This window comes from Leucoraja erinacea, chromosome 12, assembly GCF_028641065.1.
Source record: "Leucoraja erinacea ecotype New England chromosome 12, Leri_hhj_1, whole genome shotgun sequence".
NCBI lineage: Eukaryota > Metazoa > Chordata > Chondrichthyes > Rajiformes > Rajidae > Leucoraja > Leucoraja erinaceus.
In genome coordinates, this window is record NC_073388.1 from 17,921,458 (window position 1) to 18,065,636 (window position 144,179).

General features: G+C 40.8%; 1 protein-coding gene across 1 annotated transcript; it reads right to left on the reverse strand.

Moving 5' to 3' along the window:
- Nucleotides 1-8,241: 8,241 nt before the first annotated feature.
- Nucleotides 8,242-116,001, reverse strand: frmpd3 (FERM and PDZ domain containing 3). The gene is given in 14 exon segments (XM_055643694.1): nucleotides 8,242-16,406; nucleotides 21,630-22,589; nucleotides 29,315-29,459; nucleotides 42,547-42,726; nucleotides 45,669-45,758; nucleotides 49,603-49,729; nucleotides 53,491-53,627; nucleotides 62,605-62,724; nucleotides 65,754-65,885; nucleotides 72,328-72,435; nucleotides 75,260-75,364; nucleotides 84,500-84,545; nucleotides 104,608-104,710; nucleotides 110,423-116,001. Coding segments are annotated over 14 exon segments (5,355 nt in total). The 5' UTR covers nucleotides 110,547-116,001; the 3' UTR covers nucleotides 8,242-13,428.
- Between the last annotated feature and the right edge of the window lie 28,178 nt (nucleotides 116,002-144,179).

Below are 144,179 nucleotides of genomic sequence, written 5' to 3' on the forward strand. Positions count from 1 at the left end.
GCCTTTGTTGAGATATTACTATTTAACCAAAATCATGTACCTGTATAAGCTTTCAGGTTTCAGGTGCATGATGTAATTTGAATACAGACTGGTCTGAAATATGTAGTTTGTGTAGCTGAGGAGCAGATTGACTTACCTGGTGTGGTTTTTCGTCCATTTAGCATTCATTTGAAGTAAGTAGCACCAAGTCATGGCTTATCCTTTATTTTTTCGAGAATCAGTTTGCCTTAGCTGCCTGACTGTTATCTCTGAGGACCAGTATGTGCGCTCTAGCTTTACATCACATAATCTTGCCTAACATTTTAATGCAGTGCTTCACTAAGGAACTATTGCTTTGTTAAATGTGATCTTTAGATAAGATATCAAACTTAAAATTCAAATCGCTGCTGGTTCAAATGGATATTTCAACCTAAATGCAAAGATTGGTGTTCAGAAAAGTGGAAATGAAATGAACCAAAACTATCTAGTTCACCAGATACATGGACTAAATTGCATATATTCTGTATGACACTTGCAGTACATTATTTTTTCATATCTTCAGGTTGCAGTAGAGCCTACAAATAAATGAGATTGTGTGCAGAGGATAGAGGATGCCTTGAGTGATTGCCAGTAATGACATTTAATAAGAATTTGGATAACATTAGAACATGGTGGAGTTTAATGTTCCTAAATTATGCTAGAAATTTAAAACTTTGCCATTTGATCCTCTGCTGTTAACAGACTTCTAACAAAACCAAGGAATACTGAGTTAAAACAACTTTTCCTTATCTTTTGAAATATGTATTTTTTTGATACAGAGCCTCCTGATGTCAGCTTGTAATATTAATGCTACTTGTCCTTGGTTGGAAACCTTTTGATAATTTGGAAAATATTTTCTGCCATATTATTTTCCAAGACATGAATTATCCACAATATTAGATAGTTTAATCTATTTGTTCCATTTTTAATAAGAACAAAGCAGGAACGTCTGTTGCAGTTGTTGGTTAATAATCTTTCTGTTGGACTGAGCGGGATCACTTTTTCCCCTCAGCAGAATTAGGTCGCTATCCTGAAACTTGAGAATAAAGATTTAAATCAGTCTGAAGTAGGGTCCCAAAATGAAACATCACATATCCATTTTCTCCAGAGATGCTGCCTAACCCGCTGTGTTACTCCAGCAATTTATGGGTTTTTTTTGTAAACCAGCATCTGCAGTTCCTTGTTTCTACTGAATAAAGATTTAGGCTGGTGGTACAATGCAAAATTGTTAGAGATGTTGGCTTTCAGATAAAATGTTAAAATAAGAACCCCTCTGCTCATCCAGATGCAGTAAAAAAATCGTTCCTTACTTATTTTGAAATGGGCAGAGACTTACCCCTAGAATTCTGACTAATATTTAGTCTTCAGTTATTGGCACCAAGGGAAGTTTATCTGATCATTATCACATTGTTTCATGTTGGAACAAATTACCTGATGAACTTCCCATGTTACAATGGTTTTTATACATTAAAAGTATCTAATTGGCTAAAAAAAACACATTTGAACTTCTTGAGGTTGTTAGACACAATGTGAAAAAATGTTTTGCTTTTTGAAGCATCGTTCATATAAAAAAAGAAGGCAGTTATATAAATTTAATGAAGCATTGTCACTGACTCCAAGCTGTTTATGCAAATGTATCTTTTGCCATCAAGGGAAATAAGCCATATTCCATTTTGTCAGGTTACAATGTACATGTGTGATGTGAAGATTGATATTGTCATGAATTATACCAATACATAAAAACAGACATAGAAAACTACAGATGCTGAAATATTGAGCTAAAAACAAAAAAATGTTGGAGTAACTCAGTGGGTCGGGACAGTATCTCTGGAGTAGTGAAAAGTAGGCACAAGAAACTACAGTAGGAAAGTTCCTGGAGAACACTGCACCAATGCAATAGGGAAGCTCCTGATGAGAACTGCGCAATCGTGCTGGAGTGGACCCTGCCAGGGCCCAACGCGAATAAGAACGAGCAAGGCGGCTGAGAACGAGGTCAGGCCAAACATGCACAGACAAGGACAGGCAAAGACCACTGAGAACAAAGAACAAAGATTGGTCCGTTGGCAGCCGAGAATGAAGACCCAACGGTCATGTGCAGCAGAAGCTTAGAAGCCACGAAGACTGGAGAGTCTAAGAGGGAGCCGCTGGTGGCGATGAACGCGAAGTGTAAGAGAGGGACCAGAGTATTATCTCTAGCACCTTCAAGGTCAGCTGCAGAAATGACCTTGCAGAAATGAGCTGCAGTTTCCTTTGTTTCTAGGCTTTGAAGCTTCTGAAATAGGCCATAATACAATGGGTCAATATGCCCATTACCAAACATCTGTAGAAGTTAAATTGACTTGAACACCATATCAAATCTCCTCAACCTTCTCAGGAAATAGGCATTGATGAGCTTTCTTTGAGATCGCCCCAGAAGGTACATCAATGTGTAGATAGCCTAAAAAGCTGGCATGGATGCGGTGGGCTGAAAAGCCAGTTTCTCTGCTGTACCACACTATGACCAAGGAGGAGAGCGCTGAGCTCTTTTAAATATCCTGCCCTCTGAATGATTTATTTGAAATGTGGAATATCGGAGAATTGTACAGCACATTCACCTGAGGTTGCGCCAAAACAAAATTAACACTAAACTTTTCATTCTATTTCAGTCTTGTGTTTTGTAATCTCACATTAATTGTACAAGGAGGTGCTAATTTCAATTAAGAACAAGTCAGTGTTTTAGCTGAAAGAGCACCTAAAACATTTCCTCTATTGAGGGCATGGTTACCACAACTGGTGTTCTAATCAAGGCAGAACACTCTGTTCCATTTGCAGTAATTGATAATATGTTGGAGCATGGCTGCCACACAATGTTTATTGATATAATCTTATAATATACCTAATTCAACTTGATTTTGCTTCTTGAATCCAGGGACAAACATGGAAAACAAAAAAATAATTTTGAATGCCCTGTATAGATTTTCTTTTTGCAAAGATTCAACATTCACCTGTTGCAGCTGTGTTTAAGTCTTTTTATGTCATTTTATGGACATTTGGGACCAGGATACCAAGAATAAAAACCATTGAGAATTTTCCTCAAGGCAGATGATGGGCCTATTTTCAGAAGAAGGTTTTGTGGAAATATGTAAAGTACATATATGTAATGATATATTACCTGCAGTGAGAAGGAAACGAGGCTGCAACTTTGTAATCGAAATAAAGTAATATTTAATACAGATCTTTTGTAATTTATTTACAGAGAACTCTGCTACATTAATACATGAATACATTTCTATGTCAGTCTCTCATTATATATAATACATTACAGCTGATATCACACAGGGGAGGAGGATTTCATATTGCCACGAGGACCATAATAAACAGGGCTCAAGCCTTTCCTAAATATGCTGTGAATGGGAAAGTTCCTTTTTGGGGATGAACCATCTCACATTGACACAACACATATGAGGCATGGCAGAAGTGGAGTGGTATGATGCAATCATGCATTGGTTATAATGCAGTAGTGGTAATGTTAAATTAAAAGAAGTAGTGAACACCCTAGATCGACTGATATGTGCTGTAGATTGGCCCGAGTTACCTCTTTTACTAAAAATCTGGAGTATCTCTGTAGATAAAAATCGGCTATGACAGAAAAGCATCACCTTGAAATGTTCTCTTATTATGATTGTGATTTTGTTAACAGTCTTTCAGTCTTATATCTGTCGTTTTTAACTAAGGTGAAGGGATATGGATCGAATGTGACTCTGGAAAGTTTTATGAATGCCCTTACACATCATTGGTTAAACTGCTTACTTCCTAGTACAGGTGGACTGAGCTCATATGTTTCTTGTCAGCTATTGGTCCTGAATATTGCACATGAAATCCTGGGACCAACAGGGGACTTCATTCTTGCCATTCTTTTACATGTTTCTGGGAGATAGGCTGCTTGCTCCTGTACACGTATTTTATAAAGCAGGTGTTATTTGGGATGTCAAGGGATATCTACTCCCCACCAAACAATTGGCTATTGGATTTGAAATTGTCCTAAAATTTCCAAATGGCGTTGGGAATTCTCAAAAGGATTTTCAGTTATTTTCTGTACCGTTTTCTTTACTAACGCCATATCATATTTAACTAACATACTTTGCGAAAAGACTACCTCTGATCTCTGAATACTATTAAAAAAACTAACAATAAATAATGACTTTGGTAAAAAAACTATATGATAGCACCCATTCACCTTGACCCTATGGGAATGCTAGAAGCTCTGAAACTGCTAATAGGTTCAATTTAATTTGGAATATGCATTAGGACAAATCGGATATAATCCTTGTGAATTCCTATCCTGAGCAAGATCATGTAAAGGGCCTGTCCCACGAGCATGCGACCTGCATGCGGCGAGCGTGACCAAACCGGAAACGGGGGCCGCACGGAGTTCGAGTGAGTGACGTGAAGTTCGAGCGAAGTCCGCGGGAAGTTCGCGCGTGACGTACGGCGTCACGACGCTGCGTACTGTGTCGAGACGCTGTGCACGCCCGTCGAGGCAGTGCGTATGGCGTCGAGGCGGCTGTGGGCCGGTAGGCCGTTGCCGCGTGGAATTTTTGAACACGGTCAGTTTTTCGGAACCCCGCGCAATGTCGGGACCAGCTCCGCACAACTCCATACGGCTCCGGCGATCGAAGTGGGACTGGCCCCGCGAGGCCGTATGGCGCAAGCGACCACGTTAGGTCGCGCTTGCCGCATGGAGTTGCATACCCGTGGGACAGGCCCATAAGACTATAGTTTACATCACCATCAATTCAGGCATTGAAAGTTGACCAATCCAAAGAAGTGGGAACAAACTTGAATGGCAATTTTTGCCCAATAATATAAGTAAGCCACTTTAACTGAAAACCATACTGTTGTCTGAAGAAGGTTCCTGAGCTGAAATATTGCATGCCCATTCCCTCCAAAGATGCTGCCTGACCTGCTGGGATCCTCTAGTATTTTGTGCTGTATTCAAGATTCCAGCAAATGCAGTTCCTTGTGTCACCAGACTAATGGGTTTAACTAGATTTAAAACCCATCATAAACCCATCACTGCAAGGTAGAAGCAGATACAAGAGGATCGTGCAAATTCATTACTGTTCGTTGTTTAAAGAGTCAAAAGAAGGATGGTTTCTCTTCCTGGCCCTCCAAGAATATTGTTTGCCTTTGTATCTCTGGTAATATCTTTCCCCAGAATATGGTCTCAACCAGTAATCTTCACTTCCCTCACATTAATATTCCTGTATGTTCCTGGTGGCATGTTGAACATCCCCTGCTGATTTTTAACTCCAAACATAAATAATACTTATGATGTCATTCCAATCAACACAGGTAAGATAGGTATTTGAGTATATTAAAGAGGTGGTCCAGGAACTAAAATCTCCTTGGTTTCAAGCTCTGGGAGAATTGTGAGGATCTGGATAGATGGCAGGATCAGGATCTGGACAGATGACACCCGTTTCAGCTGTAAATTTGTAGCCCAGGTTAAAACCAGATCTTAGTGCAATAAATATTCAATCTTTTATGTAGAATGCCTGTTCTTTGTTTTGAATCAAATCTTGCATTGTGTATTTTTTGGTTAAGGATCTGTATATTCTATGTCATATCAGAGAAGTTAAAATCTAAGAATTTATAGTAGAATCGGTAAAACTATAGAGCTTCATGGTTTCAAATATCTGTGGATGAGACATTGTGGCCATTGTAGGAAACTTTGTAAGATGATATAGTTGCTCCCTGTAAAAGAAGCAAGGTGAATTATAACTTAAAAAAACTTTTGGTCAGATACATAGATAGGATATGAGCCAAATGCAGGCAAATAGGATGAGCCCAATATGCCAACTTGGACCACATGGACAAGTGGGCTGAAGGGCCTGTTTCCGTGGTCTACAGTTCTACAGTATGTCTCTAAGATTCTGAAAATATACATCAACCACAAATATATAATATTCAATCTCTTATTAACCCCATTTAGCAATGGAAAGGGTTTACAATGAAACTAGATTGGCAGCTTGGGTCCTTCTGCAGAAATCAAACAGTAGTTTTGTACATTTCAGTATTCATGTACCATTGAAAAAAAGCAGTGAATTTGGGCATTCAGGGTACAATTATGAAATTTTCGCACCTTCTTATAAATACTTTCAAAAATATATAAAGACAATGCAAATCGATAAACATATGTAATGTTAAAATCCTTTCAAAATATTTTTATTGATTAGTTTTTATTAAAAGTATTATTTATGTTTGGATTTTTAAGTAAAATAAGGGGAATTTGTATTTATACAACGCCAAATAAATTTACTTGGGTATTATTTTGAACAGTTTATATTCTGACAAGTTTAAATGTTACTTCATCACAGGAAGGTAGCAATTTAATTGTGGCTTATGTGATTGTGGGTTTGGGCTGAAGTAAATTCTTTGTGAATGATAACTTTGGCTGATAACAAACTTTTAATAGATATGTGGTCTATCATAAGCTAACAACTTTGCTAAAACTCTGTATAAGAAGATTATCTGATGGAAAGATTGTGTAAAAGGCAATACCTACAATGTAAGATTTCAAAACCCATGCAGATAAAATAATTGAATGAAAGCTTAAATTACAGAAAAAAATATTTCTAGTTGTCTCATGTAGGGTACATGGCGTATTTTTCCTACTTTACTGATGCTGCATATCGTAATACCTAAATTTCCTTCTCTCTCTCTTCCGAATTCCAAATGTGAATTTTTACATATTTGCACTTTCCTGTTTCATCGTTTAAATCTCAATAGATTTTAAGATCTCAGTATTATAGTTTTTTACCTTCTTATGTTTGTGCTTCTTTCTGTAAACTGTCATCTGAAACATAACTAACGGATTTCTAACCATTGCTTCGACTTTCTTTCATTCTACATTCTGGGTGGTTTCCTGTGTTCTGCAAACTTGAACTTTTCACCTATATTTATCAGGCATTCAAAATAACTTTGCAAACTGTTATAAGATTAGGCGAGCTGATACTTGGTAAACTTGCCACAACCAGTGAGTATTGCAAACCAGCTGCAATCTATCATAAAATCATAAAATAAATATTGGGGTATATTGCAATTGTACACTTTTAAATTACAGATATTCAAACTAGCATATCAAATATTTGTATTTGTTGAGATATCAATATATTTTCTATGGTTACCACATACAAATGAAAAACTGTTTCTTTTGAACAGTTGACAATGACCACATGGAAAAGTTGAAACTCTCTAGTATGACATCCTGTGGCCTGGTCTAGCAATGTATCCAAACTATATTTCAAAACTATGCTAATTAACTAATTTTATTAGTTTTAATAGGTCATAATAGGTCTAATTTTAATAGGTCCCCTGCACCTAGACCGCCAGGGAACCTATGCGAGGATCCTGTTTGTTGATTTTAGCTCTGCATTCCGCACCATTGTGCCAGAGCTACTACACTCCAAACTTTCCGAGTTGACTGTGCCTGAACCCCTTTGTCAGTGGATCACCAACTTCCTGACAGCATGTGAGGCTGGGAAAGCACATATCGGACCCGCAAACACTCAGCCTAGGAGCACCGCAAGGCTGCGTACTCTCTCCTCTACTCTCTCTACACCAACGACTGCACCTCCACAGCCACCTGTGTCAAGCTTCTCAAGTTTGCAGATGACACAACCCTGATTGGACTGACCCAGGATGGGAGGAATCTGCCTACAGACAGGAAGCGTCATAGCTGATGTCCTGGTGCCGTAGCAACAACCTAGAGTTCAATGCTCTTAAGACAGTGGAATTGATTGTAGACTTGAGGAGAGCTCCCCCGCCCCTCACCCCACTCATCATCAACAACACCATAGTTACATCTGGGAAGTCTTTTAAGTTCCTGGGAACCATCATCTCCAAGGACCTTAAGTGGGGGGCTACCATCGACTCCACAGTCAAAAAGGCACAACAGAGGATGTACTTTCTGCGGCAGCTGAGGAAGCACAATCTGCCACAGGCAATGATGGCCCAATTCTACACGGCCATCGTAGAGTCTGTTCTCACCTTCTCCATCATGGTCTGGTTTGGCTCAGCCACCAAGCACGACACTTGGAGGCTGCGGCGAATCGTTCGATCAGCAGATAAGATTATTGGCTGCAACCTTCCCTCCATTGATGAACTGTATACTGCAAGGGCCAGAAAGCAAGCGGGCAAGATCATCTCTGACCCCTCTCACCCTGGCCACAAACTCTTTGAATCACTTCCCTCTGGAAGGCGACTCCGGACTGTTGCTCTACTCAAAAGCCAAAAATCTGTAGCCTCCCTTTGATCTGGTATTTTGTTGGTTCACATGCTTGATCAATGGTGATTTATCATTAATGTTTTATTATTATTAATGTTTAGTGTTTTCTGAGTCATTCGTAAATGTCACTGTATGTCATGTTGTTACTTGTGGGCGGAGCACCAAGGCAAATTCCTTGTATGTGAATACTTGGCCAATAAACTTACTTATTAAGTTCAAAGTAAAATCTAAAATTATCTAAGATCTGTACTAACCTATTAGAGTAACTTCTGCAATTTCAGCTGACAGCAATTCTGGCTTAGGGAAATTTTAACTTACGGGCGGCTCTCAGAATCCTTCTGTGACTTGGGAGTGTCTCTGATACAAAAGAACAATTCTGCTGCTCAGTGGAAATTGATCAGGAGTAATTTCCATGGCCCAGATACTCTGTGGTTCATCACTAGCACCAAGGGTACAAGAGGAGAAAATTTGATTGTATTTCCAGTGAGGCCCACAAAGAGAAATAAGAAAACACTGATAAATAGCAGCCACCCTTTATGTTAGTTCATAGTACATTTAGAAATTATAAAAAACTGTATAATTTAAATAGTTAGAAGCAAACCCTAAAATCTAAACCATCCTTTACTTGATTTAATTATTTTTCTTGGTTACTTGATTTTTATTATATTATGATCTTTCACCAATAGTCACAATAATTTCACGTGATATTTCAATTATTTCTTTTTGACTACTTTGCAAAATTTCTAAACACCTGTTTTGCTTTTTTATTATGGGGTATTGTGTTTAGATTGATGGTGATAAAAAAAATAATTTCGTCCATTTTAGAATAAGGCTGTAACATAACAAAATGTGGAAAAAGTGAAGGGGTTTGAATACTTTCTGAATGTACTGTAAGGCCAATATGGGGAATGAAATAGAGGTATATACTCATATGGTTAGTAGAAAAAAGGTGGGAGAAGCAACTTGTATGTTAAAAATAATTTCTGAATTGGAACTTTAGCTCTGAATCATTTAACACTTCATTGTAATTTGTGGCTATGTTGTTTCTAGATAATTTGGAGTTTGTTGGTTAGCTGCTAAAGCCTTAGATTCATTCTTACCAATGCCCAACTTGTAATTATCCCTCTTATAGGGACAGTGTTCCAGCACTAGTAATTAGAAGCCTGGAGCTAGAACTATAGTATGTTATTGACGGTTAATTAATACACTTGTTTATGGAAAATGTTTGGTGCATTATCTTTAATTTTTAGGTTGTTAATTACTTTTTGCTTTGGAGTGTACACAGTTTGAGTTAATACATTTTGCTTCTAGTTAAGAAAAATATTTAAAAAATCATTTCCTGAATTGCCATTTGTGCCATTAATTAGCAAATTCAATAATTCAGGAAAGTTTTAGACCAAATTATGTACTTGTAGAATCTTTGAAGACAAATTGTTTAAAATTTTCACTCAATTTCTTGCATCTTTTCTCCTTTAATCCTTTTCAGATTATGCAATGCAAACATATCTCTTAATAGTGTACGGTTTAAGTTGCTTTACCAATATAGATTAGAAATTAACAAAAGATTAAATCTGCACTTAAGAGATGAGGACAAAATATTTGTAAGCAAACTGAACATCTAAATCTGCTGAATACGTTTGACTATCAAACCATTTTATATTATCCCTCTTACTGAGGACGAACACTCACAGTGATCTGTTCTTGACAGTAACTTGCGCAGTTGGCCAATGGGTGCCCAACCTGTGCTTCGAGTAGCATAGGTACTTGACAATCCCTTTGAAATTTGTGGGCCACTCCAACCTTCAAGACTTGGTGTGCAGGAACCTTATTGGATTCCTAAGAATTAAATACTTTCCATGTTTTTTATATGATACTTGCAGATAAACTGTTTTTACATTGACAATCCCATTGACAGTAGTGCCTTCAGCTGCTATTTGCAGCTGCCTATCTTATGCAATGGAGAGTTGCAGTGTTAGATCCTAGTTTCTGAATATTATTTAATAAAGTTCTCTGTGCTATTTGTCATTTACAGAGAGGATGTGGATAGGACATGATATAAATATACAGCCCTTAAAGATGCATTCTGAGTAAATGTAAATGGATCTTATTTCTTAAAAGGAAATTATTGCAATGGGGCTAAACAAAATATTGCAACATTTTCTGGGGCTCAATGTTTTTGATACATTAGCAAAGGCAAGAAGAACCGATAACTAAGAATTTAGGGACTGAAAATGCATTGAGCTGAGATAGAACAAAATGATGGGAAGGCAGCACCATGGCATTGCTCTTATACACACAATTGATGCTGTTGAAATGGAGAAATGAATGTAAGATATGCTTCCTAGTTTTGAACTTTGATGATCTTTCACCAGGGAAATGACAGAATATCATGAATAGCAGAAAATGGCAGCTAAACATAACATCTACGCCATCTGCTAGACATAGAAACACACTGAAGACAAGACAACTTGAAAGGTTAAGTCTACTTAACAATAATATATGCATTAAATAGATTACTTATATTCTACGCTTTGCATATCCGACTGCCAATGTAAATCTTACACAACTCATGAAACTATGCTTCATAGATACCCTATCTCATCAAGGAATACATCCTAGGTTGTCCATAAGTACACTATCGAGAAACATATCAGATCATTGATATACAAGGATGCATGGTTCTTTACTGCTGGCATTGGAAATGCTTGATCCCATTCAGCCTAGAACAAATTGGAAAAAACACTTTTGTAGGCTAGTCCAGTGATACATGGTGCAAAGACCCCACCCTTGTAATGGGGAATTGGAATTTCCTTTGTTCTATCCAATGGGGTCGATCCTCCATTGTGACATTAGCATGTAAGAATGTGTTAAAAATTGGAAGTTGAGTTTTTATTTTTGGTTTAGAAGAGTTTTCTGTCGTTATTTGCTTGGGATAATTGGGTGCTTTTTAGTTATTGAGAATGTTTTGGCAGCTGCATCTGTTTCTGTAATTAATTATAACTAAGTTGGTTGTCATGCTAAATTATTCTGCACACCTAATGTCATCCATTGTTACCCACATCTTTACTAATCTATTTTGGTTTTCCCACTCATTCATATCACTGATGAAAATATTTTATCATGCGTCCACAATGACCCGTCATTGGTCAATAGCTCCTGTACAACATTGTCACAGTCTAACATTTTGCCAATATAATGCTCTATCTGTATAAAAATATAAAACATGAAATTTTGAAGTAAGCCTTCTGTTGTTATTGATAAAAACAAAACAATTGAAGTCTCGTTCATGAGGAATGTCATATCTTTTCCTGAGAAACTGGCAAAACGAGGTCTGAAAATTGGCTGGTAATCTGGCAAGAAAAAAAGTCAGATACTATAAAGGAAGAATAACAACAAAAACTTTAAAGTGTTTCCAGATTTAGAAATCATTGTTCAACGATCTCTAGATTCTTCAGTGCCAGGAAATCCTCAACTACTTCGTTTCTGACCTCGTATAACTCAGCAGAATTCACTGCAAGTGCAAAAAAAGCTGATTTTGATTTGTTACATCATTATCTCACATTGTAAGGTAAAAAGAAAATGCAATGGCAACAAAAAGATTTATTGTGGGAAGGCCCAAAAAGTACGAGAACTTTAAAGGAACCATTTTAAAAGTAGAAATGTAGAAGAAATTACTTCCATCTGAATATCTTAAAAAAAAACAAAAAAACCCTACAACGATCCTGTACAATGGGTGTAAAACAAACAATGAAGGATTTCTTCCCTATGAAGAGCTTGCCAAGAAATGTCATAATTGCATTAAAATTATACATTAAAATTGTTGTGTTAGAAATCTTTGTACCAAAATATATTTATTCAGCAGTTCAGTCCAAACCAAGCCAGGAACTTTTAGGACTGACACTACACCTTGGGCAGCAGCACAAAATATCAGCTATTACAAGCATGACTTGAAACTTAATTCCATTGATTATAATGGGACTGAATATGGGTACCTGTTTTGTACCTTAATGGTAGGCAATCAACGCAATAATACTCATTTTGCATTACCACCCGAGGCAAATGTTATTCCATTGACTTTCCGAATGATCTCGATAATTAGTATTTTTGATGAATCAGTTAACCTTTTCCTGTGGGAAAGGGACATCTTCAACTCAATTTTACACGAGGAATGAATAAAAAGGATTTAATATATTAGTTTTCACTGCAGGCGCGTAAATTAAAAGTGTCCACTGGATCTCAGTATATGGAAAATGAAAAGGACGAAGTATGAGTTATTGAAATGAATTGTGGTAGGAACTGAATTATGTCTGGATTAGTGATGCGCTTATCCAAATGAGCTAGATAATGAATAAATACTAGCGTGTAGCACAAAAGAAGATTCACAGTAGCTACCAACCTGCTACAATACCAACAACTCACTTGAATAAAGGTTCAATGATGGGGTATAGGGTCACAGTGGCTTCTTTCCATATCTTACTTTTGAAATACAGTAATACCTTTGAAGGGTCCTCTCCTGAGACCAACACATACGTGTCTTATGGTTACTTGGCCTATCAAAATTCATGCTTTCAGTTGCATTATCATTAAAGCTTCAGATCTCTATCAATAATAATCTTTCATTGCAAGAATAGTTTTAGTTCAGTAACAAACTTACAGCCAGTACATATGTTTTGGGTATTTTTCTATAGTATAGCTGTTGGAAAAATGGCGTCTCTTAGTCTCTTAGCTTTTTATAGTTTTAGGCAGTCTAAACAACTCTTCTTACATCCAACCCTGCCAAATGTTCTCTTCCTAATAATTCTTCTGAATCTGGATTTGGATGGTTCTGCTACTGTAGAAATATCTGAGAATAATAAACAATTTTGATACAAGAATTGAGGAAAGGGTTGGACTCAGAAATGAAAGGCAGCTTTGCCCTATACAGTGGTAAGGTGGAGTTACAGATCTAGTTTGATTTAGTAGAAAGACTTACCACATACATTTAGCATTTCAAGAACAGATAATGTGGGAACAAAGCAGGAGAGAAACAGATAAAATACTGTTCACATAAATGACTACCAAGCACAGGACACTGGAGTCTGTTTAAAGTTTTTGGTAAGTAGTACACAAAAGATGGTGCTTGAGTGCATGGCTTCATGAAGTTATTTGTTCATCAATGTTTTAATTGAACGAGTAAATGTGTTGACTACTGTAGTTACAGAAGTTGACTGCTTTGACAAATGATGAGCAGATGTCTTACTTGATGATTCTTCTGCTGCTCGGAGTAAAAACGTGTAATTGATCACCACTTCTTCCACTTTAGAGAGGAGTTCTCTGCATTGCCTTTCTGACCGCACAATATAAACCAAGTGCACAAAAGCCTCAATGAGGCCACATAATACTTGAAAGCTAGTTGAGATAGCTGAAAGCATGCGTGATGGGCTTTTGTCTACTGCTGCCACTCTTTTACATGCAGTTCGCAGCTCTTTAAACTTAAGTGTGAGTGACTGTTTGTACTCATCCAGATGTGAAATGTAAAGTTTTGGATCATGATTTCCACGATTTGCTGTGCATTGCCTTAAGATGCATAACAGTTCACTAGTGTCTTTCTGAGCAGCAATAAAGCCTTCAGGTAATGTGTACACACTATTCTGCAGAGCATTTATTCTTGTTAAGCTGTTATCAAGTCCCATATCATTCGACATTGCTTCCTGCTGTACATTGTCATCATCACCATTGGAAACATTTCTGTCTAATGTTTGAACAGTTTTAGCTAACGTTTCACTGAGTGTCACTGAACTGTCAGACCTCAAGTCAGGAAGAAGCTGCATTGGTACTGAATATGAAAGTTCGTCCTTTTCACTACTGTCATCGGCAACATCACAGTTTCTATAATAAAAGCAATACTTAAAGGAACAGCATCGGTTGTTGCTGGCCATGTCCTCTTTCAGAAGTGGCACTGACTTTGATGGTTTGAATTCTCTCTGAATAGAGAAAATAGCCGGGGATCTTTGTTGTTTGTCTGTGTTGGAAATTTGTACACAAGATGGATCGTCAAGCTGGGCTGGCTCCTGGCACTGGTTTTTAAGGCCTCTTCTCGTAAATTCTATCCCTTTTTCTTTCTTAGTTTCTTCTGTCTTGGATGTAGCCATACTGTAGGTACTGTTCTCTGAACCTTGTGAAGTTATTTCACTTATTTCTGCCTCAGGGACGATGTTGGTGGCACTATGGTGCCGCTCCAATTTTTTGCCATGTGGCACTTTCAGACAATCACCATGTGCCATCATGCAAAGCACACCAGGCTGCTGTTCAGATCTATTATCGCTGGACTCGAGACTCGAGGTCCGCCTACGAGCTGCTTTTTGTTTGGTACTGATATTTAGTGCAGGTGGGGCAACGTTGGTTTTAGGCTGCTTGTGAACAAAAGCGCCTTTGCCTCGATCTGCTCTTTGTGAATCTAGAGTACTGGGGATTGATTGAAAACACATCGAGTCACAAGCCAAACTTCGACGTTTACAGTCACAGCTACGACGTCGTTCCCTGGATAAACCGGGAATATTCCCAACTGGACTACTTTTGATTTGACAAGGGCAATGTCCAGATCCTTTGCGATAAACATAATCTTCTGCTAATATGTCAACTTTGGTTTTGGGCTTGAGTAATTCTTCAAGAAATTCAAGTTCATATTGTTTCACCTTCTGAAGTTGCTCCTGCCTTTCATCACTCTCTCTCTTAAATCTTGCTGGAAACGTAGCTGAGAAGAGATTCTTAAAATTCAGCAGGGAGCCTTTTTGTGACTTAACTTTATCAGGAATAAGCGATGTGTGCTGTTTGGCATCAAAGACATTTTCTGATGCTGGAGATGATGTGACATGTGGTGGCAATGTTACATCACACAGACTGGAAGGCTTGGAGCACATTGAAATGCCAGTGGTTTTCTCTAAACTAATAGCTTTACAAGAACATGGGCATCCCTGACATTTCATCTTTTCAGCATTATCTTGCTGTGCTGTGCTGTTATCTGGCCCTAAAGTAACAACTGGGTATCTGTAAGGACTGTGATAACACCCTTGACTTGGGGAACTATTTCTCATGGGTTGACCTTCCTTTACTGTGTTGGTGTAATCATTCCTTTGAATTGCTGGAACATCTGTCAAATCTATCAGATCATCATTGAACAATGCTGAGATTTCCTTACTGCTGGTTGATATTTCCAATGCTGGTTGATATTTCCTGTTGCTCACCTTGACATAAGTCACTTCATTGTTCTTTGGTGTGCAAGTATGGAAGACAGTTGTTCTGTGGGCCTGAGAGTCTACTTGCCTTGCCTCAGTCTTCAGCAAATGACATTCACACGGTCTGAGGTTTCCCTGCATACTTCCTTCATATTTCAAATACTCATTTTTTGAAGCATCACACTTAGCACAGCTGTCTGTGTACCTACAAACTGGAGAAGTATTGTTTGTTGAGACATAGCTTGATGAATTTTCTTGGTGGATTTCCGGGCTTATGATTCTGGGGCTATTTTCAGAGTTTCTTCTATTTATTAACTGCTTACTACATGTTCTTTCATCTTCTATATGAAAAAATGATGATTTTTCTTCATTCTGATTTGCTATCTCATCTGGACATGTCAGGCTTTTGGAAAACTCTTTGGGTTGAATTGTTTGTTGCTTGGGCATCTGGTCTCCAGCTGATTTTGGACAGGTTGGACAATTCTGTTGAAGAACAGGCATTAAAGTAACATTTTCTGGCCTGCTTGTAATTTCATTAGAATGAGCAAATACCTGAGGTCTCATGTGAACCGTGCAAAATCCAGTCGTGTGACCAGGTTTTAGCCTAATGGAACTAGATAAGTTATTCTGCGTAGATGAAGCAACTGCAGATAACGTGTTTCCTTCTTCATAATATCTCTTTGGACAAGGAACTCCTCTGAAAGCAGCTTGTGCACAACATCTTACAGCACCCAAGGGAAAATCTTTTTTCATAATTAGACCAGTTTTGTTTCCCTGATAAGCAAGTAAATGACGTTGCTTTATCGCTGAGACCATTTCAGAGATGTCTGTCATTTCTGAAGAATTTGTTTCATGGCCAGAATCCAGTGATGACTCTGGTGTCATAGCTGCCAATACAATCAAACCTGTAGATTAGAACAGAAACAATGGATCTTATAGTTTGAAACAATAAGTGTGAAAGAAGTATGCTGAATGAATGCTAATTACTGTTATATTTGCTGCTGAAATTAAATATCAACTGAAATAGAAATATACTTCACAAACTTACCAATAAGACTACTAGAATTAGGAACATTAGGGTGAACAGGTTCATGCATACGTATTCTGATAAGAACAGAACTAGGTTAAAAATTTGCAAAGTTTACTTTACACAGAAGGTCAATGATCTCTGCAATAAATTACTGATTTATGCAATATGTATAGGGTCACTGAAAATGGTCAAAATAGACCTGGATGAATATAGAACTTAACATGGAAAAATAGGAAGCCATGTATGCTGATAAGGCTCCCATCTTATGGCACAGAAATATGTAATTTGGACAATCAAGTCCAGATTGTCTCCCTTGGGAACAATCCCACTAATTCCATTCCCTCTCTCACAACTCCGTACCCCTAGAAGTTATTCGGTCTCACACATTCTATTAACCCTTCTTTGATTATTTTTACTAACCTACACTGCAAATGAATCCACCAGCACACTGTGGGTGCATGGGAGGAAACTGAAGCACCAAGAGTAAACCCATGCAGTAGTGGAAAGAATATGCAAACCCTGAACCGTCAGCATCTGAGTATTGAAACTGAGCTCTTGGAGCCATGAGGCAGCAGCACTAACTGCTGCTCCACTCTGCTATTACTGTGAGCCCTTGGATTTTTTAAGAAGTCTTTAAGAGTCTGAAATGCATTTCCCCAAATTCTTCTTTGACCTGAATTATTATTTTATTTATGTTGTTTGCAGACTTGATGCGTATTGCAACAAGACTCTTTGGGTCAAGCTCAATGGATCATTGATTATTCCATGTCATCATTAACACAATGTTCTGTTGCTGCCTTATCCAACATGACTAATTATTTGGCTTGTTGTCATTGCCACCTAAGTATTCTCACTTCTGGGCCATAAGGTTTATTTCAGGTCTCACACCAGAGGCTTGAACATCATATTGAGATGGTCATAAAAGAGGAAGTATAGTTGTTAGTGTTATATTTTCATGCCTCATTTAACCAGGGCACCATTTCTTTTTCCAGAGAGTTGTAAAAGATCCTGTCAGATTATTTCAAAGAAGTGGAAATTAATTATTTAAGTTAATTATCTCCACTGCACCTGCTCTCAAGATGAGACCTTTGATTCAGAATATCTGAAATGTCCTTTTTCAGGATATGTGGCTTCCCTTCACTGTCTTTGATTAAGCCCTCTCTCATATTTCTTATGTTTCTCAGACTTCTGCTCACACCCCATCTCCATCCAGACAGAACAGAACAGAGGCCTCACCTTTCACCCCACCAGTCTCCGCATCCAGCACCAGCACTGTCATTCCACCAGCTGCAACAAGATCATATCACCAGCCACATCTTCTTCTCCCCACCCTTTTCTGCCTTCAGCAGGACCCATTCCGAACCGTGAATCCCTGGGGTCCACTCACCTCTTCATATCCACTGCTCCCTGACCCCTGGCACTTTGCCTATATGGGAGGTGGTGAAACACTTGTTTTTACATCGGCATCCTCACCACCATCCAGAGAGCTAAACAGCCCTTCCAGCTGAGGTAATGATCCACTTGCACCTCCTCCAACATTGTCTACTGCATTTGGTACTCCCAAATGTAGCCTCCAAAACACTGGGGAGCCCAAGTAGAGACGAGGCAACAGATTTTCAGAGCAACTGTGCTCTGTCTGCAATGGCCATCCAGAGCTCCCTGTTGTATGCCATTTCATTTCCCTTTCTATTCCCACACCGACCTGTCCATCTTTGGCCTTCTCCAGAGCGAGGGTGTGGTCCAATGCAAATTAGAGGATCGACCTCCCATATTTTGCTTGGATAATCTACAGCCCAATGGTATGAATTTTGAACTTTGAATTTTCCAATAGAGAAAACAGCATTGTGTCACGACGACAACATCTGCTCCAAAGGTAGACATAAAATGCTGGAGAAACTCAGCGGGTGAGGCAGCATCTATGGAGAGAAGGAATAGGCAACATCACCTATTGCTTCTCTCCATAGATGCTGCCTCACCCGCTGAGTTTATCTAGCATTTTTGTCTACCTTTGATTTTTCCAGCATCTGCAATTCTTTCTTAAACCTCTCCTTCAATGACAGCAAAATTAAGCAGTTGGTCATCAACTTCAGGAAGCCGGGTGGAGTACATGCACCAGTCTGCATCAATGGTGCCGAAGTAGAGATGATTGAGAGCTTCAAGTTTCTCAACATAAATATCATCAACAATTTGTCTTAGTCCAACCATATTGATAGCATGGTCAAGAAAGCACACCAGTGTCTCTACTTTCTCAGAAGGCTAAGTAAAATCAGCATGTCTCCAATGATTCTATTTCACTGACCTGTGTCATTCTCTGCATGAAATATATTCTTTGATATGTGTAAAATTCAAAATACAATATTATGGATAACTTTTTAATGTCCATCTCACGTGGGTATTAGTCACATTAGCTGACGATGAACCTACATATTGCAGATTCTTTGAATCCCCCTTGTGAAGTAAATTACAAGTCAAAGTTTAACTGCAGTGCTTGTGGAATGGGGTGGGTGGTACTGTGATTTTGCTGTTAACTGCAACTCCTATGACTTCTTTAGAGGCAGTTGTAGACCATGAACAGGAAATAAATTGCGAGGCTGAATCTTTATCGGTGTAATAAGCTGAACCTATCAACCCATTTTCCTGAGCAAAGCCTACTCATGAGCGAAGTCCACCCTATTTATTCATCAGATTTGTGAAAATGGCCTTTATCTTGTGGATCACAATTTCTTTATAGTGTCTTAAGCGATATTTCAACTATACTTGGCAACTATGCAGCAGAAAGGTCCATGGTTAATTGTAGGTGGGCTGCTTAATTGTAGGTGGGAAAGCAAAAATCTCTGTTTAATTATGTTTTAATAATTTATTTTGTGCTCTCCAATGAGGCGAGAGAATTGTGTATCAAAGATAATACTGGAGTATCCTTAGATGCATAGCTAGCTGCACCATTTCTCAATCACAAACGACCTGGCATTCCTTGGCAATGATATGTCTTTAGACATGTTGCTTCTTCAGTCTTCATGCCTTCATATCTGTGTAAACTCACTCACTTAGTTTCTGCTCTAAACCGGTGTTATGTGATTCTTGCTTGTGCATGCTATGTGTGAGAACGAAACAGAAAGTACTGCATATCTGAGAATGCCTGTCTTGCTCTTCTTGAGGTTTACACTATAAATAGTATCTGAAAAAGGAATAGAGGGCACATTTAATCAGCATTTTGTCAAGTTGTGGTTGCAGACAATATATGCCATGTTTCATAGCAATTAACGCTTACTGATTAATTTTAATTACACAGAACACGTAATTTCTGTTGCACAAACTGGGATTGAGTTCCCTCTTTCCTCTTGCGTGTCACCAATGCTCTAAGTTGATTTCCATTGGGTAACTTGCATTACACTCTTTGTGAGCAAATTGGACTGCTGAGTCCCTCCATCTGGGTACTCAGGGCTTTTAGTCGTTCTGCATGAACAGAGAGGTTTTACATTGAATGAAGGGACTATTTTTTCATCGTACTTTCCAGGGTGTGGCTTTTCTATTGCCTCTCACTGCTTATATATAGCCAGGGCTCCCACGCTTTTCTGATCCTCTGATTATTAATGACCTTGCTGTCTGTAATGCCATTATTTCAGATATTTTTGAACACCAGATCTTCATCAGTGTATCTCAGTTGCTAATGCCTGCTCCATTGCTCACTTCTTCTTATCGAGTCCACACACAAGATTAGAAGTTGTTCAGCCAGAGCTGAACACACTTCTCAGCATATGCATACAATGGGGTCTATCTTGTCGCTTCTTGTGCGTGGTGGTGGAAAGATTGGTGAAAACCGGGCCGTGACGTGAATGCTCTTTCCTTGACCCCCATTGCTCACTGAAAGTGTGGATTCCACAGAATAATCCACAGCCTATTATTTGTGCAAGTCACCAGACAGTTTGCAAAGATTAATTAACTCAACCAGATATTACTAAATTATTTACATATTCCCCAAAATATCATTATAACTAAATGCACTTGAGTGTTGATTAAAATTGAGCCTTCCTGACAAGGTGCTAAATATTTAACTTTTGATTAACATGTCATTTCTCAACTACCAGAGCAATTTTTTTTTTTGATTTTGTATTGCACTGGACACCATTCTTTGGGAGACCGAAGATGGGAAGGGTCAGATTTGTCAGAGACGGATAGAAAGGTTTAGAGGGATATGGGCCAAATACTAGTGTAGATGGGACATCTTGGTCACATGTGCAAGTTGGTCTGTAGGGCCTGTTTCCGTCTGTAGGGCTCTGACTAAAAAAACTTCAAGATGTTCTCAAATTCCTCTAGTACTGAACAGCGTTGTAATTGACAACAGCTAAAGGTGGTTATGTTTGAGCCAGTTGATTAACAAATACAGCAGAAAGTTTTTTTACTTCAAAAGTGATGTTACACAAACATAAATTTGCTGAAGAAAATAATACCATTTTAATGCCATTAAAACTGGTTGTTACATAGTGCTTAGAGCCTTATTACCTGATATAAAGCAATTCTATAGTGCCTAAGACTGGCTATGTTGGAATATTGGTTTTAGTATTAAAATGTTCACATAGATATACATCTCCAGAATGGTAAAACTGGTAAATAAAGCCCATTATTTTCTTATTGTAAAAAGGAGGGAACTTTACAAAAGAAGAAAGTTGAGTCCTTCACTTTTCTTTCCCTTGTAAAAGTCACTTGCATAACGATATCCTGAAGCACATTAAAAGTTTTACACATTGCTCCTTTCTGTTGTTTGACAACATAACAGTACTTTAATACTTATCTAAATCAGAAAATGCTGGGTATCATTAGCACGTCTGACATCATCAGTAGAAAGAGAAGCAGTATTGATGTCCAAGGTCGATAGGCAGTGTTTCTCTCTCCACAGATGGTGCCTATATTGATGAGTATTTCCAGCATTTTCTGTTCTTTCAGATTTGCACCATCTGCATGGTCTTCCTGTTGTCTAACTTTCTTACTGTTGTCTTACTTTCTAACTTTTCTCTTCATATTGCTAGAAAAGTTGGGTTTAAAATATGAATTGGGATATGACTTGGAAGCTTTTAATTCAACCAAAACATAACATTAGTACCTGAACCTTCTTGTGGTTGACTACGTGGACATTCTTCAGCTGCAGCTAAAGCTTCCAGGGCCTGGAGTGTGGAAACCAGGGCATCATCAAGTTCCCGGGCATGGTGTTTGACAGTCCTTGTTTGAACACCATCAATTAGTGACACTGATATATCATTGAAGTGTATATCACAAGGTTGTCGACTAGAAGCTAAGCTTTGACTGGTTCTTCTCTTCGAGTCATCCTCATCTGAACTGTTATCCCTGAAACCAGGTGGAGGAGCTGCCAACGTGGGAAGTAGAGAATGATACTCTTCTCCTTCATGGTCTTCATCGTTTCCCGGCAGGGGGAGAGTTGTTAGATCAACCACATCATCCCGATAATTGCAAGAGTTTAAACACTTTTCTGTACTGCTTCCTCTAGGAATAATATTGCCTCTCATTTTGACCTTACAGGCATCACAAAGCAATTCGTCATTTTCTTTGATTATTATAGGGAGGATCTTTGCACTATTAACTCTTGTTAGCTGCATTGGTATTTTCGGACAGATACAATTGTGATGGTCTGTGGTATAAGCAATTGCCATTTTCATCTGGCTGTCCATTGTGTTTGCTCTCCCCCTACTCAGAAATCCTTGCTGCCCTGAAAGACTCATGATGTCAGAGTTGCTTTGTCTCATTTTTGATGTATTTGGTGTGGGATCAGACTTTGTCCTTGGTCTTGACTCCTCAAAAAAGATGAAGTTTTTATTAATATTGATTTGATTTTCAAATTCCTTTCTTCTTTCTTGCATTTGTAAAAAGTGATATCTTACCAGATTGGACTCTGAGGTGTTTGGCATCAGATTACATGCAGTCTGAGACTCACTGTGGTGTGGCAGATTGTGAGGACAACTTGTACCTCTTCCCTCGGGGCTTAGAATGGGACCTGACGACGAAATAGTCCATTCTGGTTGCAGAATGTTCGGTATATTTCTGTAGTCTGTTAATGAAAAGGAACGATATCATCATCTTCAAAAATAAATTCAGTTATCCATGATTTTTTTTCCTCTTCAGTTCGAGGAAGAAGGGGATAGAAGTTAAACCTACCAACTGATAGAAACTGGGCAGGTGAGCAGTTAACATCCACAGATAACTTTCCTTGCCAATTTCACTGCACTCGTTATGTAAGAGTCTGGTATAATCATTTGAGAAAATTTGGGTCCTGGAAATGGTGGGTTCTGACAACTGGATAGCCCAGTCAGCTCTGCAGTCAGCTGAAGACATTTTTTTTTTTCTGAATAAGCCATGCTTGTATTAAGGGACAGACAACTGTGGGAATGCCTACATTGGACTTCCACTATTTCAAAATGGATCTGGTATCAGATTGATCAAATCAACAAGATGTGTTGCACTGGATTCCATTAGATTTTAAACTGGCAATGAAGGGAATTCTCATAGTTGATCAGGACAGTTTGTGCCAGTTCCTTTTCATTGTGAATCAAAGAGAAGTGAAATTGGATCTGAGGGAAAGCCCTGGTATCTGTCCAAAATGGAAGTTGGGGGCTGTATGTGGCAGCTGTTTGGCTACAGTACCAGTCTGGCTGTATGGCTGGCTACCTGGTTGCCCCTCACAAGATAATGACTCTTCCTTTAATGTAAAGCATTGCGAGGTTTTGCCCTGAAGGCTAACATTCTGAGTTATCTTTCAGGATTACATTTCATGGGCGCCTTTAGTAAACTCGTTAAGCTGCACTGACGATGAATGACTCATCTTGCCATGCAGTCTTGTATTATTGAATTGAGGCACATCGATTCAGGAGGAATACTGAATGTTACATATTTCATTAAAATAGTGGCTAAGTAGACATATCTATACACACACTTCCAATTAGTTTTCAAACATTTTTCATCAGTACCATAGATTATATGTGAATAATTTCTCAATTATTTGTTATTAAATGTTAGTTAAACTTTGGAGAACACAAAAATGTTCAAATCTACATAAAATGGGTTTATAAACAGATTTAAAGATAACGAAAATACATTGGACAAAAGTTAGAAAGATAAATATCTACTTAAAAGGTGACACCAAAAAAATCTGGTAAAATTGCAGTAAATTCTCTTGTCATTATAGCTACATGACATTAATTAATTCTGTATTTTTAAAGAATTGTTATTTTCATTGTCAATTTAAGAAAACAATACTTTGTTGGTTGGTGTACAGTGTATGATTGCTAAATGCCGTAACAAATTTCCTTCTTTCTATACAACATTGGAAATTTCAAATACCCCCCCCCCCCCCCCCCCCCCCTTTGATTATATCAATGCATGGATTGATTTTTATAGAATGCAGTAGCAGCAATCTACAATATTTACTATGTTCTGGCATCCAAAAGAATCAAGAAATAATTTCTAGAAGAAAGATGACTAATCTCAGGAATTGCAAGCTTTGCCGCCAGTGGAGTACTTCTAAAGTGAAATTAGGGTTGTTATATAGGAACCGTGACAGTTAATTTGCATGTAATAAACATTCGCAAACATTAATGTGTTGATGACTAGGTAATCAGTTTCAGTGATTTTGCTTGAAGGATAAATATTGGCCAGAACATCAATAATAATTCCTCTTCCCCTCTGTAATAGTCCCATATCTTTTAAGTCCCAATTCATCAGAAAAACAGCACTTCTGACTGTGGAATACTCTCAGTACTATTTTGATATGTACACATTTATTCTTATGCTAAATATTTTGAAGTGGGACTTGAATCCAGAGCCTTCTGACTTGGGTGGGAGCGGTAACAGGTGAGCTGTACATTCTGTAACATCACATTACAAAATATTAATCATCACTCTTTGGAAGACTCATTCAATTGATTATTCATGATCAGGTCAATAAGAGATCAGAATTTCAGAAAAGGTTCAGTGCTACCTCTCACTGGAGGTATCAATATTTAAAACTTTTTGTTTCATTAATCTTGAACTTGAAATACTTAGCCACACCTCCATGAGTAATCTAATTATCAGGTAATTTTTCTCAGTGGAAAAAACTATTTAAAACATCTCTTTAAAATTCCATTACTATATTACTCTTGCAGAACCCACTCTGAAATAAGCAGTTTTTTGGAAGCTCTTTCCCACTGTAACAAAACAGTTATTAATTCCTAAAAGGACACAAAATGTTGGAGTAACTCAGCAGGTCTGGCAGCATATCTAGAGATCATGGATGTGATGTTTCGGGTCGAGACGTTTCTCAACATGGAAGGTCACCTATCCATGTTCTCCAGAGGTGCTGCCTGACCTTCTGAATTGCTCCAGCACTTTGTGTATTAACCGGCATCTACTGTTCTATGTTTCTATTCACCAGTTTTTGATTCCTTTCTATTTATTTTAACATTTGCTATTATCTGAATATTTTACAAAATTATATATGTTCTGTTAACAATGTTGGCATGATTGCCAGAAATGTAATAATATTGATGTTAAGAAATTAACTGTCGCATTAAATTGCCATTTAAACTTTTTGATTCACCTCACAAGCTCACACACATATATATTTTAACTATATTTTTACTTTGTACTTTGTCTCAATTGACAGATAAAAGTTGCCCATTTGAATAAATGAACACATTTAAAAAATGTCTGCCATTTTACCATCCATGAATGAAAATAATTTGAAAGCTGCCCGAGTAAACCACAGACAGGCCAATATTATTTCAGCTTGACGAGTTTGCTACAGATAGCTTTTAAAATTTGTATACAAATAATTATATTGACAAAAAATATGCACAGATGTATTACTTTAAATTATGTGTAACAATTGAATATATATATATGAATACCTATGTTTTCAATATCTGTACAATACAAACTCAAATAATTAGGCAAGACATAGTAAGGGAAATGGATTTAAGCTGACCCAATTTCAATTATCCAAGCAAACCAGAGTTTCATAATGTAAATGTAATGATTATGTGATGATTTTTATAAGCAAGACAGATTCTGAATGCAACAGTGGTGTGATACTGGGGCAGACTGGAGGGTGGCAAATGTTGAGCCTCTGTTCAAGAAGGACTGCAGGGAAAATGCTGGGAACTATGGGCCGGTGAGCTTAACATCTGTAGTTGGAAAGTTACTCGAGTATTCTGAGGGATAGGTTATACAGGCATTTGGATGGGCAAGGGCTGATTAGGGATAGTCAGGTCATAGTTTTGTATGTGGGATGTCATGTCTCACAAATCTGATTGAGTTTTTTGAAAACATGACGAAAAAAGTCGATGAGGGAAGAGCTATAGATGTCGTACACATGGATTTCAGTAAGGTGTTCGACAAGATTCCGCATGGTATACTGCTCTGGAAGGTTAGATCGCATGGGATCCAAGGAGAGATAGCTAAAAGGATAGCAAATTAGCTTCATGGAAAGAAGCAGAGGGTGAGGTGGAAGGTTGCTTCTCGGACTGGAGGCCTGTGACTTGTGGTGTGCCTCAGGGTTTGGTGCTGGGCCCGTTACTATTTGTCATCTATATCAATGATTTGGCTGAGAACATACAGGGCAAGATTAGCAAGTTTGCTGATGATACAAAAGTGGGTGATTTGCTGATGATACAAAAGTGGCAGATAGTGAAGATGGTTGTGAAAGATTGCAGAAGGATCTGGATTGACTGACTAAATAGGCTGAGGAATGGTTGATGGATTTTTTTAATATAGAGAAGTGTGAGGTGTTGCATTTTTGGACATCTAACAACGGCAGGACCTACACAGTAAATGGTAGGCCTCTGGGGGGAGTGTTGTAGAGCAGAGGGATCTGGGAGTGCAGGTGCATGGTTCCTTGAAGGTTGAGTCGCAGGTAGATAAGATGGTCAAAAAGGCTTTTGGCACATTGGCATTCATCAGTCAGAGTATTGAGTATAGAAGTTGAGAGGTCATGTTGTAGTTGGATAAGACGTTGGTGAGACCATATTTAGAATATTGTGTTCAGTTCTGGTCACCATGTTATAGGAAAGATATTGTCAAGCTTGAAAGGGTTCAACAAAGATTTATGACGATGTTGCCAGGACTAGAGGGTGTGAGGTATAGGGAGAGGTTGAGTAGGCTGGGTCTCTATTCCCTGGAGTGCAGGAGGATGAGGGGTGATCTTGTGAAGGTGTATAAAATCATGAGAGGAATAGATCGGGTAGATGCACAGTCTCTTGCCCAGGGTAGGGGAATCGAGGACCAGAGGAAATAGGTTCAAGGTGAAGGGGAAAAGATTTAATAGGGATCTGAAGGATAACCTTTTCACACAAAGGGCGGTGGGTGTATGGAACAAGCTGCCAGAGGAGGTAGTTGAGGCTGGGACTATCCTAACATTTAAGAAACAGTTAGGCAGGTACATGGATAGGACAGGTTGGGAGGGATATGGACCAAGCGCACGCAGGTGGGACTAGTGTAGCTGGGACATGTTGACTGGTGTGGGCAAGTTGGGCTGAAGAGCCTGTTTTCACACTATGACTATTTCACATTGTGATGGACTTGTGGCAGCAAATTTTCCTTGCACCCACAATCCCCGTGTACTGTAAGTCAGGCATTGGTTCTTTATTCAAGTACTGACTTAATTTTGCTCCCAACCACTTTTTAAGGCTTGGTTGAGCCATGGGGGCGGGGGAATGAAATCTAGTGTTTGTTTTAAATCAGGACGTTAAAGTTTTGCCACAAATCTTCAACATCTGAGGCAATTAACTGAGAGCTGAATGGGTGTTGGATGACTGCTGACAGAAACAGCTGCAGCTCAGGAGGCTAAGATAGCAGCAGAGACTATATTTTCCAGGTGCCTGCCCACCACATGGCTTCCAGCTGAAATGGAATTAAAGGAACAGAATTCAATCTCTACTACAGAAATAATGTGGTGAGTTTCTCTTGGATTTACCGAATATAATGTAGATGTGACTAATACCTAACGTGCACAGAAGCTGTCATTCATGGTGTCTTTATGATGGTTTCAATGCTCTGTTTCCAGGGGTGCATATTGAGACAAACATCAATTCAGTGAAGGACACCCTCTGGTCTGCCCAAAACCTGGTCACCTAGCACAAGGAGCTGCATACAACTAACTGTTGTAGACTTGCTCATGATAAGGTCAAAAGTTATGTGCTATGGGATGCTTGGAGCAGCTTCCGCAAGGGGTGTAGGGGGAAAGGCCATTGGTTAAGAATCACCCACCATTGCACACAAAAGGGCTGGAATCCACAGAGAAAACTCTCAGATTATTAGGTCATGTAAATTATGCAAAAGTAAAACCGATCATGATATAATGTGAACCTTGTTATAAATGCAATATGTGAACAATAACATATGAATATACTGTATTATATATTGCAAATATTATGAACAGTATATATTTGAAAAAAGAAAATTCCTCCATAAGTATACAGCAACTTGGAAAGCGATGAGAGGATATAATGTTACTTTGCAATTTGCAATAAGGTGTGTATAATGACTTGGTGCAGAAATTGTCTGTTTCATAATAGGTTCCAGCAGCTCATAATGATTTTATTTTCAACAGAAATTAAGGAAATAAGTTTGCTTGAGTCAAAATGCAACAACATAATTCTGCAGACTGGAACAATTGCTACTCTCTGTTGTCAACGGTAATCTCAGCAGGACCAATGATAACACTGTTTGAGGATAGAAATGGGAACTCTCAGCCTGAGGTTTGCAGTTTGTGATTCTTCCCTTTCCCTCCCCCGTAAAAGCCAATGAAGCAGTATTGTTATATAGTTGTTACAAGCTATTGAACAGTTGTGGAAATGGCATTCCCTCTTCATTGCGAAAAATAACTTGATTATCATGTACAATCTGACAAGGTGTAAATTTGGGTGAGGGATTGTTAACATATTCTTGCATATAGGCGACATCTAATTTGTGAAAATAATGCATGCACACTGTTTTAATATTTCTTCACATTGCATCTAATTGTGTAATGCCACCATCACACCAGGCGAAAAGTATCATTACAATATCACTATTTCAAACAACATATACTTTCATTCATATTTAAGGTAAAAGCCAGTAATTAAAATGCCCAACAAAAGGGTAACCTCAAACAGTGTGATTACTTTTGTATTGCAAATAAGCAGACTTGTTTTCATTCATTTTAGGAGATGACTGCGATATAATGATTATCATAATTCATCACAGCTTGATATGGTAACTGCTCTTCCCAAGACTGCAAGAAATTACAAAGAGTTGTGAATGCAGCCCAATCCATCAGACAGACCAGACTGCCCATCCCAATTCAATCTATACTCCACACTGCCATGGGACATCAGTCGTCATAATCAAGGACCACTCACACCATACTCTCTTTCCCCCTCTCCCATCAGGCATAAGATCGAAAACCACACACCACCAGATTTAGGAACAGCTTCTTTCCAATGTTATTAGAGACTTGAACAGACCTCGCATGTTCCTGATCTTCAAATCTACCTCGTTACAGTCATCGGACTTTTTTATCTGCATTTTCTCTGTAGATGTAGCACTATGTTCTGCACTCTGTTTACTTTCACCTGGCAATACCTGGTGTACTCATGTGTGATAGGTGTTACGTGGGCAGCATGCAAAACCGGGTTTTCCACTGTATCTTGGTACACATGACAACAATAAAGCAACACCAGATTGTGTTCAATGTAACCCTTATCAGCAGAGGTGACTGTTACCTGTATAGGAACTTCAAAATTGAAACTATTAACGTACCAAGCATACCTGCCTTGTTCGCTTGAGGCTGCACATTGGCGCTACAAAATATGATCTTCTTTGCGTCAATGAATAATCTGTAATAACCTGCTATCAGGCAAGCAAAATTTACAGCTTCTGTTGACTCCATCAGCAACACAATAGGCTGGAAAAAAAAGTGTAAAAGTTAAAGTTGCAAGTTGTCAGACATTTACTGATAGACTTCGTATTCTAACAGTGGTCCACGTAAACTCCCACTGTGGTAATATTTGGGAAAGAATGAGCTATTCAGTACTAGAAGCTGTAAAATATCTCCATATGTGTGTGCCTTTGTCTGAACAATATATGTGTATTACTGTTTGGTGTGATGTGCAGTGTCATTTGTCTCTTTATTGAATACTCTGCCAACAGACACTTCCTGTGCCCACATATGAAGAATAGCTGCTGGGATGAAGTACTGTATGGCATGAGGGGGAAAGAAAGAACCTAAAGTATTTTATTAAATTGTTGTCCCATTGGGCTACTTGATGGCAAATGTACTGCATTTAAAAATTTAGATGAAAATTGTAAGTTTCAATGCGAATGTACCTCATGGGATGACTTTTGATACATTATTCTACCTGCCAATTCTGTTAGTTGAGCATTGACTATCTTCAAAAGGGAATCATTTATTGGTAGCTCTGACCTTTGTGATTGCCTTAGGGAATAGCTACACTACATTGCCGAAGCTTTGGGGATGCTGCTACTTGAGGGAGTTGCAGGGCCGTAACTAGAGTCATAGAGACATACAGCACGAAAACAGGCACTTCAACCAAATATCATAAAACTAATCCCTGGTTTTCGATTTTGTGGGAAATTGTGTCTTACAAATTTGAGTCAAGAGTCAAGTCAAGAGTCAAAAGTGGTTTATTGTCATATGTCCTGAACAATTAAATTCTTACTTGCAGCAGCACAACAGTAATGTGAACACTGTATAACAATAGAGTTTTTTGAATACATGACGAAGAAGATTGATGAGGGCAAGGCATTCAGTGTTGTTGTCATGGACTTTAGCAAGATTTTTGTCAAGGATCTGCATGGTAGGCTCTGCAGGGTGAGAGAGCCAAGTGAATCCAAAATTGACATGGTGGAAGGAGATAGAGGGTGGTAATAGAGGGTTATCCAGATTTAAGTTTGTGACCAGAGGTGTGCAGCACAGATAAGGAAATAGTGATCGACTTCCAGAAGCGAAGCGGGACACATACCCCAGTTTGGATTGATGGTGCCGAAGTAGAGATGTTTGAAAACTTCAAATTCCTAGGAGTCAATATCACCAACAACTGCTTCTAGACCACCCATATTGAAGCAAAGACCAAGAAAACATACCAATGCCTCTACTCCCTTGGAAGGGTTAAAATGTTTGGTGTGTCGCCTACAATCCTTATCAACTTCTACAGATGCAACATAGAAAACATTTTATCAGGATGCATCACAACTTGGTTTGGGAAAAGCTCCATCCACAAGAAATTGCAGCAAATTGTGGACGCAGCCCAGGCCATCACTCAAACCAACCTCCCTTCTATTGACTCTATTTATACCTCACGCTACCTCAACAAGGCCAGCAGCATAATCAAGGACGTCACACTCTGGCCACTCCCTCTACTCCCCTCTTCCATCAGGCAAAATGTATGGAAGTGTGAAAAAGCACATCTCCAGATTCAAGTACAGTCTTCCCAGCTGTTATCAGGCAACTGAACCATCTTGCCACAACCAGAGAGCAGTCCTGAACTACTGTCTACCTCACCAAGGACCCTCGGACTGTCCATAATCGCACTTTGCTGGCTTTACCTTACACTAAACATTATTCCCTTGTACTGTACTGTAAATGTACCATAATACATAGTAAATACACTGTACACTATATGGCTCGATTGTAATCATGTATTGTCCTTCTGCTGGCTGGACAGCACGTAACAAAAGCTTTTCACTGCACCTTGGTAAACGTGGCAATAAGCTAAACTGAAATGAAAATGAACTGAACTGAGGTGCTGGGTCCATTATATGAATGATTTGGATGACAATGTTGTTAACATGGTTATTAAGTTTGCAGATGACACTAAAACTGGTGGAGTATTGGACAGCGAAGAAGGTTATCTAAGATTACAACAGCATTTAGATGAACTGGGAAAGTGGTTGAAAGAATGGCACATGGAATTTAATTTGTCAGGAGTACGGTGTTAAACATGGCAGGACTTACATATAAAATGACAGGTCCCTGGTGATAGTTGTTCTCAAAGCAACCTAGGAGTACAGATATATAATTAACAGAAGGTGGCATAAATGTAGTGAAGGTGGTGTTTGGCACATTTACCTTCAATGGTCAAGGCATAGAGTATAAGCATTGGGATGTCATGTGCAAATATATACATTTTCGGGAGACTACACTTGGAATATTGTACATTGTTCTGGTTGCCCAGCTCTAAGAACTAGCTGAAAAGGGTGCAGAAAAGATTCATGAATATGTTACCAGGACTAGAATATTTGAGTTATAAGGAGAGACAGAATAGACTGGGATTTTTTCCCCTGGAGCATAGGAGGCTGAGGGTAACCTCTCAGAGGTATAAAAAAAAGAAACCACGAGGGACCTAGATAAGGTGGATGGTCTCGGTCTTTTTCCTAGGGTAGGGTAAAAATAACATACATTTATAAGTGGAAGTGGTAATGGTTTAAAAAGGACCCGATGGGCAGCTTTTTCACCCAAAATGTGGTGGGTATATGGAACAAGCTGCCAGGGGAAGCTGTAGAGATGGGTATAAATATTTAAACATTTGGATAGGTATGTGAATAGAAAAGGTTTAGTGCAAAATGCAGGCAAATGTGATTAGTTTGGATAGATATCTCATTTTACATGGACGAGTGAAGCTGCAGGCCCTGCCGTCTAACTATGACAACTGCATGTAGGCATTTCACTCTGATCACAGATCATAAACCACTGGTGGTGATTTTTGGTCACTGTCAGCCATTCGGATGATTGCAGCTGATGGGTTGCTGAGTTGTTTAGCCTGGATTACTCCATTGAATACTGCACATTGAAGCAGAATGCTTTTGTGGTTGCATTGTCATAACTGCCTTTTGAGGAGGCCATATTTAATTTGGAAGGGGGCATTAATCAATTGCAGTTTATTCCTGATGGTGATTTTCTGATAACAGCAGAAGAAATTGCCTTGGCTATTCATACAGAAGTTGCCATGAAGCAATGTATGAATATATCGTGTAGGACTGGACTGAATGAGAGATCAGATGGAATCAGATGCCTGAAGTGGGGCAACAGGGTAGTGGTCCTAAAGGTACCACAAGCAGGCATGCTGTAGACATCTATGCTCAACACATGCAAATTATTCACGTAAAAGCAGGAATCAGAATGTTTTCATTATGAGACTGAAAATTGGTAAAGTTGTGTTTGGTATGTCAGAACAGGAATCTATTGCTGCACATTTCTCTAATGCAAATGTGTTTCTTTTATTGGTGCATTTTTGAGTTACTTCATTGGGGAATTAACCATTTCCTTGTGCTGGCTAATAGTAATTTGAAATGTTGGAAGTGTCATCTCAACAGAATGGATTATAGTAGCTTCGAGGTCCATTTTTGGCAAACATTGCATCCCTAAGAAACTAGTTTCTGATAATTATTCAGAGTTCAGGGATTAGCACAGATGGCCACATTCTACCACACTAAATTTGACATATTTTAATTATACCCATAATATCCAGTGTCTAATGAGCAATCAGAACAATCCATCCATGTGGTGAAGGACACAATGAAGTAATGGTTGTCAGGCTATGAGCGTACGAATCATAAATTGGGCTTGTTTCTCATGTAAATGATCTCCCCACACGCCACCATGGGATATGCTCAGAGTTGCTGAGAGATACAGTGCATTCAGAAAGTATTCAGACCTCTTCAATTTTTCAACATTTTGTTACATTACAGCCTTATTTTAAAATGGATTAAATTATTTTTTTTTATCATCGATCTACACACAATACCCCATAATATAAAAGTGAAAACCGGTGTTTAGAAATTTTTTGCAAAGTAATTAAAAAGAAATAACTGAAATATCACATTTACATAAGTATTCAGACCCTTTACTCAGTACTTTGTTGAGGCACCTTTGGCAGGTATTACAGCTAAGTCTTCTTGGGTATGACGCTACAAGCTTGGCACACCTGTATTTGGGTAATTTATCCCATTCTTCTCTGCAGATCCTCTCAAGCTCTGTCAGGTTGGATGGGGAGCATTGATGCACAGCTATTTTCAGGTCCCTCCAGAGATGTTCGATTGGGTTCAAGTCCGGGCTCTGGCTGGGTCACTCAAGGACATTCACAGACTTGACACAAAGCCACGCCTGTGTTGTCTTGGCTTAGGGTCGTTGTCCTATTGGAAGGTGAACCTCCACCCCAGTCTGAAGTCCAGAACGCTCTGGAGCAGGTTTTCATCAAGGATCTCTCTGTACTTTGCTCCGTTGATCTGTCCCCCGACCCCGACTGGTCTCCCAGTTCCAGCTGTTGAAAAACATCCCCACAGCATGGTGCTGGCACGACCATGCTTCACCGTAGGTATGGTATTGGCCAGGTGATGATCTGTGCCTGGTTTCCCCCAAACCTGACGCTTGGCATTTAGGTCAAAGTGTTCAATCTTGGTTTCATCAGACAAGAGCACCTGACAAAACAACCCTTTAGACAAACTCCAAGCAGGCTGTCTTGTGCTTTTTACTGAGGAGTGTCTTCCGCCTGGCCACTCTACCATAAAGGCCTGATTGGTGGATTGCTGTAGATATAGTTGTCCTTCTGGAAGGTTCTCCCATCTCCACAGAGGAACTCTGCAGAGAGTGACCATCGTGTTCTTGGTTACCTCCCTGACCAAGGCCCTTCTCCCCCGATTGATCAGTTTGGCCGGGTGGCCAGCTCTATGAAGAGTACTTGTGGTTCCAAAGTTCTTCCATTTAAGAATGACAGAGGCCACTGTGCTCTTTGGGACCTACAATGCTGCAGAAATTCACCAAATCTTTGTCTCAAAACAATCCTGTCTCAGAAGTCTACAGACAATTCCTTCGGCTTCATAGGTTGGTTTTTGCTCTGACATGCACTGTCAACTGTGGGATCTTATATAGACAGGAGTGTGCCTTTCCAAATCATGTTCAATCAATTTAATTTACCACTGGTGGACTCCAATCAAGTTGTAGAAACATCTCAAGGATAATCAATGGAAACAGGATGAACCACAACTCAATTTTCTGAATGCACTGTAGCTGGTTGTGGGCATGGCTGTGTTTCGTGTAGACTAACTTGGAAGGATAGGATAAGGAAAGGATGAGGAGGCAGAAGAAAGGTGTTTATAAGTGGGGGACTTTGGGAAATTGGTCTGACCGCCAGGCTACAAAGGATACTCAAGAAAGAGCAGTAGAAAGGTTGTAAAAATACTGTCCAGAATCCAGCAAGTATATGCTTAAGGTAGGCGACAGGTAGCAAAAGATTTTTGCGTATTAATAAGTAAATGATGAAGAAAATTAGGTAGTTGAGGAACACAATTAGTTGTATGATTAAAAACCATTGTGGAGTAGGATATGGTGAGGAATATGTTCCAAATAAAAAAAATGTAACCATGCATCCTTGCTCTCACCATTCACTCTTTAGGAGCTTTGTATGACTGCTTGATTGTGTAGTTTAGGGCTGGGATTTCAGCAGGATGGTGGCAGCGGTGTTGGTGAATCAAGATATTTTTATTTCCAGTTCAGTAGGCTGAGGTTTGCTCAGGCCCAGTATTGTGTGAAAACTCTGAAGAAGCACCTTGCTTCAAACTGTTCTTGTTGTCAACTCAGCAATATGTCAAAAGCTAATATTCAGCACAATCCAATTCCCAAACCCCCCACCTTCCCTCCAACTAATACACATTAACCTTTTCTGAAGATGCCCCAGAGGGCTGTATCAGTGCAATAACTCAAAAATGCGATAATGCTGTAGAGAACAACAAGCAGGGTTGATAGCATTGCACTGAAATGCCAACATTGATGCATTGCACGAAGCAGAATTTATAAGCATTTTGGTGTCATAAAACAGGTAGAGCATTAAATTCTTATAATTGTATTCTACCTACGGTCTGGACTTAATAAGCACGTTGTAACAAATGTATTTTACTTTAATTTACAAAGAAACTAATGCTTCTGAAAATCTCAGCCCACGGACAGTAAGTGCCACTCTATTCGAATTCTTAAATCTGATACACAGCAGGATGCGAATAAGATAAAGGTGAAGCCATCAATTGAGTTCTAGTTTGGCTTTACTGATGATCAAAACTGAAAATATTACTAAATAATTTGTGCACATCATAAAAATTAATATAAAAAAGTGAGAAACAAATCTATAAATGCCATCTTTGCTGAACAATTTACCAGAGGAAAGTAATAATGGTATAATTAAAGAAGAAATGTCTTCAAAATGTATTTGAAAATTAATCCCAGAGCTTGGTTGCACATGATTATTTTGAAATGCAGTTACCATTTTGCATGAAGAATAATATAAAAATAACAATATTGTGAATTAATGCAACTTTTAAGGTAGGAGAACACTTTTAGTAAATTCACTAATAAATAGTCAGAAATATTACATCAAAAGGAATGCTAAGAGAGATGATTGAGAGTTTGAATAACAGGATGAACTTCAAGGTAGCAGAGAGAGAATGATTCAGGTAGGGAACTATATATCTTAGGGAAGGGATATTCAATAACAGAATCACTATTGGTGGTGGGGCAAATGGACACAAAGTGCTGGAGTAACTCAGTAGGTCAGGCAGCATTTCTCGAGGTGTCTGACCTGCTGAGATACTGCAGCACTTTGTGTCCTTTTATGTATTAACCAGCATCTGCATTTCCATGTTTCTACCATTGGTGTTAGATTGGTTTCAAGATGAAGAAGGAACTAGCTATAGAATTGAAGGAGCAATGGCCAAATTAGACAACATCATTTGTGTTCATTTTTCAATGTCTTTGTACTTGAAAACTGAGGCATGTTTTTAAGTGATTGTGCCCATTTCCCATTGAAGTCCTTGCCAATGGGAAAACAAGGAACTAGTTTACAAACAAGGTCACAAAGTGCTGGAGTAACTCAACGGATCAGGCAGCATCTCTGGAGAACATTCGGGTCGCGATCGTTTTTTGGAAACTGGACTGAACGCTCCTGTCATGATTCATTCTGACATTGATATAATTTCCTTGTCATATTTCTGCATATGATACCATCAATATGTGCAGAGCTCATTGTTTACTTAATGAGTGAAATTTGAAAATAAATTTGCAATTAACCATAAATATTAATTCATTATTAATTTGCAATTCATCAAGGAATTCATGCGGCCGTTTTGGAGGTCCAAGCCGCTGAGGTTGGCCTCCTGTTCTGACATCGGAGTTCCAACATCCCGGCGAGCAGGCCTGAACGGCGGGCTGCCCGTAGCAGCGACTGCAGAGGGCTCTCCGGAGGTCCTGACCATGGGTGAACATCAGGAACATTAGAGGAAGATGACTGATTTTGGTGCCTTCCCTCACAGTGGGAAACTTTGATTCTGCTGAGTGGGGATGATTTATGTTGAACTCTATTGTGTGTTGTGTTCTTTATTTTTATTGTATGGCTGTATGGTGATCACATTTCACTGTGCCAATTGGCACATGTAACAAATAAATGTATCTTGTATCTTGTATGTTATACATGTGACAACTGTATGATTTATTGGCTTTCTTTGGGATATTGTGTGTTGAAAATCACCTTTATATTTTTTATTAATTTTCACTGTTGGTAACTCTCTGCATAGGTGAAGGTTTCAATGACCTGCTGAGGCTCTGGACCAATATGGCCTTGGGGCTCGGTCTGTTTACAGTGAGATAGTGCACTGTTGTTACCTTTTCTGTACTTGTGAACTGCTGACCCAGTTCCCATGGATTAACATGTGAATGCCATTAGTATTGCCTGCTTAGCAAGCAAAAGTGTACGTGAAGAGCACGGTTTAGCTTTTAACATTGCTGAAAAGGAGTGAACTATACTAATGATTTCTTAAAGCAAAGTTGTCTCAATATTTTTTTGTGTCTTATTTGGTGTTGATGTGAAATGTAATGCTAGTGCCCATTTAGAACAAAAATAGATAAAATCCAATTTCTAGGGAAAAGAGCTAATAAAAGTTATAGGGTTGGAATTATAGAGATAGAAAGAGGCAAGTCCATGGAAGAATTGACACTCTAAATTGAGAATTTATCTGTGATGCAGTCAGACTTTGAAGTAGGCCATCTGAATGGGACATAGAAACATAGAAACATAGAAATTAGGTGCAGGAGTAGGCCATTCGGCCCTTCGAGCCTGCACTGCCATTCAATATGATCATGGCTGATCATCCAACTCAGTATCCCGTACCTGCCTTTTCTCCATACCCCCTGATCCTCTTAGCCACAAGGGCCACATCTAACTCCCTCTTAAATATAGCCAATGAACTGGCCTCAACTACCCTCTGTGGCAGAGAGTTCCAGAGATTCACCACTCTCTGTGTGAAAAAAGTTCTTCTCATCTCGGTTTTAAAGGATTTCCCCTTTATCCTTAAGCTGTGACCCCTTGTCCTGGACTTCCCTAACATCGGGAACAATCTTCCTGCATCTAGCCTGTCCAACCCCTTAAGAATTTTGTAAGTTTCTATAAGATCCCCTCTCAATCTTCTAAATTCTAGAGAGTATAAACCAAGTCTATCCAGTCTTTCTTCATAAGACAGTCCTGACATCCCAGGAATCAGTCTGGTGAACCGTCTCTGCACTCCCTCTATGGCAATAATGTCCTTCCTCAGATTTGGAGACCAAAACTGTACGCAATACTCCAGGTGTGGTCTCACCAAGACCCTGTACAACTGCAGTAGAACCTCTCTGCTCCTATACTCAAATCCTTTTGCAATGAAAGCTAACATACCATTCGCTTTCTTTACTGCCTGCTGCACCTGCATGCCTACCTTCAATGACTGGTGTACCATGACACCCAGGTCTCGCTGCATCTCCCCCTTTCCCAATCGGCCACCATTTAGATAATAGTCTGCTTTTCTGTTTTTGCCAGCAAAATGGATAACCTCACATTTATCCACATTATACTGCATCTGCCAAACATTTGCCCACTCACCCAGCCTATCCAAGTCACCCTGCAGTCTCCTAGCATCCTCCTCACAGCTAACACTGCCCCCCAGCTTAGTGTCATCCGCAAACTTGGAGATATTGCCTTCAATTCCCTCATCCAGATCATTAATATATATTGTAAATAGCTGGGGTCCCAGTACTGAGCCTTGGGGTACCCCACTAGTCACTGCCTGCCATTGAGAAAAGGACCCGTTTACTCCTACTCTTTGCTTCCTGTTTGCCAGCCAGTTCTCTATCCACATCAATACTGAACCCCCAATGCCTTGTGCTTTAAGTTTGTATACTAATCTCTTATGTGGGACCTTGTCGAAAGCCTTCTGGAAGTCCAGATACACCACATCCACTGGTTCTCCCCTATCCACGCTACTAGTTACATCCTCGAAAAATTCTATAAGATTCGTCAGACATGATTTACCTTTCGTAAATCCATGCTGACTTTGTCCAATGATTTCACCACTTTCCAAATGTGCTGCTATCCCATCTTTAATAACTGACTCTAGCAGTTTCCCCACTACCGATGTTAGACTAACTGGTCTGTAATTCCCCATTTTCTCTCTCCCTCCCTTCTTAAAAAGTGGGGTTACGTTTGCTACCCGCCAATCTTCAGGAACTACTCCAGAATCTAAAGAGTTTTGAAAGATTATTACTAATGCATCCACTATTTCTGGAGCTACTTCCTTAAGTACTCTGGGATGCAGCCTATCTGGCCCTGGGGATTTATCGGCCTTTAATCCATTCAATTTACCCAACACCACTTCCAGGCTAACCTGGATTTCACGCAATTCCTCCAACTCCTTTGACCCGCGGTCCCCTGCTATTTCCGGCAAATTATTTATGTCTTCCTTAGTGAAGACGGAACCAAAGTAGTTATTCAATTGGTCCGCCATATCCTTGTTCCCCATGATCAACTCACCTGTTTCTGACTGCAAGGGACCTACATTTGTTTTAACTAATCTCTTTCTTTTCACATATCTATAAAAACTTTTTATGTTCCCTGCCAGTTTTCTTTCATAATCTATTTTTCCTTTCCTAATTAAGCCCTTTGTCCTCCTCTGCTGGTCTTTGAATTTCTGCCAGTCCTCCGGTATGCTGCTTTTTCTGGCTAATTTGTACGCATCATCCTTCGCTTTGATACTATCCCTGATTTCCCTTCTTATCCATGGATGTACTACCTTCCCTGATTTATTCTTTTGCCAAACTGGGATGAACAATTTTTGTAGTTCATCCATGCAGTCTTTAAATGTCTTCCATTGCATATCCACCGTCAACCCTTTTAGAATTAATTGCCAGTCAATCTTGGCCAATTCACGTCTCATACCCTCAAAGTTACCTTTCTTTAAGTTCAGAACCATTGTTTCTGAATTAACAATGTCACTCCATCCTAATGAAGAACTCAACCATATTATGGTCACTCTTGCCCAAGGGGGCACGTACAACAAGATTGCTAACTAACCCTTCCTCATTACTCAATACCCAGTCTAAAATAGCCTGCTCTCTCGTTGGGTCCTCTACATGTTGATTTAGATAACTATCCCGCATACATTCCAAGAAATCCTCTTCCTCAGCACCCCTGCCAATTTGATTCACCCAATCTATATGTAGATTGAAGTCACCCATTATAACCGTTTTGCCTTTGTCGCACGCATTTCTAATTTCCTGTTTGATACCATCTCCAACTTCACTACTACTGTTAGGTGGCCTGTACACAACACCCACCAGCGTTTTCTGCCCCTTAGTGTTTTGCAGCTCTACCCATACCGATTCCACATCCTCCAAACTAATGTCCTTCCTTTCCATTGCATTAATCCCCTCTCTAATCAGTAACGCTACCCCACCTCCTTTTCCTTTCTGTCTATCCCTCCTGAATATTGAATATCCCTGGATGTTCAGCTCCCAGCCTTGGTCACCCTGGAGCCATGTCTCCGTGATCCCAACTATATCATAGTCATTAATAGCTATCTGCACATTCAACTCATCCACCTTATTACGAATGCACCTTGCATTGAGACACAAAGCCTTCAGGCTTGTTTTTACAACATGAAGTAGGATACGATCTGGAGAGTGCAATGGTGTACAGTATGAGCTGAAACCTACAGGGTGTTAATGGGGAAAAGATTGCAATAACCAAACATTGATAGGGATTTAAACAACTGATAACCCTAAGGCAAAGTGACAAGGTAGCGGGATGCAAAGTCAGCTCTCAATCATTTAGGACACTGAGGCTGCAACAGTTAAGTTCACGTGAGACATTGCTGATGGAAGTTGATTGAAATCTGGCAGGTAAGTGCAGTTTGTTGTGCACACTTAGAATAGATAGTCCATCAATCTTCAAAGTGTTTAACATGAGGAAATTAGGTATTGTTCAAGATATCAAGTTGCCGCCTTACAACACCAGAGTGCCGGGTTCGATACTGACCTCGTGGGTTTTCCCCGGGTGCTCCGGTTTCCTCCCACACTCCAAATATGTTTGTAGGTTAATTGGCTTTGATAAAGATTATAAATTGACCCTAGTGTGTAGAATAGTGTTAGTGCATGGTGATCTCTGGTTGGCGCGGACTTGGTGTACCAAAGGGCTGTTTCCGCGCTGTATCTCTAAACTAAACTAGCAACCTCTTTGGTTGTGACTGAACATATTAATATAAATTTGGTGATATAATAGTTCTTGGTGCTAAAGAAGCCAGTATTTAGTGCCATATTCCAGTTACGATGGCCATTGGTGTGTATCTAACATATACAGTAGGTGAATGTTGCAGAGGTAAAGCCCCAGTAACATCAAGGACCCAGGCATTTGGTTAGGCTAACTAAGGCCACAGAAAAAAATAATATAGTTCTCAAATTTGTGCATATTGCTGTGTTCCTTGTAAACAAGATTCTGGGATGTGGGCCATGATGATTTCTGTTTATTAAAAGGATAACTGCCTGGCACCTGGCATCCAAGGCATCTGTGTGTTGATTGAGTGACATCACTGCTTATTTCATGGTGCCCCTTGGGTTTCAGTGCTGGAGATATTCATATGCTTTGAAAGCTACCCCCATCTGCCATTTATGGATGTTTGCCAATTTAACAGCGATTGAATTGAACCCGAAATTCCAAAAGCTCACCCTATCTTCTGTCTGGTGGTTTTGGAAGAGGAGTGGCAGGTGTAAGAGAAGCATACATTAGTCAGTATGGATGTCACCCAATGCACCCTACACATTCTCACTCTTCAGAGGGTCACCAGAGAAAGTAAAAGAGAGCTAGTGATGAACAGCACCAGCCACCGTGTTATTTTGGTATTGGTCGCTGTTTTCCTACTGCATGGCACAGGTTAAGAGATGCTTGATATTTGAAAAGTGGTTAGCAGATGGCAATTTTCAGAGCAATCTACCACTCTTACTCCACCAAGGTTACATTGTAAAGTGACCTTGTAAAATTACGTGCTAATACCAACAGCATTTAACATTAAATGGTGTCAGCAGTACCACTTAGTAATCTTCTTCAGCCAAACTAATTTCTTCTGCTCCCCTCCTGCACTCCAGTAACATTTCTTTCAAGGATGCTTGGGTTTAACGATGAATGCTAAAGATAGACACAAAGTGCTAGAGTAACTCAGCGGGTCAAGCAGCATATCTGGAGAAAAAGGATAGGTCATGTTTCAGGTCAGGACCCTTTTTCAGACTGAAACATCACCATCCTTTTTCTCCAGAGATGCAGTCTGACCTGCTGATTTACTCCAGCACATTGTCTCTATCTTCGTTATAAGCCAACAACTGCAAACTTTCTGCTAGAGAAAAACATTCCTGATTTTATCTTTGCAGAGGACACATGAATTAACCTTTTGAAGACAGCTATTTGTCACATTGGTTTTAATTTTGCCCGTCATTTAAACTATGCCTTCATGATGGCGAACACCTTTTTACAAATTGCATGAAACCCTTAGCAGTGATATATGGAAAAAAACTATATGTCCAAGCAATATCACCTCATATTCACATTTGTGCAAATGGTAGTACAGGTATTGTTAATGAATTTTACATCCTGTTTGTGGTGTTAATGGTGAGATTGTTATATGTACTCTCATACCTTAGCTTCTGATATGGTTAGCTCAACCCGAGCCACGTTCTCCTTCTCTTTGAACAACTGAATTCGATTCACGCATCCGAACTCTGCCAAGATGGTGGTGAGATTTGTTTTCAGGTCTATAACGTGGCTGATGCCGTGCTGTGGCCCAACTAGCAAAGTCATTTCTGATTGCTTTGCGTCCTGTTTTGGATAAGTGGAAAGGTGGAAAATTGCACATCCAGTAAAACAATCTCGTCAGAGTACATAAGAATATTCCATAAAGAAAAACAAATCATTCAGCCTAACCAGTCCCTACTGGCAATTATACTCCATGCGTGTCTCTTCCTGCTTTTGCTCAACTAAACCTATGAATGTTTTCCTTTAGACTTTTCTCTGTCAAATGTTTGTCCAACCTGTATCAATGCAACTTGTTTCAACAGCTCTGTAGGGCAGTGCCTGCATTCTCACAATTCTTTGGATAAAGAATGTTCTTCCTAATTTCCTGTTGAATTTCTTATGGCTGTTTTATATTGACGGCCTCCCATTATGCACTTCACCAGAAGCTGAACAACCTCTCCATAGACCCTCTGTCAACACTTATCATCATTTAAAGATTTCTATTTGGTCTCTCCTGCTCTTCTTTTCTCAGGAGAAAAGAGACCCATGCCATTCTCCCTTTCTTGAAATGTATACCTTTGCAGTTATGTAAATCTTTTTGATACCCATTCTTTATTCTTTCTATTGGGGTGGGAGATTGCAACATTCACGTGGTCTGCCCTGTTTTGACGAATGCAATCAACCTGGCGTGCACAATCAAATAGGATCAAATAGAACAAGTTGTCCTACAACTTTAGGCTGTGCACGCCATACGCAAGAAGAAAAAGAAGATTATATCTATAACGTGGTGATCAGAACTACATGCAGTAATCTAAGTTTGGTCCAATCAAGACTCAAAACCAGTTTAGCATAACTTCTCAGTCCCTTCCAGCTGACATATCCCAGACACTTCACTTGCTCTTCAACACTTCCAATTCTAGGCTTCCATTGATTATCTGTACCACGGACATCCAGTCCCTTTGCATCTCCATTTCCCACCAGGAAGGTCTCCGGACCCTCCAGTTCTTTGTTGAACAGAGACCCAATTAGATCCCCTCTACTAATACCCTCTTCCACATGACGGAACTTGTCTTCACTCTCAACACCTTCTACTTTGATGCCTCTCATTTTTTTCAAGTAAAAGATGGCCATGGGCACTCATGTGGGCCTCAGACATGCTTGCGTTTTGGTTAAACAGTCCTTGTTCCACACGTATACTGGCATCATCCCCAAACCCTTTCACCATTACTTTGATGGTTGGACCAGGAGTGCCTTCTGCACCCGTGCAGAACTCATTGATTTCATCACCTTTACCACTAACTTCCACCATGCCTTAAATTCAAACTTATTCCCATCCACACTTTCCACTTTCTGCAGACACCGCTTCTTCCACATCTCCTTGTTTCACATCCCTTCCCACCTAAACCATCCCCATCCCAATTACTTTCCTCTGTAACCACAGGAGATGTAACACCTGTCACTATGCCTCCGCACTCACATCTTTCCAGGGACCCTACCAGCTTTTCCAGGTATGACAAAGGTTCCCGTGCACCTCTTTTAACCTCATCTATTCTATTTGAGGCTCCTGATGTAGCCTCCTTTACACCGGCGAGTCCAAGCATAGACTTGGTGACTGTTTTGACAAACATTTGCTATTGGCTCGCTCACGCCTACTGGATTTCCATTATAATTCCCCTTCCCATTCCTATACCAACCTTTCATTGCCAGAGTGAGGCCACATCCAAACTGTATAAACAGCACTTCATATTCAACTTGGGTAGCACTACAATATGAACATTGATTTACCCTCCTCTCTTTCTTGTGCCCCCCACCCACCCAACCCAAGTGTATACCGATTTCCGCTGTTCTTCTTTCCATCCACTCCCCTCCACTCATATCACCCTCTCTAGCTTTGCATTTCACTCCTCTCCTTGTCTGACATCCGTTTGCCTCTTTTTCTTCTCTAACATTTGTCTACCAATCATACCCCCCTCACCTATATTCAGCTATCACTTGCGAGCCTATGTTCTCCCCTACCTCTCTTCCAGCTTCCCCCATCCCCTCTCCAGTACAATCAATCTGAAGAAAGGTCCCAAACCAAAATATCACCTGTCCATTCCCTCCCGAGATGCTGCCTGACTCACTGATTACTCCAACACTTCATGTTTCACTCAAGGTTCCAGCATATACAGTTCCTTGTGCCTCCTGTCAGCATAACGTATCATTTTTCTATTCAAACCCTCAAAAAATAAACTTTCCTTTCCCCAGACTAGTCTGAAGGGTCTCGACCGGAAATGTCACCCATTCCATCTCTCCAGGGATGGTGCCTGTCCTGCTGATTTACTCCAGCATTTTGTGTCTATCTTCGGTTTAAACCAGTATCTGCAGTTGCTTCCTATCCATTTCACCAACAGGTTTATGTTCTTCTGACATTTGTTCCTGTCTCTCCACTCCCATGCCCCCCGCCCCCATTGTTTATTGAAATTTCAAGTTTAATGAATTCTGAACTTTTTGAAATTTTTAGAGTGGTTTGAAAAATATTAGAACATTAAATTAAAAAAATGTCATCTCCTGCACCAAATTCATGACTTTATGGCAAATAGAGCAGTGGGCCTTATACCAACCTTGGCACATCCTATTATGTAGTTCCCTTATTTCATAAACAGCCATACACCAGCACTCTCTATGTCTATATCTCTTAGCCAATGTTGTATCAGAGCAAAAGCTACCATTTAAGAACGTCTATTACCACCATATCTTTTGAATATTCAGAAATCCAGAACATCAATTACATTTCCAACGCCATATCTCTGCATTATCTGAAAGGTGCTATCAAGTTGCAAAAATAACGTGTCTTACAAATCAATGTTTTGCTATAATTAAATTACATGTTTTGCAAAAATGTTCTATGGACACTGAAAGTTTCCCCACCGCTGAAGATAAGTTCCCTTTGCCTGCTATTAATAACTTTATCCCACTGTGTACTAATTTGCATTAACTTCTGGTTTTGTTGAACATTTCTGTAGATAGTTTCTTGGCAACATTACCAGAACAACGGAGTTAAATAGTCCTCCAGGATACAATGGGAGCTCATTCAGGATTCGCAGATACTGCAGTTTGGCTTGGACTGTCGAGATCTACATGAAACATAGAGAGGTTTTCAGCAAATAGCCAACTACAGCAGAAAATGAATGTCCAAAGAAATCCACACTAATCAAATGCAGAAATGTGATTAAACCAAGTCAGTGGATATTTTTAAGGCAGAGATAGATACATTCTTGATTAGTACAGGTGTCAGAGGTTATGGGGAAAAGGCAGAAGAATGGGGTTAGGAGGGAGAGTTAGATCAGCCATGATTGAATGCCGGAGTAGACTTGCCGGGCCGAATGGCCTAATTCTACACCTATTCCATCTGACACAACAAGAATTTTCATCAATCATAAACAAATGGCAATGTTTCAAATTCACTAAACTTCACAATTATTTTGCAAATTAACATAAATTAAACAATGAAATATTTAAAACATTACTTTATAAAGATTATTATTTGGAAAATGCTGGTCATATTTTTTCTGGGATTCAATGTTAATAAAATTAGAGAGCCGGGCTTTATATATTTGTATTCAATATATGCAGAACTAAACAATGGGTGTTAGACAGGAGGTAAGGTGGATGGATCATGGTTCTCCAAAATGGATGAGCCCTACTTCTTTCGTGTCCATCATCTATGTTTCAAATATTCGGCCAGTCTCTTGCACAGTGGACTGCCGTCTCGTTTGCCATTGTTAGATCTTCCAGGTAGCATTGTTCAGCAAGATGTGGGCATCTTAGTAGGTGTGGCATGGATTGTACAGATGTTCCACATTCACATTCTGTGTCTGCCACATCTGCATCGCCCCATTTGCTCATATTGTTCTTACGTTGGCCCATCCCTGTACGAAGCCTATTGAGGGACTTCTAAGTCTTCCAGTCACACATGTGACCAGGTGGTAGCTGTTCCTTGGTTGGGATTGGCATCTTTACGTGGTGGTGGTTTTCACTGTGTTTCCTTTCCCACAAGGCTAGTCTGGTTGCTTGAGGAGACCGTGACAATGGCTGGACTGTGTGAAGGAAGCTCTTCCTTGACTTCAGCCATTTTGGGGCTGGGTGATGGGAGTGACAGGAATAGCAAGTGTCCCCAACTTGCCTACTACATTCAGTTCTACCGGCAACTGATCTGTGGATTCCTGGTGGGGCAATACCAGCCAAGACTTGCAAGCTATCCACATCCGTTGGTTTTAGGCAGCCAGTGATGCATCTGCAGCTGTCATTAAGGGCAGCATCAACTTTCTTTGCATGAGATGATCTTTCCCAAACAGGACAAGCATACTCTGCAGCAGAGTAGCACAGCGCAAGAGCAGTTGACCGCAGTGTGGGTGCATTGGTACCCCATGACGAGTTTTCCAGCTTGCGTAGAAGGCTGTTCCTCGTCCTCACTATGCCCTTCACCCTTTCGATGTGTTGCTTGAAGGAGTGGATTCGGTCCAGATTGACCCCAAGGTAGACAGGGTAGTCACAGTGTCTCAAAGGGAAACCATTCCATGTTAAGGACAGCTTCCTCCCAGCATCGCGATTACGAAGGTGGAACAGGCTAACTTGGGTCTTAGCAGGGTTTGCCTTCAGTTGGTTGTCCTTGTAGTAGTTTGTCAAGTTGTCTAAGGATGATGAAGCTTCTACCTCATCTATGCGAGTGCTCTGGGCTGCTATTCCAAGGTCGTCAGTGTAAATGAAGCTTCTCAACCCTGGGAACACTGGCTGATCATTAGTGTATATATTGAACAGCACTGGAGCTGTCCTGAGGTAGGCCATTCTTTTATTTCCTCCATCTGCTGCGTTTATCATAGAAACGTCTGTTTTCCAGTAACCGTTGAATCAGTTTGGTCAAGTGAAAATCCTCTACTGAAGATCTGTTGCAAAGAATCTTTGCTCGCTTTGCATTGTGTGTCAATTTCCAAGAGAAGAAATGGGAAGAAAGCTATTACCAATAATAACTGGGATGTTAAAGCTAGGGTTATAGAGTCATACAGCACGGAAACAGGCCCTTCAGCGCAACCTGCCCATGCTGACAAAGATGACCCATCTAAGCTAGTTTGCCCATTTGCCTGCATTTACCCTCTAAACTTTTCCTATCCAATTATTGGACCTGCCTCAACTTCTTGTTTCATAATTTCTTGCAAAGCCCTGATTTTTATATCTGCTGATTGCCGAGTCATCTTCAAAATCAGACAAAGAAGAATTTGCATTTATAAGACATCTTAATATTTTCATATCATTCCAGCTATGGAGACACCTTCTTTAAATTTCTCATGGCAGACTCCCAAAAGGCTCGGCAGCTCACGCATATGATTTTAATACTACTCTGCAGAGCTGCCAGTATTCCACAAGGAAATGTGAAGCCAATAACAGGCACTATCCTCAAAGAGTATCCTGTATATCCAGCTCAGTGAGTCAAATGTGGCAAGAACAACAGATTGCCTCAGGATGAAAAAGGCAAGCTCTCTGAGTATTCAGGATTGACAATGATTTACTCTCTGAATTTTAAGGTAATCCTCAGCCTGAGCTAATCCCCATGCCTGTACAGGTTCTGTATACAGTGAAAAGGACAATTTGTTTCTGCTGGAGAGCCTCTGTGATCTTATTTTATGCAGCTGCACACTGCAAACAGAATATAGAATGAGACAGCATGGAAACAGACCCTTCAGCGTATTGAATCCATGCTCTTCCTTAAACACCTGATAAAACTAATCCTGCACTAATTCCTTTTATTCTCTCCACATTTCCATTCCCCTTGATCCACAGTAGAGGCAATTTACAATGGAAAATTGACCAACCAATTCGTATGTCTTTGGGATGTGGGAAGGAATGAAGCACTCAAAGGAAATCTGTGGGGTAACACGGCGAATGTGCAAACTCCAAACAGTCGGCACTGGAGTAAGCCTTGAGTTGCTGGAACAGTGAGCCAGCAGCTCTTACTCGTGGAGCCTTTGTGCCTTCCTGACATTATGGAATGATGCAGAAGCTAATACATTCTTGGCTGTAATGATCTTCACTTTCATCAGTATTTGGCTGGATCTCTGTCTGTAGAAAGTGACATCAGTATCTCCACAACTATAACCTTTTTTTTTGTCTTAGATCCATTGCTCTTTGGAAAGTTGGAGGAAGGAACATTGATCTTGGAAGATATTTGGGTGATCAGCCCTTCAGCTCCCTCTACAAAGCAAGCAATCTCTTCAGCCCCTCTTTTTCTGTTCCTGCTGGTGCTGGAAATCCAAGCAAACCTGATAAAAGCTTCTTCCTAGAGGCTGAACAAACCTAATCCTATCAGTGGCGCCGTTTCAAAAATTGTAATCCCCCCCTTTCAAAGACTGAGCTTATCAGCAGCTTGGTTGCTTTTGAGTGTCCAATACTGAACCAATTTGTCACTTGGTGAGTTTCCTTAAGTGAGCAACATCCCTGGGTTGCCTATTGCTAGCCTAAAATTAATCTTATCCCTGGAATTCTAAATGAAGATACAAATGAGCAAAGGAAATATGAATGCATTGATATATTTCCATTTGGTTAGCTCCAATAATTGTTCTTAACTTTTTAGATTTATCTTGCAGCAAAGTGTTCAAAAAAGGTCCTACTTGTTTATAAAGGCACTTTATAAATACACCTCTGAAGGAATAAAAAATAAGTGTTCTCCAAAGGCTCTTGCAGATGAAGCATAACTTGCTCCTATTCATCGGGACTGCAAGGGAAACCTGGCAGTAATTTAGCTGGATTGCCCTGGCACTTTAATTTAAGAAAGAGTCTAAATGGGTCAGTTATTTAGCTTACTGAATGTACAAGACTGAATTGTGACCTGCAGATATATTTTTGCACTGTCTGTTTTCCCAATCCGACATTTCTGCCAATGCCATAAAACATCTGTTCTCCTCTCTCCGATCCTCTTTGTTTTACCTTTTTGCCTAAAGGACCTGGGGCTTGTGTTGCTTTGAGATGATGCGAGAGAATTTTCCGTGCATGTTTTTCCTTTATGTACGTCAGAAGAGATGATGGCAGGAATAGCTCAAGACCCCATTCCTTTCTAGAAATATTAACAGAGAAACAAATTGTATTAGGAAATTAATTAGATTTGAGAACACGTGAGAATAATTATATTCTGACGGTGTTCAGAAGAATGTACAGAACACAACTGTAAGTTTTAACACATCAAAACACACTTCTGTTCCTGAATCTTGAATATTATGGTGTGCCAGCTATTTAACTGAAGTACTGTGGCGAATTTCAGCATACCATCACTAGAGAGGTGACAAATACTTAGAAGCAATTGATTAGCTTTATTGTTCATAATTCCTTGGTTCAATAATACATAAAGGGAGAACTTGTGGGCTAGTATAGGTGGGAAAGTGGGGTCCATGAGCAAAATGCTATTGGGGTAGAAACAAATGGGTTTTAAAACTTACAAAATTCTTAAGAGGTTGGACAGGCTAGATGCAGGAAGATTATTCCCGAGGTTGGGGAAGTCCAGAACTAGGGGTCACAGTTTAAGAATAAGAGTGAAGTCTTTTAGGACCGAGATGAGAAAATCATTTTTTACACAGAGAGTGGTGATTCTGTGGAATTCTCTGCCACAGAAGGTAGTTGAGGCCAGTTCATTGGCTATATTTAAGAGGGAGTTAGATGTGGCCCTTGTGGCTAAAGGGATCAGGGGGTATGAGAGAAGGCAGGGATGGGATACTGAGTTGGATGATCAGCCATGATCATATCGAATGGCGATGCAGGCTCGAAGGGCCGAATGGCCTACTCCTGCACCTATTTTCTATGTTTTTATGTTAAACAGACGTCATTGTTTTTGCTGACTCTATTGTACATCAGACGTACATCAAACCTGTTGTGCTGCTACAAGTAAGAATTTCATTGTTCTGTTTCAGTACATATGACATTTAGACACTTGACTTAACTCTTGAGTTCCTGGCCCATGAGAGAGCATGAGTAAAATAAATGTGATAACATAGAATATGCTGTCTATCCTTGGCACTAGCAAGCTAAACTGGGAGGAAAATCCTTGTTTTCCTAGAGCTGCTCAAGAGATCAGGAATATTTGAAAGAAAAAAAACATGAAATGCAGTCACATCAATGCAATTAATTACACAACAGAAGAAAAGTTTGTAAATACATTTAGTGGCATAGTTCAGGTCAGGAATGCTGTGGAATTTCTTCCTACATCAGGTGCCCTAGTTACGCAGATATTGGTGCATGTACTGTTCGGATCGATGATAATAAACTAACGCAGATAGTTTGGCGATGCTTAACTGATTGGGAATATCAATCTTGAATCTAAAATTCACCTAACCATGTTTTTCAATGAATGTTACAAACCCACATAATTTTTACTCTTCATTACTTTCTCACACGATATCACAAAGCTTTCTAAACCTTTTGGTACTTTCTGCCCTGGAAATGTTACAAAAATCAAGGATATATTTTAATCTTTTGCCATTGTCACATCAAGGCTTGATTATACCAACTCATTCCTGGCCGGTCCCGCTCATCCTAATGCCAAAAATTTGAGGGCACCCACGAATTCTATTACCAAATTATATTCATAGTGCTTCCTGATCTACACAGTTAGGCAGGATGCTCTCCATCTGATTATATATGGATGAATATTACTAGTGCTTTTTATGTAAATAAAAAGGTGCCAGTTTGCATACCATTGCTTGCTGTTGCATGCTAACCAGTCAGCAAAAAGACAATACATGATTACAATCGATCCATTTACAGTGTATAGATACATGATGAGGAATAACATTTGAGCAAGATAAAGCCAGCAAAGGCCGATCAAGGATAGCCCGAGGGTGAACAAAAAGGTAGATAGTAGTTCAGCACTGGTCTCTGGTTGTGGTAGGATGATTCAGTTGCCTGATAACAGTTGCCTGATAATCCCTAACTGTTACTTATTAGTTTAGTTTATACTTCATTATGTTGCGCATGTTTTTTTTAATCTACATTCTTATTTTTATAGGATATTGCTTATGGCGGTTTACATTATCAATTAATTGCAATGCAGGCAGGAATAGCCACCAGGCCTAAAATTGAGTAATGGCTTCATAGTATCATAAAGACGCACAAGACAGAAATAGGCCCTTGAGCTCTTCACATTCTATCAATACTAATTTCATTTAGATGCATTAGATCAATGGACTTCAGAAAGATCTGGGAATTTTAAATACAGGGTAATAGCGAAAACCACTTGCATTGCTGTTTTACAGCAGCTATAATGGGGCTTTTAGAATGTATTCATGCATATGGCATTCTGGGCAGATCCTCATTGCATTAGGATCTGCCCAGAAAGTAGACATGTTCCTCTGCCCAGATTATGAAATTCTGGTGATTGTGATGATTTGCAATAGATTCTTGAATAATGCCCACTTTCTCAGGTCCACATGCAGGTGATTCATGCTCTCAAATCAAAAATAATGACGTTGCTGGGAAACTGATTATTGCTGCTAATGAGTGTTTAAAAAGTAAAATACATTTTTTTAAAGTCATTTTTAGTTCAAGGAATACAGGTGGAGAGATGCATAACCTGTTAAAATCCTGTTATTTTTGACGATAAATCCGTTTCCAGCTGTATTTGTATTGATAACATTGTTCCAACACATCATTGTTAATGTGGCCCCTTTTCTCCTGACCTGCTGAGTTACTCCAGCACCTTTTGTCTAACTTCCTTCTATCCAGAGATGCTGGCTGACCCGTTGAATTACTCCAGCACTTTATGTCCATCTTTGGTATAAACCACAACCTACACCATTCTTAAGGAAGCTAATGAATAGTAAAACATAATTATGTTATTTTACTCTGCTAGATTGTGTTGGTTCAAGGTAGATAAAACATGTGTGATTGTGCAAATTTTTTTTACAGGAGGCTTGGGCTATAACCTAGTTGGGTCTATTCCAAGCACGTTTTACATGCCAAAGCTCAACTGCTACTGGTCTTAATTGCTCTATTTTTAGATCATGTTGAACTTCATCAAGTTACTGTTGAGTACCCAAGAATTTGTGAGACTTCCTAATAATAATTATTTCTAGTTTCTAATAATTTATTTCTAATAATAATTATAATAATTTCTGGATCATCAATCAACAGAAAGTAGTAGTGTTGGCTGAACCCGGAACCCTGAACAGAAACCTCTGGAGACCTTGCGCCCCACCCAAGGTTTCCATGAGGTTCCCAGAGGTTCCGGTCACTCTCCATGAGTCACCAGAGGTTTTGGTCACTTGCCTGGAAAGCCTCGACTGAAGCGCGAGCTGCATCTACTTGTTAAAGATCCTATAGGATCTTTGCTACCGACCGCACACACACACACATCGTGAAGGTGGGGGCCAGGGACAGCGGAGGAGCGCTTCTGCGCGATGAAGAGAAAGGTAGTAATGTAATAATCTGTTGTTTGTTTCAAAATTGTACAGATTTTCCTTAATTTCCCGTGTCCAAATTAAAAAAATATTTTGGATATCTAATTGTATTGTTAACTATTGTCTACTGTTAAACTGTTTTTAAATTAATGGCACATTGCCATGAACATACATGTAGATCATTTCTCTTCATCCACCCTTAGCTCACATTGCTCTTTGCATGACAATGAGGAGTGGGTGCAGTGCTCATGTGGGGAGAGGCAATACGATTGTTGAGAGGAAACTGGTAGTAGGTCGGCTGACAGTCTCAGCAAACATGCCTATCAATATGATCTCTCTCTAGTTTATTCCCTCTCCTTAATTCAGGTTGTTAGCTTCCGCACTCTCCCCTCAAACAAATCTGTTGTACCTCTCTTCTCAAAATACTTACTCAACATTTCTGAGTGTAATCTTCTGATTGGTTCTTGCAGTAGAGATTGTGATATAGATATGTAATGCAGTCAATTGTAGCATTATGTTTTCCGCCAAGTCACCACTGAAACGTTCTTTCATCACATCACTGCAGCTCTGCAGGTGGAAAGTAAGAATATTTGAAGTTAGCTAGTAAATATTAGAAAGACACACATTTCTATGATCTCAATTTTCTTGTCTCCTCTCAAGGAGCCATTGATTTCTGGTGGGAAACGTTGCCTGGTATTTTGCTCAGGTGATAATTTTCACACTTGAAACTGAAAAGAGTGTTGTCTGGCCTTTTGACAAAAGGGGAAGTGTGGCTAGGTAGGGAGCTGTGGAGATTAAGAGGGTGGGAGATGGGAGAAACACCTCCTCAGTCCTGACTTCATTCGACACAAATCCAGTTGTGAAATTCAAACCAGAGTCTAAAGATATAGATAGAAATGGACATTTAGTTAATTTATCAATCAAAGGTTTGGAGGTATTGAAGTGAACTAGAATAATTTAAACCAGTTATGATAAAGTTTCTCAAATCAGCACAGAACAGTTTGACCTTGAAAGCCTCAATCCTATGGAATGCTTTTGTCCTTTTGACTATAAAGGAATGATCACTGGATGAAACATCACATATTCATGTCTTCCAGAGCTGTTACATGACCTTTTAGTTTTTAGAGATACAGCACAGAAACAGGCCCTTCGGCCCACTGAGGTTGTGCCGACCAGAGATCACCCTGTACACTAGCACTATCCTACACACTAGGGACAATTTACATACCCCGGTAAATCAATTAACCACCAAACCTGTATGTCTTTGGAGTGTGGGAGGATACTGGAGCACTCAGAGAAAACCCATGCTGTTAGAGGGAGAACATATAAATTCTAACTAAAGTCTAGTCTAACTGGTATGGAAGCACATAAATTACCACACTGGCAATGTCCTGAAAGACAAGGCAGGCAGACTGGGTGTTGGGCAAGGTAGCCAGCTGCAATCACCATGCTTCACTGCAGGTATGGTATTGGCCAGGTGATGAGTGGTGCCTGGTTTCCTCCAGACATGCCGCTTGGCATTCAGGCCAATGAGTTCAATCTTGTTTTCATCAGACCAGAAAATCTTGTTTCTCATGCCTTTTGGCAAACTACAAGCAGGCTGCCATGTAACTTTTACTGAGGTGTGGTTTCCATCTCGCCACTCTACCATAAAGGCTTAATTGGTGGAGTGCTGCAGATATAGTTGTCCTTCTGGAAGGTTCTCCCATCTCCACAGAGGAGCTCTGGAGCTCTGTCAGAGTGACCTCCCTGACCAAGGCCCTTCTCCCCTGATTGCTCAGTTTGGCCAGGCAGCCAGCTCTATGAAGAGTCCTGGTGGTTCCAAAGTTCTTCCATTTAAGAAAGACGGAGGCCACTGTGCTCTTCGGGACCTGCAATGCTGCAGAAATTGTTTAATACCCTTCCCCAGATCTCCTTAGCCTCCTCCTCTCTTTATTGGCTATATTGAAGTGACCTGACTACAGAACACAGATTTGATCTTTGAGCAAAGTGATGAGAGATTTCTTTGATAGCTCTCCCAAATAGCAGCTTCTCGTTAATATGGACAAAAGAAAACTCTTTGTCAAGTCCTTTATCAACACCAGCTGCCTGGGGAGACACAATAGTTACGTGCAACTCTCCACACTAAACATCCAATACAAGGGACAGCACTGTTGTGCAATGGTAGAGTTGCTGCCTTACAGCGACAGAGAGCTGGGATCAATCCTGAATACGGGTGTTGTCTGTATAGTTTCTCTCAGTGACCGCATAGGTTTTCTCTAGGTGCACCAGTTTCCTCCCACACTCTAAAGACGTGCAGGTTTTAGGTTAAGTGGCTTCTGTAAATTGTCCCTTGGGTGTAGGATAGAACTCGTGTACAGGTGATTGCTGCTCGGCATAGACTTGGTGTGCCGAAGGGCCTGTTTCCACGCTGCATCTCTAAAACGGATTCAATACATACATTTGGCCTGCCTTGCTGTCACAGAATTATCCCCCACATTTTAATTTTAATGTCTGGTGCCTTTGTCCAAAGCCAGTCATGAATACTACGTCTCGCTGGAAGGACAAAAGGATGACATTCTCAATGGAACTATCCCAGCATGAACAAAGAGGATTGTGGGGTTTGGTTGGGGTGGGAGTAGGAGTGGGAGTGGGAATGTGTGGCAGCCAATGGACACTGGACATGGTTATAATCGAGGTAGATTGGGAATATTTATGTTGTTATATTGCAGGGAGTAGTTGCAAGCTACCTGGTTCTACTAAACTAGAAATTCAAACATTGTACTGCAAACATTTATTTAAATCAATTTTATTCCAATTTATTTTGTGTGGTAAACAAATAAAATCAACAATTTAAACATTTATTTGTAAATATCACATAGCATAATTTTAAGATAACCCGAGGCAAATGTTCAAAAAATGATAAATTGATTTTTATAAGAGATAAACTCTTTCTCACTCAAAGTTATTAATCAACTGACAATAATCTTTGGAATTAAAAATGCAACGCTGGAAGCAATAATAGACCACTTTAAAATATGTATTACTGTGTGAGATTATTTATTAAATTCATGCAGAGATACATCATTTTATTGATACATTGGCCGTGACTATGTAACACGATGGAATATTGATTGATTGAGTTTGTTTGTAGTTGATTAGCTTGGATAAGTGCAGCCTTTTAATGGGCTGATGTCATCTTAGGGGGAAGTCATATTCATCCATTGAACATGATCAAACTCATCAATGTGCACATCACTGTGCACTGTGTTTTGCAGCAAAGTTTTAGGAAGAAGATAGATGATGCTTCATTTCTTTAAAAAAATAAGGTTGTTAACTCGATATGTGAACTGACTGGGAATTTAGCTATACAGACAGCACCCGTATTCAGGAGCTCGATATGGGAAATAAGGTTGTTAACACGATATGGGCTGAGTATATTTTCTAAGACTTTCCCGGATGAGTTGGGAAGGGGGATGTTGAGGGAGGGAAATGTAAATAAAAAGCAATATTTAAAGTGGTAATGGTAGGGGATTGTATAATTTAGTAAATAGATAATATCCACTTAGACCATGGTATTATTGATTATTAATTTATGGTACTACTGATTATTGTATATTTGTTTGTGATGTAGGGCGTGTAAAGATGAAACAAGTAAGAATGTCATTGTTCTGTTGCTGGTACATGTGACAATTAAACACATGACTCAGGCCACAAAATAATGCGAAAACGAGAGACAACGTGGGGGGAATTTAGAAAGAAAAGGAGAAATTCCAATTATCAATGTCAAATGGAGGGATTTGTAATATGGTGTCAAGACAACAGCTTCTTCCTCAATATCAGCAAGATGAAGGAGCTAGTTATTGAATTCAGGAGACAAGGTGGTGTACACACCCCAGCATCAACATCAATGGTGCCCAAGTGTAAATGGTGTACATATCACCAACAATCTGTCCTAGACCAACCACATTGAAACAACGGCAAGAAAGCACACCAACACCTTTATTTTCTCAGAAGTCGAAAGGGCCTGTCCCACTTGGGTCGTCATTTACGCGACAGGCCGGTAGTGACTGATGCGCGATGGTTGCGTGCGTCATCATGCATCCGCACAGCCGTCTGGAGCGTGTGACGTCATTTGAAGATGGACACAAAATGCAGAAGTAACTCAGCAGGACCGGTAGCATCTCTGGAGAGAAGGAACGGATGATGTTTCGACCTGAAACGTCACCTATTGCTTCTCTCCAGAGGTGCTGCCGGTCCCGCTGAGTTACTCCTGCATTTTGTGTCTGTCTCCAATCGTCTTGGCCCCATTCTGGGAGTAGGAGTGGGGGCGGGTCCGGATCCGGATCTGCAATTGCCGTGAGCCCCAGGCCGAGTTCGGCGATTGTTTGCCTGCTTCTGCTGCTGTTGAAGGTGAGACGTTGCGTCGCGCCAGGGTCTTGGGCCTGTCCCACTTTGGCCGTCAGTTACGCGACAGGCCGGTGGCCCGCGAATATTTAGTTTAGGACGAAGTCGACGCTCCTCCACACCACTCCATGCGCCCATCCCGTGCTACCCACACGCCACCCACAGCCAAGTGGGACAGGCCCTTTAGGAAGTTTGGCATGTCTCCAATGATTCTTACCAACTTCGACAGGTGCTTCATAGGAAGCATCGCAGCATAGTATGGAAACCACGCTGCCCAAGACCACAATAAATTGCAGAGGGTTGTGGATGTCACCCAGTTCATCACACAAACCAGCTTCTACACTTCAAACAGCCTCAGGAAAACAGCCAACATTATCAAGGGCCAATTATACCCTAGTCATTCTCTCTTCTTCCCGCTCCTGTTGGGCAGAACCTTGAAAGCATGTACCACCAGATTCAGGAACAGCTACTTCCCAGCTGTTATCAGACTATTGAATGTTTTTCTCATAAGCTAAGGAAGTAATCCCGAACTCACAATCTACCTCATTGCGATTCTTGCACTTTTTTAATCTGCACTTTCTCTATAACAATAATGTGATAATGATATGTGTGACACTATATTCTGCACTCTGACACTTTTTTCTTGCACGTACGTCTCCATTATACTCATGTGTAGTATGATTTGATTGGATAGCTTGCATATAAAGTTTGCCACTGTATCTTGGTACACTTAGCAATAATATACCAATAGCAACTTTGGAGCAAATCACAAAGGTGGGAGCAGGCAAATGTTTCAGTTGAGAGAGCACCATGAATTAAATTAGAAAGAATTTTAAATAAGTCTAAGCCATGTGCAAATTGGCACAAAGTACCTACGATAAAATATTCTGATAATAGGTAATTTACTTGCGACATTAACTTTATTTCTCCAATCCCATTTGCTGCCCGACCTACTGAATGTTTCTAACATTTTCTGAGATGAAGCAGTATTAATTAATTCATTCATCATTGTTGAAAACATTAACAACGCAGTGGTGCTGGTTTGTGACGGGAACGGTGACAAACGCACCACACATCCTTGTCCTCCAGTTCCTACGGACTTCCACCGCTGGGTATAGGATTTTGGTGTGTGTGCTTTATCATCATTCATTACAATGCTATGTACGACAGTGATCGCAACTTCTACTGAAGTGTGGATGGCCATTGGCTCGCTCAACCGCCCTTTGACAGGTCTTGTTTTTAGTCCTGCTGGCAAACAGGTGGAGGAGACGGTTTAGTCACCGACTATCCGACTATGGAGGAGGTAGCACGGGATTACATGGTGCCCGTGGCTGGGTGAACTCCCCCCGACCTGACCTATTAATAGGATGAGATCTATCTCAATGGTAATGGCAGCGATGTCCTTGTGGAAAGGATAAATTGTGAGATATTAAATGATTTAAACTTGTGAGACAGATAGAACATCTGTAATAAATGAAACAAGCCCAAATGTCACTTTGGTAGGAAAGGAGAACAAAGGACAGACTAACTTACAGGAGAAGATAAATGGTGAGGTAAAGAGTTATAGGATAGACCCCTAACAATGAGAGAAACTGCTATTAAGAATCGGTTAAGTTATAGCTGCAACAATTCACGCAATAGGGACAGCCAGGACAGGGAACTAGTGACAACAATACATTGGGAGGAAGCAGTTGTAGGGATCACACAGACATAGCTGCAGAAAAATAAGGACTGACATATAAATTAGATAGATTAAATAGATTAAATCCTGAAAAGAGATCAGGCAAAATAGTGGCTGTACCTATTTGCAATAATGATGGGATTAGCAAAATATGACACAGCTATCAGTAATTCACTTGGAGATGGATAAAAGATGAATCAAAAATGATACGGACAGTCTAAAATAGAACTAAACAAAAAGGAATTGAATCAAGAAATATGCAAAGGAAGGAGAAAAATGGATAAATAAAACATAATGTAACAACCCTGGGGAATTTTAATTACTTCAAAATTAATTGCTGAAGACAACATTCAGAGAAGATTAGAAAGCATAGATCCTACAATTTGTTCATGGCAGGCAGCATTTATAGATACCTCAATTAGTGCGCAGAATGCATTCCTTGGAATGAGAAAGCTAATGGAATCAGCACCAAAATTATGTATGGGTGCATTCCTGACAATGATGCTGATGTCCCTGTTGCTGCATTATGTTGTCCCTGAAACCTCGGTATGAGAAACTGGAGTTCTTGCAGCAAGGAATCGTTAATAGTGCAGGGTGGAGAGGCTGTCAGTGAGGGCTGATGTTGAGGGGGCTGGGGTAAGCAGTGCAGCTGCACATTACTGTGATGTGGTGTTGAGGGCTGCACCTTGGCTGCAATGTGAGTGCAGTTAATTTCAAGGGATTGACAGTGGCTGTTTCATGCCTAGGCAGAACAATGAGAGAGACTGTAGGATCCAGACATACTGTAGGTCCCAAGCAATGGCCCAACTCACCGTGTTGGCTCAGAAGAAGCCTTCAGCCCCACATCTCAGCAATGAGCGGCACACTGCTGGCCTTGCCTCACCCAGCAACAATCCTCACTACCAGCCTCTCCACACTGAGTCAGAGTCACAGCAAGGAAACAGGCCCTACGACCCAACTCTTCCACGCCCACCAGAGATACCCATCTAGACCTAAATCAAGACCTGTCAAAGGGTGGTTGAGCGAGCCAACGGCCATCCACACTTCAGTAGAATTTGCGATCACTGTCGTAGTCTAGTCTCATTTGCCTGCATTTGACCCATATCCCACCAAATCTTTCCTATCCATGTTCCTGTCTCTATGTCTCTTAACTATTGTTATTGTACCTCCCTCAACCACTGCCACTGGCTGCTCTTTCCTTATATCCACCATCCTCTGTGTGAATAAGTTGGCTCTTAAGTTCCGATTAAATCTTTCCCCTTTCACCTTAAACTTAAGCCCTCTAAGTCCTTGATTCTTTGGCCCTGGGGAAAAAAAGACTGTGTGCAGTTGTGGATGAGTCTTAGCTGTGGAAGTATTAGGTTTCCTGCTATGCATTGCACAGCCAGGTGATGTCTTTTCTGAAGAACAGTGAGTTACATACCTGTTCTCCAGACCAGAGAACCAAATGTGCTATTATAAATCCCTGATCTGTGCAGTACCAACAAAATGAGGATTCACTAATGGATTTACTAATAGAGATTGAACCAGACCAAAATAAAAATAGACATTTAAGGGAATTGGTGCCAAAATATAATAAGGCTATTAACGTGACTCAGTCCAGTGTAATGGACAGGACAAAAGATCACACTGAAAGGTTGGAAAAATAATTTTGCTATGAAAAGAGAGTCTCATAGTCTCTTGCCCAGAGTAGGGGAATCGATAACCAGAGGACATAGGTTTAAGGTAAGGGGGGGAACATTTAAAAGGAACCTGAGAGGGTAACTATTTTATCACAAAGGGTGGTGGGTATATGGAATGAGCTGCCAGAGGAAGCAGTTGAGGCATATACTATTGCAATGTTTAAGAAACAGTTAGACAGGTACATGGATAAGATAGGTTTGTATGGATATGGGCCAAATGCAGGCCGGTGGATTAGTGAAGATGGGACATGTTGGTTGGTGTGGGCAAGTTGGGCCGATGGGGCCAACGCTGTATGACTCTATGGCTAAAAATGCACAATAGTGAGGCACAATACTGAGATGTAAAATATCAAGGGGAAACATTCTATATGGGCAATAAATTCCAGGAAAAATTTATTTCGCCAAGAATAAGAACAGACTAAAAATTATTGTGACATGGTAAGAGCGTGGAGGGGAGGGAGAAAATGTAACTTGTTTAACTGATAAACATTGGCAGCAGCAAAAAAAATTCAAAGGCCAAAGAGGAACTAAGTATTAAAATTTAAAGGAACATAAATCAAAACAATAAAATATTCTGCAGGTTCATAAATAAGAAAAGACTAGAAAAATGAGAGGTTTAAGAAGGAACCGCAGATGCTGGAAAATCGAAGGTAGAAAAAAATGCTGGAGAAAGTCAGCAGGTGAGGCAACATCTATTGAGCAAAGGAAAGGCAATGTTTCGGGTCGAGACTCTTCTTCAGACTGATGTGAGGGTGGGGGGGGAGAAGAAAGGAAGTGGCAGAGACAGTGGGCTGAGGGAGAGCTGAGAAAGGGAGGAGAAAGCAGGGATTATCTGAAATTAGAGAAGTCAATGTTCATACCGCTGGGGTGTAAACTGCCCAAGCAAAATATGATAGAGAGAGATCACCGGCTTGTACTCGCTGGAGTTTAGAAGGATGAGGCGGGATCTCATTGAAACTTATTGAATAATGAAAGGCCTGGATAGAGTGGATGTAGAGAGGATTTTTCCACCAGTGGAAGAGTCTAGGACCAGAGGGCACAGTCTCAGAAAAAAAGGACGTGAGAGAAAGGAGATGAGGAGGAATTTCTGAAGCCAGGGGGTGGTGAATCTGTGGAATTCATCGCCACAGATGGCTGTGGAGGCCAAGTCTTTCGGTATTTTTAATGTGGACATTGATAGGTTCTTGATTAGGTAGAAAAGCAAAGGTTATGAGGAAAAAACAGGAGAATAGTGTTGAGAAGGAAATATAGATCAGCAATGAATGAATGGCAGAATAAACTCAAAGGGTTGAATGGCCAAATTCTGCTCCTATGAATTATCAACTTATGACCCTTCTGTTTGGTTATTTGTAAGGAATTATTCCTTTGCTCTTTTTAATCTTATCCATATGAATCCGATCTTGGTACAACACTAGACATTCCTAAATTCTACTGCTGTGATAAAATTCTCCAAGTGTGACTTCACCCTCATATTTTTCTGCTTTGCCACTTTTTCAATTCTTTACTTTCAATTTCCCATTATACCTTTCATATTTATTCAGAACCATGAAATTACATTTTTGGGAGTATTATATTATTTACTTTTGTTTAATAGATGAAAATTATACATTTCTTTAGAAAATTTATGTTAAATCCATAATAAGCATAGTTTAGTCTAAGAAAATACTCGATGATCCATGTGAACTTTGCTAAACGCATTTTGTAAAGGTTTTATAGCATGTTCTGTGGCCTTTAGTTTTGTTCGTTTCATCTTTCCAGAACCTTACCAAATGTGCCAATTTTCCGCTGGTCTTACCTGAGCATACAAGTAGTCAAATGCCACTGGATCCCTCCTCAGTAGGTCAACTGGGTCCTTTGGAAAAAAGGTGATCCTGAGGATGCATTTCATGGTGTTAAAATGGCTACGTTGCACAACCTAGCAATGGAAATTAAAAACAGAAACTTAATGTGGGAAAAACCATTTGAGTCTCATTAAATCTGCTACATTAGGTGATTATAAAGCACACTCTATAGCAAATGGGAAGTTTCCCAATTATTCGGCGGCACGGCAGTGCGGCTGTAGAGTTGCTTCCTTACAGCATCAGAGATCCGGCTTCGATCCCGACTACGGGTGTTGTCTGTACGGAGTTTGTACGTTCTCCCCGTGACCTCGTGGGTTTTCTCAGAGATCTTCAGTTTACTCCACTCCAAAGACATACAGGTTTGTAGGTCAACTGGCTTGGTATAAATGTAAATTGTTCCCGGTGTGTATAAGATAGTGTTAATGTGCGGGGATCATTTGTCGGTGTGGACTTGGTGGGCTGTTTCAATGCTGTATCGCTAAACCAAACAAAAAAAATTAAACCGCAACTTTAAATATAATGTGTTCTCTGCAGCTTTGTGTTGACATTTATGTTCAAATTTGGCTGCAAAATTAGAATACAGTGTCACTGGCAAATTCAATGATTCAACTTGGCCCACACCGCACTCTCATTACTGCCACATGGGCTCCAAACCAACCCTGGCAGACCAGTTAAGGTGCCTCTTGCTGTTAACTATAAGAGAAACACGTGATAAAGGTATATCTAATTTCCACCGATGAGGAATACAAATTTGGCATAAACTGGAACAACGTTTCGATGAATTTCACACTTGTTCTCAAATAGACAACTGGTGTAAGAACAAGAAATTTACAAAGGAGTAATTTTCTTTTGAAGAAAGGCTCATTGCTGAAGTAGATTCAGGTGGATTTATTCTCAATCCATCTCTGACCTGTTGAGAGAGGAGCTGGCCAAGGTTGACTGGAAAAGGATCCTAGCAGGAATGACAGTGGAATAGCAATGGCAGAAATTTCTGGGCATAATCCAGAAGATGCAAGTTCATTTCATTCCAAAGAGGGAGAAAGATTCTAAGGGGAGTAAGAGGCAACAATCGTGGCTGACAAGGTGAAGTTGGGGATGGAATAAAACTAAAAGAAAAGATGTGCAACATAGCAAAGAGTAGCGGGAGGCCAGAGGATTGGGTAACTTTCAAAGGACAACAGAAGGTAACAAAAAGGGCAATATGGGGTGAAAAGATGAAGTACGGGGGTAAGCTGGCCAAGAATATAAAGAAGGATAGTAAAAGCTTCTTTAGGTATGAAGCTTTTACTTCGCTAGAATTTAGGAGATTGAGGGGGGATCTTATAGAAACTTACAAAATTCTTAAGGGTTGGACAGGCTAGATGCAGGAAGATTGTTCCCGATGTTGGGGAAGTCCAGGACAAGGGGTCACAGTTTGAGGATAGAGGGGAAATTCTTTAGGACCGAGATGAGAAAAATATTTTTCACACAGAGAGTGGTGAATCTCTGGAACTCTCTGCCACAGAAGGTAGTTGAGGCCAGTTCATTGGCTGTATTTAAGAGGGAGTTAGATGTGGCCCTTGTGGCTAAAGGGATCAGGGGGTATGGGGAGAAGGCAGGTACAGGATACTGAGTTGGATGATCAGCCATGATCATATTGAATGGCGGTGCAGGCTCGAAGGGCCGATTGGCCTACTCCTGCACCTATTTTCTATGTTTCTATGTTAAGAGAAAAAGATTAGTAAAGACAAATGTGGGTTCCTTGAAGGCAGAAACAGATTAAATTATTATGGGAAATGGCAGAAGAGTTGAACAGGTACTTTGGTTCTGTCTTCACTAAGGTAGACACAAACAATCTCCCAGATGTAGTAGAGGACAGAAGATCTAGGGAGACAGAGGAACTGAAAGAAATTTGTATTAGGCGAGGAATAGTATTGGGTAGACTGATGTGATTGAAGGCTGATAAATCCCCACGGCCTGATGTTCTGCATCCCAGGGTACTCAAGGAAGTGGCTCTAGAAATCGTGGATGCCTTGGTGATCATTTTCCAATGTTCTATAGATTCAGGATCAGTTCATGTGGATTGGAGGGTAGCTTATGTTATCCCACTTTTCAAGACAGGAGCGAGAGATTACAAGGGAAATTATAGACCAGTTAGCCTGACATCGGTGGCGGGGAAGATGCTGGAGCCAATTATAAAAAAAGTAATAATGGCACATTTGGATAGCAGTAAAAGGATTGGACCAATTCAGCATGGATTTATGAAGGGGAAAGCCTGCTTGACCATTCTAGAATTTTTTAAGGATGCGACTAGCAAAATGGATGAAGGAGAGCCAGTGGATGTGTATCTGGACCTTCAGAAAGCCTTTGACACTGTAGGCAAAATGAGCACAGAGAATATAATTTTTCTCCACATCGTCTGGGTTGGGGAATCAAAAACAAGGGAACATGTGTTTAAGATGAGAGGGACATGATGTAATATGAACCTGAGGGGCAACGTTTTCACTCACAGGGTGGTGGGTGTATGGAACAAGCTGGAATATAGATGGATGAGAGGATATCTTATAGAAAGGATGAGAGGATATCATAGAAAGGATGAGAGGGAATCTTATAGAAAATTATAAAAGGACTGGACAAGCTCGATGCAGGAAAAATGTTCCCAATGTTGGGGGAGTCCAGAACCAGGGGCCACAGTCTAAGAATAAAGGGGAGGCCATTTAAAACTGAGATGAGAAAAAAAAATTCACTCAGAGAGTTGTGAATTTGTGAAATTCCCTGCCACAGAAGGCAGTAGAGGCCAATACACTGGATGAATTTGAAAGAGAGTTAGAAAAAGCTCTAGGGGCTAGCAGAATCAAAGAGTATAGGGAGAAGGCAGGCATAATGAATGGCGTTGCAGGCTCGAAGGGCCAAATGGCCTCCTCCTGCACCTATTTTCTATGTCTATGCTTCTATGTATAAATCCAACTGATCCTCTAATGCTTATGCATACTAACCTAAAACATATCACTATTGTATGGACAGAAGCAATGGAAAGAGAGGGGAAAATTATCAAAAGTGAAACAAAGGAAAGAGCTGTTACAGCACTAATGTCAGTGTGATGTTGACAACTGCCTATACTAACCTGTATCAAAGTCTCTGCTTCAAGCAGCAGCAGAAGTTTCTTCTCTGGACCTTCATTGCCCACCTCCAGCACCAGTGCAAAGTGTTCTATGCACCTGAGAGACAACCTTTCCTGTAGCGTGAGAATCACGTCCTACAAAAATATAACACTGTTTAGGTCAGAATCTGAGAACTTCTGGTACAGGATTCACAAGGGAGAAACAGTTAATATTATTATAAAATGATGAAACAAATTTCCCTTTGTCCTGCAATCATTTGTCAATAAGCCATGTTGTTTGGTTACAGTCATAGAACATACAAAGTAAAGCACAGGAACAGGTCCTTTGGCACACACTATCTGTGCCAAACATAATGCCAAGTTAAACTAATCTCTCTGCCTGCATGTGATCCATATCCCTCCATTCGCTACAGATGTATGCGCGTATCTAAATGCCACAATCCTATCTATTTCCACCTATGTCAGTGAGATTTAGGCACCCACCACTCTCTGTAAGAAAAAAACTTGCCGTCTGAGTTTAAATGCCTACTAGCCTTTGGCATTTCCACCCTGGGAAATATGTTCTGATTGTCTACCCGATCATACATTGTACAAAGGATGGTTGCCTTTGATAGTGTTTAAGCAACCAACCCTTGAACATCTCTGCAAGGTTTGGCCCAACCATCTTCAGTTGCTTCACCAATGATTTTCATTCCATTGTAAGGTCAAAAGTGGGAACATTTGCTGATGATTTTACAATATTCAATTCCATTCATTCCCCTAAACAAACAAAGCAGTCCATGCCTGCATGCAGCAAGACCCAGGCATTGGTTGAGAAGAGGCAGATAATCTTGCACCGCAAAAACATCAGGCAATGGCCACCTTGAACAAGAGGGAGTCTAACCATGTATCCTTGATGTTTAATTGCAAAATCATCACCGAAGCACCACCTGGAGATGACCATTGGCCAGAAGCACTGATATATTTTATGGTTACCCCTTGATATGATACCATTTCCAACGGTAGGTTTGTTAATATCCCTTGACTGACATGATATGCCTTGAATAGCATCCTGGTCACAGCAAAGTGATGTTAAGGTAAATACAATGCCTAGATGTTTCCCAATGTCCAAGAACATGCTGTTGAAGGACAAGGTTCTATTGTTTGGATTGTTCAACTCAATTCAAGTTGAGTTTATTGTCATTTGTACGTGCGGTGAGGTACAGGTATGATGAAAATCTTACTAGCAGCAGCATGACAGGTACATAGGCAACACAACACAAACATAAATCGTACATAAATTAGACATAGATTCTGCAAGGCAATGACAATCAAAGTGTGCAAACCATGAGGCATCGATGTAAAACACAATTAGAGATCAACTCCACAATAACGCAATGGGCAGACCATTGTGTTCCATTGCCAAGGTAGGATTAGGGTTCTGCAGGTTGGATCAAGAACATAATGGTTGTAGGAAATTAGGTGCTCCTGAACCTGTTGGTGTGAGACATCATGCTTCTATACCTCTAGCCCGATGGTAGCAATGAGAAGAGTTGGATGGCCCAGATGGTGGGAATCCTTAACGATTGATGCCACCCTCTTGATGTTGATATTCCTGAGGGTGGGGATGGCTGTGCTTCGAGCCTGCACCGCCATTCAATATGATCATGCTGATCATCCAACTCAGTATCCCGTACCTGCCTTCTCTCCATACCCCCTGATCCCCTTAGCCACAAGGGCCACATCTAAGTCAAAATATATAATGACACAGAGAGTTCCAGATGCTGCAGTAAAGTTAGCGGGTTTTACAGGATTTCCCCATCCTTAAGGTGACCCCTTTCGGATTGAGAACATCGGGAACAATCTTCCTGCTCCATTTCGAGTCGAGACCTTTTTGTCCAGACTCCCCTCTCAATCTTCTCTCTGTAAACCTCTATGCATCTTTCTATAGCTTGGAACAGCTGTACAAGGCCATGTTGCAACCAGTCTGGATATTTTTTACTGCGCATCCATGGAGGTTTGTTAGAATATGCAGTGATATGCCAAACGTCTAGATTTCTCAGTAAGTAGAGGTGCTGGCACACCTTTTGCTCGTAATTACATTTTTCTGTGCTGAGCCCAGCATCATCTGAGATCTGTACCATGACTCAGGAAGGTTCGCTGAAGCTGCCCCTATCGGCCTCTCCATGTTGCCTGACCTGTGCTCCTGATGAAAACTGAGTCCACAGGTAGGAAAAAACTGGCTGATTTAAACCAAAGAAGACTCAGCTGCGGGTGCAGCAGCATCTTTGGAGCGAGGGAAATAGGCTCCGTTTCGGGTCGAAACCCTTCTTCAGTCCACCATTCTCTGTAAGGGTTTCGGGAACCTGAAACGTTGCAACTATTCCCTCTGCTCCATCCATGGAGGTTTGCTGCTGCACCAAACGCTGAGTTCTCAGTAAGTAGAGGTGCCATCTTTCGTAATTACATTTATGTGTACCCAGGTCGATTCTCCAGCATCTGCAGTTCCTATCTTCTCCACTGCCGATAATGAAAACTGACACACTGTTTAACGACTTACCCTTTTTGAAATCAGTGATTAGTTCCTTGGTTTTGTTAATGATGAGTGAGATGTTGTTGATGCTGCTCCGCTCAGCCACCGGTTTTATCACTCTCCTGTTTTCTTCATAATTTTCAATGAGGGTGGAGAGAAACTTCATGATGTAATCCTGGAAGCATAGTGCATCATCCATGCTTCTTTGTTGAATCACCATATCACTAGAAAGATGGCCTTTGAATACACTTTCAGGAACATTGGGTTCGCTGGTACCAAGAGAGGTTTAAAATTGCATTTTCCTTGGCATCGAAGAAGTAAGATGATCTTTGGCACAAAGGCCAGAGCAGTTTTCTCATCCTTTAAGATTATTGAGTATGAGAATTCTTTTCCCTTCCAAAAGAGCTACATCTCACCCACATCAAACACTTCTTAAGAAGGAGAAAAACCACCTTGTGATGCATGGTACCAACTCGCTTGGAACATTTCTGTTACCATGGTGCCTGCACCTGCTGGTTTCTTCACAAGGAAGTATTATCCAGAAATGTTCAAACCAGCCGTGGCTGGCCTTGAGGTGTCAGTACTTTCAAAGATCTAGCATCTTTCTCTTCCTTTTTCAAGTCTTGCCTTACCAATATTGTTTTTTCCTGGATCATTATCAAGTTCAAGGGCGCATGCTGCTGATTCTCGTTTTTTTATACAGAAGCTTTAACATTAAGTGGTAACTCCGTGATATTATCTCTGTATAATATCACACTTTTGTAACACATGATGCACTTCCAAGGATGATAGTTTAAGCATTAGGTTTTTTTTGTTTTCTTTTGTCATGCATGGTTCACACCATCAACGCTGCAACCTTTAGAGAATGGCTGACCTCTGACATTATTTTTTAATTTCTATTAATTGTATCTAGCTTATTGTCAATAGTTACTAGACCAAGTGGGACCCGTTGGGTCCCGTCCCCACAATGCACGGTTGCAGGGGGTGGGCTGCGGTGTCACACACACACTAATCACCCCCCACACACACACTAACCACCCCCTTTGATATTATATTAATATTATTCATTCTCTCCTTTTACCCCATCCCCCGCCCTATCCACTCACGCAGAACCCCCAACTCGCAGGCACTGCTAGAGAGGGAGAGGGAGGGGGGTAGAGAGGGCAGGGGCAGAGGGCAGGGGCAGAGGGCAGGGGGGCAGGGCCGTAGGGCAGTGGCAGAGAACAGAGGGCAGAGGCAGCTGGTAGAGGCAGGGGCAGAGGCAGAGCGAGGGCAACAACAGAGGCTGAGAGAGGCAGTAACCTCCCCACCAGGCGCCTACACGAGGACCCCGGGCGAGGCAATGAGGGGGCGAGGGGGCGGGCAGGCAGGCGGGCAGGTGGGTGAGCGACGACCAAAGGACTGCGAGTTGGCCCGCTGCAGTCCACAGCTATGATCAGTAGTCTTCAGTCCAGGGCCCGACTTCATCTCCGGCTGCGTCTTTTGAATAATGGAGGGGAGGAGGGCGGGGTGGGGGTGCCATCACTCGCAGCGCGAGGAAGAAGGCACGCAGACCCATTGTGACGTCACCAGTAAAAGACAGTCGTGTTTAAATTCGAGAAATAAAGCATGAAATTTTCAGATAAGGTACTCTGCGATAACGACCGCCACTACCATGTTGTAGAACTTCAAGGAGCCCAGCAGAGCACGCAACATGACTTGAGCATGGGTTTAGCAGCTTCAATCCAGATCCCTGGGGGGGGGGGGGGGGGGGGGGGGGGGGAGGGGGGCTGGGCCCACGTAACTCGCAGCTCGTGGAAAACAGTGCCCAGCAGGCGTTGAAAATTCTGCACAGCTTGCCACGAGGAGCAGAGGCATTGTGACATAATCCAGCTCGCTTCAGCTCGTTAGATTCTAAAAATACCTCAGATTGGTGAACAATTTTAGTAAAAAGCTTGGGAAATAATGAATCAAATATTCAGATGAGGCGATTTTCGAGATCATGAGGTAAATCTCTACCGGAATATATAAAAATTGTCACCATTAGCACGTCGGGTTTTCGAGGAGATGTGAACCACAGAAAACACACAAATACACACACAAATAAATACATCCGCAGCCAAGTTTTATATTATAACTAGACCAAGTGCAGACCCGTTGGGTCTGCTCCCCCAATGGTGTGATCCCCCAACCCAATATTCCACCATGCACCCGTCTCCTCCAACGGGACTGAACCCGTTCCCTAATGTAAGATTCCAGCACTCCCCTGCCTCCCTCAGCAGTGGATTTAAAAAAAAAATTCCAATTTCACCTGCCCGGCCTGCTGCAGCAGTTCCAATTGCAATACCAATTGGCCCTCCCCCTCCTGTTGAAGCACTTGCTGTGATATCCCATTGAGGTGAAAAGTTCAGAGTGTTCCTGTCTTGCAACTTTGTTTTGAAGTGTGTTGGAAGCTGATAGGAAGGAGCAGCGAATCAAAAGGAAGAAAGGCAGCCGGCAGCCGGACGGACGGCAGGCGGCAGCCACAGACTTTTATATAATAACTAGACCAAGTGCAGACCCGTTGGGTCTGCTCCCCCAATGGTGTGATTCCCCCAACCCAATATTCCACCATGCACCCGTCTCCTCCAATGGAACTGAAGCCGTTCTCAAAAGTAAGATTCCAGCACTGCCCTGCCTCTTTAAAAAAAATCCCTGCCTGCTGCAGCAGTGAAAAGTTCAGTGTTCCTGTCTTGCAACATTGTTTCGAAGTGTGTTGGAAGCTGAGGAAGGAGCAGCCGTCAACGAATCGAAAGGCAGGAAGGGATCCGTACTGCAGGCGGACTGATTTGAGTTTTATATATATATATAGATAGATAGATAGATAGATAGATAGATAGATGGATAGATAACTTGCTGTTATTGCTTAGAATAGCAGCAAGCCTCAGGACTGCTGGGGAGATTTGAAGCCTTTTTGAAGGGCTCACAGAATACTTTAAATTACTGTTAAAACACAAAGTATGTGCTATAACACAAGATAAGGGCTCAACCGAGAAAATCAAGCTCAATGCCAAAGTAGTATCTAACCTGCTTATGCAAACCTATGTGACAGGACAATACCTAACTCCATATTCAGTAATAAACTATTTACATGTTTACAAACTTTTGCTGAATCCTGATAACAAGCAGAGGTCTTCACAATATGTATTATGAGTGGAGATTGATGTAATTTTTTCTCTAGTGAAAATCCATCATAAATTGAGGACACGTAGCATAAGAAGGCAAGAAGGTAATCGTGGAAATTTGTAAATTGAATTTCCATAAGTTGTGGAATACATGTAGTGTTATATTAATTGATCTGAACTTCGGAAGTAGAATGCAACATTTACTCATACCTACATCACATGAATATACATGTAGTTCTGCTATCACGTGATGGTTGTGTTACTTGTGAAACCCTGTGTTATAGAAAATTGTGATATAAAAACAATTGTATCAATGGGGAAAGTTAGTTACGGGCTCAAGAGATTCAGACTTGCAATGACAGCGTCTTTTTCTCTTGCAGGATTTTCAAAAATAAAGGTATTTTTAATAGCCATGTTTATTTTTGTTAATGCAACCTAAGAAAACTAAAAGATGTGTGTTGCACTGTTATAATGTATCATTGCACAAGTGTTAATCCAAGTGTTTGCATGTCAATTTCTATGGCCACCTGTGGTGAACCTGATACACTCTGTTCTAAAGGGACAATGGTACCTGATTACCGCAGAGAGGTTACATGGATTTCTTTTGCTACTAGACTGTTTTTTTTCCAAGACAGCTTTTTTTTCTGCTTGTCAATTTCCAAAGTAACTTTTAAATGGTTCTCTCGTTCCCATTAAAAGCATATTATAATCAATTCTGCCCATGTAATACATATAGTGTACCCTCATTCAATAACATTGTATCCTTCGGCACATGTTTGTCAGCAGAAATAAAAAGCAAAGCTAAACCGAATTTGCAAGTTTCTGTTTTATACCCAATTAATTTTCACATTGCAAATATTCATAACTTTCTACTTTTTAATCAACACAAATAATTTTAATTCTTCTTCTTAGACAATCTTACCCTCACAGTTGTTCTACTATCAAAGGTGAACGATTTCATCTGACCGTTTTCCAGATACACATTCAGCACGTTTGAGATCAACATTAGAGTTTCCTCTTTCATAGGGTCCTGAAGGAGACAAAAGGAAGTTGATTTTATTCTACTGCCTGCTGTAAATATCCTCCATGCAACCAGCAAAATTGTCCTCATATTTTTGCTTTCAGATCCTCAAATTGTGGCTTTAATCTATACACCACAGTTAAAATTTGAGAATATACTCGAAGATGAACTGCAAACAGGGCAAATATTGCACAATTAGAACTGGCATTCCTTGGAGGAAATACTCAGGCAACACCGTTAAAACTGTTCTTAACATCACCCGGGGGGGGGGGGGGGGGGGGGGGGGGGGGGGGGGGGGGGGGGGGTATCCCCAGCGCAGAGGGAGAAGAGGAGGGAAGAGACTGCAGACCTAAGACTTTTGCCTCCATCACAGCGAGGAGATGCTGGGTGGACTCACTGTGGTGGACGTTAATATGTGTTTATTGTTGTTTTATTGTATTATATGTATGACTGCTGCAATTTTGTTCAGACTTCGGTCTGAATGACAATAAAAGGCTATCTATCTATCTATATAAAAACATCATTGCATTGTTCATGACTATCTTCCTTCAAACATCGTTGCCATCATCAAGTTTGTTGAGATTGCACTCCCTCAATTCTTATTACCTATGCTTGGTGAGATAATCAAGTAGAATAGCTTCAGTGCCCTTGCCTGCAAGGTTACTTCTGCAGTCCTCCAAATAATTATTCTTGATCTCTTCATATTTTTCAATCACATGCAGTTGCTCGGCAAACCAGCTAAAATCATGGTGTAAGTTTTCACATTGCACAATCTCTCCTGATCCACCCACTGTCTCAATGTCATCAAACCGCTTGTCCGACAATCAATGCTGGACAAAGAAACAAAAATGTTGGGTACACTTAAGTCTTTGAATCCATTCATTTCCTTGCCAATTGCTTCAGACTCAATCTTTGAGTTGTACTTTATGCAGAAGTGAATTTCCAAAACATTTTGTGGCAACACAAAGTGGCTGCTTCTATCTCTGTAACCTCACCTGACTCCATCTGTGCTTCAGCTCAAGTGCTGCAGGATTCTCATCCATGCCTTTTGTATTTCTAGGCCTGATGTCTCTGGCTGAATCTTCTCTCTTCCCTGTCTGCACTCTGTTAACTGAGGTCAGCCAAAAACATTGCCTGTGTCCAAAAATTGCAACTCAAAAAACAAAAATGTTGTGTACACTTAAGTTTTTGCTGAAACCCTTCATTTCCTCCTGAATAAAAAAATGTCAGATTTTAATGACTCAAAAACCCTCTTTGCTGTTTGTCAACTCTTATGCAGGGTCCTTCAATTTCCATCCACATTTTTGTGGCTTTCCTCATCTGCTCTGTACAAAGATGGCTGCTGCTTCTCTCTCTGTCCTCACATGACTGCTACTCTGCTCCAATGCTGCAGCATCAAGTGCTGCAGGATTCTCATCCATGCCTTTGTATTTCTAGGCCTGAATGTTTCTGGCTGCCGTGCATCTTCTCTCCCCTTGTCTGCACTCTGTTAACTTGAGGTCAGCCAAAACACTGCTGCCTGTGTCCAAACTTGTCCCAGTTCAACTCACCCATTAATCTTGTGCTTGCTGACCTAAATTGGCTCCTGAATAAAAAATGTCAGATTTTAATGTTTTGGTTGGTGTTTTCAAACCCTCCATTGCTGTCCCACCTCAACTCTAACCTCATCAAGCCAGGGTCCTTCAATGTGTCCAGAAACATTCTACTATTGGTGGCCTCATCTGCTCCTCCCAAGATACTATGCTCCTGAATTTCCTCCCCAAACACTTCAACCGTTCTATCCTCATTCATTATGCTCTTTTGACCAATTTCTGGACATTTGCTAAATAACTGCTTTTTAGCTGAGTGGCAAATGTTGCTCCATAGAGAACTGGGTAATTGGCCACTTAACCCATATTCACTTTCTGTCTAAGAAAATATCAGTGACTACACCATACATAATTTTCCAAGGTCCTTTCAGTTATAACAAAAATAATGCTAGTGTCTTCCATATTCATGAGGCAACATAAAGCACTTAGGAGCCAATTAATTTCTTTTCTGAGATGCATTGGTATTGTAAATGATTGCTGTTGTTAAATTGTTCATAGTAAGGCTCCGGAAATGGAAAGGGATATGTGACCAGTTAATCTAAATGGAGGCATTGCAGGAAAACAAAATTATGTTGGGAAACTGGGAGCATTTAAATGGGAGCATTTACTTCTAACTATACATTGCCCACCCACTCCTGTACACAATTTTAATGAAGGACATGCATTCACATCTCTTGCCAGGGTTATGAAACCAAATCTTTATTATGGTGGTTAGGATCTACTGTCAAACTACATTGCAAATTGGATGCATTTTAACTGAGGAAGCAATTGGATGTACAATTTCTGAAGACTTATATTTCTCGCCCTCATTTGAATGGCACTACTGATACTCATGGAATTTCCTCAAATCACTTCCCATTTCTGATTTAATTTGCCATTGATTCCTGGTGGATGGCAGTTGAAAGTGATGGGTTCAGAGTAGATTTCTGAATGATGCTGGGGACCAATAAATGTTATTCAGGAATGGGATTCAGTGAAGTTCACAACAGGGGCATGGAAGCCAGTAGCTGTGGATGCCCAAAGTATCCTTTTGGGTCAAGACAACATGGGCTCCACTGCAACTCATGGATTTCAAGATGCTCTTTGGACATTAAAGTGGAGGTGGCAGGAATACAGCATGAACTCCTCCCATCATCTTAACTGGCAACTATGCCACTCTAACCAAGCAGGCAGGTGGTGTTGTGATGGGTATTTGTGGGTTAAACTTTCCCTTTAGCATCTAACGCATTGCTGCAAGTACTCACAGAATTATTTCCATTGACTGTAACCTCTTCGGAAAACCGCACTTTGACAGGGTTTGTCCGAAGCTGTGCTTTCTTGGCGGCACTGATAAAGGCAGATTTTGGAGACTGTGAAATAAAAAGCAACATCAGTGATAAAGAGGGAACTGCAGATGCTGGAGAATCGAAGGTTACACAGAAAAGCTGGAGAAACTCAGCGGGTGCAGCAGCATCTATGGAGCGAAGGAAATAGGCAACGTTTCGGGCCGAAACCCTTCTTCAGACTGACATCAGTGATGATTTGTCAGTATTAGAGCAGCACTCTACTTCCATCCAAACACCTTGTCGAACAAATAGTGCCAAGCCAGCTTATGAATATTTTATGAAGAAGGCAATGAAGTATATTAAATATTTCAAGTTTTAATTGATCACAATGGGTGCTTGGGAAAGTGATAATTAAGTTTTTGATTTTAAACTTGTCTTTTTTTCATTTAGTCTGTCCAACCAAACTGTTAATTTGTTCAACAAGTAACTACAAAATGATCAAGGTCCCAGAATTTTCCACCAGGAACGAACTGCATGCTCTTGTCATTGATTTCCATCAGGTGATAAGTTCTGCTCTGCTATTGCCAACTTGCAATTGCAAGTCAGCTCCAGCCTTTAGTTGTGGGGTCTGATTTGAAATCAGAGCGTTGTGTGATATTATTGTGGTATGGTGGAGCTTAATCTAGCCTAAAACATAACTCTATGAGCTTTGACAGCCGGCAAAGCCATATCAAATTCTAAGCCATTCAGAAGCACATAAAACGTGCAACAGCTACTAAAAATCAAATAATTAATGAAAAATACATTAAAATATGCAAGTGTTGAAACACTTTTATACAACTAAAAGCATTTCACTACATATATTGCTAAACTCAATTTAAATAAAATAAGCAGTATTAATGTTTACTTTTTTTCTTTGCAATCATTCTTCTCCATTCTTCATTCAAAATACATGGAGACACTGTTTTTGCATAACTGAGAAATTGCCATGGCAATCCCAAACTTGGTGCATGTGCAGAGAACAGTTGGCAATTCTGTGAAGAGTTCGTGGATTTCCCCATGAAGTCCGACTCAAAGTATATTTTGCATTTATATCCGTGAAGTGAAGCGTTTGCTGACAGACAAGGAAGATGCGTACAAGAGAATAACAAGGAAATTGTACAAATAGGCAATCCAAATGAGGGCAGTTTAACTATGACACGAAAAATGTAATTGCTCTAGAGGCTCCACCTCTTTAGTCGGGGAGTAGTGCTTGCTTGGCACTTGTTTCACTGGATAGTCTTCATGTTAGCACATATATGACACTCTTTGATTAACAGAGGTGACCAGGCTGTAACTGACTATGATGTTATAAGGCAAACATGATGTGGTATAAAGTTAAAAAATGATTGTTTCTTAAACTGCCAACCCTCTCATAAACTTTGGGTCCTAAAAAGACTCATTGGCCTGAAATGATTTTAATTTACTTTTCTTTTCCTCAGTGGCAGTGTTTGTGAACTGGTGAAAGATTTTCTTTACACGGAAATCCATTTTGCAGTTTGCTCACTTTCCATCCCTGACTAAATGAGCACTAACATGAACATAGCTTGAAAGATTTAACTTTGATACCAGAAAGAAGAAGAAAAAATGTTTATCAACTTACAATATTAATCTGCGATTGCTCCCAAACTTCCCTGTCAATTGACTGCATCAGTAGTATTCTACTGGATCGGTCAAGCCTTTAAATAAACATTTTAATGTCAGTGTGCACATAATGCAAAATCTATTAAGAGGTCATATTTTATACTCTGTTACACTGTCAATGGCAGTGGCAGTAAGTTTATGTCTCGTGTGTGGCCTTCAGTTTGAAAGCCTATAAATTCTGACAGTCTTAAAGGATATTGTAACCCTAAACCACGATTCAACATTCTTCTTACATTTTCATTTCACAATTCTTATCTGAACAAATGGACAAAATAACTATTAATCTCAATTTGACGTAACAGCCTAAAGCTTTCCACAGATTTGTCAAGAAAATTCACTTCCAATTTAAAGATCCAATGCAATTGGAATTTTAATCGACACAGCAAAATCCATGATATTGTGCTGGGAATCTGTAAAGAGCTTAAGCATATCTCGGCAACAATCTGTGTTATAATATAGTTACAATCTATTACATGCTCAATAAGTCTAATATAATCTTTTTGGCAAAAAAATCTATTTGTTCAAATCTTAAAACGGCCTTGAAAAATTCAATCTATCTTTTTTCCATTGTTGATCTTCCCTCTACCGATGCCACATAGAAAGTAGTCCTTATCCTCTTTCTGGCAATCCTTGTTCGAAAATCAGGACTAATTTCAACATGATTTTGTCATGTCTTTCCCAGAAATTTCCATATGCAATAATTATTATTAGCAACAACATATGCATGCTTGTTCTTTCACTAAACTTTTTAATTTATAAGTTTCTCCTAATTTCATTATGACTTTACACACTGTTCAGGATGGAAGAAACATCTCCTCTCAGCTATATGTGGGGGAGGGAAAACCAATGAATTCCTTATCATTTAGTTTAGTTTAGTTTAGTTTACTTTAGAGATACAGCACGGAATCAGGTTCTTTGGCCCACCGAGTCTGCGCCATATACCACAGCGATTCCCATACACTAGCACTATCCTACACACTAGGGACAATTTACAAATTTTACCAAAGCAAATTAACTTACAAACCTACATGTTTTTGGAATGTGGGAGGAATCCAGAGCACCCAGAGAAAACCCATGCAGTCACGGGGAGAACATACAAACTCTGTAGAGGCAGCACCTATACAGACAGAGACCATTGGTCTCTGGTGCTGTACGACAGCAACTCTACCACTACGCCGCCATGCCACCCTTATCACCATATTTACAATTTAATTATGAATTACAAACAGATAATTCTTTGCATTTTCCAAGATATATGCCATTCCAGTAAAATAGCAGCAATTAAAACTAAAACAGAAATGTATTTACTCCCTGTGTTTAATCAATTAGTTGGAATAATCTGTAAATTAGATTTAACAATAAGGGCTCTCAGCAATGAAAGCTTGTTTACCTTTATTCACCCAGCAGTGCTGATTGGCTGTTAATTAAATTTGTTTTCCATGTTTAATTTTAATTTTGTTAATTATTCTGCTTAATTTGGAGATATGAGTCATGGTTTTCACCTTTTGCATTTGGCACACAGTGACCTTCAACCCATTTGCAGAAAAATACAAATGGTTTGAATCAAATATTTAGGGAAGGTGAAATGGATGGATTTCAGAGGACACAAATGAATGAAGACCGACCAGAACATCCACGAGAGGGAAGGCGAGCAGTTGGAAGTGGTTATGCATGTAGGCACAAATTATGTGGGTATTACGGGGAAGGAGGTTCTGCAACGCGAGTATAGAGAATTACGTAGAAGGCTGAAAAGCAGGACTTCTAGTGTGGTTATCTCTGGGTTGCCTCCAGTACCTCGTGCTAGTGAGGGTAGGAACACGGAGATAGGGGATCTGATGTGTGGCTGCGAAGTTGGTGCAAGGGACAGGGGTTTAGATTTTTAGATCACTGGAATCTCTTCTAGGGCAGGGGTGACCTGTACAAAAGGGATGGGTTGCACCTTAATTGGAGGGAGACTAACATTCTGAGTCTGAAGAAGGGTTTTTGGCCCGAAACGTTGCCTATTTCCTCCGCTCCATAGATGCTGCTGCACCTGCTGAGTTTCTCCAGCTTTTGTGTGTACCTAACATTCTGACAGGCTGGTGCTACACGGGTGGGTTTAAACTAAACACAGTGGGGGTGGAGTCAACAAACATGGAAGCGTATTTTTTTGTGTTTCTTTGGTGTTTTTATGTGGGGGAAGAGGGCACGGTGCGGGGGATACCGTACTTCAGCCGCTTCCTGGTGAGGACGCGACTATTATTCGAGTCGCGTCCTCGCCCCCCCCCTCCCCCCACAGCGGCCTACCTACCTGGATTGGCGCGGCCTTTCCTGCCGGGATCGACCGGAGTTCCAGCAGCGGCGGGACAGCGTTGAAACATCGCGGGGCTGGCGATGCCTTACCGGGGGTCGCCGTCTGGAGCCCGGAGTGCTGGACCTGCTGCACCGACATCATGGAGCTGCGGTTTGCAGAGCTCCCAACGCGGGCGGCGCTGACTACAACGCGGGGTCCTGCGACTCTGCCCGGCTCGGTCTGTGGACTCAGGAGCTGCAGACTCTGGCAGCGGGAGACGGCTGATCAGACGGTCCGGGCCGCTGAGGAGGAAGATGCTCACCGTCGGGGTTCGGCGTCGGCATTCCACCAGCCCAGCGTGAGGGCCTGAACATCGGGCCACCCGGGGCGGCGACTGCGGGTGCTCGGAAGGCCCCGTCCACGGATGAACACGGAGGGGAGGCTGGCTGGACTATGGTGCCATCCTCACCTTGGTGCCATTTATGTTATGTTGTGTCGTGGACTTCTGTATTTGTGCTTTTTTTACATTTTAATTCAATTTCAATTTTATTTTTAATATGTTTTATTATTTATTTATTATTTATTTTTATTATTTCTTTGTGATTTTTTTATGATACTGCCTGTAAGGGAAATTCATTTCGTTGTCCCAAATTGGGACAATGACAATAAATTTGAATACAATACAATACAATACAAAAGTATGCGTGCAGTTAACACGGAAGAGAGTGTTGGAAAGATCATTTTTAAACCAACAGGGCAGGGGGATGGGAACCAATGCAAGGAGACAGAGGGCCATAAAAGGAGGACAGAAGCAAAAGATAGAAGGGAGATAAGAATAACAATCCTGATAGCTTTGTGCCTTAATGCGAAGAACATTCATATTAAGTTGGATAAATTAAATGTGCAGTTAATAATTAAGGAATATGATATAGTTGGAATTAGAGACACGGCTCCAGGGTGACCAAGGCTGGGAGCTAAACATGCAGGGTATTCGATATTCAGGAAGGATAGGCAGAAAAGAAAAGGTGGTGGGGTGACATTGCTGGTTAAAGAGGAGATTAATGCAATAGCAAGGAGAGACATTAGCTTGGATGCTGTAGAATCAGTATGGATACTGCAAAATAGCCAAGGGCAGAAAATGCTTGTTGGAGTTGTGTACAGATCATCAAACAGCAGTAGGGAGGTTGGGGACAGCATCAAGCAGGAAATTATGGATGTGTGTAGCAAAGGTACAGCAGTTATCATGGGTGACTTTAATCTACATATAGATTTGGACAGCCAAATTGGTGGCAGCGCTGAAGAGGAGAATTTCCTGGACTTTATATGGGATGGTATTTTAAACCAATATGTAGAAGAACCGACTAGAGGGCAGGCTATCCTAGCTATCTGGGTATTGTGTAATGTGGAATGATTAGTTAACGATCTTGTTGTGCAGAGTCCCTTGCAACAGTGATCATAATATGGTGGAATTCTGCATTAGGATGGAGAGTGATTCCTGAACTTAAAGAAAGGAGACTTTGAATGTATGTGATGGGAATTGGCTAGGAATGACTGGTAAATTATACTTAAAGGGTTGACGGTGGAGATGCAATGGCAAAGATTTAATGACCGCATGGATGAACTTCAAAAATTATTCATCTCTGTCTGGCAAAAAAATTAAACAGGGAAGGTGGCTCAACCGTGGCTAACGAGGGAAATCAAGGATAGTGTTAAATCCAAGAAAAAGCCAGAGAAAGCAGCAGATGGGGGGGAATTTAGAACTCAACAGAGGAGGACAAAGAGGTCAATGAAGAGTGGGAAACAAGAGCATGAAAGAAAGCTTGTGGGGAATATAAAAACAGACTCTAAAAGCTTCTTTAGATATGTAAAAAAAGGAAAGAGTATTGAAGACAAATGTAGGTCCCTCACAATCAGAGACGGGTGAATTTATAATGGAAACAAGGGAATGGCAGAACAGTTAAACAAGTACTTTGGTTCTGTCTTCACTAAGGAAGACACAAACAAGCTCCCAGAAATACTGGACTGGGGACCGATGGGGACCGATGATCTAGTGGGAGGGAGGAACTGAAGGGAATCCACATTAGTCAGGAAATGGTGTTAGGTTAAACTGTTGGGGCTGAAGGCCGATAAATCCCCAGGGCCTGATGGACTGCATCCCATAGTACTCAAGTAGGTGGCCCTAGAAATTGTGGATGCATTGGTGATTATTTTCCTATGTTCTCTTGACTCTGGATCAGATTATGTTGACTGGAGGGTAGCCAATGTAACTCCACTTTTTAAGAGAGGAGGGAGAGAAAAAACGGAATTATAGACCAGCTAGCCTTACATCGGTAGTGGGGAAGATGCTTGAGTCGATTATTAAAGATGTTATAGCAGCGCATTTGGAAAGCATTGACAGGATTGGTCAAAGTCAGCATGGATTTATGAAGGGGAAATCATGTTTGACTAATCTTCTGGATTTATTTGAGAATGTAACAAGTAGAATGGATAAAAGAGTGTATGTGGTGTATCTGGACTTCCCACAGAAGAGATTAGTATGCAAAATTAGATCACATGGTATTGGGGGTAGGGTATTGACATGGATAGAGAACTGGTTGGCAGACAGGAAGTAAAGAGTAGGAATTAATGGGTCCTTTTCAGAATGGCAGGCAGTGACGCGTGAGGTGCCGCAAGGCTCAGTGCTGGGACATCAGTTATTTACAATATATATTAACGATTTAGATGAGGGAATTAAATGTGACATCTCCAAGTTTGTGGATGGCACAAAGCTGGGTGGCAGTGTGAGCTGCAATGAGGATGTTATGTGGCTGCAGGGTGACTTGGATAGGATGGGTGAGTGGGCAGATGCATGGCAGGTGCAGTATACTGTGGATAAATGTGAGGTAATCCACTTTGCTGGCAAGAACAGGAAGGCAGATTATTATCTGAATGTTGTCATATTAGGTGCAACGAGACCTGGGTGTGCTTTCTATGTTTCTATTTCATTTAATTAAAGAAGAATATAGATGTAATGACCTCAATTGGTGCCTCTTTGATTAGCAGCATTTACTGAAATTAAATCAGAAAACGAGGAATTGCTTAAACCTGGTCATTAATGTTTTGCAATACTTAGGTTAAATGCTGGCAATAAATTGCTTCTATAATCAGCTACGACTTGTATCATTCTGGCTGCGATGCATCCAAAAATGTCTCCTTTGACGATCCCCAGCATGAAGTGCATGTTGGATCAGGATGGACCACATAGATCGAGTATTGGTTATTAAGGTGACATGGTGGCGCATTGGTAGAGTTGCTGTCTTACCACGCCAGCGACCGGGTTCATTTCCTTATAATGGGTGCTGTCTGTACAGAGTTTGCACGTTCTCCTTGTGACCACGTGGGTTTTCTCTGGCTGGTCCCATTTGCTCCCACATTCCAAAGACATTCAGGTTTGTGGGTTAATTGGCTTCTGTAAATTATCTCTAGTTTGTGGGATACACTATAACTAATGTATGGGTGACCATTGGTCGGCATGGACGTGGTGGGCCTATCTGTCTGTTTCCACGCTGTATCTTTAAACTAAAGTAAATTAAGTGCTGGGAGATTCAGAACATACAAACAACCTGGTCGGCATAGGCAAGTTGGGCTGAAGGCCCTGTTTCCATGTTAATGATATTCTGTGGCAGCCTGTGAACTGCTAATGATTTTGTTTGGCAAATGTTGCTCCTGTGTTACACCATCCCTTTTTTCTTCCATTGGAGGAAACAAGGTTTATTTACTATTAAAAATAGCATGCTACTATTATGTCTTTGTTATCCACCTACTTACCATCTGCTGATCTGCCCTACTCTAGAGGTTGGGGTTGGGGGTCAGGATTGGGAACACTAGGGTTCAGGAATATGGGAAGTCAGTCAGTGGAACTGGAGTCTAGAGGGTAAACAGTTTTGAGATGGGTTCTGGAGCCGAGTCTGGAGTGTGGGCTGAATGTGTGGGTGCAGGGATTTGGGCTGGCTTTGTGGCCGGGGCCAGGTTTTGGGGTCTGGGCCATGAGAGTAACTGGGGCTTCTTCTGTGTGGCAGGAGGGGATGTGTGGGTCAGTCTGGGTTTTGGAGTGTGGGCTGGATGTTAGCTGGAGCTGGTTGCAGAGTGTGGGCTGGATGTGTGGGAGTGCATGTGTGGGTCAGGCTGGGTTTTGGAGTGAGGTCTGTGTTTGTGGCTGGAGCCAGGTGTGTGGGTCAAGCTGGGTATGTGGACGGAGCCAGAACCATGGTTAACATCAGGACTAGATACACCAGGGATCAGGAGCTTGGGAAGTTTTACATGTTAGCTGAAACTGAAACTTAAATAGAAGTTATAATATTCATGGAGGCTTGCCCACTGTATCTCAATGACGCCAATGGCCTTGGTGTTTGTGTCCCAATCCCTTGTGAATAATGAGGACTCAGTATATGACAAGTCTTCCTTCTGAATTCTCTTTCAGTGGACTATTCCAAGTGATTGGGTTGTATTGCCTAGGTTGCCTAATATACCCTAACTGGCATAAGATTTGAAGTGTTTTAGTTTTTCCTCACATTGCTAAGGCACTCTGCATGGACTGGATATTTCAGGGTGTTCTAAACACTCTATGTCCTAGATGTTGCCATGTCCTAGATGGTGCTAGACATTGCAAAGGTAACCCCATATTGTTAATCACATTGATCCAGGCCGTTTTTCCACTTTCTACTTTGGTAACAGAGTGTAAGATATACTCCAGGATAGAGCACTAGTTCAAACTTTTCGGATGGGTCTTTTAATTTAACATCACTAATGCATTTATTAAATGATACTTTTCTGTCTGTCTTTTCTACTCAACTAAAGATTATTACACTGAAAGCGATCCAGATTTTGGGAACAATGAGACAGATTGATCTTCTTTGCTCCCTACGGATATAACAGATTAGTTGCGGAGCTCAAATTGTAAATGCCTAATTCATGAGAAAGAGACTAAGTTCCAATGATCTTTTAAAATCCCAGGCTTGAAATCTTGAGTAGCTGGATTACAATTATACAGCATACCATATGCAGACTTCCTCGCAAATGTTTCTGAATAATAATAGGTATTAATTTAACTGGAGCAGCCAACTGCTGCTTTGCCAGGATGAGATAATCTGTAATAGCTCGGGAAACAAGCGTAGGCTATTTCCGAACACTGAAGTGATCTGCTATCTAATGTTCCCGAGGAATTTAAATCCTACCCGTAGGACGGCAAACACACAGTACATAATGGAATTAAGGAGCATACTCACTTGATAAGTCTGAAGGACAGTCAGAATAATGGAATCCTTGCCATTTCTATTAAAAAAAGGATTAAGCATACTTGTTATTTAATACAGAATACAGTTTGGCGATATAACTACAAGCAATATTTCAGAATATTAAAAAATATGATCATTACTTTTACACTATCTATCTTGTTAGAAGTGTATGCAACACACATAATTTGGAATAAATTATATTATTGCAATGACTCCGAGTCTACGTAAAACCTAATTTGACAAGATGGTTCTTTATGATACTGTAGTTTATTGGTTGACTAAATGATAAATAAAACAAATATATAAATAGGAAAAGTGTAATTCTAATTTAATACATGCATTTGTAGGTGAATTTAATGATTCAATTTATACTTTATTGTTACATATACCTAGGTACAGTGATATGCTTTGTTTTTCGTACAACTCAGTAAAATCATACAGCAGACCTCACCTAGGCAGTAGACAAGAGTTGCCACGTTTCTGGCATCGACAGAGTTACAAAAAGTTAATTGAACAGTCTTATCTATGCTCGCAGCGGCGAACCAGGCCTGCTGTCACACATGGGCCCAGACTGCCCCCACATGTGGCTGCAGGCAGCCCCTAGCAACCCCCAGCCGGATCCACCCTTTGTTTTCGGTGGCCCCCCGCCGGGTCACCCCCTTCGTTCTCGATGGCCCCCCATTGGGTCCCCCACCCCTTCGGTTTATTGGAGAAACACCTGTGATTGATACATACCTGTTGAAACATAGAAAAATAGGTGCAGGAGTATTCGGCCCTTCGACCTCCAGCACTGCCATTCATTATGATCATGGCTGATCATCTAAAATCAGAAGCCCCGTTCCTGCTTTTTCCCCATATCCATTGATTCCTTGAAGTTCATATGTCCCCTTACAAATGAACTGATTCAACTTTGTGCTATATTTGGCATCGATTTATTTACAGATTGCAGTGTATTTCCTTAGAAAATATGGATTTTACTTTGGAGTCACGTGAGTGACTACGTGAAGACCCCGACAGCACGCATGCGTGACATAGCGTCTCACGCAGTGCAACAGCGACGGGCGGGAGCACGAGCTCTCCCGCAACAAGTTTAAAAACGGGACCTCCAGGTAAGTAAAACTTACTCTGAGGTCGTATTTGGAATCCTTGTTCTGCCTTATCATTACAGAGAACATGAACAAGGGAGGACAAGCAAAGAAGGGCTGGTCAAGAACAGGGGTCATGAACAGGGGTTAGGGCTGAAGAACGCGGCAGTATGCTGGGGGTGCAGGAACAGGAAGAGCTGCTGGGAGTGGTAAATCGCTACGCCGTAACACCGCGAGCGGGACAGCCGTTACAGCCCAAACTGGCGGCCAGCATTGACTACCTATCCTTTAATCCACTCCAAGAACAGGTAGTCAATGAGGCGATGGATCTATACACGCCTCCAGAAAACTGTATATCGCTCAATGTACCAGCTGTTAACAGCCAAATCTGGGGATACATTGGGCTGGGTATCCGAACCCAAGAACTAAAATTACAAAAAATACTAAAGCTCCTAACGTCGGCTATAACCTCATATGCTCGTTCCCTGGACGGTGTCGATATGACAAATAACCAACAAGACACCCTGGCTCTGCTGTGTAACACACAGTATGAAATCATTAACCTCCAGAAAGAAGCCATAAGACCTGCCCTCAACCCCAAATTTGCAGGACTGTGCAAAACGCCAACCTCACAACCACAAATCCTGCTATTTGGCAAAGATCTACCAAAACAGGTAAAAGATCTGGACGAGGAGTCCAAATCACTTTGACTCATGAGGGCAGGCCTTGGAACGAGCAAGACCACGCAACCCAGACGGCAGTACCCCTACCCAACCACCAGTAAGCGTCTACAACATGGTACTGGTGAAAGCATGGGGCCCGCATATCATCCCCGGAAGTCTTTTTTAGGACAGGGCCCAGAGCGGACCCCATGGAAGATGCGCCATCCCCACACAGCACCACCTCGACAGATAAAGAGCCGGAAGCCCAAGAAATGAATATTCTACCAGTAACAATGGAGGTAGGTGGGTCTGGTTCCTTGCAGAACATAAAAGGTGCAGGGCCTTTACTAACAGGGGGGAGGTTACACCTGTTTTTGGAAGCATGGAGGACTATCACTCTTGATAATTATATACTACAACGTATACAAAATTGAATTTATTCAAGAAAGTATGCCACCAGTTCAGCATGCACCACCCCACAGGGAATTTACCCTCTCACAAAAATAAAAATGTGAGGGACAAGCAGAACTGGTGAGACTACATACAAAGGCGATCATAGAAAAATCAAAACATGTCCCTTTGGAATTCGTATCAAATATCTTTACTAAAACCAAAAAAGATGGTGGATATCACATCATCATTGACTTAACGACATTGAATACTTTTGTCAAGTATATACATTTCAAAATGGAAACATTTGTTACTGCCAAACAATTGATTTCCAAAGGATACTTTATGGCATGCATTGACTTAAAAGATGCATACTATTCAGTACCCATTCATAAGGATCATCGTAGATACCTAAAGTTTAACTGGATGGGGCAACTATGGCAGTGTAAATCGTTGCCTAATGTGCTAACATCAGCCCCAAGACTGTTTACCAAGATATTAAAACCAGCCCTGGCAATACTAAGAAACAAAAACATATTGTCATGGCATACCTTGATGATATTTTGATAATAGGCAAAACCCTGGAATTAGCTAATTCAGCAGTATTAGCTACTAAACATTTATTTGAAACTTTGGGATTTGTCATACATCCAGATAAATCTAAGTTGACGCCATCCACAACAATGGACTATCTGGGATTCACAATTAACTCAGTCCACATGTCTGTAACGTTGCCAAAAGAAAAAGCAGCAGAATTGGCACAAACCTGCAACAAATGAATGATTACCAATCAACCAACCATTCTACAAGTGGCAAGAGTAATTGGGAAATTAGTAGCAGCATTTCCAGCTACCCAGCTTGGACCTTTGCATTACCAAAACTTACAAAGAGCAAAGGTGCAAGCGTTAAAACAACATGCAGGTCATTTTGACCGGACCATGAAATTACCAACTAAAGCAATTTCAGAATTACAATGGTGAAAAGAGAACATTTGGCATAGTTCCAGTTCCATCATTATCAATAATCCAACACTTATGATACAAACGGATGCTAGTGCTCAAGGTTGGGGAGCAACTAATACTATATCTAGTACGGGTGGTAGATGGAATACTCAAGAATCATCACTACTACAAACACTGGGTATAAACTATTTGGAAATGTTGGGTGCGTCTTATGGGTTAAAAGCTTACTGTTCAACTATGCACCATTTGCATGTCTGCTTACAAATTGACAATACCACAGTGGTGGCCTATATTAATCATATGGGCGGGATAAAATCGATATCATGTGATAATCTGGTCAACACAATCTGGCAATGGTGTGTTGACAGACATATTTGGCTATCAGCAACTTACCTACCAGGTAAGCTAAATACAGTGGCAGACACCAGGTCACGCAAATTCAATGATAACACCGAATGGATGTGAAACCCCAAAGCATTTGCTGAAATTACAAAGCAATATGGAACACCAGATATCGATCTCTTTTCATCCCGACTGAATCACCAGGTATCAACATATGTCGCTTGGGAACCAGACCCTGAGGCAGCAGCGATGAACGCATTCTCGTTGAACTGGGGAAAACTATTTTTCTATGCCTTTCCCCCCTTCTGCCTCATCAGTCGGTACTACACAGATGGACTCTGCTTCAGGTATTTTGGTAGTACCCGACTGGCCTACACAGTCATGGTTCCCAGTGGTCCTTGACATGGTCACTGAACCACCCATGACCATCCCAAGCAGACCAGGTCTATTGATCCACCCTGTCACAGGCGAGAGTCACCCATGCCATGACAGAATAAATCTGTTGGGTTGCAGATTTTAAAAAGACCATTATTGGACCAGGGATTGTCAAATAGGACCGTGGATATGATGACAGCATCTCACCGATTTTCCACCAAGTAACAATATCTCTCCAGCATCAGAAAATGGGAAGCATACTGTTCAAGAACAGCAACCATAACTAACGTACTGGAGTTCCTGTCCAGCCTTCACCACGATGAAGGTCTGAGCTATAGTACAATCAATTATGCTAGGAGTGCACTGTCAGCCTATCTGGGGCAGGCACCAGGTCAACAGTCCATAGGGTCTCATCCGTAGGTGGCCAAATTAATGAAAGGCATCTTCAATACCAACCCTCCTAGACCTAGGTACACCCAGATCGGAGATGTCAGTGTCGTCCTGACATACCTAAAGGGATGGCCACCAGTCAGATCCCTCACTCTGGAACAGCTTACCCTGAAAACGGCTATGCTGATGGCTTTAGTCTCAGCCCAAAAGGTCCAGTCCCTTCACCTACTCAGACTGGACAACATGGTCATAACATCTGACCAAGTTACTTTTACTATCCGGGAGCTGGTAAAACAGAGCAGACCAGGAACTTCAGGACTAATTATGGAATTCCAGGTGTACCCACCTGACCCCCGTGTTATGTGCCATGACACCAGTCTACTACACTACCTCAACACAAACAGGTAAAGATCCCGATCCGGGAGTGTATGGTCACAATGAGCAGACCAGGACTTCAGTAATTATGGAATTCCAGGTGTACCCACCTGACCCCCGTTTATGTGTCATGACACATCTACTACAATACCTCAACACAACCAAAGATCCCCGAGGGAGAGAAAATGCACTATGGGTCAGCTACAAAAAGCCACATGGCCGGGTGTCGGTACAAACCATCTCTAGATGGCTCAGACAGGTATTGGGAGCTGCTGGGGTGGATACTGACATTTACACATCTCACTCCACCAGGGCAGCAACTACATCGGTGGCTAAGAATATGGACGTGCAGCTAAATGTTGCGACTGCTAGTCCAGCATGGCGCCACCGGAAGTCTAAAATAGTAAGATTAAGGGATTACGTGCCCTCCGCTCCCACCCTCAATTATAAAGGTCAACTGGTATCTTAGTTCTCCTTATCTTTACTGTGTTTATTTCAATTACTGTGTTTTTCTGTGATTCCACACCGCTGCTTTGAAGAATGTCGCGCATGCGTGCTGGCAGGGTCTTCACGTAATCCCTCATCGTAACTCCTCATAAAATAAAGATCAAACTTCAAACTGGTAAATTCTCGTTTAATCTTACTAGTATCCCTGTCAAGAGTGGCAGAGATGAAAGAACCTTTTAGAGGACTGGTTACTTGTTATACCTGCAATATAATGGTGCCCGGACCATCAGAACTATCTTTTAGTTGGAGTAACTGCTTTGCAACATAGTTGTCACTATTTTGGTTGTGCAGAATTTTTAAGATGGAGTCAGTTAGCAGGTGGGATTGAAGAAGTGGTGAAGAGATGATACAGCATTTCTCATCGACAGATCGAAGGAGGAAAATATTCTCTGGACTGACAAAATGTATGAAAAATGTTATAATATTCAGCCCTAGAAATAGGGGATACTGCACTCTGACCTTTCCATCTGAGCGATTAGTATGAATAGTGAGTACCTACAGGTCCAGTATTAGTCCCAGTGTTAGCCTTCTAAAAAATTAGGCACATGTTGTAAGCACATGGAAATTGGAACCCTTATAGGAAACAGTAGGGAGGAGATAACGCTTGAAATAGTTGTGAAATAGATGTAAATGTGAGGCTTTTAACAAAGCAAATAACATAATTGCTGATAGAACAGTGGATCAGACCGCATCTGTGAAGGAAAAGGTCAGATGATGTTTTGGGTCGAGACCTTTCTTCAGACTGATGAAGTAACCATTCTGTCAGCCAAGATTTGTTTACCAAAACAATTCTGCTTGCGCAACTTGAGGAGTGTGACTGTAGTCTGTGTAGGGAAGATTTACAAAGGAAATGATGACAATGTAATCTAGTTAATCTAGTTTGTTAATCTATATTACTGAGATGAAGACAGCAAAGGAAGAGAAAAGTAGAGATTGACTCGATGTGATAATAGGTTGCATATTGGCAGCAAAGGTGGTGAAAGTTCTGATGAGGTGTCATCAATGTGGAGACTCTACCTTAGACTTTAAAGATACAGCGTGGAAATAGATCCTTCAGCCGACCAAGTCCACGCCGACCAGCGATCACCTCATACACTAGCACCATACTACACACTAAGGAAAGTTTACAGAAGCCAATTAACCTACAAGCCTGTACATCTTTGGAGTGTGGGAGGAAACCGGAGCACCTAGAAAAAACCCATGAGTTCGCAGGGAGAACTTACAAACTCCGCACAGACAGGACCCGTCAGGATTGAACCCGGGGCCCTGGCGCTGTAAAGCAGCAAGTTTACCACTGCACCAATGTGCCACCCAACATAAACTACATTTTTCACTCCCCACAGTTGCTGCCTTACCCGCTGGATATTGAAGCATTCCCATCTATTTCAGATTTACAGCATTTTGTATCTCAAGTACAGCAATTTATTTTCTCCCTCCTCTGTTCTCAATCATCTTCTTCTATTAACATCTGCTGCAGATATAGCAGCTGCCATCATCAATTCTTCTTCACTTTCTCCCTGTTGGCAGCACTGTCACTTGTGAGATTCCAGTCTCTCATCGTAATTTCCTTTGTTCTCTCCATTCCTCAACTTTCCCTGGAACTAAAAGCATGCTTGATCTTAAACAACTATTTTTATAATTTAAAAAGACCCCCATCAATATGAGGCATTTGTCTCTCTCTGCAGATCCTACCTGACATTTCCTTCTTACAAAGTTGCTGAAGTGCTCACAAACTTTCTGAAACATAAATTCCTTGCTAGTTTACCTTCAAAATTCGCTCTTTACATAATTTTGTATGCTATTATGGGAAAAGCACAGTTCAAAGGCCCAAAAAAAGATATATTTACTGCAGGGGCACATTTATGTTGATTAACATAAAATGTCAGGCACACAGTAAGTATACTCTGTTAGAAAAAAAAGAACCATCTCATTGAGAATAATACTGGCAGTGATCAATCTACAAGCTCAATTCTGCACTTTGGTCCAATGATAAGCCATTTCTTAAATTACTGGGCAATTGGCCAAATTATATGGAAATGTGTACATGTTATTGGATTCCAGACCAAAATATCACTGTGACATTTTACTGTGTAAGTCTTTCAACAAATTATTTATTTTATTCGAGGAACTAAATTAAAAATGGAAATACTGTAAATGTTAGTATTGATGATCAGGTACTTAATATTTTTTAAATTGGATTGTTTCAAAAATTCGATTATGGTTGGACAGGAACTGAAGGATATTTGTTGCTCCACCACAGGTTTGCTGAGTGCCTAATTCATCTTTTACAGTACTGCGTAACACTTTGTTTTCTTTGTTTACTAGCATTACACACATGGAAGCTTTGGCAATTATATTCACCGACAGAACCATATGCAGAGATGAGCGGAATGCGTAACTGAATTCATCAGTATTGATCAATGATGAGTTCCTCTATCTCAAATGCCCGGAAAATCATTTTTATTGAGCCGTGTTTTTGAGTGCAAGGTGATTGAAATCTAATGGTTTTATTTATGATTCATAGAAATATGCTTATTCTCCATCGTCCAAAAAAATTCAACATGGTATTTCTGTACAGTCTGACATACAGGAATTTGGATACTCCTACAATTACATCATTCATCATGCAACATTTGGCTGAAGTAAGGGCAACTAAAATTGGATCACTTTCCTCTACTTTGGGAATTCTGTGGAACGGTCATGGGACACCAGGATTTCGTAATGTTCCATGCCCTAATAACGGCAGATATCAACTTTATTCTTACTTTCACAGTGCAGTTTGGTGATCTCCAGGGCATAAGGAAATAATGACTGCCAGGGTTAATGTAGCAATGTTACAAAATTTTGAGATTTAAAAAATCAAGTCTGCAATTTATCCCATCAGATAAAGCATAACAATAAGTTTAATTTGACAACAAATTCACTTTCATATCTCAAGTATTAAAAAAGTTATGACCATTTTCATACTCGGAAATTAGCATCTTGTTCCCTATTGATTTTCAATGGACATTACAAAAAAGCTGTGATCTTGGATTGTCAAACGCCCATTTCTTAAGGAAAGATTAACATTTTTAAATAGCCTAAGTGTCCAAAGATTATTCACAAATAATTCACAATAAAACATGATTTTTATATCTAATTTACATTAATTTATAGGCCAAATGGAAGGAATTTAGTGTTCAATTGCTGTAAATAAATGCCCATTTAAATCGGCTTTCTAGTGGGTTCATGTGGAACGCGCTGGTTTAGAATGTTGACATAGCGCTGGATTAGTGCCCTCAAATGCCGAGAAAAATACTGCGGGATATAAAAAGCCCAAAATGAACCACTCGCTATAGATAACTTGATATATAGGGTTATATATATGCCCCATTTAATGTAAAAATAAGGTACATACCTTTAATTGTTTGCTCTATAAAACCCTGGGGCTGCGAGAGGTTGCGGAATTAAACAGTAATTTTAAAACTATTAGAACTATATTATCGAGGCCTATAAAACTAATAATACCTTTTGCGACCGGGTCTTGCAGCGATTTTTCGTTAATGATTTACTAGGCTGAACATGTGCGATTAGTACAGCCTAGTAAAAATCGCGTTTAAAACCCGCCCCCTCCAAACAGCGCCAAAATCGCCGACATGGCTGAGGGCAGATTCCCAATGGCGATTCAGGTAGGTTTTGTAACATACCTAGTTAATGTGTTGCAAATTTGGATGAAATGCAAGGTGCCAGTTCTCCAGTTATAATTTCTTTGTTGGGGTGCTTATATGACATTCCCACATGGGTACCTGGACGTGGCGTCGAAGGACGAGAAGCTGAAACAAAGAAGTGGAAACCAAATAACCGAACGGAAACAAAGCTCTCACACCATTCAGAATCCCGATGATTTGGCCTTGTGCTCACCAGATAATGTGTGACATTATCCATGTAATTTATGCGTATGAGCTGTACTCATTCTCGCACATGCTCAGTAAATCAGTCAGTGACCTTTGACTTGGACATAAATCATTCCTGTTTTTGATCCCAACACGAGTGTGTGTGCAGCCATCTTTCTCTGTATATTATGTGCTAGTTTACTTATTTTGTAAGCAGGCATATATCAAAACATGGTGGCAGCGGTGAAAGTGAAGGTTTGTGAATCAAATAGACACTATGATGATTTGCAAAAAAGCTTTGAAAAGCTATCAGGAATCAATGTTTCAACTGGACTAGCTGCATGCATGAGAGGAATGCAGGTCAGTGAGAACACAAAGATAAGGTACTGCGTGTAAATCAGTGCTGTGGGAGTCGTAGTTTAAAACGACATGCTGTGGGAGACTGCTTAAGGATAAAATGAGGTGTTAAGAGCGAGGGGATACGCTGATATTTTAAAATGGCACTGACCAGTCCATCTTTCCACGTGGCTCCACCACCCAATCTAAAGCTCAAAGAGAACCGGGTGGAAGAGTGGAAAATGTTTAAACAAATGTATAAAAATTATGCAGTGATAACAGAACTGGAGAAGAAGGAGAAACAGTATCAAAAAGCAGTATACCTCCATACTGTTGGACAGGAAAGACTGCAAATCTTCAATACCCTGACGTTCAAAACAGTAGCAGATGAGACGGATGTGAAAGTCATCATCGACAAGATGTCTATCATCATCATAGGAGAGACGAACGAAACGTATGAAAGATTCGTTTTCAATAAACGAGACCAGAAATCAGGGGAAAGCATTGATTCGTATGTTGCAGAGCTGAAGGAGCTTGTTAAGACATACAACTTCTGTGATTGCCTGAGAGAAAGCCTCATTCCAGATCGCATCATCATTGGTATTGCAGACCAGTCACTAGGAAGACACTCCTTCAGAAGAGGAATCTGACACTGCAGGGGACTGTGGACATATATAGATCCTCGGAGGTAACAGCGGCAAGAATGCAAGTCATCGGCGAAGAGCCGACAATACACAAGGTTGAACGATTCAAACCGAGGGAAAAGATGGTTGATTTTCCTTCGCAGAGGAAGAATCAGGGACTAGTCAAGTACAAGTTCTGAGCGAGGAAGCACAAGCGCAGGAAGGAGGAATGCCCAGCGTATGGGAAGGACTGCAACAGATGCAAATGACATATCCACTTTGCCTGCTGCTGCTGCAAGCAGAGGAAGGGGGCCACGCAGAATTGGGGGTGCACAAGGTCGTAGAGACATCTGACACAACGTCCATTTCCAACACAAAGTCTGTGAGTTGCATTGAGATCAATGCAGCTGGAAACAATTCCTCTTCAGGCCTATTCGCTGAGATGCAGGTCGGCACAGAAGCCATCAAGTTTCAGATTTATTCTGGTGCCAGTGCTAATGTGATTCCCAAGCATCTTGTACCTAGAAAAGAGGACATTAGATGAGATGTACAACGGATCCAACCTGCTGGCAGAAGGTAGGATGAAAGTCATACTCTGAAACAAGGTGAACAACACGAAGTACCCTATTCACTTCATAGTGGTAGAGGAAGGCTGGCTCAAACCACTCCTGAGCGGCAAAGCTGCACAACAGATGGAACTCATCATGGTTCACAAGGAGAACTTCAAGAGCCTGAATGCTGTTAGCAAGGCTGGCTCATTACTCAAGAGCTACAAATATGTCTTTGACGACGAAAGACCTGGGAGACAGCCTGGCAAGGTCAAGTTGGTAACTAGGACGGAGGATATGACCCAATCACCGTGTTCTGCAAAGCCGGTACCTGTAGCTATGAAAGAGAAGGTCATGAATGGTCTCATGAAGCTGGACGAGCAGGACATCTTGACTAAAGTTGAAGAACCAAGTGGTGTAGCAGACTGGTCGTCACGGAGAAAAAGGATAGCATAGAGTTGAGGTTCTGCAGAGATCCTAGATCCCTCAAAACATAATGTTTGCAATTTCCGTTCACCAACGGTACAGATCCCCCCAATGCCGTCCACTCACTGGTACCCCTGTTTTACCACTCCCTTCCTTCTCTATTCCCATGCTCCCTGACCTGCCGCCAGATCTTCCATTCCGTGTTCCCAGACCACTCACCGGGACCCAGGTTTCCTCACTCCTGAATTAAAATTTGTATTGGAATGTTAATAAAATAACATATAATAGTCTGGAAAATCTGTTGGTCTAGCATCGCAAAGATCCAAGTGTGCTGGATTAATGGAGGTTTACAGTCCATCTTTTGTGGTTGGGTTTACAGGGAATGACTTGATGAACTAATGATGATAGTGGTGGCAAAGGTTGACTGACCAGTCTATTGGGCTGAGGGGAAACACTTGGCTTTTGCTGGTCTACAGGCAGTGGAGAAAATGCAATTATGCCTCTATCCCTTCATTCATCCTTCTATTTCTGTCGTTCTGCTACAGAGTTTTCCAACCCCTGGGAAATTATGATGAGCGATAAATAGTGTCATAGAGGGATACAGCACAGAAACAGTCTATTTAGCCGATCTTGTCCATATCAACTATCAAGCACCCATTTTTATACTGATCCAACGCCAACCTATTTTATTCCTTCCACATTTCCATAAACTTGCCTGTCACTCATCTATACACTACAGGCAAATTACTGGCAAATTCACTTACCAATTTTCATATTTTAGATATGTGGGAGCACCTGTCAAAACACAGGGAGAATGTGCAAACTCCACGCAGACAATAACTGCAGTCAGGATTGAACCTCAGTTGCAAAAGCTGTTAGGCAGCACCTATACTAGTGTGTCAGTGTGCTAATCCTTATAGAATGATCATTAACATGAAGGCAAGCAGCTTCATTCTAATACTTACAAAACTACCAGACTTTCCACAAAAAAAAGTTTTATCACTTCCTCCTCTTTAAGGGACTGTCCCGCTTCGGCGACCTAAACCGCGAGTTCTGGCAAGTTTGCACTCGACTCATACTCGCAGCATGGTCGACATGAGGTCCAAGGAGGTCTTTGTAACTCTCCTTCATGCTTGAGAGTAGTCCCCTCGTACTCGAGGACTCAGGGGCGTATTTTTCAACATGTTGAAAAATGCCCGCGAGTAAAAAAAGGTCACCGTGAAAAATATCGATACTTTTTTTACTCGTACGTTTAGTCAAAGTAGGTCATAGTAGGTCGGCATGTTATTCATATGTAATTGTGGGTAGTCATAGGTAATCGAAGGTAGTCGAAGGTAGTCATAGGTAGTCTTGAACATAGTCGAAGGGAGTTCGAAGGAGTTCGAAGGAAGTCGTCTTCACTCTCCACTATTCGGTGTCCAATTTTCCCAAAGCTAGTCGAAGGTAGTCGAAGCTAGTCTTCAACAGTGGTCGAAGGAGGCCTTCTACATAGTCGAAGGAGGCCTTTAACATGCCATTTTTTCAAATTCTTTTAAACGCACCAATTAGGTCGCCACAGTGGGACAGCACCTTTAGAGTCCTAGAGTTACACAGAGATAAAGTGTGGAAACAGGCCCTTAGTTGAAAACTTAGTCTGAAGAAAGATCCCAACCAGACACGGTTCTCTAGAGATGCTGCCTACCGCTGAGTTATTCCAGCACTTTGTGTCTTTTCTGTAAACCAGCATCTGAAGTTCCTTGTTTCTATACTAATTAAGTATTCAACTTGATTTAGATAATATCACTTACCATATAACCATATAACAATTACAGCACGGAAACAGGCCATCTCGGCCCTACAAGTCCGTGCCGAACAAATTTTTTTCCCCTTAGTCCCACCTGCCTGCACTCATACCATAACCCTCCATTTCCTTCTCATCCATATGCCTATCCAATTTATTTTTAAATGATACCAATGAAACTGCCTCCACCACTTCCACTGGGAGCTCATTCCACACCGCCACCACTCTCTGCGTAAAGAAGTTCCCCCTCATATTACCCCTAAACTTCTGTCCCTTAATTCTGAAGTCATGTCCTCTTGTTTGAATCTTCCCTATTCTCAAAGGGAAAAGCTTGTCCACATCAACTCTGTCTATCCCTCTCATCATTTTAAAGACCTCTATCAGGTCCCCCCTTAACCTTCTGCGCTCCAGAGAATAAAGACCTAACTTATTCAACCTATCTCTGTAACTTAGTTGTTGAAACCCAGGCAACATTCTAGTAAATCTCCTCTGTACTCTCTCTATTTTGTTGACATCCTTCCTATAATTGGGCGACCAAAATTGTACACCATACTCCAGATTTGGTCTCACCAATGCCTTGTACAATTTTAACATTACATCCCAGCTTCTATACTTAAAGAGTTAGTATGTTTTTTTCAATACCGATAAAATCCTAGGTGATAAACAAAGAATCACTTGTGATATAGTGTAATTGTTCTCTTCCTTCGCTTCAACTATTTTTCTATTATTTTATTTTCCTATTTTTACTTAGAGAAGGGTTCTTGATTGTAGTTGGCTGATTCTCTACTGCTCACTCTAGAACCAAGTAACAGGTTTTATAATACCTAATTAATGGACCATAAAGGCATAATTAATTTAACTCCTGTCATTAAAAATTAAAATCCTGATTTCTATTTCTTTAAAGAAAAATTGGGAATTGAGTGTTTTTGTGAATGTGCTTTATTGACCACTCTGAATGGATCTGAGGTGGTTAATGAAGGTCTCCTTCTGCAGTTGCTGCAATTCTTTGACACATTACACAATGCAAAGCACTTGCTAGGCTCAGTCAGAGGACTACTAAGAAACATTGTCAACGGTTGGCAACAGGAATCATATACTCAGAAAATTGCTACAAATTTTCATCCAAAAGGCGTTTGCCAAGTAAGTTGGGCTTTTACTAAAATCAGAATCATGGTCATTTTTACAGATAGTAATGTAATCTTAAATAGACTCTTTAACACGCCGCAGTTGGAAAAGAACGCAAGCACATACTTCTGGATTACAGTTCCAGCAATAAAACTGCAGCATTGCACATTCCTTTCATTATTGCCTAATGCTCCCAAACATTTGTTTAGAAATGCACACTGCTTCCCATCGACGTCTCCAAATCTTTCATTTCTGAAGGTCACTCACCAAACATCAATCCTCTTGTATCATACATGTCAACACTGACCTATAGGTCACCTACTCTTGCATGATAACAAAAGCTTCCCATCATTTAATGTGTTACGTTCTTTTTTTTTTACAAGCTTTTTGCTTTTTGTCCGAATCCAATTGTTTGTTTAAAATTCACTTGCTCAAAGAAGTGGTAAATTAAACATTCTTAGCTCTTTAAATCAAAGATGCAGATGAGATTACAGCTTTCTTGTATTTCAGTCAGGCATTTAAGATAATACAATGATCACATTTGTTGTCATTTACAAGATTCATGTATGATTTCTGATTGACAGTACAATCGAAGAAATAAATCTAATTCATCACAATTTTGGGTCATGTTTTCTTATTTTCCAACAAAAACTGTTCTTACATGATTATTTCAATATTTTAATATCTGGTGATCAAAAATGGCACTCAAGTCATTTTAATCCTATTGAATTTATAAGATCGGATGCCATAACAGCAGTAAAGTGGAAATCATGATTCACCTTTAATGCTGCCTTCGTATATTACCAGCACCAACATTGAGATTTAATTGGCATTGCTCAGGAGATTGATTTTACGCAATAGTGAAATAAACAAAACACAGACGGAAGTGCCAAGAAAGATTTTAGCTGATTCCCCTCTCACCTGGCACTACTCTTAGTGACAATCATCCTTGATCAATCTGTTCCTGAATGGTCCCAACTCCCCATTTTAGGCATTCCTGTTGATTCTAACCAGCAATGCAAATTGAATGTAATCAGTTAATTAACCAATGATAAATCAAAATACAGTGCATTCAGAAAGTATTCAGAACACTTTTTCCGCATTTTGTTACGTTACAGCCTTATTCTATAATAGATTAAATACTTTTTTTTATAATCAATCTACACACAATACTTCATAGCAAAAAAGTGAAAACAGGTGTTTAGAAATTATTGCAAAGTAATAAAAAAGAAATAACTGAAATATCACATTTACATAAGTATTCAGACTCTTTGCTATGACACTCAAAATTGAGCTTCAGTTCATCCTGTTTCCATTGATTATCCTTGAAATGTTTTTACAACTTGATTGGAGTCCACATGTGGTAAATTATATTGATTGTACATGATTTAGAAAGGCACACACCTGTCTATATAAGGTCCCGCAGTTGACAGAGCATGTCAGAGCAAAAACCAAGCCATGAAGACAAAGGAATTGTCCGTAGACCTCCGAGACAGGATTGTGTTGAGACACAGATCTGGGGAAGGGTATAAAACAATTTCTGCAGCATTATAGGTCTCGAAGACCACAGTGGCCTCCGTCATTCATAATTGGAAGAACTGTGTAACCACTAGGACTCTTCATAAAGCTGGCTGTCCGGCCAAACTGAGCAATTAGGGGAGAAGGGCCTTGGTCAGGGAGATGACCAAGGAGCTTTGGTCAGTGACCCATGGTCACTCTGACAGAGCTCCAGAGTTCCTCTGTGGAGTTGGGAGAAACTTCCAGAAGGACAACTATATCTGCAGCACTTCACCAATCACACCTTTATGGTAGAGTGGCCAGACGGAAGGCACATGACAGCCCACTTGGAGTTTGCCAAAAGATACTTAAACAAGATTCTCTGGTCTGATGAAACCAAGATTGAACTCTTTGGCCTGAATGCCAAGCGTCACATCCGAAGGAAACCAGGCACCGCTCATCGCCTGGACAATACCCTACCTACGGTGAATCATGGTAATAGCAGTATCATGCTGTGGGGATGATTTTCAGCGGCAGGAACTGGGAGACTAGTCAGGATTGAGGGAAAGATGAACGGAGCAAAGTACAGAGAGATCATTGATGAAAACGTGCTCCAGAGCATTCTGGACACAGCCAAGACAATGCAGGAGTGGCTTTGTAACAAGTCTGTGAATGTCCTTGAGTGGCCCAGTCAGAGACCGGACTTCAACCTGATCGAACATCTCTGGAGAGACCTGAAAATAGCTGTGCATCGACACGCTCCATCCAACCTGACAGAGCTTGAGAGGATCTGCAGTGAAGAATGGGAGAAATTACCCAAATACAGGCGTGCCAAGCTTGTAGCATCATACCCAAGGAGACTTGAGGCTGTAATCGCTGCCAAAGGTGCCTCAACAAAGTACTGGGTAAAGGGTCTGAATACTTTTGTAAATGTGATATTTCAGTTATTTATTTTTAATTATTTTGCAAAAATTTCTAAACACCGTTTTTGCTTTTTTATTATGGGGTATTGTGTGTAGATTGATGATAAAAAAAGGAATTTAATCCATTTTAGCATAAGGTTGTAACGTACCAATATGTGGAAAAAGTGAAGGGGTCTGAATACTTTCTGAATGCACTGCACTGTAAAACAAAACTGCAGATGCAGTAAATCTCAAATAGCTCACGTTTTTTACTCACAATCTGCCATGTTATTGCCCATTCACTTAGTTTGTTTGTTTACGTCCCTTGACGACTCCTCATCATACAACTCATCAACAATGCACCTTCATCACTATTAACATCCCTCTTTAATCTGAAACATTTAAACCCCTGTCTCACGGTGCGAGTCGACACACGAGTGACCCCGAGTTTAAAACAAATTAAACTCGTGGTAATCACGTACAATTAACGTAGCGGGAATGCCGGAACTCGTGGACGCAACTGTTTTTTTACTGAACTATGGATTTTTAGAGGAAAATTATTTGTCAATGGTATCATAACGCCCCAGTGAATGGCATATCAGATGACTTACAAAATCACCTAAAATGCTTGGAACCTATTGTGAGTATAGAATCCAAAGGCAGTTGCGATCTCCCTTTAACACAAGCACATCAGCTGATTGTTCCTGCAGATAGTTTTACTTAGAGCAACTCAATCACAGCTACTCTTAAGAGCTTGAAGCCAACGAAGAGTCAATAGATTTTATTTGTTGTACACCTTGGGTAGTAAATGGAATAATGACATTTGTATTTGTTGCAGTTTTATGGGGATATTGAGGCAACGACAACAATAAACATATATTAAATTATCAATTATTCTGGGGAAACTAGATCCTGACAAGCAAAAATAAAAGTATATAGAACAACTACAGTATAGTAGTGTAAAGTCTGTAGTAATTTGGTGCCGAAGTAGAGGTATGGTTCAGGGGCTGTCCCACTGCGGTGACCTAATTGGCAAGTTTAGAAGAGTTTAGGAGAGTTTGAAAAAATGTCATGTTGAAGACCTCCTTTGACTATGTAGAAGACCTCCCTTCGAGCTCCCTTCGACTATGTTGAAGACTATCTACAACTACCTTCGACTACCTTCGATTACCTTTGACTACCCTCGATTACCTACAAATAACATGCCGACCTACTTCGACTAAAATTAAGAGTAAAAAAACTATCAATTTATTCCATGGCGACCTTTTTTTACTCGCGGGCATTTTTCAACATGTTGAAAAATATGCCGTGACCTTGCTGAGGCCTCAAGTGCGCGGGGACTACTCTCGAGCATGAAGGAGAGTTACAAAGGACCTTGTGTCAACCATGCTGCGAGTATGAGTCGAGGGCAAACTCGTCTGAACTCGCGGATTAGGTCGCCGCAGTGGGACAGCCCCTTCAAGGCTTTGCAGGATGATTCAAACACCTGATAGCTGATATGAAGAAGCTGGTCTTGAACCTGGACGTAACAATTCCATGCTCCTGCACCTTCTTTCTGATGGTAGGTGTAAGTAGAGAGCCTGATCAAGGTAATGTGGATCTTTGAGGATATTAGCTGCCTTTGTGAGGCAGCACTTCCCATAGAACCCTTTGTTGATGGGGAAATCAGTTCCCGTGATGGACCGGGCAATGTCTACCACTTTCTGCAGCCTTCTTTGTCCTTGGGCATTCCAATTTCTGAACCAGGCTGCGATGTAACCAGTCAGCATGCTCTACACTATGTACATGTGGATGTGCAATAAGATATTCCATGACATACTGAATCTTCTCAAACGTCTGAAGAATTATAGATGTTTGTGAGCTTTCTTTGTGATTGGGTCAATGTGCTAGGCCCAAGGCAGTTTATCAAAGATTTGTACGTGCAAGAACTTGAAGCCATTGACTCTCTCCACTGCTGTCCTGCCAATGTAGCCAGGTGCTTGGTTTCCTGGCTTTCACTTCCTGAAATGACCGATCAGCTCCTTGATCTTGCTAACATTGAGTGCAATATTGTTGTTTCGGCACGACTAAACCAGTTTATCGATCTCCCTCCTGTACACAGTAATGTTTGGGTCATTACTTCTATCATACTCCCTGGGTTGGTGCAAAGTTTATGTCAAACTAATCGGCTAGAACACAAACCATCTCATGCCAGTGAAACACAGAGGTAGCCTATTCAGTTTAAAAAAATATAATTCCACTGTTGTTACCAAGTAGTATTTCAGCTGTACAGCTAATTTTAGATCCGAATAAAAGCTGATACCCGTTTTGCTGTTGTCAGTGACGAATACAAGTGTTTGCAGTGTAATATAATTAATAATACCTCAGCATGTAAATGTTTATTTACATTTTGATTAGTATTTATACTCTATACTGTATTAGAAAATGACAGAAGATCTTTAAGGTAACATTAATTCAGATTCAGATTCAATTTAATTGTCATTGTCAGTGTACAGTACAGAGACAACGAAATGCATTTAGCATCTCCCTTGAAGCGCGACATAGCAAACGATTTGAATAAATAATAATAAGTGTCCGGGGGGGGGGGGGGGGGTGGGGTGGTGATTGGCAGTCACCGAGGTACGTTGTTGAGTAGAGTGACAGCCGCCGGAAAGAAGCTGTTCCTCGACCTGCTGGTTCGGCAACGGAGAGACCTGTAGCGCCTCCCGGATGGTAGGAGGGTAAACAGTCCATGGTTGGGGTGAGAGCAGTCCTTGGCAATGCTGAGCGCCCTCCGCAGACAGCGCTTGCTTTGGACAGACTCAATGGAGGGGAGCGTGGAACCGGTGATGCGTTGGGCAATTTTCACCACCCTCTGCAATGCCTTCCGGTCGGAGACAGAGCAGTTGCCATACCATACTGTGATGCAGTTGGTAAGGATGCTCTCGATGGTGCAGCGGTAGAAGTTCACCAGGATCTGAGGAGACAGATGGACCTTCTTCAGTCTCCTCAGGAAGAAGAGACGCTGATGAGCCTTCTTGATCAGAGTAGAGGTATTGTGTGTCCAAGAGAGGTCATCGGAGATGTTGACTCCCAGGAACCTGAAGCTAGAAACACGTTCCACCTCCGTCCCGTTAATGTGGATGGGGGTGTGCATGCCGCCTCTGGACTTCCTGAAGTCTACAATGAGCTCCTTGGTCTTCTTGGAGTTAAGGGCCAGGTTGTTGTCAGCGCACCATGCTGCTAAGTGCTGGACCTCCTCCCTGTAGGCCAGCTCATCGTTGTTGCTGATGAGGCCAATCACCGTTGTATCATCTGCATACTTGATGATGGTGTTAGTACCATGTACAGGTGTGCAGTCATAGGTGAAGAGGGAGTAGAGGAGGGGGCTCAGCACACAGCCCTGAGGAACGCCGGTGTTCAGGGTGAGGGTTGAAGAGGTGTGCTTGTCTAACCTCACAGACTGGGGTCTGTTGGTTAGAAAGTCCAGTATCCAGTTGCAGAGGGAGGGGTCGATGCCCAGGTTACCGAGTTTGGTGATCAGTTTTGATGGAATAATGGTGTTGAATGCTGAGCTGTAATCGATGAACAGCATTCTTACGTAAGTGAGAATAATACTATCATCAGGCTTTGCCGTTTCGTGTACATGGTTTCCCTCTTAATTCACTGCATTATTACAGTGGATAAAATGTTTTATGATATTACTGAGAACAAATTCATCTTGGTGGTTACATGCTATTAAAGATTTTAAAGGTCTTAACAGGCCTAATTAAACTCATTAATGTCTAACAGAAAATTAGGTAAATAGTGCGAGGTTAGGTCGTTTAGGTCCTGTTTCAAGAGACCTGGTTGTTGGAGATGAAAGATAATTTGTATAAATGCGAAACGTTTGTTGTTAACTAGTTGAACAAACAAATGATTACCTTACAAGGTCTATGAATCTTTCCCTCGGGGCAATGCTGACGCACTCATCATTTATGGCTAGAATCTGATCGCCTGGGATGAGTCTGCCCTCCGATGGACTGCCTAACAGAGAAATACAGACATTTACACCAAAATGAAATTGGGTTGGGTCTCAGATAAGATTAATTAAGTAAGTAAAGCTTCTTACTAACAAGAAAAGCACATAATTATTTTGATGACAATGCAATCCTGCAGGGACTGTTGCCATGAAATCTCGGTATATTTGAATGATACCAATTCTATTAGGTATATTAGGGTAACAATAAATGGGGTTACTTCTTATTTTGTGCATTGGTGTAAAATAGGTCATTACATGTTCATTTTACATCTCTGATTTTTATTTGTATTGATGATAATGATTTTTATTGGTGTTGATATTTCTTAACGCAAAGAGCAAACAAGAAACTGTAAACAAATAACAAGTGCCATAAAATATTTAAATAGTACATGTCTCACTATTGTGGTAAAGTCCCAGAAAGATTTAAAAAAATGAAGATGAACATTAGGAGATAATATTGAAATTACAAGAATACTGAACATAGAGGGTGCTTCAACATTTTCTGATGTTGAAACAGTAGAAATTGGGATGGATATTAAAAGATGAAAAAAAATCCGAGAGTAGGTAAATTAATCTTGTAACCATTGACAGATGATGTGAACCCCCATCACCAACCTACTGAACCTAAATTCTCTGACATATTCACGCGAAATAGCAGAGGCATATAATCCATCAATTAAAAACAGTATTAGAGATGTATTGCCAGTGGTAGGAAAATTTAGAAGAATCTTTACTGAAGAATGAGATGATAAACATTTAGAGAGAGGGGGAATAATATGCAAAGCAAGATTTCAAAACAGAAGATCATGGCCCAGTATGAATTGCCCTGATCTAACATAGATAGAAGACAAGGTTGGTGGAAAGGCAGCTGTCAGGTCAATTACTTCAGTCAATTTTCAGTTTCTTTCCATTAGTTACAATCTCTAAAACATCCTGGCACTGACCAAAGTCTCCATAATAGCCTCATTGTCCCGTACTATACTGGTCAAGGCTTCATTTGTAGTCTCCTTCAATCCCTAACTACCTTAAAGAGACATGTGTAAACTAATCTCTGCACATCATAGGCAGCCCATTAGCAATGTGATAAAGGACAGTTTATCAGTCGGAAGAAGGGTCTTGACCCAAAACGTCACCCATTCCACCTCTCTCGAGATGCTGTCTGTCCAGCTGAGTTACTCAGCATTTTGTGTCTATCATCAGTTTAGTATTAGTTCAAGAATAAATATTAGCCGCGGCGCTTGGGACATTCTGCAGAGATCTTAGATTTTAAACTGCGTTTGTTAAAACAAGTTTTGTAAAATCAGCAAGGGTTCTTGAACTTAGATGATTTTTATTTTCGATGTGAAGATTTCATAATTTCTGTAAGGATGCTGATCTGTAAAGCTAATTTTATGGCTGAGTAGCAAATTGATATACCTGAGTGAATTTAATCCATTGCCAAATAAAACAGCACAACATGTTTGCACCAGAACAAAGGTATATATCAAACTTTTTTTTTTAAAGTTCAAATTTGATAGGAAGAGAAAAAACAGTGCAACCTCTGTCAGGAAATACTGTAAATGCTGGTTGAGTATACAATGTCCAAGTGGTTTAGAAATGTTGCCCAAACTGCTGATTCCTTTAGTCCTGTAATACATTGCTTTCCTGCAATAATGCTGCTTGTAATTAATGCCTTTAAGACTTTGCCTACTTGAAGCAGCATTCTACCATTGTAATAATATTGTTTGATTTTAAGTAACCGGCTCTATGTTGAACTTTTTTCTTTTTCTCTGCACCATTATATCCCTCACTTTTACATTTTCTTAAAGTCACTTGATGAAATATGCTCCCCCTTGCCATCGTCTGTTATGGGTTTAAACAGTTTAAACAGACAACTTGACCACCGTAACAAGGGGTCACAGTTTAAGGATAAGGGGAAAATCTTTTAGGACCGATATTAGAAAAAACTCTTTTCACACAGAGAGTGGTGAATCTGTGGAATTCTCTGCCACAGAAGGTAGTTGAGGCCAGTTCATTGGCTATATTTAAGAGGGAGTTAGATGTGGCCCTTTTGGCTAAAGGGATCAGGGGGTATGGAGAGATGGCAGGTACGGGATACTGAGTTGGATGATCAGCCATGATCATATTGAATGGCGGTGCAGGCTCGAAGGGCCGAATGGCCTACTAGTGCACCTATTTTCTATGTTTCTATGTAAGTGATACATTTTTACCCGATCCCGTCTTTATCCAATACACATATACTTTCCAGCAGGAATTACTATTATAAAGTCATAGAATCATACAGCGTGGAAACAATCCCTTTGGCCCAACTTGCCCAGGCCGATCATTATGCCCCATCTACACGAGGCACCTTCCTGCGTTTTGCCCATATCGCTCGAAACCTAGCCTATTCATGTACATTTGTAAATGTTTCTTAAAAGTTGCAATAGTACTTATTGCAAAAGTTGCAATAGTACCTCAACTACCTCCACCTGCAGCTTGTCCAGTACACCCAGTAAAAAAGTTAAACCTTTCCCCCCCTTCACCTTAATCCTCTGGTTCTTGATTCCCCCTCTGGTTTGTAATTCCATGGACATAAATTATTTGAGAAGTAATATCATTCATTACAAAACCAATTTTTGTCTGCATCTTGATAGACTGTAACTTTAATATTTCATTCAGCTATGACGAGTTTACTAGATTTGAAAGGTAATGGTGCAGTTGGCGACAGCCACTCTTCTTGCGAAAGATGTATGTTACCTTGTTGGATATGACTGAAAACCAACAAAATTACACAAGTATAACCAAACATGGCTTAGCCAAAACTACAGGAAATGTCCCCAGTCTACAGGAGTATAGGGAAGAAGGTGACCTGTTTTTCCAGAGCTCCCGCTACAACAGCTTCGTCCGCTGGACAGGAGGGCGGCAGCTTTGACCGCCCCGGGCCGCGGAGTTTGAACCGGCCCGTTCGCGGAGCTCGGATTCTGCCGCAGGACTGACTTACTTACCATCACCCGGCGGGGTCACAACATCGGAGTTATCGCCTCAGCGCAGAGGGAGAGCAAGGAGGGAAGAGACATGGACTTTGGGACTTTTGTGTGTGTTTTTGTTATTGTACGTTATGACTGCAGGCTAAACCATTTTGTTGCACTGAAAAGTGCAATGACAATAAAATTGAATCTAATCTAATCTAATGTATATTACCATGCATAACTGTTGTCCACCCATGATTTTCCCTTGAACTATTGGCTGCCTTGCCTGAAAGAACTTGTTCAGACTTAACAATATCACAATACCCTGCAGTTATCTAGCCATGTTGTCTTTCCTCTTTAAATGGTGGTTATCAGGTTGATGTACCAGAGTTTCACCCCAGCTGAGCTGGATTATATTACAATTCTGTAAATATCCCAGCAGGAATTGTGCTCAGAAAAGTAAAAAGTAAAAATCTAGGTGAACTAAAGTCCATTATATAGATAAGTTGCTACTTTCTCAGTACAGACAGGATTGGATCTTAGATCAGTGCTTAGAAAATTGGGAATTCTTTGGATTTCACTAGGAATCTCCAGATACAGTACAAAAGTCAAAGTTGCCTCTTGTGATTGGTGTTGACACAAAGATCAAATGGAAAAATACGTTTCATACACAAAATAGTGAAACCTGGGCATTTTGACGTAACTGCTTTGAACAGATGTTTTGAGTTGGCTGATCACAGACGTTTTGTAAACTGTACACAGCTTTTAGTTTCAATTCCAACACCAGGCATTGGCGGGGAACGTGTATGTAGCAAATAAAACACTTTATTCTCTCTGTGGGGTGATTTCCACCCCACCCCTCCCCCTTCCTACCACCATCATAACTGCCCCCAACTGAATCTAGGCTTGCATCTAGCTGCAGTCTAGAAAGATAATAGCAATTCAGGGGCAGCTGAATACATAGGTTTTCAAATATTCTTTGATCTAGTCTCACAATAGATTGTAAAATTGTAAAATTGGTAATGTGAAAAACTTTGAAAGAAATTGTGGCAAATTTTTCTTTCATTCCTGTGAATCATTTCTGCACTCTTTCCAACAATGATATCCTTCCTATAGGTAGGTGACCAGAACTGAACACTTTGGTGTGGTCTCTCCATGTTTTGTACAGTTGTAACGTGACACCCAACTCTTTTATTCAGTACTCTGACTGTTGAAAGCAAGACGGCCAAAGGTCTTCTACACCACCTGGTCTATCGAGGATGACACTTTTTGAGAACCATGTACTTGTACCTTAAGTCTATCTGATCTACAACACTGTCCAGGGCCCTGCCATTTACTATGCAAAACCTGCCCTGATTGAACTTAACAAAGCTCAACACATTGTATTTATCTAAGTTAAATTCTACTTATTTGACTTACATTCCCAGTAGATTTAATAATCAGGCAAGTTTTCATTTCTATGGTGTCACACAGGCTGCCCTGGGGGACAGTGAGGGCTGAAGGAGAGGGTCCTCACAATTGTGCAATTCAGCACCTTCTTCCTGAAAGTCACCACGCTTCAGAAGTCACCTGTCAGGCTCGTGCTCCCTCCCTTGTGTCGCTTGCATGATCATCATTGACCTCATTAGCCATTATTTCCAAAACATAGAAACATAGAAAATAGGTGCAGGAGTAGGCCATTCGGCCCTTCGAGCCTGCACCGCCATTCAATATGATCATGGCTGATCATCCAACTCAGTAGTCCAACTCAAAGCATTACTTTCTCATTTGAACACAGATTGAGCATTTTTAGAATGCAAGTGAGCATTGGATTTGCCTTGTGACAAATCCTGATGTGAGCACAGCCTCTGTTTAAATCTAGAGTAAAGAATTACCAACGTGCACCTTATTTTCACGAGGCAGTTATACGACAATTGTCTGAAACCTTTGCCGACGTTGCTTGAAACCTCCATTGCAGGACGGTTGATGTCATTAGTGCATCCTCGACATCGCGAGAACATTTGTCCTATTTTCAGAATTCCATGATTTCACCAAGAAGTGATCACCAACATGATTCATTCTAAGTAAAATCAATTTTGGATTGTGCAGCTTTGAAATAGGCACAATAGAAGAGGTGGCACAGCGGTAGAGTTGCTGCTTTACAGCAACATATATCAGGATTCAATCCTGATTACGGGTGCTCTCTGTACGGAGTTTGTACGTTCCCTGGTGACCACGTGGGTTTTCTCCTGGCCCTCCGATTTCCTTCCACATTCCAAAGCCATAGCTTAATTGGCTTCAGTAAAAATTGTAGCATTTGTAGCTTAATTGGCTTCAGTAAAAATGGTAAGATGTCCATTTGTATGTAGGATAATGCTAGTGTAGAGGGATTGCTGGTTGGTGTGGATTTGGTGGGCTGATGGGGCTGTTTCCGCACAGTATCTCTAAACTAAATTTTCTAATCTAAGCTACCTCCTCTATACAATGGAAAGGCAGTGATGATCTCTGTGGTTATTTATCACAGTAGCATTCATTTCAACTCCATTCCATGAACAGTCAGCAGCACGTCCAAACCAATTGTTACCAGGTATTCAGAGGTGAAAGAGGTAGCACTGGTGAAGGAAATAGGAAACACATTATATTGACAAGTCTTGTAACCAGGTTTGACTCGATGTGGGAGACGTAAGTTGTTCATTGTCATCAACTAAAGAGGCAGAATAGAAAAAGAATGGGGAAACAATTGAACATAATGTAAAAAGAGTCGATAAAAATATTTTCATGTCTCACCTGGTGCCACTGCTCACCCTATCACAGGCTTCTCACCACCTGCCACAAATCCAAAACCATAAACAGAGTCTCGTTTAATCTTCACGTGTCGAGTGGTTAAAGTAAAGAAATGGCCACAGTCCATGTCATTAAGAGTTACTGCATGTATCACATGACTGCAAACAAAGAAGTCAAAGGTCAATTATGCTTTTTAAAAGAAATTATTGAAAACAAATAGCAGCTTAAGAATTATTAGAGCTTTAAATCGACATAAATGTACATTCAATAAACACAAAGCCCCTATAAATCCTAAACAAAAGAAAATAATTTAACTTGCAATTATGGCAAAGATAAAAACTCAAAGTGCTGGAGTAACTCAGTGGGTCAGGCAGAACCTAAAAAGATCCTGCCCGATTCACACTACAGCACTTTGTATATTTTACTTGTGAAGCAACAACTGCAGTTACTTGTGTCTCCAATTATGGCTGAGACTTAATTTGTCACGGTGAAGCAAGCACAGACACACCTGCAAGTCGAGGACAGTTGTGAGACCTGAAATTCTAATCTGAGGCCTGAAATCAGCATTTAATTCATGTGTATTGGCTTTGTTAAGGTGAGGAGGCATAACTAATTATTCCATAAGCTATCAGACACCAGAACAGAACTGGGATTACACTGAGTGCCACATTAATTGATGTGGTGTGAAAGAGAATAATATTTACACGGATGGAGCTGATCTGCTTTCCGAGTATTTTTGAAGTTCTCTTCACTTTCATTTTCCATATTTTCTAAGATTTTCCTACTTGGATTAAATGTTTAAAAAAAATGTCTCTACCTGATCCATGGTGTGAAAAATCAATGGATAATTGGTTCCGTTCTAAATTTCTATTGTGCTCATAACAGAGATAAGAAGAGCCCGCTAATTTTCAGTTAACTATATTAAAGTTAAGTGATACTGATTCTTTAGATATTTATACAGATTTTCAAGGTTCATGCTGGCACAAGTCAACCAATTGCATGAGGACCTTTACATTTTTTACAGTATAAAATATTTACAGTGAAATGTTCATGCTATTTCCAATTTATTTTTCATTATTTATTTTGTTATTCCTCTCCCCATTTGGTGTTTCTGCATCTGCAGCCAATGTATTTCTGAATAGGAATCTCTCTTTCACTTGTATTTCTTGAAGAAAGAAGAGAATGAATGGTGCAATGTCACAAGGGTCAGGTTGTGGCTGGCACAGACTCAACCCAGTTGCGTGCAATGATGCAGCTAAAGCACAATGTTTAGGTGATAATGGATATTCGCCTCGGGTCTGACGGAAGTTGTTTGAACCAATTTCCAGCCAAACAATTGCTGCAAATTTAGATTCCACTGCTGGATTCCATGAGTTGACCAAATAATGGTGTGCCCCTCCTCTCTTCCAGCTCTTTTACCCCCCTCCCCCACAATAGCTGAAGATGAATCCTGATCCAAAACGTAACCGCTACATGTTCTCGAGAGATGTTGCCCGACCTACAGTGTTACGCCAGCAGTTTGTCTCTATTTTTGTAAACCAACATCTGCAGATCTTTGCATCAACAATGGTGCACAGTTGGAAAACAACTGAACAATTGATAGAAAGTTTGGGGTTTCTACTTTTGTGTTTGCATGTGATGTAATTCAAACCCTGTTGCCATTAGTTTGGTCAGTGCTCAGAAATGCTGGCCTTTCCCTTCAAAATCCAACCTCGCATCATTTTGTTTTTCTGACAATTACTAATGCACGTTTCCCTTTGAAAGGCAGAAAATCATCCTTCTCTACAATAATAAATAATTCTGATCTGTGTACGCACATTACCATGAATATGTTTTTCTTTTCGTCAATTTTCCCCCTTTGTTTTATAAATTCATATAAATTTTATATATATAAAGAATACTGAGTCCAAATTTGTGTTCCATAGTAATTGCACTTTGCCATGACTGTTTAGACTGAAGAGTTTCATCTATGTATCTCTAAGAACATATTGAACAATAACATGAAACTAATAATAAGGTAACAATATTTGATTTTGAAATATAAACCAAATGACATTGAAATGCCGTTAACCAATTGTCCCTACCCTGTAACAATTTTGTTAGACTTTACTTTCTGCATGCAATGACATGAGAGGTCAACTAGTATAGCGTTAAACATTTTGTATGTGGGCACATGTGCGATAAAAGAGCTTAAATTCAACAGAGAACACTGGGGAAGCAAAATGTAATTCCAAGAAATGCAACATTCTTTTAAAATTCTTTTTAAATACTTATTTATTATTTTTACTAATAAGTGTACATATGTGTCAATGGTTGTCGTGTTTGTATTTTTTAACCGGAGGAGATGTAATGTAATTTTGTTGCACAGTAAACTTATTCATTCGTTCATCCATTCATCCATTCATTCATTCATTCATCCATTCATTCATTCATTCACAATTCCTGAAGATAAAATTTATTTTCTAGCCATGATTTTGAGTCACAATCTGTTTCAATGTTTTTTTGTTTGTTTTTTTTTGCTGCTGTAATATTTTTATTTTTGTCATCTTATTATGAAAGGTTAGCACTGGAAATGTACATTTCAAATGAGGATCCTTAACAGAGCAAAACAATGCTCTAATTATCCTGTGCATTATCAAAAAGTATGTGTGTGATCCTCTAATTCTTTTTTTAACTTTTTTTAAAATAATTGTATTTATTAGAAGTACAGTACATTACAATAGTACAAGCCAAATATATCTTATTACATTTATTGTACCACTTCATTTTTTAAGCTTTAAAAAGAGAGAAATAAAGAAAGTAAAGGAAGTGAGAGAAAGTCGTGATAATGTGAAAGAGTGATCAAAAAGAAAGACCCATTGAGCAATGAGTTAGGGAAAAAAGTTAAGAAATAGGCCATAGAAAAGAAGAAAAAGAAAAAAGAAACAAAAGCTCTATTATGAAGACTGCGCAAAAAGGGATATACCAACTTCGTATTTTTCATCCCCCCTTACCAGATCCTGACATAATTTATTTTTAAAGTGCTGTTGCACCTTATACTTGTAGTAAGTCGGTAAATGCAGACCACGTCTTTTGGAAGTGGTCTGATTTGCCTGCAAGAAGGAGTCGCATATCTTCCAGGCATAATGTTTCAAACATATTTGAAATCCACATATTTATTGTTGGTATAGGAGCGTTTTTCCAGAATTTAAGTATAAGCTTTTTTCCCGTTATTAACCCGTAATTAAATAGATTCTTTTGAAACACGTTTAGTTCAGGGCTACCTTCCATTGTTCCAAAAATAATCCATTCTGCTTTTGGTATCAGTTTTATTTTAAATAATTTTGTAAAGATTTCAAAAATTTCTGTCCAAAACTTTTGAATTTTTATACAAAAAACGAATGCTCTATAGTAGCTTCTTGAGATAGGCATTTATCACACATAGGTGAGACATTAGGAAAAGGTTTGCTTATATTGGTTTTTGAATAGTATAATCTGTGTAACAGTTTAAATTGATTTTAAAGTGTGTCTTACGTTAATCGAGCATTTATGCATATATAGTAAGTGTTCATTCCACCTCTCTTGTGAAATTTTTATAGCTAATTCTTGTTCCCAGTCTCTTCTAACACCGTCGGTTGACGGTATTTCTATATTTAGAATGATGCTATACAAGTATCATATTAAATTTGCTGATTCGGCCTTTGTCTTCATTGCTTCGTCCAGTAAATCAGGTGGCATATTATAATAATCTTGTGTATATTTTTTCAAATAGTCACATATTTGAAAATATTTAAAATAATGATTATTTCTCAAATTGTATTTTAATTGTAATTGTTGGAATGATAATAATTTTCCAGTTTGATACATATCTCCGAGCGTTTTAATTCCTATTCTTTCCCATTGTGTTAATGATTTATTTATAATAGAAGGTTTAAACAACGGATTTAAACTATTGGAAGGTTTAAACTATTGGAGATAAAAGAGAAAGATTCCTTAATCTGTATCAATGTTAACATTAAAATGACCATATGGATAGTTAGAGTGGAAAATTTCAGAGGAATCTTCATTTTTATTTTTCCTTATGGTTATAGGAGGCCATTCAGCCCATCAAGCCAATTCCAGATCTCAGAACTTTCCCATCAGTCCCTGCCTCCATTTATTTCCTGGTAATACATTCTCTCTCTCAGATACCCATAGAGAAATTAGGGAAAATGAAGAAAGAGACCAGCAAGAAAAATATTGGAATAATCAAGTCCAGAGGATTTCAGTTTTGGGGGTTGGCTAAGAGTTCTTGGGAAAACTAGAAATAAGCAATCTTGGTGATGGATAAGATATAAGACCTAAATTCAGTTCTAGGTTGAATGGAAGGGCAAGGTTATGGATGGACTGGATCAGCTCAAGATTGGGAAGTAATTCAGTTGTTCCATTATGAAATTTGTGTCAGGGTAGAAAAGTATTAGTGAAAAGGTACACCTAATCTTAATACAAGTGGAATGTGATGCCACAAAGGGACAGTACATACTTAAGCAAAGAGTTGGAAAAGGATGGATTCTGCAGGGGATGGTGCATGGGACTGGAAAATAAATATGTAAATCAATATGTGGATAGTAGTGCAAGGAAACAAGTATAATCCTGTGGAGTTAGATAACTGATGAGTGGAGGAAGATGGCATGGCCAAGTGCCTCATGCAAAGAGATCAAAGAGGGCAATGGAGTGCAAGCCAGGATACCACTTGTAATTTTGGATAAGACGTTTGCTGTTGTTGCAACTAACAAAGGCATTTCAAATATATTCATACATTAAGAGTGGAAAGGCTAGAGTTCGGGAAGAAATTGAAATTGTGGAACATCATGAATGGTGCAGAAGTACAGATGGCTGAGAGCTTTGTTTCCATGGTAAATATCACAAACAATTTGTCTTGGCCCAATCCCATTGAAGTTACAGCCAATAAACCACACTGACACCTCTACTTCCTCAGATGGTTAAGAAACATTGGCATGTCTCCAATAACTCCTGCCAATATCTGATGCACCATAGAAAACAATTTCTATCACCAATATCTATCTGGATGCATCACAGCTTGGAATGACAACTGATTTGACCAAGACAAAAAGAAAATGTAGAAAGATATGATTGCAGCCCAGTTCATCACATAATCCAGCCTCATCCACCACTACCTCCATGTATATTTCATGCTGCCTCACAAAAGCAGTCAGCATAACCAAGGACTACCCACACCCCACTCATTCTCTCTTCTCCTTTCCCCTGTTGGGCAAAAGCTATGAACGAGTGAAAGCACATACCACCTGTTTCAAGAATAGCGTCTTCCCCGCTGTTATCAGACATTTAAATGGACCACTCATGTTCTAGGGCTGCATTTCCCAATTTTCCAATCTACCTCATTGTGGCCCAAGCATTTTGTATCTGTACTTTCTCGATAGCAGTACGCTATATTCTGTACTCTGTTTACTTTCTCTGTGGCACTACCTGATTAACTCATGTGTCGAATGATTTGCCTGGATATTATGCAAAACAATGTTTTTTCATTGTATCTTGGTACATGTGCCAATAAAATACCAACATCAATGGCATACCACATGGTGGATATCTGTAATAAAAAATAGAAAATGGTGGAAATACTCAGTGAGTCTGAGCACATCAGAGCTAGCATTTCAGGTTGAAGAAAGATACAGAGTGCTGGAGGAACTCAATGAGTCAGGCAGCATCTCTGGAGAACAGGGATAGGTGACATTTTGAGTTGGAACCCTTATTCAGACTGCTTGTGGTGGGGTGGGGGAAAGCTGGAAGAGTGGAGTAGATGCAGGATTGTTGATAGGCAGATGGTTGGGCAAAGGTTAGCGATGAAAAGCCAAAAGGTGTGAGACAAGGATAGTAGAGGTGCCAATGGTGAAGCCAGAGGAAGAAATATAGGTGGAAGGGGACGGGAGAAATGAGCGTGAGTCCAGGTGGGACACAGGGAAGACAGGGGGAATAAGAGGGAGAGGGGTGGAGGAGGACGGAGAAGAAGGGGGTGGGGGGGGAGAGGAGAAAGGAAGTTTTGTTTTTAGGTTAATTATCTAAAATTGGAGAATTCAATGTTCATTCTATTAGGTCGTGTGCAAGCTGAATGTGAGGTGCTGTTCCTCCAGTTTGCGTGTGGCCTCACTGGCAATGGAGGAGGCCCAGGACAGAAAGGTTAGTATGGGAATGAGAAGAGGTGTGAGCAACCGGGAGATCCAGCAGGCCTTGGCAAACCGAGCGTGTGTTTGGCGATATGGTCGTTGAGTCTACGATTGATCTTGCTGATGTAAAGGTGGTCCAATCGGCAACCCCAAATGTAGTAGATGAGGTAAGAGGAAGGCCTTAGCATTTGCGGATTTTATGTTTTTATTAGCAAATGAAGTTAATGCACAGCTTTCTTGAGGAAATGGTAATGACAGTGAAAAGATTGAAATTGTGATAAAAATGGGTCTCTTAGTAATTTTGGTTAGAATGGGGCAGGTGGAAATGTTATATGATTCGAATGATTGAGAATTGGATTATGTTGGAAATTGGAAATTTATTTTGGAGAGAAGCTGAAAACTACAGCAATTGAGGGTATTGTTGGGGTTATAATAGCTAGGCAAAAGAAAGAGAAGGCAAGAGCACGGTCAGCTACACATTGGTTTCCTTATCTTCTGCTCCCTGGAGGAAAGACATCTGAATAACACAATAAAAAAAATAATGGTTACAACTTTCAACTAGGTGAACCTCCGTGTTTTTCTAACATTCCTTTTTCACAACTTTAAAATCAGAGAAACACTATTTTAGCTGAAGAAACCCGATGCTTTTGGTCAATCTACATGGAATACTGATAATGTCTGTATTATGCCAAGAAACTGGACAAGAACATTTGTATTGTATGGAACTTGAGCAAAAAAGAAGTGTTTTGCACGTCTTTTAAATGGCGAGGAGGTGCTAGGATAATAATTTCTTAAAGCAATGATGTGCCAAATGTGTAAACCTTTTAGTGTCACCATTTTTGGTCAAGTCAAAAGATCGCACACATTTGGCATACTAAACATGGGTGAAATCCAATTCCACGCCTACACTTACACATTTTACACCAGTTCCATCAGCTTAAAACCAATAAATAATTTAGTGACGCTTATACTGCCTCTGCCAATTTATAAGTAGAAATGGCCATTTATCACCTCACCAGTAAAGCACTAAGTAAGGAGAAATGTTGAGGAAAGCTAAGTAAAAAATTGCCACTTGTCCTTTGCTGTTTATTGAACTGACAGAGCCATGGGAGGACCGTCTGGAGGAGGCCCACGAGAAGAAGAAGACCAAGTATGAAGAGCTGGTCATAGACTGCCGTAAGCAGGGCTGGAAGGCAAGGTGTATGCCCATTGAGGTTGGCTGCAGAGGTTTTGCAGGGCAATCGCTCTATAAAGTCTTGAGTGCACTGGGCATCAATCGAATGGAGAGGAGAAGAGCCGTCAAGAATACCACAGAGGCAGCGGAGGAAGCCTCGAGATGACTCTGGATCAGGAGAGGTGGTCCATGGGGAGGAGCGAATGCCATCTAAATACAAGTCGTGGTCTGGTCAACCACGGCTGGGTCGCCTGGGCGAGGGTGTCTGATGTTGAAAGACCCGAAACACCCAATGACCCCCGGTTACATCACTGACGATGTGTTCAGGAGCATCAACAGATGTATTTTCACTATCAATAATTTCTAATCGGAATATCAAAAGAGTGAGACAAAGGAATAAATTAAAATTCAAGTGAAAGAGGGCCAACTTATATGTAGACCTTCAAAGTAATTTCAAAGATGATGAATTTTGAATGGTATTAATTCTTTGGTGTCTGTGACCCTTTTTCAAATGAAGCATTAGTTGAATGCTTAGGCATTAGCTAGCAAATACCAACATCCAGTGGTATTGTTCCTTGGCACATTACATCTGAAAAAATATATAAATAACACTGAACATTTGAATTTCATCTTAATGAAGACTCAATAAAGATTATTTCTTATATTTGCAGAGCTCATAGGGATAAGATACTGACTGATAGAACTTAATATTGTCCACTTGCCATGCTTGTGACAGGGTAAACAAGTGCTTTATGCAATAATTTAGAAAGAGACTTTGATTACATTTATCTTCTCTGTGGCTAATGTGGGAGTACTATGTGGGAAATTAATTATTGGGTAGTTGCAGAGGTTCCATTTGGCAGCCTATGACTTTAGAACAGTGTTTGTACTCGCTAGAATTTAGAAGATTGAGGGGGGGATCTTATAGAAACTTACAAAATTCTTAAGGGGTTGGACAGGCTAGATGCAGGAAGATTGTTCCCGATGTTGGGGAAGTCCAGAACAAGGGGTCACAGTTTAAGGATAAGGGGGAAATCTTTTAGGACCGACATGAGAAAAACATTTTTCACACAGAGAGTGGTGAATCTGTGGATTCCCTGCTACAGAAGGTAGTTGAGGCCAATTCATTGGCTATATTTAAGAGGGAGTTAGATGTGGCCCTTGTGGCTAAAGGGATCAGGGGGTATGGAGAGAAGGCAGGTACAGGATACTGATTTGGATGATCAGCCATGATTATATTGAATGGCGGTGCAGGCTCGAAGGGCTGAATGGCCTACTCCTCCACCTATTTTCTATGTTTCAATGTTGTTTTTTCCAGGATGAACTGCAGTCTGGTCACAAGAGTTGCAGAGATCTTATCAGTAAATTCATATTTACTAGCCTAGATCTTGATGAGGTGGGGCAACTCACTGTGCAACTCTCAGACATTTGTCCTCATCCTTTTAACTCAAAAAGGTATCTTCTGGAGGACATTTAACACACAAAGTGATCGAAGCATAATAAAAGGCACAGTACATCCAGGGCAAGGAATGCACCTCCTTAACCAAACAATGGTTAGTTTGGTTTAGTTTAGTTTAGTTTAGTTTAGTTTAGTTTAGTTTAGTTTAGCTTAGTTTAGCTTAGTTTAGCTTAGTTTAGCTTAGTTTAGCTTAGTTTAGCCTAGTTTAGCTTAGTTTAGCTTAGTTTAGCTTACTTTAGCTTACTTTAGCTTACTTTAGCTTACTTTAGCTTACTTTAGCTTACTTTAGCTTAGGTACAGTGAAAAGTTTTTGTTGCAGGAATTAAAAAACTGAGAAAGTAGAACAGAGAAGGAGGGGAGAATTAGTATAATTCAGATTATAAAAAATAAAAGCAAAGAAAAAGCCAGAACAATTGCATTGAGGGAGAAAAAGAAAGGAGCAGTAGGAATCGAAGAGATCGGAAGGAAAAGGAAAATAAGAAAAAATAGTGAGACGCCCCCACAGTTTTAGTTTTGGGCTGAAGATATTGATTGGTATTGTACAGGAGCATACATATCATTGTTCAAAAATTTGCAATCTATTGTAAAGCACCTCTTTTTCCACTGCTCTTGAAGAAAGCCACCCATAATGATCTAAAGGGGCTGTCCCAGGAACATGCGACCTGCATGTGGCAACCACGACCTAAAGGGCCCGTTCCCACCAGCATGCGCCTGCATGCAGCAAGCACGACCTAACATGGTCGCTCGAGCCGTACGGCCTCGCGGGGCCGGTCCCACTTCAATCGCCGGAGCCGTATGGAGTTGTGCGGAGCTGGTCCCGACATCGCGCGGGGCTCCGAAAAACTGACCGTTTTCAAATATTCCGGGCGGCCCGCAGCCGCCTTGACACCGTACGTCACGCACGAACTTCCCACGGACTTCGCTCGAACTTCATGTCACTCACTCGACCTCCACGCGGCCCCCGTTTCTGGTTTGATCACGCTTGCTGCATGCAGGCGCATGCTGGTGGGACCGGCCCTTTAGGTCGTGCTTGCCGCCTGCAGGTCGCATGCTCGTGGGACAGGCCCTTAAGAATCCGCGGTGAGAACACACAATTGATGTCGGATAACAGTTCCGGTACCCAGCAAGTTGAATGTTACTAAGTTTGCTGAGTAGCAAGAACCTCTAACACACAACATACATAAGAAAATATCGTACTTAAATAATGTTTTAAATATTATACAGAGCGCTGAATAAAAATTGGAACTGATGTGATTGTGAGAAGCTGAAATATACAAAGGTAAGAATTGAGAGCATGTATAGGCCACTCGGCCCTTTGAGGATGTAACTAGGAAAATGGACAAGGCAGAGCCAGTGGATATATTGTACCTGGACTTTCAGAAAGCCTTTGATAAGGTCCCACGTAGATTAATGGGGAAAATTAGAGCACATGGTATTGGGGGTAGGGTATTGACATGGATAGAACATTGGTTGGCAGACAGGAAACAAAGAGTAGGGATTAATGGGTCCCTTTCAGAGTGATGACTAGTGGGGTACCGCAAGGCTCAGTGCTGGGGTGGTGTGAAGTTTTGGTCTCCAAATTTGAGAAAGGACATTCTTGCTATTGAAGGAGTGCAGAGTAGGTTCACAAGGTTAATTCCCGGGATGGCTGGAATGTCATATGTTGAAAGAAAGGAGCAACTGGGCTTGTATACACTGGAATGTAGAAGGATGAGAGGCGATCTTATTGAAGCATATAAGATTATTAAGCGATTGGACACGCTAGAGGCAGGAAACATGTTCCGATGTTGGGGGAGTGCAGAACCAGGGGCCACAGTTTAAGAATAAGGGGTAGGCCATTTAGAACGAAGATGAGGAAAAACCTTTTCACCCAGAGAGTTGTGAATCTGTGGAATTCCCTACCTCAGAAGGCAGTGGAGGCCAATTCTGTGGATGGTTACAAGAGAGAGTTAGATACTCTTAAAGATAGCAGAGTCAAGGGGTTATGGGGAGAAGGCTGGAACAGTTACTGATTGTGGATGATCAGCCATGATCACAGTGAATGGCGGTGCTGGCTCGAAGTGCCAAATGGCCTATGCCTGCACCTATTGTCTATTGTCTGGTCAATCAAAACAGGTAATATATAAAGGCAATCAATCCAAATTTAAGTACAATAGGTTGAGCGAAGGGGAAGAGACATTTTATCGTTCTCAGTATTGTAGCACACTAATTCCATAGACAAAGTCCAATGTCCCCACTGGGGTAGAGATGAATTGCATAGTGCCTTAGCTTATGAAAGTACAGTTCAGAAACTTGCCAACATATGGAAAGAAGCTGTTCCTGAGTCTGGTTGTGCATGGTTTAAATTTCTGTACCTTTGCCTGAGGGGAGTTGGAAGAAGAAGGTATGTGGGACAAGTCTATGATTAAGTTGCTGTTTTTCCTGAAGCGGCTTGTAGTGAGTGAATCCATAGAAATTTATGCAATTAAGAAGGAATCTAGCTTGTAGCAGCAGCTCTAATTTTCTATAGTGAATTTAATTGGATATTAGTTTACAAGGAGAGATTAAAGTTGATCTTATGTTTTCATTAAGTGGATTGGTGCACCAGGGGCGCTGTACGATTGGCAGCCTTGCCAATACCGTTTTTTTCATTTTTTTTGTTATTTTTAGTGTGTTTGAAAAGTTTGTGTAAATGTTCTCTGGTTAATGTGTGGAGTGGAAGAGGAAATTTGTTTTCAGTCTCTTACCTTGCCGGAGATGCGATTGATTTTCGAGTCGTATCTCCGGACACTCTGCGGCCTAACATCATGTAGCTGGAGGCCTCGCTCGGGACTGACTTTGGGACCCACCGCGATGCGTGGACTTACCATTGGGGCTGATTCCTTGCCTGGGATCGACGCTCCAACCACGGCCTGCGGACTTAACCATCAAGGGCTCACACTCGGGAGAGACCGAGTCGGGAAGCTCCGGATGTTCAAGCAGCCCCGACCTGGGGTAGATCGCCCAGCACGGGGGAACTGAGATTCCCACCTGATGCAGGAGCTGATCATCCCAACAAGGAGGCCCACTGCCGGCTACAGGAGTAAGATCGTCCCATCAACGGGAGGCTCTAGGCCCCCGACCGCTGGAGGACAAAGAAGGGAAGAGATTTAACTTTTTTTTCGCCTTCCATCACAGTGAGGAATGTGGAGGAGTCACTGTGGTGGATGTTTATGTTAAAAGGTATGTTGCGTGATCTGTTGCATCTTTTTGTATGACTGACTTGGCAAATGAAATTCCTCGTATGTTGCATAACATAATTGGCTAATAAAGTATTATTGTATTGTATTGTATTGTATTACCTAGTGATTTTCAATTCAGGATCCCTCTTCAAGGACAATTTATACTTCATAATGGTAAGCACCATGAACTTGACATTATTTTTGCAGTAAAATCTGAGCCATAACGTATGACATGCATTCTGTATTATCCTGCTGTGATGAGAAAGACCTGATCATTTCTTCCTCAAGAATCGCCATCTTTTTTAAACCTAGAGTGCTCTCAAGACTGGAAGGACCTAATCAGCAGAAATAGACACAACAATCACTGCTGGGAATAGACACAAAAAGTAACTCAGCGGGACAGGTAGCATCTCTGGGGAGATGGAATGGGTGACGTTTCAGGTCGAGACCCTTGTACAGACTACTGGGAATCACTGCTCAAGATTCAATTCCCCCAGTGAAATATTGCACCATTGTAATGCTTCTTTTGACAGATTCTGATTGATTAAAAGCCATAGACATCACTACATTTTAATTTGTTAATTTATTGCAATCAATGCAACATGATTAACTGCAGTGAAGACTCAGCATTTTGGACTCCAGTTATTGCTTCCCATGCTCTTTGAATGCAGGCTCCTGAACATTGTACACTTTCGAGAATCGGACTTTCAAAATCCAATATGTGGTTTTGTAAAGGAGTAAGACTTGTAAAATATGTCAGGGTAAGTTATATTTGAATCGGAAAATGAATAAACGGAATGGAAGAGGAGGTCACTTTGCTTGTAAAGCTTGTGAATTAACTTAATGCAGTCCACGACCAACAGTCTCACACACATCAATTTTATGTTCCACCAACATGGCTTCCAGAGAATTTTTGCATTGAATTCTGAAGAAAGTAAAAGGCAAAGGTTTGCCTGGTACAGACATTCAGTGTGTTCAGTTGATTCACAGCTCAGACAGTCGTGACCTCTCCCTCCCCCATCTTGCAGGGGCTGAGCCACATCCACACTTCTGGGTTTAATAATCCCTCCCTCCTCCCACCTAAAGGGGCGTGGCCTTCATGGCGTGATTGGCAGGAGAGAGATTCTCAACGTGTTTTAAACACTAATAACACTTTTATTTTTAATTGATGGGAAGAATCCTCTGCACCTGATGAGCGGAGCGGGACTGAGTAAGATGGCCAAACATCACAGCCGTAAATGGTAGCGTTTTATCTAAAATCAATATAGAGTGCAAACAGGAAGTTGTCAAGTTTAGACTTAGAAGCATTTACAGTACAGCATTTCAAAGCAACCACCACCAAAAACCATTTGCAGTGCAGCATTTCAAAGCAACCACCTCCAACAACCATTTGCAGTGCAGCATTTTAAAGCGACCACCACCAACAACCATTTGCAGTGCAGCATTTCAAAGCAACCACCACCAACAACAATTTGCAGTGCAGCATCATCTCTGGACGTGTTTTAAAGGACTGCGCTGAGCAACTAAAAGATATTTTTGCAGACATTTTTACCATCTCACTCAGCCAGGCAGTAGTGCCCAACTGCCTCAAAAGTGCCATCAGCGTTCCCGTCCCGAAGAAACCCAACCCAGCCTGTCTCAATGACTTTCGCCCAGTGGCTCTCACACCCATACTAATGAAGTGTTTTGAGCAGCTGGTTATGCAAAACATCAAAAACTGTCTCCCTGCCAACCTGGACCCACTACAGTTTGCTTACAGAACCAACTGGTCCACAGAGGACGTAGTCTCCACTACACTTCACCTCGCACGATCACATCTCGACCGAAAGAACACCTATGCCAGAATCCTCTTCATAGACTTCAGCTCAGCTTTTACTACAATCATTCCACAGCAGCTGGTGGAAAAGCTGAAGCTGTAGAAGGTGGACACTGGCACCTGCAATTGGGTCCTTGAGTTCTTGACGCAGCGGCAGCAGACAGTCAGGGTGGGCAGTCGGACATCAAGAATCATCGCAATGAGCACTGGCTTACCCCAAGGCTGTGTCCTGAACCCCCTGCTCTTCAGTCTGCTTACCCATGACTGCACTGCCAGACTCACCAACAATTATATCAATGTTCGCTGATGACACAACAGTGGTGGGTCTCATCAGTGACAGTAATGAGTCGGCGTACAGGATGGAGGTGGAGCTGCTTACAGTGTGGTGCAGATCTCACAACCTCACCCTCAACGTGGATAAGACGAAGGAGATTGATTTCAGGAGGGCTGGCAAACACCATCATACACCGCTGCATATTGATGGTGCTGCTGTGGAGAGGGTTAGCAGCATGAAGTTCCTGGGAGTTCACCTAGCGAACCACCTGACCGCAACGACTAACACCACAGCAGTTATTAAAAGAGCACAGCAGTGGCTCCACCCCCTCCGGAGACTCAGAAAAGCAGGTCTCCCCACTGTTCACCTAACGACTTTCTACAGGGGCACCATCGAGAGTATACTGACCTAAGGTATCACTTCCTGGTTTGGGAGCTGCAAGGCTTACGAACAAAGACAGCTAAACAGGATAGTGAAGACAGCCAGTAGGATCATTGGTGCCCCACTCCCTTTCCTGCTGGAGATCTATCAGAAGTGCTGCATCCGCAGCCATCTCCATCATTAAGGACCCTTACCACCCATCCCACCACATCTTCTCCATTCTGCCATCTGAGGTACAGGAGTATCAGCTGCAGAACCAGCAGGATGCTACACAGCTTCTTCGCACAAGCAGTAAAAATGGTTAACGGACTGTGTCCTCTCCCCATACACATACACCCCCACATCTAACCTTGCCCAAACTTTGACAGCTAGACACCTGTCAAGATAAAGTCACAGTTTGGTTTGAATGTCTGTTTTTAGTTCAATTTTAGATCTATTTTAGATATGATAATTTTTAAGTTGTATGTATTTATTCTGTTTTTATTAATTGCACTGACAAAAACTGATGAGAAACAATTTTCCGTTTCTTCTGTGTATGTAAGTACTCGGTGAAATGACAATAAAGATAATACTGAATACTGGGACAGGTAGCATCTCTGGAGAGAAGGAATCGGTGACGTTTCGGTTCGAGACCCTTCTTCAGACTGCTGGGAATAATACTTAATCAAGTTTTCAATTCCCCCGGTGAAATATTGCACCTTCGTAATGCTTCTTTTGTCAGATTTTGATTGATTAAAAGCCAAATACGTCAGTACATTTCAATTTGTTAATTTATTGCAATCAATGCAACATGATTAACTGCAGTGAAGACTTCAGTATTTTGGACTCCAGTTAAAGCTTCCCATGCTCTTTGAATGCAGGCTCCTGAACATTGTACACTTTCGAGAATCGGACTTTCAAAATCCAATATGTTGTTTTGTAAAGGAGCAAGACTTGTAAAATATGTCAGGGTAAGTTCTATTTGAATTGGAAAATTAATAAACAGAATGGAAGAGGAGGTCACTTTGCTTTAAAGCTTGTGAATTAACTTAATGCAGTCCACGACCAGCAGACTCACTTACATCAATTTTATGTTCCACCAACATGGCTTCCAGAGAATTTATGCATTGAATTCTGAAGAAAGCAAAGGGCAAAGGTTTGCCTGGCACATCTATATAACTAAAAGTCTCATCTTGACCATTTCCTGTCTGCGCTGTATATTGATTTTGAAAAAACGCTACCTTATATTGCTATGATATAAGGAACATAAGGAACAGAGTGGCCGACACTCTGCTGGAAATGCTATGAAATTGAATTTGCTGGCCCACACTCTGCTTAAAATGCTATGAAAGTGAATTTGGTGGCCTGTGCTTGAAATGCTATGAAATTGAATTTGGTGGCCTGCACTCTGCTTAAAATGCTATGAAAGTGAATTTGGTGGCCTGTGCTTGAAATGCTATGAAATTGAATTTGGTGGCCTACACTCTGCTTGAATTGCTATGAAATTGAATTTGGTGGCCTGCACTCTGCTTGAAATGGAATTTCAAGGAATAGCCATTCAGCTTTTCAGAATGTCAAGGAACTGCCAGCCCACCAGCCCTGAGTGACTGATCTGCCTGCCCACCAGACCTGAGTAATTGAGCTGGCAGACCACCAGTCCTGAGTGACTGACCTGCCAGCCCACTAGCCCTGAGTGATTGAGCTGTCAGCCCACATGCCCTTAGTTACTGAGCTGCCATCCCACCAGCCCTGAGTCACTGAGCTGCCAGCCCACCAGGCCTGAGTGACTGAGCTGCCAGCCCACCTGGCCTGATTGACTGAGCTGCCAGCCTACCATGCCTAAGTGACTGAGCTGCCAGCCCACCAGGCCTGAGTGACTGAGCTGCCAGCCCAAGAATCCATTTGGCCCACAATGTCCATACTAGCACTCTGGAAACCAATCACTTCGGCCCACAACACCCTCACAGGCCACCAATATTGGAATTGGCGGAGAGGTGAAATATTGCTTTGGGGGACCTGCCCACTCGTGTGAATATGGGCCCCAACAGGTCCCACTTAGCCTAGTTTATTTCTATCGAGAGAAACTTTGTATTTGAAATGTTTTTACGGTTTTATCAATTGAATCATCCAATATTCTGAATCAGTTATAAGGCACAACGTGACAAAATTCCAACATCTGACATTGGGTTGGTGTATCTACCAGGATTATCACTACATATATATATATGTGTGTATGTGTGTGTATGTATTTGTGTGTGTGTGTGTGTGTGTGTGTGTATGTGTATATATGTGTGTATATGTATATATGTATGTGTGTATGTGTGTGTATATATATATATATATATATATATATATATATATATATATATATATATACATATATATATATATATATATGTGCATGTGATTTTGTATTGAGCAGGTACATATTTTACTGTTATATGTAATTAAAATGAATTCATAAACAATGAATAGGAACATTCAGAAATACTGCAAGTTTGAAAATTTGTGGAAGAAATTTTCTTTGCTTTACAACTCTTATTGGAGGATCAATAGGCTAATCACCCACGGAAGATAAATCTGGATAGTTTAGGTGTAACGGGCAGAGCCAAAGATAAATGTGTGCATGGCAAGAATCAAAGTCCTGGATGGCATTTTTGTCCCTCAAAATAAACTCTATGTTATATAAATATATAAATAAATAACTTAAAACCTAATTAAAAACTCTTCATACATTCTCAGGGTCTATACATTTAATATTGTCATACCCAGTCGTATTCACACCTATGTTGAGTCAAAATATGCCATTGTGGTAAGGGAGCAAAGTGGAAGAATCCTTCCTATCTGTCCAAGATCCACTAATGTTCCACAGACTGATATACTGATGGTTTGGAGTTTGTAAAATGTGTGCAGGATAGTTTTTTGCAGCAATACATAGAGATACCTACTAGAAGAGGAGCAGTGCTGGACCTCTTGTTAGATGGGACAGGTGGCGGAGGTATGCGTTGGGGAGCACTTCGGGTCCAGTGATCACAATACCATTAGTTTCAATATAATTATGGAGAGGGTCAGAACTGGACCTAGGGTTGAGATTTTTGATTGGAGAAAGGCTAACTTTGATGAGCTGCAAAATGATTTAAAAGGAGTGAACTGGGACATTTTGTTTTATGGGAAGGATGTAGAAGAGAAATGGAGGACATTTAAAGGGGAGATTTTAAGAGTACAGAATCTTTATGTTCCTGTTCGGTTGAAAGGAAACAGTAAAAATTGAAAAGAGCCCTGGTTTTCAAGGGAAATTGGACATCTTGTTCGGAAAAAGAGGGAGATCTACAATAATTATAGGCAGCATGAAGTAAATGAGGTGCTTGAGGAGTATAAGGAATGTAAAAAGAATTTAAGAAATAAATTAGAAAAGCTAAAAGAAGATATGAGGTTGCTTTGGCAAGTAAGGTGAAAGTAAATCCAAAGGGTTTCTACAGCTATATTAATAACAAAAGGATAACGAGGGATAAAGTTGGTCCATTGCAGAGACAGAGTGGACAGCTATCTGCAGAGCCAAAAGAGATGGGGGAGATATTGAACAATTTATTTTCTTCGGTATTCACCAAGGAGAAGGATATTGACTTGTGTGAGGTAAGGGAAACAAGTAGAGTAGCTATGGATACTATGAGTTTCAAAGTAAAAGAAGTACTGACACTTTTGAAAAATATAAAAGTGGATAAGTCTCCAGGTCCGGACAGGATATTCCCTAGGACATTGAGGGAAGTTAGTGAGAAATAGCAGGGGCTATGACACAAATATTTCAAATGTCATTAGAAACGGGTATAGTCCCCGAGGATTGGCGTACTGCGCATGTTGTTCCATTGTTTAAAAAGGGTTCTAAGAGTAAACCTAGCAATTATAGACCTGTTAGTTTGAATTCAGTGGTGGGCAAATTAATGGAAAAGATACTTAGAGATGATATATATAAGCATCTGGATAAACAAGGTCTGATTAGGAACAGTCAATATGCATTTGTGCCTGGAAGGTCATGTTTGACTAATCTTCTTGAATTTTTTGAAGAGGTTACTAGGGAAATTGACGAGGGTAAAGCAGTGGATGTTGTCTATATGGACTTTAGTAAGGCTTTTGACAAGGTTCCTCATGGAAGGTTGGTTAAGAAGGTTCTGTTGGGTATAAATGCAGGAGTAGCAAGATGGATTCAACAGTGGCTGAATTGGAGACGCCAGAGGGTAATGGTGGATGGCTGTTTGTCGGGTTGGAGGTAGGTGACTAGTGGGGTGCCTCAGGGATCTGTGTTGGGTCCTTTGTTGTTTGTCATGTACATCAATGATCTGGATGAAGATGTGGTAAATTGGATTAGTAAGTATGCAGATGTTGTGGATAATGAAGAGGATTTCCAAAGTACAGAGTGATTTAGGCCATTTTGAAGAATGGGCTGAAAGATGCTAGATAGAGTGTAATGCTGATAAATGTGAGGTGCTTCACCTTGGCAGGACAAATCAAAATAGGACGTACATGGTAAATGGTAGCGAATTGAAGAATGCAGTTGAACAGAAGGATCTGGGAATAACCGTGCATAGTTCCTTGAAGGTTGAATCTCATATAGACAGGGTGGTAAAGAAAGCTTTTGGTATGCTAGCCTTTATAAATCAGAGCATTGAGTATAGAAGTTGGGATGTAATGTTAAAATTGTACAAGGCATTGGCGAGACCAAATCTGGAGTATGGTGTACAATTTTGGTCGCCCAATTATAGGAAGGATGTCAACAAAATAGAGAGAGTACAGAGGAGATTTACTAGAATGTTGCCTTGGTTTCAACAACTAAGTTACAGAGAAAGATTGAATAAGTTAGGTCTTTATTCTCTGGAGCGCAGAAGGTTAAGGGGGGACTTGATAGAGGCCTTTAAAATGATGAGAGGGATAGACAGAGTTGATGTGGACAAGCTTTTCCCTTTGAGAATAGGGAACATTCAAACAAGAGGACATGACTTCAGAATTAAGGGACAGAAGTTTAAGGGTAACATGAGGGGGAACGTCTTTATTCAGAGAGTGGTAGCGGTGTGGAATGAGCTTCCAGTGGCGGCAGGTTCGTTGGTATCATTTAAAAATAAATTGGATAGGCATATGGATGAGAAGTGAATGGAGGGTTATGGTATGAGTGCAGGCAGGTGGGACTAAGGGAAAATAATTGTTCGGCACGGACTTGTAGGGCGGAGATGGCCTGTTTCCGTGCTGTAATTGTTATATGGTTATATGGTTATACGAGATATCCAAAAAAATAATTTTGATTAGTATAGATATCCTTTAATTACAATCCTCCATAATTAATGTATCTTTTTAAGGAGCAGATTTCAGATTGTCTGCATGATTGAAAATACACGAGGGGAGTGCCTGTAACATATTGGTTGAGGCAAATACAATAGTGGCATTTAAGAGACTTTTGTATAGGCATATGGAAATGCAAGGAATGGAGGGATGTGGATTATGTACAGGTGGATAAGATTTGGTCTTGGCATTATGTCTGGCACAGACATTGTGGGCCGAAGGGTCTTCTCCTTTGTGTTCTGTTCTATTTAATCTCCAGGATTACTTCTGGTTCTCAGCAACAAATAAATCATGGCTTGCTTAAAATAGTTGATGCTTTTTGATGTTTTAATAAGAAACAATGAGATGAATGGTAGATGAGGTGATGGCTACGCACAGACAGTTCATGGCCAGATTTTCTGTTCCATTTTAGGCAGCTGTTCACATTAAATCACTGACAAAATTAAATTTAAATTACCCCAGATATGAACACACTCAGATAACTAAGCTGGTTTTGAATATGAGCAGATTTTGCCAGCTGATAACAATTAATATAAATGAACTGGCAAATGAATCGTACGAGTTCAAAGCGTACAAAAATATGTGCAGCAGACCGACCACAAGAGGTCTTTGGGAAACTCCTTTCATCAACACAATGAAAAGCATTTACTGTATATCCAGTGACCTAGCACAGAGGGACAGGGACAATGGATAGTCCAAAAATAATCCTCTGCATGCTTCATGCAGGGTAAAATACCCACCAAAGGAGGAGATGTGGGAGGGTCACAAAGATATGACCAATTGTGTATAGTGTCTGCAGCTCATTCGGCATTTTAACTCTTCTAGTTTGAGATGGGAAAAGCTCGTGTCAGCTAAGCCCTGTAGCATCATTTAGTTACCATCCTGAGGTGTAGCTGATGGCATGGTGTAGTTAGATTGTGAGCATGCACCACCATTTTGATGCTTAAACTTTGCTGCAGATATACCTCCCAATAGTATATGGACTGATTGTTGGAGTAAAAGGTAAGGATCTCAGGAGACTGGTTACAGATCTCTTGGATAGGTGTGCATCTGACTCATGAGACTACAGGAAGACACTGGATGAGGAATGTATTGTATCTGTGCCTAAGCTTCTAGTTCATGCACAAGTCAGCTTCAGAAAAAGTGCTGTCACCAGGGCCGGCCTTAAGCCGATTGGACCAATTTCTCCCAATTAGGCCCCGCGTTAATTTTCCGTATTTCATAAGGAAATACAAATTTGCTTTGTTAAATAAAGATAAAAAAAAACATTCGCCATACGGATTTTTTTACAAAACGAACATGGATAACAACCGCTGCACGGCCATCAGACACAAACGATTTGTTAACTACAATAGTTAACAAGTAGTTATACAATGTGTCATCAATGTGTCATCGATCCACATTCCTCAGTAAATGTAATTGTGTTTTGAACAAGTATTAATGACACTGCGTTCCTTTGAATACAATTCACGCGGCGTCATTAATACTTGATCAAAACACAATTACGTTTACTGAGGAATGTAAATCAATGCATTGATGACACATTGAGAATTTCTTAAAGCTCACCATCACGATTGAGGGCTTCTTCTTGGCGAGCTTCTTCTTGGTGGGCAGGCTAGTCATTCAATATACCAAACGACCCACGTTGTGTCTCTCCGTCTTTCGCTCTCTCCCTCCCTCTCTCTCTCTCGCGCTCTCTCTCTCCCGCTCCCCATCTCATTTCTCTCTAGCTCTCTCACTCCCTCTCTCTCACCCTGCTGCCTCGGCGTTCCCAGAACCATTGACGTTTTGCGGTTGACAAAAATGTTGGAGAAACTCAGCGGGTGAGGCAGCATCTATGGAGTGAAGGAAATAGGCAACGTTTCGGGTTGAAACCCTTCTTCAGGCCCAGCCCGAAACATTGGCTATTTCCTTCGCTCCATAGATGCTGCCTCACCCGCTGAGTTTCTCATGCATTTTTGTCTACCTTCGATTTTCCAGCATTTGCAGTTCCTTCTTAAACGTTTTGCGGTGACGGCTGCATCTGCGGTTCCTTTCTGTTGGTGGGGGGGAGGAGAGTCCTGGCCTGTGGCGACTCCTGATAAATGATATAGTGTTTAAGAAGGAACTGCAGATGCTGGAAAATCGAAGGTAGACTGTGAGACATGGTGTTGGTTGAAGGAGAGTGGTACATTTGACAGCTGCCGTACGTGTTTGAACAATGGGCTGCCGTAATGGGCTTGCCTTGGCATACATTTCTTGTATTTGTTATGTTATTAGAATTATTAGGACAAGACCCAATAATAAATAAATAAAAATCTCCAGTGGTCTTGTCTCTCTGTGATACACGGAACCTTGTCCGTATGTGGTGCAGTGCAATACTGGAGAATTTAAAGTTAGTTTAAATATGTCACCTGCCCTGTTTCAGCTTTTTTGACCGAGGTCAATATTAATAACACTCACGAGGCCGAAAGCTGCCATAGCCAAGCGTTGTCCATTCCTTCTCTCCGGCGATGCTGCCTGTCCCGTTGAGTTAACCATATAACCATATAACAATTACAGCACGGAAACAGGCCATCTCGGCCCTTCAAGTCCGTGCCGAACAATTATTTTCCCCTAGTCCCATCTACCTGCACTCACACCATAACCCTCCATTCCTTTCCCATCCATATACCTATCCAATTTATTTTTAAATGATAAAATCGAACCTGCCTCCACCACTTCCACTGGAAGCTCATTCCACACCGCTACCACTCTCTGAGTAAAGACGTTCCCCCTCATGTTACCCCTAAACTTCTGTCCCTTAATTCTGAAGTCATGTCCTCTTGTTTGAATCTTCCCTACTCTCACTGGGAAAAGCTTGTCCACGTCAACTCTGTCTATCTCTCTCATCATTTTAAAGACCTCTATCAAGTCCCCCCTTAACCTTCTGCGCTCCAGAGAATCAAGACCTAACTTATTCAACCTTTCTCTGTAACTTATTGCTGAAACCCAGGCAACATTCTAGTAAATCTCCTCTGTACTCTCTCTATTTTGTTGACATCCTTCCTATAATTGGGCGACCAAAATTGTACACTATACACCAGAATTGGTCTCACCAATGTCTTGTACAATTTTAACATTACATCCCAACTTCTATACTCAATGCTCTGATTTATAAAGGCTAGCATACCAAAAGCTTTCATACCACCCTATCTACATGAGATTCCACCTTCAGGGAACTGTGCACAGTTATTCCTAGATCCCTCTGTTCAACTGCATTCCTCAATTCCCTACCATTTACCATGTACTTCCTATTTTGATTTGTCCTGCCAAGATGTAGCACCTCACACTTATTAGCATTAAACTCCATCTGCCATCTTTCAGCCCATTCTTCCAAATGGCCTAAATCTCTCTGTGGACTTTGGAAATCTACTTCATTATCCACAACACCACCTATCTTAGTATCATCTGCATACTTACTAATCCAATTTACCACACCATCATCCAGATCATTGATGTACATGACAAACAACAGTGGACCCAAAACAGATCCTGAGGCACCCCACTAGTCACCTGCCTCCAACCTGACAAACAGCGATCCACCATTACTCTCTGGCATCTCCCATTCAGCCACTGTTGAATCCATCTTGCTACTCCTGCATTTATAGCCAACAATTGAACCTTCTTAACCAACCTTCCATGAGGAACCTTGTCCAAGCCTTACTAAAGTCCATATAGACAACATCCACTGCTTTACCCTCATCAATTCCCCTAGTAACCTCTTCAAAAAATTCAAGAAGATTTGTCAAACATGACCTTCCAGGCACAAATCCATGTTGACAGTTCCTAATCAGATCCTGTTTATCCAGATGCTTATATATATTATCTCTAAGTATCTTTTCCATTAATTTGCCCACCACTGAAGTCAAACTAACAGGTCTATAATTGCTAGGTTTACTCTTAGAACCCTTTTTAAACAATGGAACAACATGCGCAGTACACCAATCCTCGGGGACTATTCCCGTTTCTAATGACATTTGAAATATTTCTGTCATAGCCCCTGCTATTTCTACACTAACTTCCCTCAATGTCCTAGGGAATATCCTGTCCGGACCTGGAGACTTATCCACTTTTATATTTTTCAAAAGTGTCAGTACTTCTTTTACTTTGAAACTCATAGTATCCATAGCTATTCTACTAGTTTCCCTTACCTCACATAATTCAATATCCTTCTCCTTGGTGAATACCGAAGAAAAGAAATTGTTCAATATCTCCCCCATCTCTTTTGGCTCTGCAGATAGCTGTCCACTCTGTCTCTGCAATGGACCAATTTTATCCCTCGTTATCCTTTTGCTATTAATCTAGCTGTAGAAACCCTTTGGATTTACTTTCACCTTACTTGCCAAAGCAACCTCAATATCTTCTTTTAGCTTTTCTAATTTATTTCTTAAGATTCTTTTTACATTCCTTATACTCCTCAAGCACCTCATTTACTTCATGCTGCCTATAATTATTGTAGATCTCCCTCTTTTTCCGAACAAGATGTCCAATTTCCCTTGAAAACCAGGGCTCTTTCCAATTTTTACTGTTTCCTTTCAACCGAACAGGAACATAAAGATTCTGTACTCTTAAAACGTCCCCTTTAAATGTCTATTTTTGCTACTAATATAGCTGTAGAAACCCTTTGGATTTACTTTCACCTTACTTGCCAAAACAACCTCATATCTTCTTTTAGCTTTTCTAATTTATTTCTTAAGATTCTTTTTACATTCTTTATACTGCTGGAATTACTCCAGCTTTTTGTGTCTATCTGTAGCCTAGCGTTATTCGGCCGAGTGACCCTTAGACCCTTCCTTGTATGTTGTTTCCATGTTTATAATAAATGTTTTCGGTGAACATTACCTCCGCTGTAGGACACCCCTGCCTGACACGTGGTGCGTTGTGCATTACTGGCACTGCTTGTTACTTTGTCAAACGGTCACTGGAAACAACATTTAGAAATGTTCGTGAAAATAAGTGATATGTTTCCTCCGCGGGTGCTGCCTTGCCCGCTGAGTTCCTCCAGCACTCTGTGTTTTTTGTTTCGCTCTGAAGTTGAAGGTGGACCCCCCTGTGTCTACCTTCAACTCCCTGTCTGTGGTGGCTTAGCGGGATGGGCAGGGGCTCTGGGGAGAGGGTTGCGTTTCTGGTTGAGGCCCTTCTGCAGACAACCACAAGTTCTCTCACCGACAAGAGTTCAGTTCAGTCTGAAGAATGATCTTCTCTCCAGAGTCGCTGAGCTATTTAAAAATGTTTCCTTCTCTTAAGAAATGGAATCTACAGGACCTTCTTAATGGGAAAGTAGTGGGCAGAAAGACATGTCATGCGTGGCTTGAAGAGCAAAAACTTGTAGTTTACAATGCCAAAATTGAAAAATTGAGGACAAAACAAGGTGTACAGAGTTGTTTATTGGTTACAATCTGAGGAGTATGATGATGCTACTGATTATGATATGCCAATGTACCAGCGAGCAACTGATCTTCTCCATAAAGACCTGGTCTATTGCTAGAAATTGTAATGTATTTACCTATCTGTTACAGACTTACAGCATATAATACAATAATGTTAAAGTTCTGATCTTGAGAATATCACATTTTTGAATTTTCAAGGCAGTCTGGATGTTTATTACTATTTCCGTCACAATGGTCAATTTTGTAATTAGCTACACTTAGGTAATCAACTAATTATATGCTTTAATTTCAGGTCATCCAAGTAAGATGTTTTATATTTGTTTTAGAATGCTTCAATCTATAATAACTGAAAATTTCATTCAGTTCTCTTAATTTTTAAGAAAGTTATGGGCTTTTGACTGTCCTCGATCACAGCTTTTGTGTTAAGTCAATGGAAAAGCAATAGGGAACAAGATGCTAATTTCAGTATGAAAATGGCCATAACTTTTTTAATACTGAAGATATGAAAGTGAATTAAGTGTCAAATTAAACTTCTTTTTATGCTTTATCTGATCGGATAAATTGCAGACTTGAATTTTTAAATCTCAAAATTTTGTAACAATGCTGGAATACGTACCTGCATCTCAGAGGCCGAAGGTTAGGTTGTTAGCCAGGAAAGATAGACTTTGTTATCACTCAGTACAGCAAAATCAAGAATGATGTTGCTGTACTGAGGAATAGCCAAGTCATTCCCTCATTGCTAGCAGCTGATGGGAAGCGGCTGGAAAGTGGGAAGCGGATGTAAAAGGGCAGCGCTGTTGGGGGGGAGAGTTCCTTTCACAGCGTGTGGGTAGTCTGGCCAGGGGTAAAGTTGCGGGGAGGGCAGGAGCATTGAGAAGGAGGCGGTCGGGGATCATACCAGCATCCAGCTCAAGAGCAGTTACACGGCCGATGGATAACAGGACAGCGGGTGGTGGAGCTTACTCCATATGTCAGGGTGAGTAACCTCAATTGATGCCTTGTTTGCGCTGACACAGGAGTAAGCTCCACCGCCCGCTGTAATGTTATCCATCACCCGCTGACCCACTCCGCTCTATGTTCTTTGCTCTTGAGCTGGTCCCCTCACTGTTCAGAAGGAGCGCACTGCCAGAGGTGAGCAGGCCGGCAGAAAGCGCTGAGATGGCAGTCGGTTCCGCTGTCCGGTGATGGCAGCTGCTCGTAGCCACGCAAGCTGCTTCCCTCCCCGGCCACAATGCAGTGGCTCCGCGTCCGGAGCGCCGCGGCAGCGATGAGTGAGTGGGTTACTGGCATGAACCCCGACTCCCTCCTTCTCAACGCTCCTGCCCTCCCCGCAACTTTACCCCTGGCACAGACTCCCCACACTCTGTGAAAGGAAATCTCCCCCCAATTGGTCCCTTGAACTTGTATAGTCATTCAATAGGATGACAAATGATTCAACTTGTCCCGGTGTGCTCCTGTTTTTCTCACCATCTTTCCACCTGCCATCACCCTCCACCCCCCACCCATTCAGTAATTCAGAAAGGAGATTTGGAAGCCTTGGGAAAATTGAATTGTTACTTTATTTATTTTTATTTTTTATTTTTATAGAGAGGAAAACAATCTGCGCATGCGCGGTTTAAGATTTTTTAAAAGCCGACTGACTGTCATATTACTCACGACACGTGCCAGAATATGACTCATTTATAATTATATATTTATATTTCTATGAAAATTGTTCCCAATTGGGCCCCACACCTCCTAAGGCTGGCCCTGGCTGTCACATTTGAGGATATGATTAAAAATATCTTCTCATGGAAATGATTTGGGGAAAACAGTTATTTTTATTGATCAGTGCTTAAAAACATGGGATTCCAAGTAAATGACGAATAAAGGCCAGCAGTTGGTTGAGAGGTTGTTAACCAATATAATTTATTTATTTTACTGTAAACAATCAATTCATTAGTCTGCATTGACAAATATAAAAGCACCACTTACACTTCACATTGGAAAACTTCCAATCCAGTTTTTGACCATGAATATCAAATGACTGGGGGCAAGATGTGATAACGTGTATGAATGCTTCTAAAGAACAAGCTGAATGAGCTTTGTCAAGAATTTGAGAAAGTCAGAACTCACCTTGTTTGAGCAATTTGTTTTCCGAAGACTTGATGAAATACATTTATGAATATTTGCTCAACCTTGTCTGACAGGACATGGCAGAATGGGAGTGGTGGGTTGTTGGGATCATAGGTCGATGGTAGAAGGGTGGGGTGGGGGGTGGGAGTATTATTAAAGCAGACAATATAATGTTAACACACAATTTCATGGAGGGTGAAAGCACAGTTAGAATCTGGTTGGGAAGATAGAAAATGACCTAACACAGAACAAGTGGGAACAGGTGATGGATGGTCAGTGTGGACTCGAGCTGGTCCCCTCACTGTTCAGAAGGAGCGCACTGCCAGAGGTGAGCAGGCCGGCAGAAAGCGCTGAGATGGCAGTCGGTTCCGCTGTCCGGTGATGGCGGCTGCTCGTAGCCACGCAAGCTGCTTCCCTCCCCACCAAAATGCAGTGGCTCCGCGTCCGGAGCGCCGCGGCAGCGATGAGTGAGTGGGTTACTGGCATGAACCCCGACCCTCTCCTTCTCAACGCTCCTGCCCTCCCCGCAACTTTACCCCTGGCACAGACTCCCCACACTCTGTGAAAGGAAATCTCCCCCCAATTGGTCCCTTGAACTTGTATAGTCATTCAATAAGATGACAAATGATTCAACTTGTCCCGGTGCAAGTGACAGCCAGACATAAAAACAGTTTTTTTCGACGAGTAGTAGCTCTACTCAATAACCAAAAATCTGTAGCCTCCTTTTGCTCTGGTATTTTATTTAATTCACATGTTTAATCAATATTGTTTTATTATTAATGTTTAATGTTTTATGTATCATTCTTAACTGTCATTGTGTGTCATGCTGTCACTTGCAGATGGAGCACCAAGGCAAATTCCTTGTATATGAATACTTGGCCTATAAACTTATCAAAAGGGTTTCGGCCCAAAATGGTTCCTATTTCTTTCACTCTGTAGATGCTGCGTTGAGTTTCTCCAGCATTTTTGTCTACCAAACGTATTCATTCATTCATTTAAGGTATCCTCTCATCCTTCTAAATTCCAGTGAATACACGCCCAGTCTTTCCAAAACTTTCCTCATATGACAGTCCCGCCCACAGCCAGACATAAAACAACAGTTTTTTTTGACGAGTAGTAGCTCTACTCAATAACCAAAAATCTGTAGCCTACTTTTGCTCTGGTATTTTATTTAATTCACATGTTTAATCAATATTGTTTTATTATTAAAGTTTAATGTTTTATGTATCATTCTTAACTGTCATTGTGTGTCATGCTGTCACTTGCAGATGGAGCACCAAGGCAAATTCCTTGTATATGAATACTTGGCCTATAAACTTATCAAAAGGGTTTCGGCCCAAAATGGTTTCCTATTTCTTTCACTCTGTAGATGCTGCGTTGAGTTTCTCCAGCACATTTGTCTACCAAACGTATTCATTCATTCATTTAAGGTATCCTCTCATCCTTCTAAATTCCAGTGAATACACGCCCAGTCTTTCCAATCTTTCCTCATATGACAGTCCCGCCATCCCGGGATTAACCTCATGAACCTCTTTACTCCTATACTCAAAGCTTAAGAATGGAAGGTTGAGGGGTGTTCTATTGGAGAGCTTTAAAATTTGGAAAGTGTATACGCAGTGTAGATATAAAAAGGCTTATTCCACTTGTGGGAGGAGCATAACCAGAAGATATCAGTATAAGAAAGTCACCAAAAAAAAATCAGATTGAAAATTCAGGAGGAACTCCTTTACCGAAAGAGTTGTGAAAATGTGGCATTGATGCGGAGTGGCTGGGCAAATGGAATAGATGGGTGTAAGGAAGGACTGAATAAGCACATGATGGAGAAAGGGCTATAGGATTATGCTGATGGATTCACATGAGAAAAATGAGGTGTTTTGGCTCAAGTGTGGTACAAAAACCTGCATTAAGTAGTTGGGCGTAATGGCCTCTTTCTCTGTTGCATATTCTGTATAATCTAATGAATGATAATTGTGCACGTCCTGACCTGGGTTAGATATCAGAAGATGCTTCTGTTCCCAGAAAATAGTCGACGACTGGAATAAACTACTGACTCAAGCAATGGAACATAACTTGCTGAATTCCTTCAAGCAAGTCATTTTGGAAATAACATCAATGTGAGGATGCTGCAAGAAGTTCTCATTCACGCAATATTAGTTTCAATCAGTTGGTGGTGGTGGGAGGGTGTGTTTGGAAGTGCAATTTGCAAGATTTTGCGAGTTTGTTTTATCAGCTAGAACTAGTTTGTCACAAAGTACACTTTATTTGTCATGCCAAAGTTCTTAATTATTTATTGTTCTTGTGATCATTTTTAGTCAGTTGTACTAACAAAATTCTTAAGGGGTTGGACAGGCTAGATGCAGGAAGATTGTTCCCGATGTTAGGGAAGTCCAGGACAAGGGGTCACAGCTTAAGGATAAGGGGGAAATCCTTTAAAACCGCGATGAGAAGAACTTTTTTCACACAGAGAGTGGTGAATCTCTGGAACTCTCTGCCACAGAGGGTAGTTGAGGCCAGTTCATTGGCTATATTTAAGAGGGAGTTATATGTGGCCCTTGTGGCTAAGGGGATCAGGGGGTATGGAGAGAAGGCAGGTACGGGATACTGAGTTGGATGATCAGCCATGATCATATTGAATGGCGGTGCAGGCTCGAAGGGCCAAATGGTCTACTCCTGCACCTAATTTCTATGTTTCTATGTTTCTATGTACTTTAAACGATTGTCTTCCATGTCAATCGGGCAGCTGATTTTTTTTTATTTACCATCTAAAGATTCTTGAAGTATTAATATTTATTCACGCTACCTGTCTTGTTGTTTGTGTCCATCTTCATCCTGTGCCATCACCAGGATGGAACGTTCCAAAAGTTGTCTGGAGCTCTGGGTAGAACTGAACAGCTGACAGTCATGGATCTGAGATTGAATAAGAATAAGTGTTAAGACACTGAAACCCCGAATAACATGTTGACAAGACCTTGACATGCCTGACGCAAAATGCTCTCTAAAGAGAACAGCTCTCAACTGCGAAGATGCTCGTGATTAACATTCATGTTTGTCTGCCCAGTTAATACCGACCTCTCTCAAAACAGGAACCCTTCACAATTTGCTGTTCCAATGTATTACTTTATATTTATCTGCATTGAAATGCAGCTGCCTGATTGTTTAATTATTCCAGAATATATAATGAAAGCCATTTATCTCTTTCACATTGCAACCTATCACAATGATCACACTGCAGGATGTATTTTCCTTCAGATCAGTTATTATTAGTCCAAGAAAAAAATAGTGATTTCATTTCTATCAGCTTTTACATTCTCATCTTGCAGTAGTTTCACTTAACAATATATTTACGTTCAGTAAATACAAAGCATAACATCCTAACTGCAAAGCCTGGGCAGTCGATGCTCAAAATATATTTATTTTCAGTTTGATTTGGGATGCTTCAGTCAGCTTTTGTCATGCTGCTTGCAGCTGTGTTGATGGAGTTTGTCAGATGTGCTCCAGCCGAGAGATTCTTATCACCATTCTATTGTTCAGAAGAGTTAAGAATTAAAATCATAGAAATTGAGATACTATTATGCCGCAATGGGTCTGGACAAGCTTTCATATAAAGGATATTTTTAGCATATATTTTTGCATTGATTATATTAAAAAATATGATCACAGAAACTGTAGTGGGAGATTCAACCTCTTGAGCTCGGTCTGCCATTTAATTTGGGCATGTATGCTTTGTATCCTTATTCGAACATCCTTTACTTTGTTCCATCACTTTAATCCCTTGTCTAACAAAAAATCAATTAGTTATGGGACTGACATTTTTAATTAGCACAGTGTCAACAGCTTCTGCCACAGGCTTTACAGTTTATTTAGAAAGGAAGCAAATTTATACTCAAAAGGAACATTGTACCTACCTCCTTCAATAACTTTATTGCGACTGGTATTTATCTCACTGGTCTCTGCTTTAAATCTCTAGTATTCATCACTGACAGGCAGGAAAATATTGGGAAAAGTAGTAAATCGATTGGTTTCAGTTTTTAATTTTTCAACTGACTTAACCTCAGCAGCTATTAGGGGAAGGGTGCCATTGTATATCCAGATGTTACCCTTGAACTCAACTATTGTGTACTTGGGAACAAAATAATAACTGAATTTTTCTGAGAAAAATGTCATTGCACTGTTCTCCTGAACCATTTAAACTCTAGATCCTCTCTTTGCGTAAGGCCATGTGCACAACAAAATTAGTCAGGATTGGACACGCTAGAGGCAGGAAACACGTTCCTGATGTTGGGGGAGTCCTGATCCAGGGGCCACAGTTTAAGAATAAGGGGTTTGGCCATTTAGAACGGAGATGAGGAAACACTTTTTCACCCAGAGAGTTGTGAATCTGTGGAATCCTGTACCTCAGAAGGCAGTGGAGGCCAATTCTCTGGATGGTTTCAAGAGAGAGTAATGCCCCTGTCCCACTTAGGAAACCTGAACGGAAACCTCTGGAGACTTTGCGCCCCACCCAAGGTTTCCGTGCGGTTCCCGGATGTTCCAGGAGGTTTTTGTCAGTCTCCCTAATGGTCGAAAGTGGTTTCCGCTTCATCTATGTTCTGGCGATTATTTCAAAAAATTCAAAACCGGCTGCGACTAAAAATAGGTTGCCGTTTAAAAAATCGGTAATTTTTTAGTCGAAGCCGGTTGCGATGCTAGTTGAAGGTGGTTGCCGGAGGTTGCAGGTAGTGGAAGGTAAGACCCAATCATACACTATCCTTTATTTGTTGTTTGGAACTGCTGACCAATTAAAACAAAAATAATTCAGGGCTCGAAATTAACGGTTGCCCAGTGCCAATGACCACCCAAAGTGCCGCCGGGCAACCTGAAAGCCGAGTCATTTTGCCCGGCTAGTCACTGCAGATACTGGTTTATACTGAAGTTAGACATAAAAAACTGGAGTAACTCAGCTGGTCAGGCAGCATCTCTGGAGAAAAGGAACATAGAAACATAGAAAATAGGTGCAGGAGTAGGCCATTCGGCCCTTCGAACCTGCACTGCCATTCTGTGGCAGGGAATCCACAGATTCACCACTCTCTGTGTAAAAAATGTTTTTCTCATGTCGGTCCTAAAAGATTTCCCCCTTATCCTTAAACTGTGACCCCTTGTTCTGGACTTCCCCAACATCGGGAACAATCTTCCTGCATCTAGCCTGTCCAACCCCTTAAGAATTTTGTAAGTTTCTATAAGATCCCCCCTCAATCATCAAGAAGAATGGGGGGAACAGTCTGAAAACGGGTCTCGAACCGAAACGTTGCCTATTTCCTTCGCTCCATAGATGCTGCCTCACCCGCTGAGTTTCTCCAGCACTTTGTCTTCCCCCATTCATCCTGTACTGATCCCCACATTCATCCTGTACTGGTCCTCCCATTCATCCTGTACTGGTCCCCCCATTCATCCTGTACTAATCCCCTCATTCATCCTGCAGTGATCCTGTAGTGATCCCCATTGATCCTGGTATCCCGTTCCCACAACCCAGGCCGAGCCCAACGAGTGTGGCTGAGCCCTGTGAGTGGGACCGAGCCGAGCGAGTGCGCCGAGAATGTGAATAAAAGCAAGGCGGGCCGAGCTGACCGAGCGGGGGGCACAAGCCGAGCGAGCGGGGCTGAGCTGAGCGAGAGGGTCAAGAAAGTGAATAAAAGCAAGGTGAATCTTTTTTTTTAAAAACCACGAGGGGTTTTAAAATAAATCTTATCTTTATAGATGCAAGATGAAGCAGGCGAAGTGATGTCCTGCAGCGCAGGTGGTGAGGAGCTATTATGCTTTTTGAAATTGGTCATTCCCCTACGTCACTGCAAGGTGGGGGGGGGGGGGGGTTATTGGGGGGGGGGGGGGGGGGGGTTGGGGGGGGGGGGGGGTTGGGGGGGGGGGGGGGGGGGCATTGTGACGCACTGGAAGCTGGTGTTTTAAAAGGTGGTTTTGGCTTTTTTGAAACTTTAATCATGAATAACCCGGGGGGGGCGTTATTCATGATTAAAGTTTCATAAAAGCCAAAACCACCTTTTATTGTGGCATTGTGACGTCATCACTGTGCTGCATTGTGACGTCATCACTGGAAGCTGCTGAAAAAAGACTCCCTGTGAGGTTATTTTTGGCTTTTTTAAAAAACTTTAATCATGAATAATGTAAAATATGGCATCAAATCTTAAGTGAACCTGATTACAGCGTGGAGGGCAAAAATGTGTCAGAATATGTAAAAATGTAAGCGCTATCGTGTAGCATTTTGAAGATGTAAAATCCATCGACTCCACAGTCAAAAAGGCACAACAGAGGATGTACTTCCTACGGCAGCTGAGGAAGCACAATCTGCCACAGGCAATGATGGTCCAATTCTACATGGCCATCGTAGAGTCTGTTCTCACCTTCTCCATCATGGTCTGGTTTGGCTCAGCCACCAAGCACGACACCTGGAGGCTGCAGAGAATTGTCCGA